The sequence below is a fragment of the Rhamphochromis longiceps genome, linkage group LG16, assembly GCF_057381845.1.
Source record: "Rhamphochromis longiceps isolate RC_006_pf linkage group LG16, R_longiceps_female_GT1.1, whole genome shotgun sequence".
Taxonomy (NCBI): Eukaryota; Metazoa; Chordata; class Actinopteri; order Cichliformes; family Cichlidae; genus Rhamphochromis; species Rhamphochromis longiceps.
Genome location: NC_140572.1, coordinates 20,569,709 through 20,671,991, shown reverse-complemented (window position 1 = coordinate 20,671,991; position 102,283 = coordinate 20,569,709). Strand labels below are relative to the sequence as shown.

Below are 102,283 nucleotides of genomic sequence, written 5' to 3'. Positions count from 1 at the left end.
ATAAACCACAGAGGCAGAACTGTGAAAACAGAAAACCTGAGTGTGCAGCTAGCAGAGGAAATAAACAGCTTCTTCGCCCGCTTTGAAACACCACAACAGCAGCATTCATCTGCCTCAGCCCTGCTCCCATCCTCATCCTCACCTGGTTCCTGCACCGCTCCATTCACTGTAACGGAGCACGATGTCAGATGTGTGTTCCTAGCAGTGAACCCCAGGAAGGCGGCCGGTGCCCACCAGCTCACCCTCATCTCCACCAGAATCTTCAACCTCTCACTGGATGAAGCAGCCATCCCATCCTGTCTAAAATCAGCCACAATCATCCCAGTACCAAAGAAGTCTCCCATCACCAGCCTGAACTATTATTGCCCTGTGGCCCTCACACCGGTAATCATGAAATGCTTTGAGAGACTAGTCCTTCAGCACACCAAGGATTACCTCCCCCCAGAATTCGACCCCCACCAGTTTGCATACCGTGCAAACAGATTCACAGAAGATGCCATCACCCTCCACTCGGTGCTGAGTCACCTAGAACAGCGGCAGAGCTACGCCAGAATGCTCTTTGTGGACTACAGCTCACCCTTCCACCACTCGCCCATTGAGAGCCTACTAACTTACTGCATCACAGTTTGGTACAGCAGCTGCACTAAGGCGGATAGAGCCACCCTCCCAGCATGTTTGCAATGAGTAGGAGATGCTCTGTATCTCACTGTACAACTGTATAGTGACAAAGGTATTGGGTTCTTTTCTAAAAATTGCTATAAACAGAGGAACCCAAACTGATGAAAAGTGGCGAATATTTTTTTTCAAATGACTATTTTTAGTGGATTTTTGATATAGAAGCAGAATGACAGAATGTTAAAAGAAGTTACTTTTAGTCATTCTAAGCTGGGCATTGCGTTCTCTGGCTGTTCAAAGCCATGGAACTTTAGACTTTCCAAGCAAATAATGATGGCCATACTGATGTTCTTTTCAGTACATTTTACTTTATGTTCATTTTCATTTTTATGATGTTTCTATTTTTACATAATTCCTCCCACATAGCAAAATTGGTATGGCCTGGATCTGTCCCACACAATGTGCTTACACATGGCCTGCGTACCGCAAAGAATGACGGCCCTATGGTGGCCCAGATCTGGTTTACCAGAGGTGGCCCACACATGAGCCAGCACAAGGCCAGTTGCAGACACACTGCTGGCCCTGTGCTGGCCCAGAACAGTTTCAGCTCTGGCCCCAGATGTCAGCCTAATGTGTACCTTAGCCATGTAAGCCATGTAATAACAACATGTGCTGGAACATAATAGTGCAAAAGTAACATGACGAAACTCTGTTCAGACAGTGAATGGACTGATTCTTATACAGCACTTTTTTACTCACCCATATTACTCAAAGTGCTCTATACAACATGTCACATTCACCCAATCAGGCCAAATGTGGCATGCCATCACATAAACAGTGCCATCTTACCATGCCAGAAGTCAGCCAGCAGTGCCGGCTTGACACCAGATCCAGGCAAGACCCGTCTGCTATGTGGGATGACTTGTTCTTTTGGCATTTTAGTTGTGGATTGTGTTTGGACTGTGTCTCTTGCCCTTTCAGTATTGTTTTCTTGTGCTTCTAAGTGTCCCTTTGTTTCTTTTTAGGTTATGTAGTATGGGTTAGAGATATTTTGTATGTTGTTTTTGTTTAATAAATCCGCCTTTTGGATTATTCCCTGATGTGCCTGAGTTCTGTTATTTAGTGTCACTTTGAAAGGACACACATCCAGCATTGACATATAATTGTTCTTTCAATTTTTCATAAAGATTACAGTGAATTGAGATGTAACTTGGCACACAGGACGCCCAGAGGAGGGATGTGTTGAAAGTTGTACCTCAACTACTCAGGATGATTTTTAATGAATTTTTGAAAATTGACATAATTCTATTGTATTGACTGTATTAGATTGAATACAAGTTTCCTGTAATTTCTGAGGAATTTTACAATCAATCTGGATGAACCCTGGCACACAGGTACAGTAGGTGTCCCAGAGGAGGGATGTGTTGAAAGTTGGACATCAACTACTCAGGATGATTTTTAATGAATTTTTGAAAATTGACATAATTCTATTGTATTGACTGTATTGAATTGAATATAAGTTTCCTTTAATTTCTGAGGAATTCTACAGTAAATCTGGATGAAACTTGGCACACAGGTACAGTAGGTGTCCCAGAGGAGGGATGTGTTGAAAGTTGGACATCAACTACTCAGGATGACTTTTAATGAATTTTTGAAATAAACATAATTGTAGTGTTTTGACTGTATTGCACTGAATATGAGTTTACTGTGAATTCTGAGTAATATTACAGTAAATCTGGGTAGAACCTGTCCCAGAAGAGGATTGTGTTGAAAGCTTGGCATCAACTTTTAAGAATGATTTTTAATGAATTTTTGAATATGCAACCAGACTGTCACGATGGCTGTATTGGGCTGTTCCATTGTAATTTGTGCGCGCGCGCGCGTGTGCGCGAGTCTAGGCTTTCAATCAGGATATAAAGCGAAAAGGCGCTACCGTAAAGACTGGTGTAAAAGCGCAAGGAAATCTATGCGGCGGATAGGAGGCGGCTGGCTTGACCGCGGCTCACAAATGACGGCTCACTTTACCGCGGTCAAATAGAGCACATTTCATTCATAATGAGGTAAATCCAAGACCATCATGTATTCATGATTTGAATCCTGGGTTATGTGAAATCCCAGAAATAAAATAATAGACAAAGTGAATCTGTGAACTAAGGTGTAGGTCTGTTAGGTTATGTTGTGGTGATCCTTGGGTTGGGGGATTTGTGTTCATACTGGAGTGCAAAATTAAAACCAATGGAAGATAGACAAGAAAAGTTCAAAGCCATCAGGTGCTCAGTTTAGAAAAAATAGAAAAGAAGAGGAGGAGAAACGAGCAAAAGATACAGGTAAGCAGATGTGTCATTGGATAATGGCAGGTCATCCTGAAACAATCAGAATACTTTAATAATCCCTAAGGAAATAAAATAGAGCACATTTCATTCATAATGTTGTAAATTCATGATTTGAATCCTGGGTTGTGTGAAATCGCAGAAATAAACCCTGGACAACGCAAATCTGTGAACTAAGTTGTATGTTGTGTTGTTCCAAATCTAAGGAGCTTGGAAAGAAAAGCATCTGGACTTCTTTAAATTGCTTGAAGACGTTTCACCTCTCATCCGAGAAGCTTCTTCATTTCTAAGGGTCAAATTGTGGAGAGTCCCAGATTTAACCCAAGTGGGAGTTTCCCCCCAAAGAGAGACAAATGACCCCCTGATGATCCTCTACCTAATCACTAGGCGTGAAAGCGGGTGTGAGTCACAATCCAGAGTTTCAGGTGAGTTCATTGTGAAACCTAGCCCCACCCTATCATGTGATTTCCTGAGGTCAGATGGCTCAGGGTGTGAGTGGGTGCTAAGGCTGCTGGGAAGGGATCTCAAAACTGGATTATGGCAGACAGTCGGTGTCGTAAGCCACCGCCTCTGTTCAAAGATATTTGCTCACAGTGGACATAGATGGCTTCTTTCACTCCTCTTTCAAACCATCTGTCCTCTCTGCCCAAAATGTGAACATTGGCACCCTCTAAAGAGTGTCCTTTATCCTTAAGATGCAGATGGACTGCTGAGTCTTGTCCTGTGGAGGTGGCTCTTCTGTGTTGTGCCATGCGCTTGTGAAGTGGCTGTTTGGTCTCTCCAATGTAGAGGTCTGGACATTCCTCGCTACACTGTACAGCATACACCACATTGTTAAGTCTGTGTTTTGGAGTTTTGTCTTTCGGGTGAACCAGTTTTTGTTTGAGTGTGTTGCTGGGTCTGAAATGCACCGGGATGTCGTGCTTGGAGAAAACTCCCTTGAGTTTTTCTGATACACCGGCTACATAGGGGATGACAATGTTGTTGCTTCTGTCTTTCTTATCCTCCCTAGCTGGTGTCTGATCTTCTGTTCTGTGCCTCTTTGTTGACTTTATAAATGCCCAATAAGGATAACCGCATGTTTTAAGTGCTTCCTTTACATGTGTGTGTTCCTTCTTTTTCCCCTTTAGGCTTAGAGGGAACATGTGTAAGGTCCTAATTATTCCAAGTTTGTGTTCCAGAGGGTGACAGGAGTCAAAGAGGAGGTACTGGCCCATGTGTGTGGGCTTCCAGTAAACTTCACTGTTGAGGTTGCCATTCTCCTCAATGTGCACAGGGCAGTCTAGGAAACGCAAACAGTTATCTTTTGTGTCTTGTTTGTGCCTTCCTGTTCCAACTGTCAGCAGCACAGACACTGTCCAAAAAGGTGGACAGAAACATTTTAAATGATTTAAGAGACATAAAAAAAAACAAAAAAAAAAAAAACACCCGAGGCATTGCCAGCATTTTTCTGTAAATAGCTGTATATAACTTTGTTGCTTGAAAAATATGGACATATTTTTTTCTAATTTACAACTTATGTTTCAGACTATGAAAATGAGTTGTTGAACATGTTTGTGGTTTTCACAGAAAAAAACCCCGACTTTTTTTCTACTTTTTGTGGGGGGGGGTTGTGATTTTAGTTCTAGTGTATTAATATAATGTGGGGTTTTTTTTTATAATGTGTGTTTTGGGGGGTTTTTTGTTGTTTTTTTAAATGTGCAAGCAGACACATGAAGCTGTAAAAATGATACCAACTCAAGGTAAACAGTTTTTAAAGGTGAAATATATAGGTAAAATCAAAAGTTATCAGAAACAGCTTAATATACCGTTTTAACCACATACGGACCCCAGAGGTTTAATAAAGGATTGTTGTGCTCTTTGCGCTCATGTCCACTAGAGGGCAGTATTGATGAGATGAGATTCCATCCTCAAAGCTTTGATTCAGTCTATTCCTCTTTGTAATATCTGCTTCTCTCACATGGCTAACAATATATTTTATTGTTTTATTGACTTTAATACTTAATGCAAAAAATAATGGAAAATTATTGAAAGAGATGGTTATATTATTTCCTACTTGTACTGTTAAATTACCCCAATTCTTTGATCTTTGGGCTGAAGGAAGAACAACACTGATATTATAAATGCTCAATTAACAATCACTTTAATCAATACACTCTTATTATTCCATATAAACACAATGAGCAATACAATCATCCGGATGGGAGATGTGCACAGAATAAATCAGCAATATGAAGGACCATAAAACAGTGTAACTCATTCACAGTAAATCAGCAGTATAATGTAATACAAATCAGTCAAATAAATCTAATAATTTCACCTTCTTCTAACTCAGGAGTATAATGCAACCTAAAACTATAATGCGTTCATAAGCTTAAATCAGAGGTATAATGTGGCCTATAGTCATACGATGATTCAGCAACTCTTTGATTAGAGGTATAATGTAACATAAGACAGTGTAATAATCTCACAGTACCAATTTCATCATCCCCATTCACCCGTCTGTTCGTGACACTTATAAAGTCCTAAACACATTTTGCTTGTTGTTTTTAAATTGGAGTTGGGTGTGAAACAGAAGAAGGCTGTAAGTATGCTTAACTGGTCATGTGAATGCATTTGTGAGGATATCATTTAAAAGGGGTTCTTTGCTAAGTCTTCCATTACTTGTAGACACAACACCGGCTTATCCATGAGTTTGGTGCCTTTTGTTTTATGATTTACAGTTCAGTGGTTAGTAGCTTAGTGTTCTGGGCCAGCTGTGAGAACAGTGAGCTCCTGTGGCATGCTGTGACTGAGTTTTAACTGAGATCTGTGAGTAATGCCTGTTCTTTTGTTTGGGTGATATACTGGCACAGCAGTCTCAGCAGCTTTGTCTTTTCCTGGTCCTACTATTATCTTCCCTCATCCTCCAGATCTTATTCAGGGTGAATAGTTAAAAGAGGACAAGCTATGACCAAACCATTTTCAAAAACATTTATTTCAGAGGTGCTCTACAAAACGTACAACAACCACAAGTCAGAATGCAGAAGCAGCAAAGAGATTAAATCACCCTTTCTCACTCCCGAGGCTTAACATCCCGACGTTTTGTCACGTCCCGCAGCGTTCCTGAGGAACGCGAAAGGTGACCGTCCGCATTCTCGTGGTACGCGCCGGGTCATGGATGGAATCCAGTGGAGTGACAGTCCCGCGGTAATAGACGTTCCAGCCCTAAACCTAACCTTATCCCTAACCATAACCATGTTCCTAACGTTAAACAGCACTTTAATGACGTGAAATAGTGTTTTCCCAAGTGATTTTAAGAAAAAGAGCAAACGTGTAGAAAGAGTCCAAACGGTTCTCATGTTTCCTCATTTTTCCGATGTTGTCCTTTAGGAACGTGTTAATATGTTGACGATTTGTCACCTAGTGTAAAATGTTACACTTTGGGAGTGAGAACGTGTTGAAATCACATTTACAAACGAAATAATGCTGGTACCTTTCTGTAAATAAATGAAACTAAGGGATCCTTTTTTTAAACATGTTGCAGAAAACAGTAAAACAGATTCGATAAAAATCAGTAATGTAACACAATTGTGTTACATTACCACAGCATTTACACATATTCAGGTTTTCAATTATTTTTTTGAAATTTACATTTAATCAACAAACAAACAAACATACAAAAACATATCAGTTCACCTTCATTTCACCTCAGTCCCAAACCCCGCACCCACCCTGGTGATCCATGGTTTTACAGCAATGGCTTTCAGCAGATTATGACCCACAGTTTTTGAACCACTGTTTTAAAGTGCACATGAAACACTACATGCCTAAAGTCTACATCTTACATCATGGAGCCCTGCTCTCAAAAACTGACATAAATTTAACACTGTCTGTCAGTCTGGATTGAAGAAATAAGTGCTTAAAGTTAAAGTTTTTGATTGGCACCAAATTGTGCCAGTACAGAATATCACATCACTGAGTTGTCTGGTTTGTTGCGACAAATAGACTTCCATTAGCTTATGTTAGCGAACTAGTGACAGAACCTGGTGACATAATGATCTGTACTGGGACATGATGTTGCTATACATATTCTTAAACTTTAAGCACCTATTTCTTAAACCAAGCTTCACAGACAGTGCTAAATCTACAGTTGTATGAAAAAGTGTTCACCTGCTTGATTACAAGACTTGATTACAGTTGTTCCTGCTAAGGGTGGCACAAACATTTATTGGTTTAAGTTAATTGCTTAGCTTAATAACAAACACGTTAATTTAGAAACTGCATTTTGTGTGTATTTGTGTCATCTTTGTCCACTGTTTAAATTTGTTTGATGATTTGAAACCTTTGTGAAAAACATACAACAACAACAACAACAACAAAAGAGTTTAGAGGGCAGAGGTGCTCCCAACCAACCTCTTCTCTGAGTCTGGCTCCAGGAGGGGCCCCTCACCCATCACCAATTTGAACTGGGGATCTTACCAGGGGCAAATTGCTCCCAACATCATAGCTCCTAGATTCACTGGGGCACACAAACCACTCCACCACATTAAGGTGCTAATTAATGAGGGGTGAGCTCATTGTGAAACCTGGCCAGGTTTCACAATGAGCTCAACCGAAACCACCAGATGCTTTTCTTTCCAAGCTCCTACGATGACCTGGATGACTGAGAACCTTCACAGACGTCTGGTGTGAATGTTTGTTCTGGGTGTCTGAGTGCTGTATTGAACTGTCTGCGTGAGCTTCTGTGACTTACTGGTAATACATCTGTTGTTATGAATGGTTGATGTGTCAGAACTTGTCCTTGCATTAGATTGTAAACTTAAAACGTAACATTAACATTGTTACCCTTAATGAAGGGACATACTAATATCCAGGTGGGGGAAAAATAAACAAATGAATTTACAGTAACTACATTAATATAGCTTCTGATGAAAGCAGTTCACACTCTTGGTAGAAACACAAGCACAGCTCTCAAGTGCCATTAATGTTGTTACACATCAAAACAAAGGAACAGCCACATCCAAAATGCTGTGGCAGAGTGGGACTCAATTAACAATGTTTTGCTTTTAAAATGCTGTAATTACTGCAAATATAAAGTATAGTGACAGCAAGACAGAAACATTCATATCCATGGATTCAAAAAAAAAAAGACATTCAGGATTATAAAAGTACCGAGTACCTCGACCTGTTCATGCGTTCATCTACAAGCTGACCCTGGAACATGCTGGTGGAGCCTTCAGTCCAGATGGGCAATTATCTGCGCCCACAGCTGTCAGAGGATGCTGAGGCAGAAAATTCAGAATATATAAGAAGTATTCAGCTTCTAATAATGTTGCAAACATCTATTCAACTTAATACAAGCTACAATGCTTCTTTTAACGTCAGCTTAATTGTTGGCTGACTTATTGTGGTGTTAAAAATAATTCAGAATGAATAACTACAAGTTCCAGCAGACAAATGGAGAAACATTGTTGTAAACACATTGAAACAAATTTGCCGTTACTGACTTCGTGCTGTTCTTGCTCTGCTTCATTTGCTGAAAAATTCTTCCAACAAAATGTCACAGTTGCAATCTTCTCCATACTTTTTACCCATTTCATTTACAAAACTGCTTTTTGAGATTTGTGATGGAATTAACCAATTATATTTGTGATTGTTAACCGTTGACTGAGAGTTGTGTAAAAAAGCAAGCCCTAAAAAAGCCTTATATCTGAAGTCCTACATATTATACTACATATTAGGTGTATACAAAGTTATTGTTCTTTGAAAGCGTCCAGATTTATAAAAGCACCATGCTGCTGTCCCAGCGACATTCAGGGAAAGCAAAACGAGAAATAAGTAAATTTAGTTTTTATATTTCACATTCAAAACTTCCTTGTACTGAAAGGTTTTAAGGTACAAAAACAAAGGAGATGAACTTGCTATGACTTTGGAAAAACCTTTCACAGGGTAGGTGTCATGGTCCGGGTGAGTACAGGGTTTTTCCACTCCGCTGGGCTCCACCTTCAGGCAGAGACTCCAATCAGCTTCCACACCTGGTTCCAATCAAGTCACCAGCATATAAGACCAGCATTCACAACAGACCTCTGCCAGACCTTTTGCTAACTCACGTTAGTGCTAGGCTGCCAAGCCCTTGTGAGAGCCCTTAACTCCTGCTTTTCTCCTCACCGTGTTTTCTTTGTCATAGGACCCACCTGGCAGTCGCATTTCCCAAGCTAAACTACCCACATCTCCGCCTGGACGCTGGTTCTGTCATCTGGTTGCTTCCTTTCCATCATTGGACTACACCTGCCTGCCTCCCTGCCAAGTCCCTCACTCCAAATATATTGTGGATCCTCTCTGGACACTCCTCACCCAGAACCCCTTGGACACCCCCTCCTCGCATGACACTTTAACCTACAACGCGTAAGCCCTAACCACCACAGTCTAATCCTTCAGCTGTGATTCACTAGACTGCCACTGACTACTTGTCTCCTCTCATTATAGTGACTGCGTACCTCCATCCAAGCCGCTGCCCCTTTTTCCATTCCCAGGATCCATCCATGAAATCTAGCACCTAGTCATAGCACTCAGAGTTTCATGTTCATAGTTTGGCCTCACAGTTCTCAGTTCATAGCTTCCACAGTTCATAGCTTCCACAGTTCATAGCTTCCACAGTTCATAGCTTCCACAGTTCAGAGCATCCACAGTTTCCTGCTTTGTAAGTTCACTAGGCACTGTAAATAAAGCACTGTGTTCACGCCCGTTTTGCCTCCCTCTTTGTCTGCATTTGAGTCCACACCCACAGCCTGGCCCTCTCGGCCCTAACAGTAGGAGAAGTAATGGATTTCAAACCATTGCTTATTACCTTCATAGGGTGAGTCATTCGTTTTAATTTAAGTCTAGATGTTAACGTTTCTTTTTATTCCCTTTTATAGAAGTCCACAGAAAAAGAAAACAGAATAACTTCACAATGACACATCTACAAAACCTCAAATCCAAAACTCAGTAACAAAACCAGAAAGAGGCATTAAGGGGGAAGCAACAAAAGTGACCGGGTCAGAAAAAGGAGTCAGGGAGGCAAAACAGTTAAATAAAACAGTTTTATTGAAGTTATTCAACTAAAAGAGACGGACAAGCCGTTATCACCATAAAAGAAACACAAACAAAACTCAGGCGTTGGTCAAATAAAGCAAAAAGTCAAAAGGAAAGCACAGCTCACTAACTGAAAACCACAAAACACAGCTCACCAGCTGGAAACACCGCAAAACACTCAGCTCACTAGCTGTACCCACACAAATGGCACTCTGGCCCAAAGCTCACCCTGCTCTGGGCTTAAATACCTTTAATTGCTGATGGGAGTCAGCTGTACAGGAGGGAAAGGTGGCATCTCAGGCAGGAGGTAGTGGGTCACGCCCACACAGGCACCCTCAGGAGAGAGAGGCCCTGCTAGGGGCGTAACAATGGAAAAGTGCCCATGAAGCAAAATAAATGACCTTGATTACAATTTAGGTAAACACTGATTAGGTGATTCTTGTGCATTTGTAATGAACATTTGTCCATTGGTCTATATTTTTTGACTTGTTTGAGCTATCCTGCTAAGTCCTGGTGTACTAAATGGAGAACAGCCTGTGCTTCTATTGATATCTCAAGTGTTTGTGCTGCCTCTTTTAGCCCAAAGAGGAAGGAAACCACAAAACTAGTTCAATGAGAAGATGCCTTTTTCCTTGTTGCATATACAGTGGGGCAAAAAAGTATTTAGTCAGCCACCGATTGTGCAAGTTCCCCCACTTAAAATGATGAAAGAGGTCAGTAATTTGCACCAGAGGTACACTTCAACTGTGAGAGACAGAATGTGAAAAAAAAAAAATCCATGAATCCACATGGTAGGATTTGTAAAGAATTTATTCGTAAATCAGGGTGGAAAATAAGTATTTGGTCAATAACAAAAATACAACTCAATACTTTGTAACATAACCTTTGTTGGCAATAACAGAGGTCAAACGTTTACTATAGGTCTTTACCAGGTTTGCACACACAGTAGCTGGTATTTTGGCCCATTCCTCCATGCAGATCTTCTCGAGAGCAGTGATGTTTTGGGGCTGTCGCCGAGCAACACGGACTTTCAACTCCCGCCACAGATTTTCTATGGGGTTGAGGTCTGGAGACTGGCTAGGCCACTCCAGGACTTTCAAATGCTTCTTACGGAGCCACTCCTTTGTTGCCCGGGCGGTGTGTTTTGGATCATTGTCATGTTGGAAGACCCAGCCTGGTTTCATCTTCAAAGTTCTCACTGATGGAAGGAGGTTTTGGCTCAAAATCTCACGATACATGGCCCCATTCATTCTGTCCTTAACACGGATCAGTCGTCCTGTCCCCTTGGCAGAAAAACAGCCCCATAGCATGATGTTTCCACCCCCATGCGTCACAGTAGGTATGGTGTTCTTGGGATGCAACTCAGTATTCTTCTTCCTCCAAACACGACGAGTTGAGTTTATACCAAAAAGTTCTACTTTGGTTTCATCTGACCACATGACATTCTCCCAATCCTCTGCTGTATCATCCATGTGCTCTCTGGCAAACTTCAGACGGGCCTGGACATGCACTGGCTTCAGCAGCGGAACACGTCTGGCACTGCAGGATGTGATTCCCTGCCGTTGTAGTGTGTTACTGATGGTGACCTTTGTTACTTTGGTCCCAGCTCTCTGCAGGTCATTCACCAGGTCCCCCCGTGTGGTTCTGGGATCTTTGCTCACCGTTCTCATGATCATTTTGACCCCACGGGATGAGATCTTGCGTGGAGCCCCAGATCGAGGGAGATTATCAGTGGTCTTGTATGTCTTCCATTTTCTGATGATTGCTCCCACAGTTGATTTTTTCACACCAAGCTGCTTGCCTATTGTAGATTCACTCTTCCTAGTCTGGTGCAGGTCTACAATACTTTTCCTGATGTCCTTCGAAAGCTCTTTGGTCTTGGCCATGGCGGAGTTTGGAGTCTGACTGTTTGAGGCTGTGGACAGGTGTCTTTTATACAGATGATGAGTTCAAACAGGTGCCATTCATACAGGTAACGAGTGGGGGACAGAAAAGCTTCTTACAGGAGATGTTACAGGTCTGTGAGGGCCAGAGATTTTCCTTGTTTGAGGTGACCAAATACTTATTTTCCACCCTGATTTACGAATAAATTCTTTACAAATCCTACCATGTGAATTCATGGATTTTTTTTTTCACATTCTGTCTCTCACAGTTGAAGTGTACCTCTGGTGCAAATTACTGACCTCTGTCATCATTTTAAGTGGGGGAACTTGCACAATCGGTGGCTGACTAAATACTTTTTTGCCCCACTGTACTTGCTGCATCCATGTTATGCATGTATTCATAACAAACACAATATGTGGAACATTCTTTTTTTGCTTCTGGAAACACCCATCAGCTAAAGTTCACTGCCAACACCACTAAAACAAATTTAAATAACTTCTGATAATAGTTAATATATTTAGTATAAATATAGTTTTAAATACCTGTCTTTATCTCTCAGCATTGAAATGAATATGTAAAAACTGTTCAAATTACATTATCTGCTCCAGATAATATTTTCACTTGGTTTGGCTTCTGTCAAACACTGAAATCACTGTAATGTTCATCTCTGTGGGAGAGACTACAAAAAATAAAGACATGAAAGTTTTAAACCTGAACTGATGAAATGCTAATGATGTCAAAATAATGTTTGAATCCTGCCACGTCAGGCAAAACTATAAATCTTGGTTGCTTTTCATTTAGTTTCAAGTAGTAATCCTTTTATAGACTTTCAAAGGTGTCATTGACTCATTTACAATAAGCTTGGACTAAAAACAACATATTGGGTTTCTTGGTCTTTTGGGGAATTCCACCAGAAACAGAACACCACAGTCATACATTGTCACTAAAACCCCCCACAATATTTCTTTTTCAAAACATCTCAGTTACTTTTGGTTATAGATTGACACATAAACTGCCTCCTTTGATAATTCCCATGGTAACTGTGCAGATTGTTTTGACTGGGGGAGAAGAATAAAGCACAATGAACTCATTATCTAGCTTGGGAAACCAGCCTGAGACAGCTTTTACAGGACAAATTGTAAATGCTTGGTACTGAGGGGGGAATGTCTGCAGAGAGAGCAACTAAAATGACAAAAAAGTGACATAACTTATTATTAAGTAATGTATCTATCTAGAGTACATATATAAACCTATTCTGCACACAAAGATTGTAAATAGTGTACTAGACTACTGTCAGCCAGTGAAGAAACACTCGTGTCTGGACAGCAGTCGTTTCATCCAGATTCCTCCCCTATCAAAAAACCTTATTGACTGCTTTAATTTGCTGCATTTATTGGCAATAGCCAATTAAATAATTAAAATTATTAAATGGACAGCGACACAAAGGAGGATATATAATAAACTCTATTAACCTCAGCAGGAGGCTTCGATCCAGCAGCCGTGCAGGTAGCAAATAAAACCTCTTCTGTGCCCAAAGTGGGAAAGTTGTCCTTGGTGTGTGTGAAAGGAGGCACTAGGAGATGTACAGAAGGCAATTAAGTTAACTTATAAGGATGACAGTAAAAGTCAGTCTGTCTACATGTCATGAAAAAACACATCTGTTAAATAAATTTTTTGTTTTGTTTTTCTATACCAATCACTATAAGAGGTATCTCTGTCTTCTGATTTCCACTGGGAAACAAAGTGTAGCTGCTTTCATCCTTCAGTGCAACACTGGATAACTGGAGAGTTGCATTTTTGTTGTTAAAATTCCCGATATATTTAAATCGATCATCATGTCTATTGACATGATGATCGACACTACAGTGGTGGGTCTTATCACCAACAGTGATGAGACGGCTTACAGGGAGGAGGTCAGCGCCCTGACCCACTGGTGTCAAGACAACCATCTCACCCTCAACGTCGCAAAGACAAAGGAGTTGATAGTGGACTTCCGGAGGTGCAGAGAAGTACACACCCCCATCACCATCAGCGGCGCTGCTGTGGAGAGAGTGAGCAGCTTCCGGTTCCTTGGTGTACACCTGGCTGAGGATCTTACGTGGTCAGTACACACAAACAAAACAGTGAAGAAGGCGCAGCAGCGCCTCTTCTTTCTCAGGAGACTGAAAAGATTCGGCATGAGCCCCCGCATCCTCAGGACCTTCTATCACTGTGCCATTGAGAGCATCCTCACTGGATGCATCACCACCTGGTATGGCAACAGCACCACCTACAACTGCAAAGCTCTCCAGCGAGTAGTGCGGTGCTCTGAACGGATAATTGGAGGTGAGCTTCCCTCCCTCCAAGACATCTACAGGAAGCGCTGCCTGAGGAAAGCGGGGAGGATCATCAAGGACTCCAGTCACCCCAGCCATAAACTGTTCAGACTGCTTCCATCAGGAAGGAGGTTCTGCAGCATCCGGTCCCGTACCAGCAGACTGAGAGACAGCTTCTTCCACCAGGCCATCAGACTGCTGAACACGTCATAGACACCTCAGCTTCACTACTGGAACTTCAACATTATGCACTCCATACTGTACAGTAATGCCACTGTTTTGCACATGTCTCACTCTGTATATTTTATTTTATATATTTTATTTATTGTTTACTCTATTTAATTTGTAAAATATGTGTACACACACACACACACACACACACACACACGTAGAAAAATATTTAGTATACACATCCAGAAATGCATATACTATTATATATTGTACATATATTTATTAGTTTCAGATGTAGCCATTCTTGTATTTTGCTTGTTTACATTATTGTATTTGCACAACTCTGTTGCTTGTGAAGCTCGCACACAAGAATTTCACTCACATGTGCTGTACCAATGTACCTGCACATGTGATGTGACAATAAAAGTGATTTGATTTGATTTGATTTGACAAATCGTGGTCCTTCCCTTGGTTGGACAGTGATAAAATTGTCATTATGAGGTTTTTCTCTGGTTGTCCTCTGCCAGGTAATCTGAGTCAAGTCATCGCTGATATCAGTGACATGGCGGGGGAAGATAGCAGTACCTCAATGAACTGCTGTCACACTTCCACCAATCACATGGAGAGCTGTAAAGAGCATGACACACTATTAAAGCTTAGACCTCAGCTGAAAAATATAAACAAGAAAGAACCAGATTTGTGTAAGGTAAAACACTAGTTTCACAATTACATCTACAAACCCAAAAAGGATTAACTGTTCAAAACCTGAACCAGGACTATCAAAGCAGGTTGGCATCTGGTCTGGGTGAGGAATATGGAATTGGTACTTTACAGATCTAATCAGGGAACTGAACTGAATAGTCATATTTTTTTTCAGTTTTCTTCCAATTCAACTAAATTTTATTTAGAAATCACAACAACAGTGACCTCAAGGTGCTTTATTATGTAATGTAGACCCTACAATAATAAACACAGAGAAAAACCCGACAATCATAAGATTGTCCTATGAGAAAGCAATTTGGTGACAGTGGGAAGGAAAAACTCCCTTTTAACAGGAAGAAGCCTCTAGCAGAACCAGGCTCAGGGAGGGGCGGGGCCATCTGCTGCGACCAGTTGAGTGAGGGGAGGAGACAGGACAAAATACATGCTGTGGAAGAGAGCCAGAGATTAATAACAAGTATGTTTCAGTAAACCTCATAATGTCCTGATTTCACCTGTTGTCCTCAGGAGTCATGACCCCACTTTATTCGAGTGTTCTTTAAAGTACAAAGTATAAATTGTCAATCAATTCAGTGTTACACCTTAGTTTTACTTAAGACCAACACATTACCACAAAATTTACCCATCATTTTACAATTTAGGGCCACCAGACCTTGCTTACATAAAGTATGTAATAAAATGAGACAATAAAATATTTAAATGTTTAGATTATTTCGACTATTTGACTAACCCCAGAGTGCTGTATGTTGAACTTTAATAAGATTGTTTTTTTTAATCATTTAACATTTTTAAATGGCAGCACATAATAACACCTGTTGTCCTCAGGGGTCAAAAATGACCCCATCTGGTTTGATTGATACTTAATTAATATGAAGTGGATTTTTCACCCACTTTTCATTAAAATTTAATTTAAACATTTTGACACTATTTCTTTATTCCATTTCAAATTTATGTCTGCTAAAACCTCATTTAGATTAACTTTTTCTTTGTTTTGGGGGGGAAAAAAATCAATTAAATCACCAGTTATTGTGATTATCATTTCACAACCAGAGTTGGTTGCTTTGACAGATTATCACAGATGGGTAAATGTCAAAGTTTATTTAGGAAGCTGTTTTTAAACTACTTCAAGTTTTTTACTGGCAGCAAATAATCACATCTGTTGTTCTCCAGCCTCAAAAATGACCCCATTGTGTTTGACTATTTATAAAGCAATAAGTATAAAATATCATCCACCTCTGTGTTTCAAGGTTTTATTCATCTTTATTCCAACTCATTACATGACATTTTTCTATATTTTTGCATGGTAGGGCATGGGTCTTAGTGAAGGCAAACTTTCATGAGAACAAAGGTGTTTACATATTTGTTACAAGTGCAGGAGGAAGCTCATGTTTATTACTTTGTACTGGTCCCACCATGGACAGCTTTCTTTTCTGCAGTTGCAGGCCAAGGGCATATAAAGTAAACAAGTTGTTGCAGGTGATCATTTTCTTTTTTAAACCTGCTGTAATGTTAGGGACAACTCGCATGCTCTGACTGCAGACTAGACGGTTTGCCATCATACACTAGCATGTTCCATGTACAGCTGGACCTGGCATCACATACTGCCCTAGCATGAAAACTGCCCTAAAAGACTCAGGATGTCATAAACTGGCCGAAGTGACCTTACTGGATAGATGCAAGGCTGTAAGAATCAACATACCCACATACCCCAAAAAAATAGCTCACAAGCCTGCAATGGAGGCTCGTGAGCATACGTTCTGTGTATGTATTATTGTAGGGTCTACCTTACAATATAAAGCTGTCCTTGGGGGACAACAGGTGTTAAAAAATCCAATTAAAACCCGTAAATAAATCAAATTACTTAAAGCTTATTCCAGTCATGCATAGCATAGTACTGAATAACCCCCGTTCACATTTTTGATGGCAAAGGATTTCTTCTGGGGACAGAAATGACCCAAGGACAACACATAGTGAGTGAGAAAGGTGAGTGAAGAAGCAATAATCAGTGCATCATAGAAATCCACCTGCGGCCTCCACCTGTTGCAGCATAACTAAGTGAAGATTCAGGGTTTATTTCTTATCTGTGAAACTTGGAGGAGGGAATTGATGCCTCTGCAGGTTACAAAGTAACTATGTGTATTACAGCAATAGTGGGTAATTAATTTTCCCAAAGGGCCACATGAGAAACTGGAACTGCTGTGGAAGTCTGTACCTGAGCCGAACTCGATTCTTCTCAATATAAAACTGGCTCTCTCTTTACAAAAAGTAGTTGTTTCAGTCAGGCAATGAAAACGTGAAATAGGCATGGCAAAAGCAGCAGCATTGTAATCACTATTTAATCAACATTCCAAGAAATAATTGTGATCTAAAATGTGCAGATTTTTGCAACATTTCACTTTCATTAAATAAAAGTGTTATTGCTGTTTCAGTTGTACTTCACTTACTTCATGTTCAGTGTTTAAGATCACATTTCTATAGTTCAACTTTGGCACTGACTTAACCAATATCACTTCTGGGGTTATTTCACTCACTTTATTTAGCATTCGCTTCAAAGGTCAAACATTTTTTGCCTGTCAGATTTGAACAGCCATCAGTTTTAACACCTGTTAGTTTATTTCATTTCAACTGAAGTTTTTCCATGAATAACCAAACAAACAAACGAAAACTTTATACACACTGTTCGTTTCTCTGGTAAGCAGGTAAGTACAGGGGAAAGGGTTTAAAAAAAAGGAAGAAAAATATAATATATATATTATAGGAATAATTTTACGAGGAGATAATGTTTTTGATCCTTCGAAAAGTAAAAAACTGTCCCGTTAAATAGAAACAGGATCGCAGTCTGGAATAAAAAAAAAGGCTGCAGGTCAGAAGAATGAGGGGAGGAGTTAAAGCAACCATTAAAAAAAAGTTGTTTTTAGGAGTGAAATTATTTGGATTGCAAATGTGTTGCCCGCTCCACCCCAAATTCAGACTACACAAATAAGATCATACTCTAAAATGTAAAACTTTTATTTCTTATTCTAACCGTGCTATTAAAAAAGAAAAGAATTTAGATGGATTGAGAAGCTCCTTCATTGGAGTTTGGATCATCACAGAGTTTTTGCTCGTCCTCATAAAAGCGCTAGTTGAGATGAGGAGTGATCTGACTAGGATGCCTGAGGGCATAATAACCCAAGACCCAGGACATGCCGGTGAGATTGGCGAGAGCTGTCACTCAAACAGCACAAAGGAAGTATACACATCCTTCCCATTAAATTCTTACTGTCTTCGTGCACTCCGAACGTTCCTCTCTCGGCACCCTATTATATGCTTTCTTTAGATCTATAAAACCCTTGTCCATACTTGCTGTGCTCATGTTGCATGAAGCCATACTGCTGATCACTGATCATCACTTCTCCTCTTAACCTAGCTTCAACCACTTTTTTCCAAATATTCATGTTATAGCTCATCAGCTTTATCCCCCTGTAGTTACTACAGCTCTGCATATCACACTTGTTCCTGAAAATTGGCACCAGAATACTTCTTCTTCTCTCCTCAGACATCCTCTTTATCTCCAGAACTGTGCTAAACAACCTGGTCAAAAGCCCGCAGCTCTGCTTAGCTCCAGAGATATATCATCTAGACTATGGACCATTTCATTCTCCATCTTCTTAATAGCTGCCCTCACTTCTTTACTAAACCTCTGAACTTCCTGGTTCATCAACTGTCCACCATGTCCTCCACTCTCTTGTTTTCTACATACATCAGCTGGAAGTATGCTTCCATCTTCTCAATGCACTCGCATCATATGTTTCCATTCCTACCGTTAATCCCCCTAATTTGCTCCATCTCTTTGCCTAGCTATCCAGCATCAAAGTCACTTAAAACTGTTCCCTTTGCCACCCTGCTCATTACCAGACATCTTACACCAGTACAGCCAGTACTCTTTCTAATCTTTCTGAGTGTGCCACTTCTTAATTGATTCACAGGGGGAAATAATCCACCAAAACATATACCATCATGAGACTGAACTCATTTACAAGGAGCTTCACATTTTTTTCACCTTTTCTTTCTTTTATCTTTTCTCTAAAAAGCAATTCAACAAAGAAATCTCTGAAATCTAAAATATCTAAACACCAAAGAAACTTCAATGCTTCACTGAGCTAACTAGAAACTGTGGCAAATCATGTTTTTCATTTCATTTATTTATATGTTATTTTCTCTTTCAGTTTTTGTCATAACATGGTTCTCTTTTAAATGGCCTGGGTGATACAAAACTGTAAGTAAGATACAGTGGGGCAAAAAAGTATTTAGTCAGCCACCGATTGTGCAAGTTCCCCCACCTAAAATGATGACAGAGGTCAGTAATTTGCACCAGAGGTACACTTCAACTGTGAGAGACAGAATGTGAAAAAAAAATCCATGAATCCACATGGTAGGATTTGTAAAGAATTTATTCGTAAATCAGGGTGGAAAATAAGTATTTGGTCAATAACAAAAATACAACTCAATACTTTGTAACATAACCTTTGTTGGCAATAACAGAGGTCAAACGTTTACTATAGGTCTTTACCAGGTTTGCACACACAGTAGCTGGTATTTTGGCCCATTCCTCCATGCAGATCTTCTTGAGAGCAGTGATGTTTTGGGGCTGTCGCCGAGCAACACAGACTTTCAACTCCCGCCACAGATTTTCTATGGGGTTGAGGTCTGGAGACTGGCTAGGCCACTCCAGGACTTTCAAATGCTTCTTACGGAGCCACTCCTTTGTTGCCCGGGCGGTGTGTTTTGGATCATTGTCATGTTGGAAGACCCAGCCTCGTTTCATCTTCAAAGTTCTCACTGATGGAAGGAGGTTTTGGCTCAAAATCTCACGATACATGGCCCCATTCATTCTGTCCTTAACACGGATCAGTCGTCCTGTCCCCTTGGCAGAAAAACAGCCCCATAGCATGATGTTTCCACCCCCATGCGTCACAGTAGGTATGGTGTTCTTGGGATGCAACTCAGTATTCTTCTTCCTCCAAACACGATGAGTTGAGTTTATACCAAAAAGTTCTACTTTGGTTTCATCTGACCACATGACATTCTCCCAATCCTCTGCTGTATCATCCATGTGCTCTCTGGCAAACTTCAGACGGGCCTGGACATGCACTGGCTTCAGCAGCGGAACACGTCTGGCACTGCAGGATTTGATTCCCTGCCGTTGTAGTGTGTTACTGATGGTGACCTTTGTTACTTTGGTCCCAGCTCTCTGCAGGTCATTCACCAGGTCCCCCCGTGTGGTTCTGGGATCTTTGCTCGTCGTTCTCATGATCATTTTGACCCCACGGGATGAGATCTTGCGTGGAGCCCCAGATCGAGGGAGATTATCAGTGGTCTTGTATGTCTTCCATTTTCTGATGATTGCTCCCACAGTTGATTTTTTCACACCAATCTGCTTGCCTATTGTAGATTCACTCTTCCCAGTCTGGTGCAGGTCTACAATACTTTTCCTGGTGTCCTTCGAAAGCTCTTTGGTCTTGGCCATGGCGGAGTTTGGAGTCTGACTGTTTGAGGCTGTGGACAGGTGTCTTTTATACAGATGATGAGTTCAAACAGGTGCCATTCATACAGGTAACGAGTGGGGGACAGAAAAGCTTCTTACAGAAGACGTTACAGGTCTGTGAGAGCCAGAGATTTTCCTTGTTTGAGGTGACCAAATACTTATTTTCCACCCTAATTTACGAATAAATTCTTTACAAATCCTACCATGTGGATTCATGGATTTTTTTTTTCACATTCTGTCTCTCACAGTTGAAGTGTACCTCTGGTGCAAATTACTGACCTCTGTCATCATTTTAAGTGGGGGAACTTGCACAATCGGTGGCTGACTAAATACTTTTTTGCCCCACTGTACACATGTTGTAGTCCATCTTCTGGACAAGGAAAAACTATTAGGAAACGTATGTAGCGGTATGTGTTTTTAATATTCAAACATAGCTGATGATTGACTTTAAAATTCCCAGCTCTGGTAATGGATCACATGAGTAAAAACCTAGAGGAGAAAGACAAAGCACAAAGGAAGGAGGTGCCCTCCTTCCTTTGTGCTTTGTGTCCCACAGGAAAAACTGGAACGAGTGAGTGACTTGGAAATGCAATGGAAAATGAAAGCATAGACAGGATTCCTTTGTTGACCTTCCTGAATTACTGAAAACACTGCAGGTATTATTGGTGCAGAACAATAATACTTGCCTTGTCTTATCACACAAGCCAGTGTATTGTTCTTTCACATGCTTCAGTTTAACTGAGAATTCGGTGAATTGACCATAATGGTTTATACATTTTTAGTCTACATGCTTCCTTCAACAGTTTCTTTATTTTTCACAAGCATTAGCCAAGACATGTAGGTGTTCCAGTAAATATTAGTAAGAATAGAGTAAAAATTATAGTTGTACCAAAACTATCCATAATTTCAGTATGCTCAGTTTAGGATTAGTTTCACTTGCATTTTTACTTATTTATTCACTTTTTAAATTTTGCTTCATGTTTTTCTTCTTTTCTTAACGGATTAATCATTCCCCGTTGTGAAGACTGTAGATGACACTACTGATTTGAGTTCATTTATTTTAATATGTCTGTAACTTGTACACACTTGTACTTGCTTTATGTTTTATATTTAAGAGGAGTAAAGTTATTCATATAGTTTTTATTCTTTATAATATGTTGTGCAGATCACTGCAGTCATACTTATCTTTACAGACAAGGTGAATAGATAGGTAGCTAGACAGAGAAAGAGAGAGAGAAAGAGAGAAGATGCATTATTAATTATTAAATCCAGTCTGATGAGAATTCACTGCTTGAGTTCAGTTTTGGTGTTAAACTCCCAAGAATACCACCTGGATCAATAGTCTTTTTTCTGATTATTGGCAAAAGGTTTACAGCGGTCTTCTTCTTAGAGATGCTGCTAAGGCTGTAATTAAGCCAAGAGATACAATAACTGAAAACATGTGCACATAAAAAAATCTCCTGATGAATGAATCACAGGCAAGGATATGCTGTATAAACACTGTATAAATTAACAGTACTCAGTGCTGGTTCTAACAGCCAGAGCTGCTTCAAGCTTTATCAGAATCACAATCAGAATACTTTATTAATCCCTAGGGAAATTATGCAAGTTACAGTTGCTCCAGTACAGTAACATTAAGAAAAACAGAAAACAAAACCGACTGAGACAGGACTCTTCTAGACACTCTAACACCCACCAGGACAATGTACATTTCAGATTTTTCATTTAAAATTTTCAGATTGTCTATTTTATTTAATTCATGTAATGTACAAAATTCACCCGGGTGGGAGGTATTGGTATTGTCCAACATTGTCCTTATCTTGGACAACATTGTAAATGGTAAATGGCCTCTTCGACACCACCTTAAAAGAGTGCAGCTCCATACACACAACATTACTGGCCTTATGGATCAGTTTATTGACTCTGTCGGCATCAGCAACCCTCAACCTGCCGCCCCAGCATGCAACATCATAGAGGATAGCACTGGCCACACCTGACTTATAGAAAATCCTGAGATTGGTGGTGTGGCTCTGGATTCCAGGCTGACTGCAGGTGAGGTTGTAGGTGAACATCTGGCACAGCTGTCCTGTGCCAGATGTTCTGTTGACCCACTGAGAGAGGCTTCATTTAAGAATCACCAGGAACACTGAAGCTCATTGCACTGATCAAGCAGGACTCATGATCTTCACCAGCAGCTCCCTCACAGGGAAATCTTCAGAGCTCCACCGCAGGCCGACCCCAGGAGATGGATAAACCCAGCATTTCATGAACACTGTGATGGAGACCTTTGGTTTGTGTAATGTTATAAATACTCGTTTTTTTTAATGTGCAAAAAACTGTAAAGGAATTCCAGATCACAAGTTTGTAGTTTGACATACAAGTGATGACCTTTGAGCTTCATCAGGTTTTATTTAATTGTGTCAGAGAAAATCAGCTGTGCTCTTCATGCAGCTGAGTACATCAAGTGTTTAAAACAGAAGCTGTGCAGGTCTGAGATCAGCAGCTCGCTGAAAAACCAAGCTGAGGTCCTGTTAATGCTGATATATAGTGACACAGTTACATGGGTGATTAGTCCTTTTGACTTTTTGTCTTTAACTTTGTCAATAAAACAGCTGCAGCTTTCACTGACAGCACATGTGGTACTTTAACCTTTGTACTGTTTTCATCAGTTCATTTTGCAGCTAACATGTGAACATGATGGATGATCTGTCTGCTCTCACTGGTTGGTGCTGAGGTCCAAATCTGAGGGCAGCTCCTGTAATCACAACGAGAACAGAATCATCACAAACTGAAATATGAAGTTTATCTTTCAAATCCCAAATAAAGCTGATCCTTCTCTGTCCTCACACACCCAGGATCTGAAGCTCTTCTCTTACATTTTTTTTTCAGTTCTACGGTTCAATCCATAGTTACTTATTAATGAGGAGTTACTGAAGTACAAGCTTTAAAAAAATAAATTGGTTTACTGTCTTTAAAGATGTGGCAAGAGACTAGGGTTGCCAACCGTCCCTTAAAAAACGGAATCGTCCCGTATTTCGAAACAAAAGTACACGTCCCGTATTGAGCTAATAAGGGACGCACTTTGTCCCGTAATACAGTGATAATCAAAAGTAGTCTATAACTTTTAATGGAATTAACACTTTGTTTGAAAACATAATTCCCAGCCCCTCTCCTGCTTTGTGACCAATGAGCTGACAGCACACTTATGACAATTCGAGTATGACAATTCAGATTACCGCTCATCTCATTGGTCGAGGAAAGGTCGCTTGCGGAGAAAATACCGGAAGACAACAGATGACCACAACAACAAGCATGGCCAACAGGGAAACAAACGCCGACACTGCGGTGCAAGTCTCGGATGACAGTACACCTAAAGCTGGGCAGACACTGTGCGATTTTTTTCAGTCACGTTATTCAGCTCCTGCTCAAACTGCACGATTGACTCGCAGGGGTTAGAAGTTGGTAGGTCAAGATGCAGGGTCTCACACTATACCGCCCGATGCTCTGATGCGACCTGAGTGCTCACACTGTGCGTCCATAAAATGAAGGTTATAACAGAAAATCTGTCGCTCTCTCTCTCTGTCTTTCACTCACACAGACACACCACCACCATCAACTTTGCTAAATTGCTAATGAAAAACATTGATCAGGCAGCTGTGATTAAGCACCAATGTAAATCCAACTATTTTCACGGTTGTTGTGGTCGTGATAATTTTGTGATGCCACATCGAAAAGGCTCGGATGAGCTTTCCAAAGTTCTACAAGTTGTGCCTCCATCGCTTGTGTCCAGATCACACGCGGCACTGCCGTGCTGCTCCGTCTTTTTCACCGACGTTTGCGCGTGAGCAGTGTGAGCGCCTGTGGTGACACTAGGGCTGCCACGATTTGTCGACTAGTCACGATTACGTCGACTATCAAAATCGTCGACGACTGATTTAATAGTCGACGTGTCGTTTGAAGCTTTGTAAGATCGCAAAAGACGCAGGAATAATAGCAGGATTTAAGAGTGTAATAACGGACTGAAACAGAAGATGGCAGCACAGCATGTACAAGGATGCCAGCTGCCGTTAAACCCCGAAGAAGAAGAAGTAGCTGTGTCCCAGAATTCATAGCGCGGCCCAGCTTAGTTTCCAACAATGGCGGTAGCTAGTTAGTTTTAATATTACTCTTATTATTCTTTCTGGGTCACAAAATAAACGTTTAACATATTTTCAGGCGAGAATGTAGCTGTGTAAACCTCAAATATCTGCTCAGTTTATCAGGACACCACATATTTTCAAAAGCGCTCCGACGTTTTCGGAGACGTCTGTTACCCACTAGCTCGATAGCTAGCCGGGGGCTAGGTCACTAGCGCCGTGAGAACACCGGACTCCCGGCAAATTGTTTTCAAACCCACACTCAGGTTAAATATATATGAGTCACTTAGATAAATTAAAAATGTTGTTGTTTGGCTTTTTTTTTTTTTTTTTTTTTAGTATTTTATTTGTTCCTGAGTAAATCGGTTTGGCTGAGATTAAAGTTATAGTTTTTACACAGCTGAATAAATGTCAAGCAGACAGCTGATTATCAGAAGTGTGAGATGCTGGAGAATATACTCCGGTGTCCTGTTATATTTTAGATAGCAAGGAGTTTATTAAACTTTACCGAAACAATCTGCAAATTTCATTAAAATTTAATAAACTATCATCTTGTCTTTATTTTTAGTTAGCACCTTAAAAGCTTAAAGCTGTAAGCTAATGATAGTTATATAAGCTGTAGTTTTACGTCCAGTGGATGATGATCTGATTAGTCGACTAATCGCAAAAATAATCTGTGACTAGTCGACTATCAAAATAATCGTTTGTGGCAGCCCTAGGTGACACCCTCACGAGCGATTGATGATCGGGAGCTGGTCGTGAGGTGTTAATCACTTCTCGTTACCCCACGTATACTACACGACGCACAATGAAGGCCAAAATCGGCCCGATCACTCAAAAATCGGCTCAAAATGGGCCTGAAACCGCACAGTGTGAGCCCAGCATTAGAGCAGCAATGTTTGTTCCCCTCAGAGAAAGGGAAGAATGGGAAAAGGAAAACACCTGGCTGGAAAAAGTTAATATGGGCATGTGCAGTGAATATCAGCGCTATGTGGCCAGAAGTGTGATAATATCACTTATTTTGTGTAATAAACAACTGCAAGGATAGATGATTACAACAAATTGATAACTAATACATAAAAGTAATACATAGATGAATAATGATGATGAGTTATGATGCGTAATCATGTGAACAAGCGGGTTTACAAACAGGAGCAGCTGATTAGCATTAGAAAAGCTGAAATAATACCTCAACTGAAGCCAATTGTACTAAATGCACTAAATGTGCACTGTTACAAGAATATTTTTCTTTCTATTGTTTTCTATTATTTTAAGTTAAGCAGGACAGAGTGCTTTTAAAGAAAGATTTACTTATATTCTCAAAAGTTAAGCATGACAGGCTTCTGTTTAAGAAGGAGACCTGTTTTATTGTGTTAATGTTGTCATTTTGAGCTAAAAATAAATGGCTAAATGATCATTTGTTTCACATGTGTTCATATCACAAAGAATAGAATATGCATCTACTTAAATCAACTTAAAGTCAAATGGTTAAAAAAAATAATTTCACACACAAAAAAAGAGCTAGAAAATTCACCACACTGGGAAGGGTGAAGACAACTGGGTCGCCCGGTGTTCCAGATCTACTGGCGTTTAGATCAACTGGCGTTGGTCGAACAGATGTGTGTCAGTCTTGCGTTTCAGGAGCTGCTACCGACAAACCAGCAAAAAAACGCCAAATGTGTCATCTGTGACATTTGTGAGGTTGTCTCAAACACACTCCGTCAGTCTTGATGCTGTTGAACAACAAAATGCTTAAAAATGTGGCGAGTTTACCTGGTGATATCCTCATGCGCGACGCGATCGCGAAAACAGCAAACAAGTAACACCACGCCGATGTTGTTCACAGGACACAAAGAGTAAACGATCGGGAGACTCTTGTCGTCGTCATCGTTCCCCTCGCACGGTTTATTTCTCCGAATTCAGCGTTTTTGCTTCACAACTACAGCGTGCTGTTTACTTTGTGCACTAACATGGAGTCGAGTCAACCAGCGCCACCTCTGGCCAAGTGCCACAGCCTACAGCCAGATCAACCTGTGACACACATCTGCACCACGTTTGAATTCGTGTCATGCACATTTGTACCTTTCAATTGTGTCTGTTTGTGCGTCATGCAAATAAACCTTTGAAAAGAATGAAATGATATCATATATTCCTTATTGGCCTACATTTGTACAAAATTCCAAATTATATACACAAAGTCATAGAAATCACCACTCCAATTGGTCATCATGATTTTGATATTCTCTTTTTCCATAACAATGAAATACGCCTTGGACAAATATGACACATCAATATTTCATTAGTGTTGTAACATCACATGTCGCTAGCATAGTCTGTCTGTGTCTTTTCCCTGAAAATGAATATTTCCAGCCAATATAGGCAATTCATCAACATGGCTGGAGTTATATACAGTCTGTATAAGTGTGGTTAATCTAATGAACATTTGTAAGGAGACGGCAGTTACTGTGAATTCACAGCAGTTACACAGTGATTAGTAATAAACAGCCAGTGAGAGTGAGTGGATATGACTGTTCCCACCACTAACACATGACCATAGCCCACTACTAGATTAACTTGTGACACATCTGCACCTGCTGCTATGATCACAGTGAGTAGAGGCTGAGTGGCTGCACTTACCCCTGGTACATCCAAATCTGCCCACAAACATGTTGAAAGATGCAATGCCAGCAATGTGGATTGTCAACACTAAAAACAATCAGTAAGCAAAGACAACAGGGATCACTTTTTTCTGTTTATTTAGCACCCACAACATTTGTAGTCGCCTTCTGCACAAGGGAAGTCCACACACACCGTGTGGTACCACTTTCCACAGAAGGTGCAATCTGCAAGATTGAATGAGATTGTCAGAGTCATTGTCTGGCTGTTTATTACTAATCACCTGCTGTACATTCACAGTAACTGCCATCTCCTTACAAATGTTTATTAGATTAACCACACTTATGCAGACTGTATATCACAACCAACTCTAACATGTTTGTTTGCAGAGGGCAGACACAGACAGACTACGCTAACGACATGTGATGTTACAACACTGGTGAAATATTAGTGTGTTCACGACATTTTTCGTATGGGCAAAAGTATTGATATCAGGATGGTGATTCTTATGTGTATGTCATTTGGCATTTTGTACAAATGTAGGCTGATAATAAATATATGATATCATTTCATTCATTTCAAAGGTTTATTTGCATGACGCACAAACAGACACAATTGAAAGGTACAAATGTGCATGACACGAATTCAAACGTGGTGCAGATGTGTGTCACAGGTTTATCTGGCTGTAGGCTGTGGCACTTGGCCAGAGGTGGCGCTGGTTGACTCGACTCCATGTTAGTGCACAAAGTAAACAGCACGCTGTAGTTGTGAAGCAAAAACGCTGAATTCGGAGAAATAAACCGTGCGAGGGAAACGATAACGACGACAAGAGTCTCCCGATCGTTTACTCTTTGTGTCCTGTGAACAACAACGGCGTGGTGTTACTTGTTTGCTGTTTTCGCGATCGCGTGGCGCACGAGGATATCACCAGGTAAACTCGCCACATTTTTAAACATTTTGTTGTTCAACAGCATCAAGACTGACGGAGTGTGTTTGAGACAACCTCACAAGTGTCACAGGTGACACATTTGGCTTTTTTTTGCTGGTTTGTCGGTAGGAGCTACTGAAACGCAAGACTGCCACACATCTGTTCGACCAACGCCAGTTGATCTAAACGCCAGTAGATCTGGAACACCGGCGGCCGCCTCGGGTCTCTCCTCCTGCCTCACCTTCCCTCATCCACCTGTTGCCTCTGTGGAAGCTCCGCCATAGCCACCACCAAACAACTGAGTTATTTTTACACATCGGCCAGCATCTGGCCAATCCACCACCTCTCATTGTTCATGCCGTTACAAAAAAAAAAAAAAAAAAAAAGTCATCAGCCCACCATGCAAACGTCCGATGGCTAGTCCAGCTATGTTAACTTGTTAATCTTTCCCCGAAAAAATGTTTTCTGCGGTGCCGTCTTTCGTGCTTGGCTCTCCTACCTTTGCTAACATGATGCGCATAGTGCAGAAGCCGGTGCTGCATTCGCTTACCCTCGGATATCTGAGCTTCACTGTGAAACCATAATCGTACATTTGATATTTCATTAAATTTTATTGTTTTAGCTTCGGGGTGGCACCTGGGGTGGCCAGTCTGCAGTAAGCATTTGTTAAAGTGTATCTAATTTAAACTTTTGTAGTCAAATATTTCGCAGCTAAAGATTGCACCAAATCAACTGCTTTCCACCTAAAAGTGATGAATCAAGCAAAATCCAGAGCACACAGTGTCCTTTAAATACTGCAACAGCAGCCAGGAGTCATCTGTACATGTAAATGCCAACTTTGAGCATCAGTTGAATTAGAGTAGCTGCATTTCCTCCTGCAGGAGCTTGATACATACAGATCCTGTAGCTTGGACAGATTAGTACAACATTACAGCCACTATGTGGAGCTCTTTCTCTATTTTCTATATTTGATGGTCTTTCCCTTTTAGGTGAAAAGGGAAAGACCATCTTTAAATCTAGGAGGGTATCTAAGGGTACATCTTTCACCATCTTACAATGCTGTGATTGCAACCATTCCCCATCTCTCTGTGAATGGGACTCATGGCCATTGAGCAGTGGTCTTTGATTAGTGGTTGTTGATAAATGGTCATGAGAATTTGCATATTAATAATGAAGGAATTGACCTCCCAGCCCATTGTTCCTTCAGTGTTGCTAGTTTCAGTCATTATGCAAATGTACTGTTTATTGGGGAAACCTGCAGTCAGCTGAGACTGAAGAAGTCGGTGATGAAACGTTTCTCCCACTGAAAACGCTACGTCCAGAAGAACAGAATCAACTTTTGGGGGTATCTGACCTTACATGGCCCCTCTATATGCTTTATTCTCATTAACATTATCAAAATCATATTGTTGTCTGCGGATATCTCAAATAGGAAATTTACCACTTTTTTCCAGTCACGTGTTATTACTTCTTAAGCTAAATTAGTTATCGCCACCACCCTTGCCTGTGGGAGCTCCATCTGGGGCCTCCATCTGTTTTATCCCGACCTTCTTTGCTGAGCCTTTCCTTAACTGTGTTCCTGCCTCAATATTTTCTTCTTCCTTGGATTTTCTCTGTTGTTGCTGTTGCTTTTTTGTTTTTCTACAATTTGTTTCAGCTCTCACACATTTGCAACCATCAGTATAGTAATTTGACTTCTTACAGTCACACTTAAAAAGGTTGACCTAACAAGTATTCAATTTAGGCATAACATATGTTAAACTATCACCATCTGCTGGCTACTATAATTTTCAAGTCAAGGTTCAAATCCTGAACAAAGAGGAGAGACAGAACAGAGGAGAGGCATATACAGAAAAGAAACATAAATGTAAAGTATGTTAAATCCAGGTTTGATGTTTTAGATTATTATTTGAAAAATAAAACAAAATGTCTCAAGTAATAATCTGTTTGAAAAGCACATCATACACTTTCTGAAAAACAAAAGATACATTGTCCAGATACATGTACCGGTACTATAGGCTGAGTCGATTTTAATCAGTTTAAATGCCTGTTTCTGTCAAAGTAATTTAATTATGGTGGGCATGTTGTCCTTGTGTCATTGAGATAATGTGTTTAAGAGGAATCATCATGTTGTCCCTGCAGTTCAAAGACTCCCTCTGGCTACAGTCTGTGAGGAGAAAGAGTCAGGAAGTCAGTGAGTGCCTGAAGGACTAGGATCCACGTGAGGATGGCATAAACAGCATCATAGACTGCATCACTGAGATCACTGCCTATGTAAATATATGAACCATAATTCCAACAACAAGCCCTGGATCACCACTGACCTGAATACTAAATGAAAGGAGGGTCGTCAACTGCTCATAATTACCTATAATTTCCTTATTGATTCATAAAGTATTCTGATTCTTATAACCCCACCAATCCCATCTTCCTGTCTGAAACCCCTGCTTGTATACGTTTGTGACCACTGGTCAGTTCGGGAGATGGCATGAGCTACTAGCTGATGCAGTGTGCTCGCTGTCACCTGGATGATATTTTGGTGGTATTGTGAGAAAGCAACCAAACTCCATCATGGTGAATCCTTCTCTCCCACTTCATCCCACTCTACTGAGACAACAGAGCTCTTTCTCCCTCAGACAGGTGAATACACTGATAATATTCCATTGTGTAGTTTTCTATCCAGGTGTGCTTTTAATGCACTGGGAGTCCATTTGGGAATCCATTGTCTGTCAGGTTCTTTTCAGATGTAATTTCATGGTGGATCTAAAACTGATGGTGCTTTTCTTTGTTCATAACTCCATTAATTTTGACATGATCGCCAACACGACTGACTGATATGCAGCTCCATACCATGACAGAACCTCCACCATGTTTTACAGATGCCAGAAAATTCCACATTGGATTTCTTCTCTCCACAAGACCAAAACGTCCAACTGGAATTCAATATCAAGGATCACAGATGGGGTTTACACACCTGAATGTATATACACATGTATACTGAGGGAGAGGAACGTACTGATTTTATGCATGATTATTTACTTTTGAAGAAAAATGATAACAAAAAGTATTTCAGCAGTGTAACATGTTATAAAAGCAATTACAAAACAAAGTTTCATTTTAAGCAAACAATAAAAAACACAAGATATAAAGCAAGCACACCAAATGATTTATAATTGGTCAAGAATACAGATCAAACAACACACTTTAGTGATTGAATGCTTAAAAAAAGCTGCCACACAAAAACCTAAATAAATTGAAAAGTACAACCATCTGAGACACAGGTGTATGATATATGATTTGATATGATGTATAGCTTTCCAAAAGCAGGGAACCCTGACTGTGTAATGCTTTAACAAAGTAATTCTCCAGCTTTCTCTGAAATGTCAGCCAATTATTCCCTACAGTAGTCGCACCACCAGCTCCACAGTTTGAGAAGACTGTTTTAATGTGTAGTGTAAGGACATGTTATCAAATGGCTCTCACAAATATCCCCTGTGTACATGTGTAAATGAGAGAAAAGACAAGGCACAGTTTATTCATTAATGCTGACTCTTTCAATAAACAAGTTTAGAGATTTAAAGTTTAGAGTTAAAAAACGCGTACTAGTGTAACTATTGCTATAAAGGATTAAGATGAATTTAGCTAAATGTAACCTACACAATTAAAATACAAACATATCTTCATTTGACACACAAACTTGGCAGCAAATAGTTGATTGGTTAACTAACTGGTCAAAATACTCCATCAGCCTTTTTATGTCTGGGGGTAAAAATTATGGGCCAAAGTTTAAACACACATGCTGTGAAATTTTAGCTTCATATACCGAATACAGTTTTGTGAAAAATGGTCTATCGACCTACTATCAAGCCATTTCTTTTCTTAAACTGGTCAAGGAAAAGTCAGATTAGCAGCTGAGAGTGCATTTTGAAGGTTGACATTGTTTTTCACAGTATTTCACTGCTTTTCTGTAGTGCATGTAATACAGAACTTAAATTTGACCTTAGAAACTGCCCATGTCACATATTCTGTTTTTGCTGACTTTGCCTCCTGTCGTTAGCTTGTATACTCATAATAAAAGTCGGCACAAAACAGATGATCAAAGAGTTTCACTGACATTACTTGATAAGTTTGTGTGTCAACAGAAGTTAAACATGCCTTTCACCATTTTGGAAAGTGAAGCAGCTTACAGCAAACACTGTAGAGCGAGTCTGGCTCTCTGGAAACAGAGATCCAAGTGATAGCTCCTGGGAAAATACAGGCATCATAAGCTTTGCAGAAATACGTAAGCCAATGTCGAACAGAATTATCAGTTACAGTCAGTTTCCGTCTTTATGATGACACACTTTTCATAACAGTGAAGTAAAAACAGCTCTTTATCAGTCAGCACACTTATTAGACCCGTCTATGTTTTAAATAAGTCAGCTCGGCTGAACGGATGGAGTTAAAGGTCTGAACCAGAACAACAAAAGATAAGAAATTAAGAGAGTGCATTTGCATTTGTGTAACTTAGCATTTGTTACTTAATGCACTATGTAGTCTTGTATTCATATAATATTAAATTTTAAATTTACCATTTTTAGTATTTTATCATTACCTAAAAATGAGTATTTAATCATACTCCCATAAGTTTATAAGAAATCGGTTCATATACTTGGGCTTTCTGTTCAAGTTTCTTATTAACCGTTGATCAGCACATTCATTTAAGTAAATACATGAATGAAGATTAAGATTTTTTTTTACTTGCATGTGTAAGTTTTGTTTTATTAGAGCAAAACTTGTACATTCATGGCAAGTACAGACAAGTGCAGGCCTGTTTTATTATAGTTTTATGTAGTAGTTTTACTGGAGGGGAGTAAGTGTGTGCACCATCATCATGCACAAGAGAAATTTAGCACCATTCACAGTGTGCAGTGAAGCTATTCTCTGTGTGAGTTTTTGTATTATACTGGTAATTCATTTAGTGTTTCTGATACAAACACTGTGGGTTTTATAAACTGTAGCTTAATGACTCGTGTTATCAGGAGGAGTAAAGAACATCAGCCAGAGCTTCAATGCAGACACACCTGCTGCAGCTGTGCTAGCATACTGACTGGATACTGTTATGGTGCTTTTATAGGCACAAACAAAAAAGGAAAACATGTAATTCCATATGAATGGTTGATGTGTCCACAATTGGCCAGTATTGTACATTATAACCTTAAATACTTCTATTGTTACCCTTAGGGAAGGGTGTTACTGAAGGCAGGTGGATTTTTCATTCCTGAATTTACAGTAACCACATTACTATAGCTGTCAACAGTTTTCACTGATGATGAAAGCTTTTGACAAGTTGGTGGAAACACAAGAACAGATGGCAAATATAGTTAAAGCTTTTCATGACAATAGAGGACCAGGCAGTTAAAACCACATCCTAACAGTTGTTCCAGTTACATGTGAAGTTGTTTCACAACATGGCCTTTTTAAAAAAGACTAAGCTAACTCTAGAATAATATGTTGGTAGAAACTTCAGTTGAGATATTTTCCATCTTTGGCTTCCACAACTGTCAGAGGGATTGCTGAGGCAGAGAATTCAGAACAATTGTTTAAAAACCTGCATTGAATTTAAAACAAACACGCAAAGACTCTGTGTATCTGCAGATTTTACAAAGAATAGTAATACTTCTGTAATATTCAACACACTATTAAAAAAAGAAGGGCAGATTTAATAAAATAATAAAAAAAAATATAAACATATCTCCACCATATCAGAGAGTTTTGCATTACATTTTTTTTTTCGATCGCTTTGGCCCAGTTCTCAGAGCAGAAAAGTCAGTCTCACTATTCTATTTTTGTCTGTTTTCTTTTGCATATAGTTTAAAGATTATTATTTTGCTTTTCTCAATTTCATCAGTTTTGTAAAATAAATATTAAAATCCTTCGGATTTCACTTTTGTTTCTGAAATATGTGTACACTACATTAGGCCTACATTTTTGCAATACTTCTAAAGTCATTTAAGGTTTTGAGGAAAAAAAACTAAACAATTTGATGACTACGCCTTTAAAGGGTGGTGAAAGGTTTCTATTCATTCATCACAGAGATAAAGTGACTGACTGACTATTCGTTTTTTGAACAATGTAAGAAAGGTTTTGATTGTAGTAGTTCCTTTTGCACAAGAGACTCTGTTATGAAAAATGCTCTGTTTTGAGAATTGCATAAAGAGTGGTTTGAATGACTTTTCTGCTGTGAGAATTGCACAGAAGCAATTGAGAAAAACTGTAAGTTAAGTCATTAGCACCAAAATATTGAGAGACATATTAATTAATTTATATTTAACATAATTAATTTTGACTTTAACATCTCTACAAATTAACCGTTGGTGACCTCGCTCACTTCCTGCAGTTGTTCTTGCTCTCGTCTTTGATCATCTCCTGCACTCCTGGGAGATGGTGGGTCTCTAGGCCCATCACCATGTGATGGAAAACACCTAATGCCAGAGAAAAATAAGACAGTATGCATGGCTTACAGTTAAGCCTGGAAATTTTGCGGCATTAAAAAATGAAACAAAGATGAAATGTCAGACAAAGCAGAACACGAGGAGCTTATCCCCAGAAGTGGATCATCATCCACTGGCTGGAACTACTTTGTATTTGGGACAAATGACATTAACTAAGAACAAATTATAAACAAATGTTGCTGTAGAGTTGTGTTGGCACCACACAGCAACACAACTAACTGAACCACCTGAAAACTCGCCACAAACTAAGATGAATGTACGAAAGCCAAGAAAACCAAAATCATAACTCAATAACAATAAAAGCAAACCTGTACAGTCTGTCAATGTGTCCCAGTGAATGAACACTTTGTCTGCAAATACATTTTAATTTGAGGATTATAGTGAAATGTAAGAGAGAAACCAGTGCCCTGTTGAATCGTTAGTGTTGAACTTTGCGGCAAATGCAATTTGGAATTTTTAAAGAAATAACCAAGCAGTTTACACAGTTTTTCAGTGACCTGTCAAATTGTGTCTGTGTGTGTGTGAGAGAGTGTGTGTGTGTTTGAAGTACCTTTGAAGTTGTCTGGATTTATTAAGGTACCATATTGCAGCAACAACAACATTCAGGAAAAACAAAACACCAACTAGAGCCCAAACAGCAGAGCATGCATCTACAGACACACATGGAAAAAAAGAATATTGTGTGAATGAGGTAATCCTTTCTCTCCTTCATGGTGTTTAGTCTTTTCAGACATTGTTCAAACACCATGCAGCACTTGTACCAAACATTCTAAAACTTTTATGCTCTGAAAGGTTCTGAGACAAATGACCATGAAAAGAACTATTTGCTAGGACATGTTCTTCCAGTGATGGAGCTGACTTTAATATCATTTTTGCTCTGTGTGGAGCTTCAGTCATCCATTCATTAACACTACGTTTTATGCCGGAGATGTCTTAAACCAACCACCTCTTTAAGCTGGCTGGTTTTCAGAAAAACATTAGAATGAAGCAACACCAGCAAAGGCTCAAATTAAAATTCAGAAAGATTTGGACAAACTGCACAGCTAAATCCAAGCTGCCCTCACCTGATGCCACATGCACATAGAGCTGACCATGTTTAGTTCCATATGCATTAGATGCTTCACACTGATAGAGGCCATTTAGATCAGAGGTCAGGCTCAGCAGTTGTAGCTCTGCACCGTCGACTTTGATAGAAGACTGCAGCAGAGTCTGGCCAGATCTGGAAAAACATGAACAAGGCTCAACATGAACTATATATATATATATATATATATATATATATATATATATATATATATATATATATATATATATATATATATATATATATATATATATATATATATATCTGGAGCTGGAGACGGAGCAATACTGGAAGAGCATATGGGAGAAGGACGCAACCCATAACGGCAATGCTCAGTGGCTAGTGGATCTGAGGGCAGACCACAGCGACCTCCCTGAACAGGGTCCAGTAACCATCACAGTGGCAGATATCCAAGAAAGGGTCTCCAGTATGAAGAGTTGGACAGCACCAGGGCCCGACATGGTTCACGCCTACTGGCTGAAGAAGCTGACTGCACTCCACGAGCGTCTGGCAGCACAAATGAACCAGCTGCTAGTTAATGAGAGACACCCGGAATGGCTAACCGAAGGCCGGACGGTCCTGATCCCCAAGGACCCCAAGAAGGGACCGGTCCCCTCCAACTACCGACCAATAACCTGCCTCAGTACTACATGGAAGCTCCTGTCAGGCATCATATCGGCTAAGATGAACAGGCACATGGGTCAATACATGAGCGGGACACAGAAAGGAATTGGCAAGAATACCAGAGGTGCAAAACACCAGCTACTGGTAGACAGAACAATCAGCCGAGACTGCAAGACCAGACTGACCAACCTGTGCACTGCCTGGATTGATTACAAGAAGGCCTATGACTCAATGCCCCAAAGCTGGATACTGGAATGCCTAGAATTGTACAAGATCAATGGGACCCTAAGAGCCTTCATCAGGAACTCAATGGGGATGTGGCGTACAACACTAGAGGCCAACTCCAAGCCCATAGCACAAGTTACCATCAAGTGCGGGATCTACCAAGGAGATGCTCTGTCCCCACTGCTGTTCTGCATAGGCCTGAACCCCCTCAGTGAGATCATTAACAAGACTGGCTACGGATACCGACTATGGAACGGAGCAGTTGTCAGCCACCTCCTGTACATGGATGACATCAAGCTGTATGCCAAGAGTGAACGAGACATCGATTCACTGATCCACACTACCAGGCTATACAGCAATGACATTGGAATGTCGTTCGGACTGGAGAAGTGTAGTCGGATGGTAACAAAGAGAGGGAAGGTAGTCAGAACTGAGGGGATTGAACTACCAGAAGGCAACATTGCAGACATAGAGGACAGTTACAAGTACTTGGGGATCCCGCAGGCGAATGGGAACCATGAAGAGGCCGCTAGAAAGGCTGCAACCACCAAGTACCTGCAGAGGGTCAGGCAAGTCCTGAGGAGTCAGCTGAATGGTAAGAACAAGATCCGGGCCATCAACACATACGCCCTGCCCGTGATCAGGTACCCTGCTGGGGTAATAGGCTGGCCAAAGGAGGAGATAGAAGCCACTGACATAAAGACAAGAAAGCTCCTGACCATGCATGGAGGGTTTCACCCCAAGTCCAGCACCCTGAGGCTGTACGCTAAGCGGAAGGAAGGGGGCCGGGGACTGGTGAGTGTCAGCACCACAGTCCAGGATGAGACAAGGAACATCCAAGAATACATTGGGAAGATGGCCCCAACTGACCGAGTGCTCAGTGAATACCTCAGGCAGCAGAAACCCAAGAAAGAGGAGGGAGACGAGAAACCATCATGGAAGGACAGGCCCCTGCACGGTATGTACCACCGGCAGATAGAGGAGGTGGCTGATATCCAGAAATCCTACCAGTGGCTGGACAAAGCTGGACTGAAAGACAGCACAGAGGCACTAATCATGGCAGCACAAGAACAAGCTCTGAGTACAAGATCCATAGAGGCTGGGGTCTATCACACCAGGCAAGACCCCAGGTGCAGGCTGTGTAAAGATGCCCCAGAGACAATCCAGCACATAACAGCAGGGTGCAAGATGCTAGCAGGCAAGGCATACATGGAACGCCATAACCAAGTGGCCGGCATAGTGTACAGGAACATCTGTGCCGAGTATAACCTAGAAGTCCCGAGGTCAAAATGGGAGATGCCCCCAAGGGTGGTGGAGAATGACCGAGCTAAGATCCTGTGGGACTTCCAGATACAGACGGACAAAATGGTGGTGGCTAACCAACCGGACATAGTGGTGGTAGACAAACAGAAGAAGACGGCCGTAGTGATCGATGTAGCGGTTCCGAATGACAGCAATATCAGGAAGAAGGAACACGAGAAGCTGGAGAAATACCAAGGGCTCAGAGAAGAGCTCGAGAGGATGTGGAGGGTGAAGGTAACGGTGGTCCCCGTGGTAATCGGAGCACTAGGTGCGGTGACTCCCAAGCTAGGCGAGTGGCTCCAGCAGATCCCGGGAATAACATCGGAGATCTCTGTCCAGAAGAGCGCAGTCCTGGGAACAGCTAAGATACTGCGCAGGACCCTCAAGCTCCCAGGCCTCTGGTAGAGGACCCGAGCTTGAAGGATAAACCGCCCGCAGGGGCGTGCTGGGTGTTTTATATATATAGTATGCACACACACACACACACACACACACACACACATACGCAGTTTTTCTTCTCTTAATTACTTTACCTACTCCAGATAAAGTTGGCACTTGGGTTGGCTTCTGTCACACACTCAAATGAGTCTTGTGTAATCACTCTAATATTCACTTCTGTGGGAGAGACTGCAAAAAAAAAAGACAGAAAACTGTGTTAATCCTGAATTGAGGACATAATAATAATATCGAAATAATGTTTCACAAATGTTTGGGTCTCATTGCATCAGACAAAACAGTCAATCTTTTCAAGACAAAAACAGTAACAAGGTTGTGACTGGCTAATTTATAATCACCTTGATGATGGAAAAAAGAATATTACATTACATGGAAAATCCACCAGAAACAGGACCCCACAGTTGTACCATATCAATAACAATAATGCACTTCTGAATAAGCCTGCTTTTTACTTTCATTGCAACTTCCATTATTTTTGCTGATGGTGTGACCAGCAAACCTCCTCCTCTGCCATTTCCCATTTATATTCAATGACTTACGACTGGAAAGATAAATTACATTTATCTTAACGTTAAGCATGTCGGTCACAAATAACCTTTATGCTTGACAAACAAATCTGAAACAGCTTTTGCTGTGACTTGGTGTATTATTGACATCAATGGTTTTGATGGTATGGCATGTTATGGTTCCTTGCACGTGTGAATTAGATGGGTTGTTAATGACATTTGATGAGAATTCCATTTCAGTGGCACCTTTAGAAATATGTTAACTTAGAAAAATTGGTGATGTGTTCAATACTTATCTGCTGTGTGTGCATGTGTGTGTAAATATGGGGACATTGTTGAAGTGACAGTGGTGAAAGAGAGAGTGATATCAATAAGTTTTGGAATTTGATAAATTTGGGACATTTAACAGAGTGTATAGTTTTAGTGAATCATTAGTATGTAGTGTAATGAAAAAAAATTGAGGCATTGTTTGCATGTCAAAAGCTGTTATAGAACTTTGTCGTTTGCTAAATTTGTCAATAATTTTCTGTTAAATCTAACAATTCATATTTGCATTTCAAGTTATAAAACTTAATTGTTAAAGATTTTTGTGGTTTGTGGCACTCACAGTAGACTTGTATGTTAAAGGGCAGGACTTCTTCTTTAGACAGGGAGTCACCACTGATGACACACTGGACCTGGTGACCGTTAATCTCTCTCGTAGGAACACCAAACAGAGAACTGACTGTGGTAGTTGTATCGTTGTCATACTGTGTGGAGTTTGTTGTCATCCTCACTTTGTCTCCCAAAGCACCAGTGAGCCACCTCACCTCTGCAGGAGGCTTCGATCCAGCAGCCGTGCAGGTAGCAAATAAAACCTCTTCTGTGCCCAAAGTGGGAAGATTGTCCTTCACATTTGTGAAAGGAGGCACTAGGAGAGGTACAGCACTAAAATAAATCAACATGCAAGAAGGATGGTGGAAGTAACTCCGTCTCACGTACAAGAATATTAGAATATTTGAAATAAAGTATCTTTTCATACCGAGCAAGTTCAGAGGTATCTCAGTCTTCTGATTTCCACTGGGAAACAAGGTGAAGATACACGTGTAGCTGCCTTCATCCTTCAGTGCAACATTGGATAACTGGAGTGTTCCATTTTTGTTGTTAAAATTCCCGATATATTTAAATCGATCATCACCTCCATTGACAAACTGCACTCCCTCTTTGGGTAGGATAGTGAGGAAATTGTCATTGTGAGGTTTTTCTCTCGTCTTCCTCTGCCAGGTAATCTGTGTCAGGTCATCATTGGTATCAATGACATGGCACGGTAAAATAGCGGTACCTCCTTGAACCACTGTCACATTTCCACTAATCACCTGGAGAGCTGTAAAGTGAAATACTGTTAAAGAGCAGAAAAAAAGTAAAAAAAAAAAAAAAAAAAGCGTCTCCAAGAATTTTTGGGCTTCACAATTAATCAAATATGAATCTTGATTTTAGTTTTACACAATTAAATGAATATGGCTGATACTGAAAACGTTTGCACAAACTTTATGCCTGCAAGTGGCAATAACAGCTTTTTCCTACACTGTGAAGCTTCCTGGATTAATCTGGATGAGTACATTAAATCAACCTAAAAATTATAATTTGTATTATACATGCATCTCAATAAAAACATTTAAAACAAAATCTCAAGGGGTTTTTTTCAGCTTGTAGAAACCAAAGATTCCTGCCCATTCTGCTCCAGTCATATGGGTAAATACTGGACTGTATGTAGCGGAGATGACAATAAAGTTTACTTTGATTTCAGCAGCGAGCAGGCGCACCGAGGGCTCTCGCTCTCACTTTATAGAATTTCGAAAAAACATCGGTGCAAATTATAAATCTGTATCATAATGTCTGGTGTTTTCGTGTTTGTTGTTTTTTTATTTTTTTTTATTTTTATTTTGCGAGTTGGTTATTAGATGCTGCTCCAGCCAGCCAGAGAATCCCCCGCCGCCCCGGCCGCAAGCAGCATCAACACCTCGCAAACGGAGGGCGCTCTTACTCCCAGCAAATGGGCGATAGAAAACCGATCGGTGCCTATGCCATTCCCAATATGCGCTGGCATGATGTCGGAGCAGCATGAGTACGAGTAATTTTTTATTTTTATTTTTTTCCCGTGATGCCGCCCCCCACCACGATGCCGACCCGGGCAACCGCCCGTGTTGCCCGTATCAAAAACCGCTACTGGGTAAAGATAATAAAATACACAATTTTTAAAAGCTTTAAGGTCACAGGTCCTGAGCATCTTCTGAGTATGTCTCCTTATAATAATAATAATATTAAATAATAATAATAATAATAATAATAATAATAATAATAATAAATACATTTGGACAACACTAATATAATACAAAAACATAATTTCAGTCATCCGCTTCAAAATCCCCACATTCTTCCCTGTCAGATTTTGACAACAATCAGTTAACACCTGCCATTTTATCTCATTTCAGCCCAAGCAAATCCAAGCATAAACAACAAAAAAAGAAAACTTTCGACATACCGTCAGCTTCTCTGGTCAGCAGGAGCGCAGATATTAGCAAAAACACGCGGTTATCGCGGAAAAATAGCGTGGCATGACTTATCGCAGCAGTTGGCCATAAAAACACAAACGAAAGTAGCAGTTCCATCCATTCGCCCATATCTTGCCGTTACCTCGTGGCTGCTCTCAGAGGAAGAAAAAACAGAAATGGCATAATGGACACGGTAAGGTAGGCTTTACTTAAGTCACGTAACCTGGATCGGCCCCTGGGACACTTGTGCTGGGTCTTATAATTATGAAAAGGGAATAATTCCCCTTTTCTCATTATTATTTCTGCTTTGGATTGTGAAGACATTCATTTTTACAGTCAGATCCAAAGTGTAATTACATAAATGACGGCTTATTGGAATAATTGCCATCATACGAGAAACATACAAAGAGACTGATGGGTGAGACAGCGCTGCGTTGTAAAATTATTAAAGTATTTTAATAAAAAGTCGCCTCTAAGAGGGTCAAAAATTTTAAAGTTACAGGGAATACAAATAATATCAGGCTGACCCTGCCACAATCTGACCCCCTGTCCATGAACAAACAGAAGGCTAGTGTTTCAGCTACATGTGTTTTACAACAATAAAATAGAAAATTGTTTTAATTGATGCACTCAGAAAGGTGTATTTTTGGTTCCAGCAGACATAACTTTTAGCGACATGCAACAATCAGAGCAAATATTATTTTTATATGACGTCTGAAAACAAACACAGAGCCGTTATCTTGTTGAGAACATGTTAATGTTATATTGAGGGGTAAAGCTTATATGAATCACACAGGCATGATTCTACTCCTATCAGGCAAAACGTCCTCTTTTTAAATAATAATAATAACAATAATCATCACTTGAGAACAATAAACATATAATTTTTATATCATAACCTACAAACTAATCTAATGTAATTTCCTTTCCAGTCTTTCTCACTCACTATGTGTTAATAGACCTCTCTGCATTGAATCATATCTGTTATTAACCTCTGTCTCTCTTCCACAGCATGTCTTTATACTGTCTTCCTTCTCTCACCCCAACGGTCGCAGCAGATGGCCGCCCCTCCCTGAGCCTGGTTCTGCCAGAGGTTTCTTCCTGTTAAAAAGGAGTTTTTCCTTCCCACTGTCGCCAAAGTGCTTACTCATAGGGGGTCATATGATTGTTGGGTTTTTCTCTGTATCTATGAAGCGCCTTGAGACAACTTTTGTTGTGATTTGGCGCTATATAAATAAAATTGAATTGAATTGAATTAATGTAAACGATGATTTTCACTTTTTCACCAAGTTACACATTGCTACTTTCACCTTTAGTTGGTTGGAATGGAGGCGAAGTTAATTGGATCCGCTCTCCCTGCCAGTGCGCCATGGCACGACACTTTTCATCACTTTTTGACAGGAAGCCAAGACTTAGTATTTGCCAAAAAACATTATTGCCCGTCAAGGCTGGACTGGGACAAAAAATTGGCCCGGGCATTTTGACTAGAGACCGGCCCACCAGGGGTAAAACCGCAAAGGATTCTGGGAACTTGTGGCAAGAGCTACTAGCGCACGCAGGCTTTCAATTACACTCAGTTACACAGTGATAAAAAGAAACCCAAAAAATGTTCAAGGTTCAAGGTTCTTTATTTGTCACATGCATAGTTATACAAGTATAACACACAGTGAAATGTAGCCTGACACGCTCCTCAACATGTGCAAAAATTGGGGGGGGGGGGTGTAGAGGAGGAACATTATATATATATATATATAGTATATACACTGGGTGAATGTGCAGTAGTAGCAGCAAGCAGGTGAATTCTGTACATTAATGTCAAGAAGCTGTTGTATTATTAACTGCAATAGCCGGTCGCATGACAGCCAAGGGAAGCCGATGGGTAAAGAGATCGTTTTTCTTTTTTATCGGATTACGTCGTTGAAGAGAAATTTTTTAAGCCATGTTTCCGAAGTAAGAGCCGATGGATGGTCTGGATATACCAAATATAACGTCTCAGAACACTCCAGTGTAGTAAAACTGACAAGCTAGTCAGCGAGTTAACTCCAATTTTTAGCTCTCGGTTTTTTCTCTTAAACCTGGCCGTCAGCAGCTACTGTCCGGACTATGCATCCCTGGCTGATTCAATTCAGTGCAAGTCATCAGAGTAAACTCAGGTAATGACAAAAAATTTACATAGTTAATTGTGTTGTGAAATATTGGATATTGCGGTTATGCATGTATATACATTGTAGATATAAAGAATCCTCAATATATTTATAAATAAGTATATGTTTTGGATTTTTGTAGTGGGTAGATCATTTTGACTTGGTCATTTTATAAGTAGCTCACATGCGGAAAAAGTGTGAGCACCCCTGTCCTATAGTTACCATATCTCCTGCACTTAATAAAAAACATGTTCAACCGTTTCCATAACACCACACCACAACAATGCCCTGATCTTATTCTACTCATATAACAATCTCCTCCTGCCTATTCATTCCTTTATTTCTTTTTACTTCTACTGTATTTTGTACCCAGTAAAATTGTCTCCCTCTAGTTTCATCATTCCATTTTCCATAACTTCTTACTTTCTTTCCAAACTATACACTTTCCTTCAGATTAAGATAATGGTATCTGAACATCTACGTCTACTCTTTTAATAACTTTAGCCATCTTATCCGCTCTTTCATTAACCATATCGCCTTTATAGCTGGCGTCAACGTTATTACTACACTTTTGCCCTGTTCACACACTCTGTGGTGAGCAAACATAAATTCATACAGAATGTTCTGATCATTACTTGTATTCCCATTTTCAATCCTTAACACAGCTGATAATGAATCACTGCATATTATTACTTTTGCAATTCTGCTGTCTTCCACCCATTCTAATGCCATCAATATGGCATATAGCTCTACTGCATATATACTCAGAAAGTTTATGTTCTTTTCCCAAACTTGATATTTAATTCTGGAACTACCAGTTGCTTCACTTTCTGGATCTTTCAATCCATCTTTGTACACCTGCACATAGCCACTGTACTTGCCCTCGAATCTACTGTAAAATTCTTGACAAAGATCTGTTGTGACTTTTTGATATCCACATATGTTCTATCTACTTGGACAATCCCATGTCCAAGTGGGCCTTAAAGGCCATACCACTGTCTGGCTAAATTATTTGTCATATACCTTAAATGCTCTTGCTCGATCATCCCCAACCCATCCAATACTATTATTGAACTCCTTCCCTCTTTCTCAACAATGTTCCAACACCTTCTTTACAGGATGATTCTCATTGGGACCTTTCAAAGAACCCAATAGTTAACCATTAACTGCTGCCTTCTAATATGCAGAGGCTTTTCTCCTGCTTCCACCTGAAGAGCACATACTGGCGTTGTTTTAACTGCCCCTTAACAAATCCACAACACATGAGCTTGGATAACATCCAGCTTCTTTAACCAAGTTTTAGCCGCTGCCCCATACACCACACATCCATAATCAATCCTTGATCGAATTAATATGACACAGATACTTTTAAGTGCATTAAAATTGGCACCCTATGACAACCCTGCTAAACACCTCATGATATTAAGAACCTTTTTACTTTTCTCCACAATGTGCTCTCCAGTTTTCCAAGTTAACTTCCTATCAAAAACTACTCCCAAAAAACAAAAGCTCTCCACCCTTTCTAACCCTTCCCCATACAAGAACAACTGTATATCTTTACCCTATTTTTCTATTTGTGAAAAACATGACTTTAGTTTTCTCAACAGAAATTTTAAACCCCACTCCATTCCCCACTTATCTATCCCCTCTTGAATTTTTCATAACTAGATGGTCAACATTCCTCCCCCTTACCCAAGCCACTCCGTCATCAGCGAGAAGTCATTTACCAAAACTATCAGATATCTCTTTAAAAATATCATTAATCATAACCGAAAACAATGTTGGACTTACGACACTTCCCTGCCGGGTTCCATTTTCTGTTTTGCATGGCTCTGACACATGTGTCCCTAGCTTAACTGTTCTCCCACAAAAGAAATCCTTTATCCAGTTAAACGTCCGTCCTCCTATTCCTAAACCAAACAATTTAATCATCAAACCCTCTCTCCAGAGCATATCATATGCCTTTTCTAAGTCATAGAACACAGCCACCACCACTTCTTTATTAATCTGTGCATTCCTAATTTCATCCTTCAGACATAAAACCAGATCCATAACTCCTCTTCCCCTACGAAAGCCACTTTGGTACAATGCTAACATATTGCTTGATTCTAAGGAGTGAACCTACCTCTCATTCACCATCCTTTTCATCACTTTACTCACATTAGAAGTCAGAGCAATGGACCTATAATTCCCAGGATCACCATGGTCCTTCCCAGGTTTCTTTACTGGCATAATTATTGCTTCACTCCCCCACAGCAAGTGATGTGCATTAAAATCTCCACACCATATAATATCTCCTTTCATACCCATTTCTTCCAGCTTACTTGTTTCCAGCTTTTTACAAGGATTGTAGAAATTAATAATCCTCATCACCTTCCTTCCCAACCATACCTCAACCCCAACGTACTCGAACTCCCCCTTCCTTCCAATTTTCCTATACGGTATCCCTTCCTTAATCAATGTCAGACACCCCCCTCCATTCCCCTCTTCCCTATCATACCTAAAGTCCAAACAAGGCTTCAAATCATGTTTCCTGAACACAGATTATTTCAGGCTTTTCTATTTGATCATAAACAAACTGCTTAAAATCTTGACCATTTGCTAAAAGACTCCTTGCTTTCGACTGCACGATTAAGATGGTTACAAGAAAAGTTAACCACCACACCTCCTGGTTCACCTGACAACTAAGCTCGCCTCTAATATCCTCCCATCTGTTATTCTTCATGTCTAAACTATGACATGCTGCTTTAACAATAATCTGAATCCTCGCTGTTTTTGACTTTACATCTGACGTTGCATTTATTACCCCCGCGATGAATGTCACCATCTTCTTCTTCTCTTCCTCCATTTTCCTTTCTACCATCTCCATAACCTTGTCCAGCCTGTCTTTCATTCTTTTTTACATGCTTCTGCATACTGTATGTTTATTTTTGCACAACTTTTTGCACAACTCTCCTCTTTGGAACAAAGAGTTGTTTCATCACTTCACACCCCTAAAAAGCAACACTATGTTCTCCACCGCAACTACAACATTATGGCTTAACTCCCACACCACACTTCCCATACTCATGGTCTGCAGAAAACTGAGTACACCTTCTCTTCCTTTTACACACCTTGGCAATATGTCTAAATTTGTGGCAATTAAAACATCTCAGTGGCTTGGGTACAAATTCCCTCACACCGAATCTTACAAACGCTCCTTGGTCATTCCCCTTACCCCTTTAACCTCACCATTTCTTAACTTTAAGTTCTCCACCAGGTCCTGCATACTTGTAGTTACCTGTACTCCCACAATGACTCCTTTACTTCCATTGACTCCCTTTTTCCCAACCCTTGCAGTATTTTTCACTTTAACTATACACACCCCCATCAGTTTCACTTCCAAATTACAGCCAATCAGTAGATTACCATCTCTGAGTAACTTAGCATACTTAATTTCTCCCACTTGTGCTCTAAGCACTCTTGGCAACTTCAGTAGATCCATTCTCTTTATTCCCTCCTCCTCAAACCACCCCTCCCCTTTACCTTCACTATCAGATCCTTCCGATACCCTCACTTCTCTTTTTCCTTTTCCTTTCACTAGCCCTGTCCCTCTTCCTGCCCCTTCCCAACTTTCTCCCAATGATTCTCTTCACACTGCCCGCCAACCTCCTCCTCTTCACTATCATCCATGTACTTCATGTTATACAGTGCTCAATCCAATACTTCTCTTTCTCTCTTAGGACTTTTTTTTTTTTTTTTTTTTACTGTACTGAAATAAATATTTCAACTGAAATGATTATTCAAACTATTTTATCTGCTCCAGGTAAATTTTGCATTCGGGTTGGCTTCTGTCACACACTCAAACGAGTCCTCGGAAATCTTCTTAATGTTCACTTCTGTGGGAGAAATTGAGAAAAGACAAAGAAACACATGTGTTAATCCTGAAGTCCTGAATGTTTCAAATTTGCCTGAATCTTGTCAAAGCCACTGTTTTAGTTACTTTTCATTTAGTTTCAGGGAGCGATTCTTTCATATGCTTTCAAGGTTGTCACCAGATCACCCACAAACCTTTTCCTCATCTGCTATTCTCTGTGCACACCATGGATCTTATGACTGAGGGAGATGAATGAAGCCCAATGAAGTAATTTTGCAGCTTGATAAATTAATTTGAAACAGCCTTTACAGTCTTGACGCAGTGTTTAGTCATGTTGGAAGTAGAAGGTCAAAAATGAATAAATAGATCCAGATTAGAAACATTCTGTTCTGCAAGATAGGCTGTGTTACTCAAATCATAGTTGAGTGGTGCTTCTATTTCACTACGTTTACCCTGGATTGTTGGATTACCTTGGACTGCATTCCTCTGAGAAATGACTGAATATCAAGAAATACTCTTACTGACACTTTAGCTCAGCTGAACAAAGCTTATCTGGGTTTTCTGGGTATGTTGACCTCAATGGGCATCGCTAATTCCACGCTGCTTTCAAGAATCCAAAAATAACTCCAACAGTAATGCTCTTTGCAGTTGAAACTGTTAAATTTATCTCATGTTTCTATTTAGTTGGTTTTGACAAAAAGGAGCTATTACAAGCACAATTCCCCAGACCACTAACAACTAAGTGTTTTGAACAACTTAATTCATGTATAAATATATAATGTATATATTGCACACAAGCATTGCAGATAATGTATTGTCACTTGTCAGCAAATTAAGGAAAAAGCATTTAAGTTTTGTTAAATATTTAGCTGATTTAGAGTTTAGAAATGTGTTAACATAGAATGTAGAGACACTGACACTGCCCTCAATATAATAAAGGCTGACTGTGTCGTGAATTTAGGAGTAGGAAGACCCCTCCCCACTTGAACTGTGAAAGTAAAACAAAGAGTAGGACCTCTCCCCCACTGAGTGGAAATTCCCCAGAGGAAGCTTTAGGGTGGAGGTCGCAACATTTATGATACCTGTAACTGTGGTCTAGAAGGGAGAGGGGTTTATGACCTCTAGGGAGTCATCTACCCCCACCGTGTTTTAACTGTCACACACACACATCCACACGCACACTCACTCATGAGCACTCACACATACACACAGGTATGCGCACACAGTCACACACGAGCACACACATAGACACAAAGACAGAGTTTGCAGCACACCGTAGCGGGGGTTTTATGATAGGGGACTCTATAAAGCTAGCTGCAATGAACAAAGGGTTGAAGATTGGCAGAGGGACACACCGGCCTCCCTTCTAGAAGAGCATGCTTAAATAAAGATGAATAAAGTTTTGTGAAAATGACTACTGAGTTCCGGTGCCATCTCTGGAAGTTTCGACGAATAAAAGAACCGGGAGAAACTGATTTGGTAACAGTTTACTTCAAATGTCTTAAACAGGACACTAGAACCAGAAAAAAAACACAAAACAAAAAAGGACAAAGGTAAATCAAATTTTCAACTTTTAGACTGCCTATGAAAAACAAAATCTTATAGTCTGAGTGAATTTTAATGCTGTTCATACAAATCCCCCAGGTCAGCAAATAGTATCTGAAAATATTGATTTGTAGGCCTAATTAATGTCCAAATTATATTTTCAGCCGATATATATTTGTAAAATACTTTATTATATTTCCATCAACAAGCAGGCATCAGTGGGGATTACTCTAAATTTAATGTGTGGCAACAGTAAAAAAAAAGAAGGAAAAAAAAAAGAAAAGGTAGAAAGAAAGGTAAATAAAATAGAGGTAGGCATGTGAATGGATACCAGGAACTTCCACCTGTGTTTCATCTGTTCATTTACCAGCTGAAAGACTAGTGGAGCCCTCAGTCCAGATGTTTTTCTTCTTTTGCTGTCAGACAGATTCCTAAGGCGGATAATTCAGAATATTTGTTAATTTTCAACTGGAGATTTTAGTAAAAAACATTTAAACTTCTATAATATTAAACACAATCATAATAAGCTATTAATGTTACTGCTGTTACTATTTGGGTCTTTTACTAGAGATTAAATAAAATAATTTCTTCATAATTAAACTATAAATACACCCCCAGTAACTGCATATCAGAGAGTTTTACACTAGTGCCAACATATTTCAAGACACATATTAACAGTGAGGGAAAAACTCACATTTCAACAAATTAACTGTACTAACCTCTCTCTGCAGTTTTTGGTGATCTTGTCCATGATCATCACCTGGACTACTGGGAGATCGTGGGTCACTGTGTTCATCACCATGCATGGGGAAAAACCTAATACCACAGGAAAAAATGATATAGTTTGTCGTATAGAGTTGGAAAATTTTGGGGTCAATTTTGAAATAAAATCAATCAATTTTAAATTCAAGTGGAGACTTTTAGCTTTTATTGAGGAGTTTCAACAATATGAAATATTGAAATACTATAATAGCTACTTATCATGCTACATCCTAAATGTATGCTTGTATGATTATTGTTCTACGCACCTTTGAAAATATTCAGATTTGAAAAACCACCATGCTGCAGCCCCAATGACATTCAGGAAAAGAAAAACAGCAAATGAGGCCCAAGCAGCCAAGCATGTTCCTGCAAAGACACAGGGAGTGAGAATATGAAATGATCTATTGTTCTCTCTCACTTACCTGGCATTTAGTTTTATATTTCACATTAAGATGAATCTGACGGTATTCAAACACCATGCAACATCAGTACCACAAACATTCAAAAATGTCCCTGTACTGACAAGTTCTGATGCACAAAAGTAAATGAAACAAACTTGATATGATCATGAAATGAATCACAAGATAGGACATGGTCTGAGCTTCCATTGGTGGAACTGAATTGAATATGATCCTATACTGCACTGGGTAAGGCATCCATTATCCATTAACTTGTCTGTTTTGTGCTGACTTAGGATAAGGCAACCACTTCTCTAAACTAGCTGCTTACCAAAGAAATCTGTCTGGATGTTCAAGTTTCCTTGGACAGGAATGGACAAAAAAGAAAACAGAATAACAACACACAAAAGCTCAGAAATCACAAAAACAATTCAGAAGATTTTGACAAACTGCACAGCTAAATCCAAGCTGACCTCACCTGATGCCACATGCACATAGAGCTGACCATGTTTACTTCCATATTATGCATTAGACGCTTCACACTGATAGAGGCCGTTTAGATCAGAGGTCAGACTCAGCAGTTGTAGCTTTGCACCATCTACTTTGACAGCAGACTGCAGGAAAGACTGGGCAGATCTGGAAAAACATAAATGAGGCTCAACATGAAATGTAGAGATAGGGCAGAAACATGCGAGATGTGCCAAAAGTCCAATGAATTTCAGTCAATTCAATTTTAATTGAAATACATCATTTGTGAAGACATTCTTAGTTTGGGTAAAGTTTTCTACCACACTAGTCTAAGGAACTTGGAAAGAAAAAGCATCTGGAAGGGATTTTAAAACTGGATTACAGAATACTTTGAACAGAAGTGGAGGCTCTGTTCAATGAACAGAGCCTCCACTTCTGTTCAAAGGTCATTCACAGTTGACATAGATGGCTTCTTTCATCTTAGGTGGATCACTGATGCTAAAACTCTTACAAATAACTTAATGAAGCTTTAGAGGCACTTAAAGCAAAACTGTTTAAATGCATAAACACTGCATTTACCAGGGATTCCTCACATGTAATGTATAAGTAGTGAACTGGAGAGAGAGAAGCCAAGCACTGCTGAGTCACACTGGTGAATATGCATAATGAAATATTTAGTGTAAAAAGACTGTTTTGCAATGTGAAAAAAAATGTTTATGTCATTTGTAATGTCTGGACTTTAGCGTTATTGTTTTGAAAGAACAGATTGCAGATACAAGTGGAGGAAATTAAGGGTGGCTGGCCTCTCCTTTAGATACGGCAAGGACATCAGCCATTTGGTAGAGGTTCAGAGTAGTGCTGCTACTCTGCTACACATCAAAAGGTGCCAGTTGAGGTGATTCAGGCATCTGACAAGGATGCCTCCAGGGCAAAGTGTTCCGGCTATGTCCCACTGGAAGGAGGCAAAATGTGGAACACGCTGGGGCGATAATATCTCTCAGCTGGTCAGGAACGCCTTGGCATTCCCCTTGACAAGCTAGAGGGAGGTTGCTGTGGTAAGGCAGGCTCAGCTTCTCTGTTTAGGCGGATGCCCCAGCAACACAGCCCCAGATAGGTGGAAGAAAATGGATGGATGGATGTTTCTTTTTCATGAATCAGCATTTCATTTAACTATGTCCTTATGTTCAATATGAACTGTGCACACATCATGGAAATACCCTACCCTGAAAAACAGGCAAGTCTGTATCACACCTGACCAAATAGTTATATATTTAGTGCCCACTGTTTTATACCCATGAATAAGTCCCATTTGATCATGTCTGAGTGAACGTGTTACCCTCATAGTTGAACGAGACATGACTGATTGGTTTTGATTTGAGAGTAATTAAATGAAACCATCTTTCAAAACTCTTTTTAGCTTTTGCAGTCAGGCTTTCTTTTTATTAGCTGGTTTAACAAAACCTAAAACCCATGTTGGAGATGAAGGTTACCATAAAAGTGTTCATCTACTTTCTCTGTCTGCTGGGCTTTATGCTTCAGACTTCATGTGTCCTCACATAAATTTGGTCATGTGACTCTTTTTCAACAGGGAATGATCCCTACGCCACCTACTCCAATCAGCTGTTATCAGTTAATAATGAAAAATCTCAAAAGAACATAAAATACAACACTAATAATAAGACAAGGTTATGAGTTTGACATAAGTCGCCACAGTGATTTACCCAAAAAGAAATACAGTTTCATGAAGTAGTTTACATTTTACACACAATTAACCTTCACTTGTGGCCCGTTTGTACCTAATTGTGTACAGGAAATCTACATATGTATCTATATATACACACACAAATGGGGCCAATGGGGTGGTCGTGGCTCAAGATTGGCAGTTCATTTTATAATCAGAAGGTTGCCGGTTCGAGCCCCGGCTTCGACAGTCTCGGTCGTTGTGTCCTTGGGCAAGACGCTTCACCCGTTGACTACTGGTGGTGGTCAGAGGGCCTGGTGGCGCCAGTGTCCGGCAGCCTTGCCTCTGTCAGTGCGCCCCAGGGTGGCTGTGGCTACAATGTAGCTTGCTATCACCAGTGAGTGAATGTGTGTGTGAATGGGTGAATGCCTGAATGTAGTGTAAAGCGCTTTGTGGTCCTTAGGGACTAAGTAAAGTGCTATACAAATACAGGCCATTTACAAATGAGAAATGAATGATGAATTTTGGTCTTAAAATCACGATAGGGAAACTCCTGAACAAAATGCACTTGAAGTAAAAATGCAAAAACAACTAGAGTAAAACCTCGGGGTGTTTCAAGCTTCACTAAATCTGTTCAGTGAAGCTAAAAAAACATTACAGCAAGCATTACGCCTGCAGTAATGACAGTTTTTGCCAGAGGGAATACAGTAAAATGTGAAACTGCTGACAGTAACTGCTAAAAACTAAACAGCTTAAATAAATACCTTAAATGTTTGTTTTGTTGATTGTTATCTGAAGAACCAACCATGACTTATTATAGCATCTACTTAAGCTGAGTAAGCTAATCCCTCAATAGAATAGAATAGCTGTTTATTGTCAGTGTATGTACATAAATTGTGGTTGCACCAGGCCAAATATAAATAGTAATGCAGCAGGAATAATCAACAGATAAGAGAGAATATATACAAATAAAGAGGTATACAATACAAAGGCACATACTATGTGGGGGATAGTGTTTGTTTACAGTCTAAATAGCCCTGGGGAAGAAGCTGTTTGTGAGTCTGGATGTTTGGAACCTGATTAATAACATGAGGCGCCGTCCAGAGCGCCTGTGATGGACTTTGTTCTCCTGAGACAGGAGGATCTGGCAAAGGCCTCCATGGGTGGCAGAGGGCAACCAATGATTTTTCAGGTAGTGTTAATTCCCCCTTGTGCAGCCTACCACCCAGCCAGTAGGAGAGCACGCTCTCCTCTAAGGAGAAATAGAAGACCAGTTTTAGCTACTGGTTCAAAGTTATTCTTCCTCAGGATATGGAACAAGTGCAGCTACTGCTTGACCTTCTTTACCAGGGCAATGGTGTTGTGGGTCCAAGTGAGGTTGGCAGAGATGTGGGTGCCCAGAAACCTGAAGTTGGAGACAGACTTGGATGGGGGCTGTCTGACTGATTGAGGCCAGGTGGTGATGGAACCTATGATCCAGGACCAGTTGGGAGGGGCATCTGAAGGTGATGATAAGATTATGGTGTTGAACGCTAGAGCATACTCACATAGCTCTTCCTGTTCTCTAGATGGCTTCGCGTTCTGTGAAGGGTGATGGTAAATCTGTGCTGTAAACTGTAAATTGGTGGGGGTTGAGACAGGGAGGAAGGAGGTTTGTGATGTTTGTGATGTGCTGAGACACTATCCACAAGAAACACTTCATGACCACAAGACATGAGGAGTATGATTCTGCAGTCACTGAGGCTGTCTATTCCAGTCCTTTGGGGGATGGGAATGATGGTGGGGGCTTTCAGACAGATGGACCCAGTGCCGTGATATGTTCACAAAGTTATAAGTTCAATTGACACTGGTTGGCTGTATTGCACACACCAATGAGAATTCACATCCACTCAAGTCAAGAAAACTCCCAAACTGTCATATCCAGGTCACATTTATCTAATTTCACTAAAATTTGATGAGTAATTCTTGTGAACATAGAAAAGTGCCCATAAAATGAGAGTTATGACCTTGACCCCAGTTTGAGTGAAGACCCATTATGTGATAATTTTGTGAATATTTCACTAAAATATGAGCAATATTCTAGGAGTAGAGACTGTTGTGAATTGTGAAAAGACAAACACGTGGCAGATGCCTCGTCATAGCATAACTTTCCATGTTAATGTATTTTTAACTACAGCTAAGGAGGAATATCTGGAAGACAAAAAGAACAAAACCTCAAAAACTTAGTAAAACATCTAAAAACAATAATACCCCAAACTTCTCTACTTGTAGATGTATATATTTACCTTAAATTATTTTATTTTTTTCAGAACCTACAGTTTAACCACAGTCTGTTCCTAAAGCGTGCATGTTCAGGAAACACCCATCAGCTAAAGTTTAAATGTTGCCTTCTTTAATTTTCCACAATTCACTCCCAACAACTTTATTATGTGTTATACTGTATATCACTAAATACAATACATCTTTTTGTTCCTCGGGGCTTTTTAAAAACAGGTTGCACAAGACAAACAAAAAGAAGCAAATTAAAGTTTCAGCTTAAATCATTATTCAAACTACTTTACCTGCTCCAGGTAAAGTTTGCGCTTGGGTTGGCTTCTGTCACACACTCAAATGAGTTCTCAGAAATTGCTCTAATGTTCACTTCTGTGGGAGGGACTGCATAAACAGAAAGAGAACAGTGTTAATTCTGAAATGAGGAAATACTAATGGTGTCAAAGTAATATTTCACATTTGCCGGAATCCTATCATGTAACACAAAACCATAAATTCTGGTTTCTTTTATTTAGTTTGAAGGAGTGATCCTATGCTACACATTGAAGGTTGCCAAGGGTTCACTTACAATCACCTTGTCTGAAAAAAGGATATTAAATTTTTTTTTTTTATGGAAAGTTTTGAGGATATTAAATTTTGTGTTCTTCTCAGGGACTTCCACCAGATACATAACACCGGACAAAACCAGAGGAACCTGTGTTCAGTTTCAAAACAAGCCTCTATTAGTTTTGCTTCATCCTCTGCCATTCCTCATGTGTACTGAATGGATCTTATGACTGTGGAGATCAGTGAAAATAATGGACTGATTGTCAGGCTTCACAAACAAGTTTTAGGCAGACTTTGTCACATGGTGTTTTGTCATGCTGGAAGTAGTAGACCAGAAACAAACAAAATAGGCATGGCTAAAAACAGACATCGTCAGCAGCTTTACTTTGCAGGATAGTGGTGTGCCCCCAAAATCATAAATGGTACCTCTGCTTTAAAACAACTGGATTGCTGAGCCATTTTCTGACTTTAGCTGCTGTAAGTTAATTCTGACCTGAACATATACATACAACTGAAAAATTATTAAATGATGAATATTGGTAAGTTGATACCTGCGCTCATGTGAACAAAACTCATTTGAGGCAGCTGAAATATCTAGACAGTACAAATTGACTGGTAAAGAGTATTTGATACTGCCTTACGGGGCTTTTCCTGATTCAGTTCAACTTCTTTTTTTCAGTTCAATCTATGGCTGTTTATATCTGTATATCATTTTAATATACATTTTTATGGTCAAATAAAAAAAATCTTTATTAAAAATGACACAAAAGACAAATAATAAACTCTATTAACAGCTGATACTCACAGTAGATCTGTATGCTGAAGGGCAGGGTTTCTTCTTTAGACATGGCGTCACTGCTGATGACACACTGGACCTGGTGACCGTTAATCTCACTCGTAGGAACACCAAACAGAGAGCTGACTGTGGTAGTTGTATCGTTGTCATACTGTGTGGAGTTTGTTGTCGTCCTCACTTTGTCTCCCAAAGCATCAGTGAGCCACCTCACCTCTGCAGGAGGCTTCGATCCAGCAGCCGTGCAGGTAGCAAATAAAACCTCTTCTTTGCCCAAAGTGGGAAGATTGTCCTTGATGTTTGTGAAAGGAGGCACTAGGAGAGTTACAGCACAGAAGTAGGTCAACATGCAAGAAGAATGGTAAAAGTAACTCTGTCTCTGCCTCACATACAAACGCCCAGAATTTTGGGAATATTTTGTACATACCAATCACTATTAGAAGTATCTCAGTCTTCTGATTTCCACTGGGAAACAGGGTGAAGATGCACGTGTAGCTGCCTTCATCCTTCAGGGCAACATTGGATAACTGGAGAGTTCCATTTTTGTTGTTAAAATTCCCGATATATTTAAATCGATCATCACCTCCATTGACAAACTGCACTCCCTCTCTGGGTAGGATAGTTAGGAAATTGTCATTGTGAGGTTTTTCTCTTGTCCTCCTCTGCCAGGTAATCTGTGTCAGGTCATCATCGGTACCAGTGACATGGCATGGTAGGATAGCAGTACCTCCTTGAACCACTGTCACACTTCCACCAATCACCTGAAGAGCTGGAAAGTGAAATACTATTAAAGATCAGGCCAAATAAAAGTAGAAAGGAAAAAAAGAGTCTCTAAGAAGGGTAAACCAAACTTTTCTTTCTTTGTGTGTGCTTGATTTCTTCGCTAAATCTTGAACTTATGTTTGGTAGTTCTTTTCAGACAAATACAGCGTTTTCCTCCCATAATAAAAATTCTGCCTTCAACTAAAGGATAAATCCCTAGGATAGTGATAATGTTCTTACTATATGTATCATAGCATGTATATATGCTTGTATGTATCCTTCCTGCTCCCTAACCAATAGGTCGACCTGAACAAAACTTTGCAAAACACTGTGACACGGCCAGAAATTATTACCATCTATATGTTAAAAAGTCATTAAATTATTTGTTTTTCCATAAAGATTGTTTATTTCATAATTATTGTAACATTTTATGTTATGTTCTCTGTGTGCATCTTCTTCCTGTGTCACATCCAATGTATGTTAGTCATCTGTAACTTAACAGTGACAAAAATTGGTATACTTGATGGAATTATGTTCTAATCACCACTGATTACAGAGTAATGACAAATGAACTGCAGGCATGACAAAACCTCTCTGCAGGTTTGGTTTTTCTAATGTTTTTAACCATTTTCTTAGGTGTTTAATCTACTCAAGATTAATATTACTTTTGTTTATTAAATGATCAAAATAACAAGAACATACACTGAAATCTGTCAAGTAAGGTAACAACTCATGTCCTTAACAACATGTGAAACACTCAAGGTTGCATGCTCTAGTGGCCTGGGAAAATGACTTTGAAAACATACCCCACCTTAAATCTCCATGACAGAGGAATGTGAAAACAATAATCTGCAGCTTGATTCCCATGCTTTCAGTTTGAAGTCATAAGCAAATACATGTGCTCAAAACAATGTAAAACCAGATCCTGGTTGCAGTTTGGATGGATAATCAAAAAGCTAAACAATTTAAAGTCTTTCAGTTAGTTACATAAAAACTCTGCCCTGTTGTATAGAAATTAAGGAACATGTGACCAGTCGAATGAAGGATTCATATCTTGGGGTCACTGCTTGAATTCATCTTTCATTTATTCTTTTCATGATAAAATTTTATATACAGTGAACTTCAGTGAACAAGGCTCCTCAAAAACTCTCCTCACCACTCATTAACAAAGAGCTACAATCTACAAGTAAAACAAAACAAAACAACACAACAATGTAAAAATACAAGTACAAGTTAGAATGTGTAAAATCTCACTACTAGATGTCTGTAGGTTTCTTTCATTCATGAATAGGTTTTATTGAATAGGTTACTTACTTCAACTGATCAGCTTTGGATCGCGTTCAGAGTGTACAGAATACTGTGGCAAGACTTTACCTGGCACTAATAAGACGTCACATACTACTCCAGTTAATACTCCAGGCTTCTCTTCAGTGGTTGCCAGTCCAGTTTAGGTTTTATTTAAAAAAAAAAAAAAACAACTTCCGTGCTCTACACAGAGAAGCTCCCCAATATATCTCTGACCTGTTAAAATCTCATGCTTTAGACCTCAGATTTTCAGGTTAGAGGTTACTGTTGGTCCCACGTACTGGGTTCATGTGGGGATTAGGCTTTTCAGGCAGTGGCACGAGGGTTGTGTAATTCTCTTCTGTTTTCTTTATCCTGTACAAACTCCACTGACTCTTTTAAAAAGCAGCTGAAGACATTTCTATGCAAACAAGCTTTTAATTTATTTTTTCATTGTTTCATATTATTATTTATATATATTTCTGCTTTTATTGTGAAGTCCTTATGATTTTTATCTGTGAAAAGTGCTATATAAATAAATTCTATTTACTTACTTCCTATAAAGGGGGATGTGTTATTTTGAAAGAAGCGATATGGATTTAATTGTGGTGTAACAGAAACAAAGCTAAAGATCACTAGGAGAGAAATAAGGAGAAACTGGGAGAGTAAAAGATGAGTTTAGTTTCAGCTGAAAAATGGCAACAAGCTCTTGTGTTGGTTTGTGATTGTAATGAGTGAAGCTGCTGAAATAAACAACAGAGGCTATGAGTTGAGGCTTAAGCTTTCTCTGGGTGGAAGCTACAGCCAGCATAAGTGAAACCTTCTCTGAAGTGGATATAATATTGCTGGACAAAAGTAACATTTCTGTTACTTTTTTGGTGCTTGTTTTTTTGTTTTGTTTTGTTACTTTGTACGTGCTGTACAAAGTAACAAAACTTGTTCAACTTGTGTTGTTTTATAAATGTGCTTATAAATACATTGATTGATTGATCGATCGATTGGTCGAGAATGTAGCCTAATTTGTGATCAAGCTCTAATCTTCTGAAAATAAGTAATTGTGACAATATCCAGAATAAATAAGCAGGTTTATGTTTTCATCTGTTAAAGCCCAGACAGTAGAGGAGGCTTTAGGCGAGGAGGAAGAGGATGATGCTGATCATGTCTCTCCTTTGACTTCTCACTCCTTTGGTAATTTGTGACATTATGAAATATCAGATGAAATATTGTGTATTTTCTTAGGCATATTGGAACAGTTAGCAATGGAATACTACACACGTACAGTTTATGAGCTAGAAGAGGACTCTGTTGAGAATTTTACGTTAACTATGAAGGATGTTTTACAAGGCATGACGTGTATGATATTAAAATGACTGGGCTTTTGAGCTGAGCACACCTAAAAGTTTAAACCTAGAACCTAGAATTAAACCTCACAGGGCGCACATGTCAGGCACAAACACAGGTGAGCAAATCCATTGGTTAACCATTAGAAAGTCTACAAGTCGTCCAACCAAGAGGTCTCTTAAGACACAAAAGACAAGACATACAATAAACCTGCTGACCAGAACCTTTCCAAATATGGATAATATTTTCTACTACATATGTGCACTGAAGCACCACCATCGGGAGCAGCAGACTGCTCATGGAGTCGCAATAACTTCCATCCACTGATCTTGATAGAGTTAAAATGATATTCACATAAACCAACTTTACGGAGAAACAAATCATTAGGCAAAGATTTTCTGTTGCAGCGAAGTGACATTAGGAAGGTACCTTAGTTAGTACCTACAACCAGTAGCGGTTTTTGATACGGGCGATGGGCGGTTGCCCGGGGCGGCATCATGGGCATCGGCAATAAAAAAAATGCTCGTACTCATTCTGCCCCTACGTCAGGCCATCGCATAGTGGGAATGGTACAGGCATCGATCGGTTTTCTATCGCCCATTTGCTGGGAGTAAGGGCGCCCTCCGTTTGCGAGGTGCGCCTGCTGCTTACACAGGGAGGAGAGGGCGGGGCGGCGGGGGATCCTCTGGCTGGCTGGAGCAAAATAAAAGAAAGTAAAAACAAACCAACAAACACGAAATTCTACGCGCGAAAAGTGAGCGCGAGAGCCCTCGGTGCGCCTGCTCGCTGCTGAAGTCAAAGTAAACTTTATTGTAATCTCCGCTACATACAGTCCAGTATAGAGAGACGAGCCGACGAGGCTCCGGTTACAGCAGTGCAAGTAAACAACAATAAATATGAGAAGAGTAACAAAATAAATATACACTTTAGGACTAAGGGTAAAGGGATCAATAACAATTTAAAATTTATAATTTACAGTTTGATGATTTAAAGATGATTTTTCGTTTTTATGGGCCATGACCTTTTGTTTGTTTGTTTGTTTTGTAACAGTACAGAGGCGGAGCCAGACATTTGAAACACCCGGGGCTTAGCCCTAAAGGGTAGTATGCATGTGGGATTTTTTTTTTTTTGGGGGGGGTGGGGTTAGAAATGACTGAAAGATTAATAGGCTCTGTTTTGAGTTTTGTTCAAAAAAGAATGACTTCATATAGGGAAATATATATATCACACATGCAGGACACCTTAAACTAGTTTTTTAATTAAGCAGCAAGACAGAACGAAGTCGGGGCTGTATCAAGACACAGGGACTAAACCCCAATTCAACCAGACGCAGAACTGATCCAGAATTAAAACAGGACTACAACAGTTCAAAATCAGGACAACACAAACCCAAGGCAGGTCTGGGAGGGCATCAGGGCTATCACGGACTACAAAAGAAGAACACCATCACCCTCAGCCGACAGTTCTACTCTGGCTGAGGATCTAAATCTCTTTTATGCCCGTTTTGACAGGGAGAACACCGACCCTGTCCTGTCCCCTCTCCCCTCAACCGACCCTGCTCCGGTCCTGAGCACTCATGAGCTGAGGCGTGTGTTCCGGAGCATTAACACCAGGAAGGCGGCCGGGCCGGATGGAGTGCTGGGCCAGGTGCTAAAAGACTGTGCTGCGGACCTGGCGGACGTCTTCACCTCTATATATAACACCTCGTTGTCCTGTTCACTGGTACCATCCTGTTTCATAGCAGCAACCATCGTTCCCATCCCAAAACAGTCAAATGTCACATGTCTGAACGATTTCAGACCTGTGGCACTCACCCCCATTCCCGCCAAATGCCTGGAGAGACTGGTCATTAAACACATCAGAGCTGCTTTTCCACCATCCCTGGACTCGCACCAGTTTGCATACAGGGAGAACCGGTCAACCGAGGATGCGATCGCCACAGTGCTGCACACATTACTGAAGCACTTGGAACACAGGAACACCTATGCACGGCTCCTCTTTGTAGACTACAGCTCGGCTTTTAATACCATCCGGCCATACAAACTCCGTCCCAAACTCCACCAACTGGGACTTAACTCCTCTCTGTGCAACTGGATTGTGGACTTCCTCACTAACCGTAGACAGAGTGTCAGAGTGGGTAAGAACACCTCTTCCACCCTTGTGGTCAACACCGGTGCCCCTCAGGGGTGTGTTCTGAGCCCTCTGCTATACACTCTCTTCACCCATGACTGTATTTCCTCCTGCGCGTCCAATCTCATTGTTAAGTTTGCAGATGACACTACAGTGCTCGGACTTATATCCAACAATGATGAGACAAACTATAGGACAGAGGTGCAACAACTAGAGTCATGGTGCCACGACAATAACTTGGTCTTAAACACCAAAAAGACCAAGGAGATCATTGTAGATTTCCGGAAGAGGGGTCATAACAACCATCTGCCTCTCTTCATTGGCAGTGAGGCGGTGGAGAGGGTGAGCAGTTTTAAATTCTTGGGGGTAACTGTGACCGAGGACCTGTCCTGGGGCAACCATATCACCTCAGTTGTACGGAAGGCCCAACAGCGCCTCTACTACCTGAGGAGACTGCGGAGCGCACACATTCCCAGATCTCTGATGTTGAACTTCTACAACTGTGCCATCAGCAGCGTTCTGACGTATGGATTTCTAGTGTGGTTCCCCAGCTGCACCAAGGCCGATCAGCAAGCACTCCAGCGGGTGGTGAAAGAAGCTGGCAGAATTATTGGAACAAGTCTGCCAGAGATCAGTAATATCTTCCCCACTCGCTGTCTGAGGAGGGTGCACAGTATCCTGCGGGACCAACATCACCCTGCGCGCCACCTTTTCCATCTGCTGCCCTCAGGGAGAAGGTACAGGTCTATACAGGCCAGAACATCCAGACTGGCCAACAGCCTGTATCCACAGGCTGTGAGGCTCCTGAACTCTCTGCCCCCCTCTCACGGACAATAACCATATCCAACTTCTTAATAGCAATGAACTGGTCTGCATTGGTGCATCATATCTTTATTCTCTTCCCCCTCCTGCCCCCCCCCCTCTTTCTTAAATAGATAACTATCATATCTGATATCATATCTCACAGTACAATAATATTGAATGGGTTGCATTGTTGTATTTTGTCATGTTTCTCAGGTCTTTGTCTGAATTTCTACGAACATTATTGCTAAGGATTGTCTTATTGCATTGGAGTCACACTGGGTTAAATATGTACACTTGGGTTTTAAGGGGTATTTATTATTTTCTTCTTTTTTTTGGGTTGTATGGAAGCCCCAAACGCAATTTCATTGTTCTTGACAATGACAATAAATAAATAAATACTAAACTACTGAGGACTTAACCAAGACAGAACCAGAATCAGAACTAGATGATAGTAGCACTAAAAATCATCATAGACCTGCACTACACTTATTTTTTTAAATCTACCAAAGTACAATATTTAGATTGAGAAAAGTTTATATAATTATTTTGGCCTTGTTGTGCAAACAAGCCTGCATAACTTAATAAATATAGAATTTGAAAAATAGCAAACCTAAAAAGAAACACTAGGTACGAGATACATGAGTACCTATGATACGGTGATACTTTTGGCAAACGACCATTTGACTAACATGTGTGTCTCACCTGCTCTTGTTCATCTGTTCTGTCCTCATTCTGCTCTCTCTCTCTGTTCCTCTCTCTCTCTCTTTGTGCTGACAATCATCAAATATACAGTTGAAACCAGATATTTACAAACTCTTCAGATCAAAACAAACACTTTTTTAATTGTAACATCAAATCAGACTAAATGTTTATTTTTTTAGATTGATAAATATAAAAAACATATTTGTTAACTTTAAGAGTAAAGAGAGAAACTATCTGTATTTCTTAATTGCAAATGGCACCAAATTGTATTCAAACTGAGCCACACTTATGGAGCTCCACAGTTCTTTTCCTGGTGTTTTGGTTGACATCTCTTGATTTTCCCATGTCACAGAAACAGGCTCTGTGTTTTGCCTTATATGCATCCACAGCTGTGCCACCAGTTTACTCACATGGACTCTACTAACCTATCAGAAGCTTCTTCAGCTCAGAATGGAATCGTCTGGAGTTTTCTTATTAATTAACAAACTTAGTGTATATGTACTCCTAAATTTGATGAAAGTGATAATAAATAGACAGATCTCTGTCTCTCTTTATTCTGACATTTAACTAATTCAAAAGATATTTCAATATTTATCTAAAACAAAAGTTTACTCTAAATTGATGTTGTACAGTAAAAATGTTTTATGTTTTCTCCATAAAGTGTATGTAAATATCTGGTTACAAATGTAAATATCCTGCTGTGTACTGAAATCCCTCTTGTTTTGCATAGAAATATACTGAACAACATACAAAGCACAATATATAAAATAACATTTACCTGAGTTTTTTCTTTGAAAGAACCCTCTAATGTCCATTCTTATATTTCAGTACATAACTGAAACCGATTTAGTCGGGGAGGGTAAGAACTGAAAATATGAAATAAACACACGTAAGCTAAGACTCTAAAAAATAGCATTTGTTTGGCTTTTCATTTCGCCATTTGTTGATTCACTTGAAGAGCAAGTAACGTAATATTGGTCAAGTGATCAGTTTCATATCAATCTTTCGTGATTCACCGTCATATTTACATTATTTATACGGTACGAATGATTTGCTTTGGTACCTGGTCAAACTTAAGCTCTCCTTAGTATGGCTGGCTCTGTTTCTCCAACAGCGCACTAACAGGTAGCAGCTGCCCCGCCCCCTCGCTCAGTCGCTTAGTGCCTGAGCTCGGATCATACCAATATCAGGGGGGATTCACGCACAGTCGTAAATTCCCACAGTGTACACTATGTGCTTCGAATATTGTGTGTACTTTTTGTTTTATACAGTTGTCAGCCAGGCATCTAACTATGAAAAAATTACACTCCAAAAGACCCCGGGCTTCTGACAAAACAACCCGGGCTTAAGCCCAGTAAGCCACCCCCACGCTCCGCCCCTGTAACAGTATAAGCAATTAAAGGCGGTGGATTGGCTAATTGGTCATGATCGACTCTGGGCTGGACCAATTACAGCCGATGAGGTTGAACTTTAAAGTTCTGTATTGAGGTGAAAAGGAACGCGATTTGTCCCGTACTTCAGCTAGAATGAAAAAAAAAGACACAAAGCTGGAGTTATTCTGTGTCTTGACGCTGTCAGCTGCCTCTTCTTCTGTCATTGTCTCTCCCTCCCTCTCGTGTTGCTACTTCAATCATGAAACTTATCAATGATCAGCTGATCGGCTTTTCTGTCGCAAGTCCCGTTTCTCTTGTTTGTTTATCGCATTGATATTGACATTTCCGGTAAGTACTGTTTAAAGGATAGTGTAGGTTTAAGTTTATTAGATTGATACCTATTTACCAACAAGATAGTGTACATCACTGTCACAACAGCATTTGTTTTTATTCAAAGGTTTTTCCTATAATTCCTGGTGGGTCGGACTCTAGTCAAAATGCCTGGGTTGATTTTTTGTCCCAGTCCAGCCCTGGCAGGGCTCATGTTACAATGAAACAACGATAGATTTCCACAAGATCCATTGCAGGTTAATTTTAAGTTTAGTCAGCTCCAAGTGCTGTAATCTCTTCACTGCACCCGTTTTTGAGCACATTTTGTTATATTTTCTGACGTAAAACGCACTTCCGACCGCAGCCTCATAAACGTACCACATTTCCTGTTCCTGCACAGCCTTTTGGGGCCATATTTACACAATCGTGAAGCAAAAAACAAAACGTGCACTATCATTAAATAGCGCTCATAGTCGTGGTTAGTTTAAGAGTGATTTATAAAAGATGTGCTTCCATCTAAACTAATATTAATATCGAGTGCAAAAAATTAAGACCTATTTTTTTGCGTTAAATGTTTGCCAATTAACATCAAATTGCTTGTGTAAGTAAATCTGCTATAAACCAACCAATATAAGCTCTTTTTGAAGATTTCTTTAGTGAAAAACATAAGCTTTCTATTTTTCAGTTACAGAGGTTTATTAGAGACATTGATATTTCTCGTGTATTTAATAGCAGAAATGTGGCTTTTTAGTGTACATAATGAGCAAGCGAATAAGGCAGAAAATAGGGTTTTTGATGGAAAATTGGTCTTGAAGCACACATAAATAGGAAGTGCAATTTTATTATGGTGGAAGCAAGAGAGCCGAAATAAAAGTGAAATCATCACAACGTACTATTTTCTACTACCTTATGATTGTTGTATTCAGTCATATTTATTCATAACTTTAGACTGCAGTAGTCAGTGTTTGTAAAGCACCTCTCTCAGGGTGCACTGTGTGATTAAGGGTGATATATATACACACACAGAGATAGGAAGTGCAATTTTATTATGATGGAAGCAAGAGAGCCAAAATAAAAGGGAAATCATTACAATGTTTTTCAAACATGAAGCATAGTTTTGGTCGTCTTTTGCTGTTGGTTCAGTGAACTTTGGTCACAGAGTGTCGAAACCTGGAATTTGGGAATCTGTGAGACGTCAGCTTTAAGCACCTGATGGTATTTAAAGCTGACTTGGGCCACTAATTTGTTCCAGTTTGTCTTAATCTGTTTTATAGGTTGCATCAAAAGATGCATTGTGTTGCAGGCACTCAGCAGTGACACTAAATTATTCTTACTTGCAGTAACACCACTATTTTCTATGGGCATAATGTCATATCCTGTTTTTGTGTGTGTGTATATATATATCACTCTTTAATCACACTTCACAGTGCACCCGTCACGAAAACACTTATATGTGAGTGGTGCTAGTCAATCAATCACTGACTACTGCAGTTTAAAGTTATGAATAAATATGACTGAATACAACAATCATAAGTTAGTAGAAAATAGTTAGTAGAATTAAAGCACAAAGAATAGAGCAGAGTTTCCATGACTGAGTAGAACACAGAAAAGTTTATCAGTTATCTGTTATGTGTGTGGCGGATGCTTAAGAAATAAAAATAACCATGTACAAGTCACTAAAAGCAGTTTCTCATCTAGAGTGTTTTCTGAAAGAGAAAACACTGCAATCCTATGACAGGAAACATTCAGTCATGGGTCTTCATAGTAGTGCATTGCAGTTCAATTAGTAGCACTAAATTGCCCATAGGTGTGAATTAAGATTCATTATAATGATACCAAAAAACCCATTGGACCCATTTCAACCATACAAACATTGCACAAATATCACATTGGGAAGACAGGTCAGAGAGAAATTGCATGGTTAGAAAACAATGAAATTCACAACATCCGGGGACAAGAGGAGAAAAAAGAACTTTACTCAGACTGAGCTTAGGAGAGCAGTTAGACAACAGAAAAAGGGTGATTGTATGTCTGTGTCTGTGTACATGTGTATCCTGTGTCCAACTTGAGAGACAGAGTGTCCTTACACCCTGTTTTAAACAGAAGTCAACAATCCCCTAGCTGACACAAGTGATCTCGAAGAAGTAGGAGGATAAGGCAGAGAGTCAACACAGTCTTGTAATCTGAGATTTGTTGTTCCATCTTCAGTCTTGGAGCTTCCAGCTCGTGAGGGGAGGCCGCATGAAGACAATGGTTGTTTGGGTTTGGATTGGAGCGAGGAACTGCATCCACTTTTGCAGTTGATCTAATGTCCATCACTGGTACCCAGATCTATCGATTCCCATTGTTTGAGTCACAACATTTATTTTTCTTCTGTAAAATGAAACCAAAAGAGCAGAGTTAGATATTCTTTCTGTTTCTAGTTCTAGGCAATCCCCAGGAAGATGAATGGTTATACGAGGGGATTTCCACAAAATGTTTTTCTCTCCTTACCGTTCTCTAGTTTTGCTGGTAGCATGAGATGGTAGCTGCAAGCCTTTCAGGTCACACAGATAATCCAGCTACTCCAGGATGGCAAATCCACACATGCTCTTGCAAGAAAGCTTGCTGTGTCTCTGAGCACAGTCTCAAGAATGTGGAGAATATATGTGCATATTTCTGACCAAACTGTCAGACTCAGACTGCATGATAGTGGCATGTTGTGAGCACAAATCATTTAGTGAGATTTGTGCTCACAAGCCACCGTGCAGTTTAATACCTATTCCTGTTTAAGGCGTTGTGTTAGTGTTGCATGTCCAACACACCTGTTGCCACTTTCATCTCATATCCCTGAAGTTTCACAGATTTTGTGTTATAATCTGACAACAAGTGTTCCCCAATTTCTTTGAGCTGTGCACTCTTATCACATTTTGGACAGTGGCAACAAAAACTAGAGGCAGCATAAGTTTTGCAGAAGTAATCTGATCAGTCAGATTAGTTACATTCTGTTTCTGTCTTTACTGTAATGATGAAACAATTTCCATGACAGTGAAGTAAAACCACTCAAGTTGTTTCTCAATTTATCTCTGTGCCTTGTGCAACATCCGTGAGTGCTTTAAATAGTCCACCTGTGACTCGCAGCTTACCCACACTTTGTAAAAGCTGCATGATGGCATCAGTCAGTGTACTCGTTTGACTTATTTACTCACTCTCTTTACTCCTATTTAATCATACCTCTTTATAAAATAAAAAAACTGTTTAAAGCAGTAATTACACAGCACTGTAAGGCAACAATGCCTTCCATCATCTTCTGGTACATGATCATCATCTGTTCTCCTAGATGGCCCGTGATCATCATGTGCACTCCTGGGAGATAGTGGGACATGCTGTCTGTCCCACTGTCTGTCATCATGTAGCCCAACCCCCAGCGACCGTGGCGCTGGGGGCTGGGAAGCGCATCTGTAACCGGAAGGTTGCCGGTTCGATCCCCGGGCTCTCTGTCCTGGTCATTATGTCCTTGGGCAAGACACTTTACCCTACTGCCTACTGGTGTTGGCCAGAGGGGCCGATGGCGCGATATGGCAGCCTCGCTTCTGTCAGTCCCAGGGCAGCTGTGGCTACAACTGCCTCCACCAGTGTGTGAATGTGAGAGTGACTGTGAATTGTAAAGCGCTCTGGGGGCCTTGAAAAGCGCTATATAAATCAAATCCATTATTATTATTATGATCACACTGCTCTCCTGGGGGAGGGTGAGACATTATGTGGTCCTTGATCACCTCCAGCACTGCTAGTCGACAGTGATCCATGTCTTCTGTCATCTTCTTGTCCATGATCATCATTCTGTTCTCTTAGATAGTCCATCATCATCATGTGCACTTCTGGAAGATGGTGGAACATCATGTGGCCCGGGATCATCTACTGCACTGCTAGGTCTCAGTGGAACATGCTCACTCTCTGGCGTGTTGTCATTATCTGGTGTGTTTTCTGGTCTCCTAAGAAAACAGTAGGACATGCTCCCTGTCATTATTTGTGGTTAAAAAACCAACAAACAACCAAACAAAACCCAAAGATGCACATGAGAAAGTACATGTGAGAAACTGTTCTAACATCAGAGGAAACACTGTCAGTACATCTCAACATTTTCAAGTGTTGAGATGCTGACTGCTCGTGTCACTTTCAAGTGGACTTTTAGTGCTTTTAACAGAGTGTGCATATGGGAATTTCCGCTTATTTTGTTGATCTACTGTTGAACTTTGTTAGATATTATCTTTACACCTTGTTGATCGTATTCTTTTTCATTTTTGCCTTCATCAACAGCTTCCCAAGGAAATCTTGAAGATTTACTGGCCAAACAAGATCCACAGTCATAACCTGTTGGAAAAACGCAAGGCGGGTACATTCGGAGGAAAATATATAAAGAAGATAATGGAAATGGACAGGATATGCACTGAGGAAACCAGGCAACAACCTCACCAGACAAGCTCTGAAACTCAGAGGGGAAGAGACAAAGAAGAAGGCCAAGAATATATGGTAAAGAGATCTCAAAAAGAATACATTTGCTATCAGATTGAGAAAATGGCTCAAGACTGAGCATTTCTGAGGATCCTCATCAAAGGTCCATACTCCAGAGAAGGGTTAAGTAGGTAATATATGTGCTTTCTTTCCCTTTTTTTTACAGCATATGTACGACCTGTTTAACTTGCACTGAGAACTCATTTGACCACATGTTTTAGGTTAACACTCACAAATTGCAAACACTACACTTGGATCCCTGCTATATGTTTTACTTCTTTCATTTATGAAGAAATAAAAAATAAATTTTTATCAGCACCCTTTAAAGCACATATGCTTTAAAATGAGATAAACTTTATATTTTCCAACATACAGACAAGCAGGTAAATGTTAGAAGTACCTTATCAGAAATCCATGTTTATAAAAGCACCATGCTGCAGCCCCAGTGACATTCAGGAAAACCAAAACACCAAATAAGGCCCAAGCCGCAGAGCATGCTCCTACATGGACACAAGAATTAAGAATATTTGACTTTTCCAATTTTACATTTGGATGACTTGGACAGCATTCAAACACCATGTAATACCTGCACCTGTACACATTCAAAAACGTGTCATTCTGACAAGTTCTAGGGCACAAAAATAAATGAGACAAACTTGATACGACCATGAACAGAACCTATCACAAGTCAGGACATGCTCTAAATTTTAGGTTTTGGAACTGACTTGAATAATATAATGTACTGGATGACTGGAGCATCAGTTATCTATCATTCATTCATTCATTCACTTGTATGTTTATCCCTTCATATGGAGAGTCCATCATTTTACTCCAAGTGTAAATGTTCAAGTTTCTATTTATTTCCTTTGATTGTGGTCCACAAAAAAATAGAACAGAATAACTTCAGAATGATACAATCTGCACAAAAGTTTGGAAATCAGAAACAAATTGAGAAAGATTTGGACAAACTGCACAGCTAAATCCAAGCTGACCTCACCTGATGCCACATGCACATACAGCTGACTGTGTTTTCTTCCATATGCATTAGATGCTTCACACTGATAGAGGCCGTTTAGATCAGAGGTCCGACTCAGCAGTTGTAGCTTTGCACCATCTACTTTGACGGCAGACTGCAGCAAAGACTGGCCAGATCTGGAAAAACATGAATGAGGTTTATTGTGAAATGCACGACAGGGCAAAAAAAAAAGTGAGTTGTGCTAAAATTCCAATGAATTTCAGCTATTAGTTTGTTAGTTGTGTTAGTCATTTTCCTTGCTCACATAAATGTTGCTATGTTCTTGAAATTAAACCAAAATACATGATCTACAGTGGGGTGAAAAACTATTTAATTAGCCACCAATTGTGCAAGTTCTCCCACTTAAAAAGATGAGAGAGGCCTGTAATTTTTATCATTGGTATTCCTCAGCTATGAGAGACTAAACAAGAAAAGAAAATCCAGAAAATAAAATAAAAGACACCTGTCCACAACCTCAAACAGTCACACTCCAGACTCTATTATGGCCACGATGCAAGAGCTGTCAAAGGACACCAGAAACAACAGGCTGGGAAGACTGAATCTGCAATAGTTAAGCAGCTTGGTGTGAAGAAATCAACTGTGGGAGCAATTTTTAGAAAATGGAAGTCATACAAAACCACTAATAATCACTCGATCTGGGGCTCCACGCAAGATCTCACCCCATGGGGTCAAAATGATCACAAGAACGGTGAGCAAAAAATCCCAGAACCACACGGGGGATATAGTGAATGGCCTACAGAGAGCTGGGACCAAAGTAACATCAGTAACACATTACGCTGCCAGAGACTCAAATCCTGCAGTGCAAGACGTGCCCAGGCCCGTCTGAACTTTGCCAGAGAGCATTTGGATGATCCAGACGAAAATGGGAGAATGTCATATGGTCAGATGAAACCAAAATAGAACTTTTTGGTAAAAACTACCTGTTGTGTTTGGAGGAGAAAGAATGCTGAGTTGGGGGCATGGGGGGGACCCTGCGCATCAAATCCAACTTTTTTGACCCTATGCGACCCATATCCGATCATGGTATGACAGTGTGAACAGCACAAATCCGATATTTTCAAACCCAACCTGGGTCACTTTCGTATGTGGTACTGAATCCGATACATATCTGATGTTTTAGAAAGCGACTGATGTTTGAACGGTCATGTCGCATTAAATCCGTCTTTTACGTCACTGGCACAAGACAGATGCCAATTATCAGTGCCGGAGAAGCGCCCGAGAAGACATCATGAACGCTTCCTGGCCATCCAGTGTAGACGTTTAGTGAAACTGTTGTGAAGACAACGTTGGAGAAACGTGAACATTTTATTTGTACTGTATAATCTGCAGATTCTGACGGAAATCTGCTACTATACTTTGAAGCACCGCTCCTCTCTGAAACAGCCATAAGGATCATTATTAGGCCATATGTAAATAACAAAATCACTTTACAACTTAAAGCAAAATTGGGAAACATAAAGTGCAGAACGAGTCTTTATATTAACGGCCATCAGGCAAACAATACTGTTTGGTCTGGGTCTAAACAAAGCGCTTTGTATGTGACGTCTTCTTTTGCGCATGCGGGCCGCTTTGAGGGTTCACACCAGAGCACGCTTGCTGTCACATTTTATCTGTAGTGTGAACAAACAGACAAAAACATCGGATTTGATCAAAAAATCGGAATTGAGCATTAAGACCTGCAGTGTGAACGTAGCCTAAGTGGTGATGTCATACCAGCGAAAGCTTGCCCTCTCTCAGGGCTTTTTCAGCACAGTGTACTTAGACAAACCTAAAGAATCAATGAAATCACTTAAATTAACTGAAACCATTATTCAAACTGCTTTACCTGCTCCAGGCAAATTTTGCGTTTGGGTTGGCTTCTGTCAAACACTCAAACGAGTCCTCTGAAATCACTCTAATCTTCACTTCTGTGGGGGCGACTGCAAAAAAAAGAAACAGAAGTGTGTTAATCATAAACTGTCAAAATAAAAGTGAACATACCTTTGAATCCTATCATGGCAGGCAGAACCATGAATCTTGGTTGTTTTTCTTTCTTTCTTTTTAAGGAGTGATCCTTTCATGCACATTCAAGGGTGTTAATCACTGGCTCACTTATAATCACTGCTGACTAAAAAAAAAGGCTCATTAAATTCTGTGGTCATTTTGGGGACTTCCACCAAAAAACAGCTTCACCATGCCACTAAAAGAAGAAACAGTACTGGAGGAGCATGCTTTCACATTTAAATTAGCCTGAATTGTTTTTGCTTCGTACTCTGATCATGTGTGCTTCATGGATCTTGTGACTGGGGGGTGAATAATGACAGAATTTTTAAGATAGACAAAAAAGTTTGAAACCTCTTTTACGTTGTGGCATGGCATCATGATGGAACTGGAAGGCCAGAAACAGATAAACAGATGCACATGGTTATTGACATTCTACTCTGTAGGATAGGCTGTGTCATTTAATTTCTGTATACCTTTTTTAATATTTGATCAAATAATTAAACTTCTTAAATAAACACTAAATAGGAACTCCATGAGCAGCTGATACTCACAGGAGACCTGTATGGTGAAGGGCAGGGTTTCTTCTTTAGACAGGGAGTCACCACTGATGACACACTGGACCTGGTGACCATTAATCTCTCTTGTAGGAACACCAAACAGAGAGCTGACTGTGGTAGTCGTATCGTTGTCATACTGAGTGGAGTTTGTTGTCGTCCTCATTTTGTCTCCCAAAGCACCAGTGAGCCACCTCACCTCTGCAGGAGGCTTCGATCCAGCAGCCGTGCAAGTAGCAAATAAAACCTCTTCAGTGCCCAAAGTGGGAAGATTGTCCTTGATGCTTGTGAAAGGAGGCACTAGGAGAGTTACAGCACACAAATAAATAAACATGCATACAGGATGATCAAAGTAACTCTGTCTCTATCACGCATACGAACACACAGAATTTTTTAAAGATAAAAAAAGTTTAGTATACCAAGCAAATTCAGAGGTATCTCTGTCTTCTGATTTCCACTGGGAAAAAAGGTGAAGATGCACGTGTAGCTGCCTTCATCCTTCAGGGTAACATTGGATAACTGGAGAGTTCCATTATTGTCATTAAAATTCCCGATATATTTAAATCGATCATCACCTCCATTGACAAACTGCACTCCCTCTCTGGGTAGGATAGTTAGGAAATTGTCATTGTGAGGTTTTTCTCTCGTCCTCCTCTGCCAGGTAATCTGTGTCAGGTCATCATCGGTACCAGTGACATGGCACGGTAGGATAGCAGTACCTCCTTGAACCACTGTTACGTTTCCACCAATCACCTGGAGAGCTGTAAAAAGCATGAAACACTATCAGATTACAATTTCTTCTATATCTTACTTTTGGTGTGTGCTTTGTCTCTACACCAAATCTTGAAATTAGGCAGTTTTGCAGCATCTTGCTGACATACAATTGCAGTGTTTTTCCTGCATAAGAAAAATGTGGCATAACAAAGAGGTCTTAGCCTCCAAATATAAATGAAAAATGACTGTGACAGTGATAAATATTTGAACAATTTCTCAATTTCTTGGGAGTTTAAAGGACTCAAGCTTAAAATGAAATCTGTTTATCAAATAGCCAAAAGTAACACAACTGAATCCCTTGCTACATGTGAACGAATCAAGGCTACGCGAGTAACTTATGTTACAGCTGTGTGGCAAGCATGAATTGGACCCAAAATGCAGGACTAACAGGCAGAACATGAACTTAAACACTGCTTCATTGCGGGATAGGAAGTGATACAAAACAGAACCAGGCTAAACTGAGCTTCTGAAACCTAGGGGAACACAGGGAGATGCACACAGCATGAGGGGCAACGCGACAACGAACAGGTGCAAGCACAGGCAATAAATACAAAAGGTGAACTGGGCAAAGAGGGAACAGCTAGGAGACACGACTGATGACAATTACACATGACGAGACAGGGAAGACGCAAAACTGACATATGACGCGGACCTTCAACGTAAAATAGGAAGAAGGTCATGCATGCATACACCTGGGGCTTAGCCCTAAACGGTAGCATGCATGTGGGATTGGGGGGGTGTAGAAATGACTGAAAAACATGGCGTGAAGTTGAAGATTTATTAGGCTGTGTTTTGAGTTTTGTTTGAAAAAGAATAACTTCATATAAGAAAAAAATATATATCACATATGCAGGACACCTTAAACTAGTTTTTTAATACAACAGCAAGGCAGAAAAAAATTAGGGTTGTATCAAGACACGAGGACTAAACCCCAATTCAACCAGACCCAGAACAGATCAGGAATTAAAACAGGGCTACAACAGTTCAAAATCAGGACTACTTTAGGACTTAACCAAAATAGAACCAGAATCAAAACTAGTAGCACTGAAAATCATTATAGACCTGCACTACAATGACAACACCTCTTTATTGTGGTAACATGAGACTGTATCTTCAAGGCTTGAGTTTTGCGAACCTGTCAATGACATTTTCAATTAATTCAAGTATTCCTTTTCAATAGATAATATGATGAGTTACTAGTTTGTACCATATTATTTTCTAATTCTACGAAAGTACACTATTCAGATTCAGAAAAGTTTATATAATTATTTAGCCTTGTTGTGCAAACAAACCTACATAACTTAATAAATATAGAATTTGAAAAATAACAAACCTCAAAAGTTCTAATTAGTTTTGGCAAACAACCATTTGACTAACAGGTCTGTCTCACACTGAAAAAAAGGGATTGGCCAGCTCTTGGATTTACATAAGCATCATGCTTACGTAAATCATGCTTCAAAGTTAAGTGTAACTATATAGTGTAGAAACTACATGATATGCAGGGAGGCTAGATTAAATCGTTCATGTCCTGTTCAAGTGAAGTAACTCAATGACTTACTGCGACACTGCACGGGATTTCAGTCTTACGTGCTTTGGATAGTGGTTTCTGGAAGACATCCATCTCAGTCAAGTCGAGCAGCCACCTCTACTTTTTTCGGTATACCAAAAAAAGTAAATTGGGTGGTTGTTACATTAAAAAAGTCTACCTTGTAATTTGAACACAATAATTTCATGTTTCTATGAACGTAATTAAATCATGAAGGATTTGTACAAAATTCAACAACTTAATTTGTTCTTGTTAAGATGACATGATACAATCTAGTAAGAGTGGTTAGTTGCTGAACTCATGAAATTCACAAGATCGCACGAGATGTCAAACTGCAGGAGAATCACTGGAGTTCTAAGAGGCAGACAACTACACACACGTCATGTGTATACTATTGCTATTTATTGCAGTTTAACCAGTCAAGGACAAAAATGCACAAAAAATTCTGAATCAAGCCTTGAAATCATAGCTTTCCTACTTTTGCTAAATCTGGTGGCATGGTGGTTAGTGCTGTTCCTTCGCAGTAAGCAGGTCCTGGGTTCAAATCCACAACCTGGCTAGTTTGCACTGGCTTCTCTCTGGGTCTACTGGTTTCTTCCCACAGTTAAAAGTCATTCAGTTGTTAGGTTAATTGGTGATTCTAAATTACCTGTCAATGTAAGTGCAAGTGATTGTTTGTGATAGACTTGTGAGCTGTCCAGGGTGTACCCTGCCTTGTAACCTATCACTTCAGGGTTATTTCCCAGCCCCCCTGCAACCAGGATAAAGATAGGATGATGGCAGTTTTTGTAGATCCATTCAATTTTTATGGTAACCAGACTCTAGACTTTGTTGAACATTGTGTAATATGAAGACAACATGTAGTATTTAAGTGACCAAGTAGTACTGGGGTAAAAAGTTATTGAATAGTGTTGAAATAAAATGACAAAATTGTGAAGGATTAAAATATTCCAAGAGCTCACCTTACTTCATCTAAACATGTTTCAATCGCGTTTTATGAACACAAAATGCACAGGTTTATTGAATATGAAAAGTTGTGTTGATTTAACTCAGTTGTTTAAGTTTCTGCCAAAGCAAAACATTTGTGTGCAACCAATGTCCACTATTGAATTAAGTAAATCCAACATGGCCTTTTTTTCAGTGCACCTGGCTCTTGTTCCATCTCTGTTCTGTCCTCATTATCCTCTCCATCCCCCTCTCTGTTCCTCTCTCTCTCTCTTTGTGCTAACAATCAAGCCAAACACCAATATCATCAAATATACAGTTGAAACAATATATGAACAGAGAAACTATCTGTATTTCTTAATTGCAAATGGAACCCAAATTGTATTCAAAATTGAGCCACACTTATGGAGCTCCACAATTCTTTCCCTGGTGTTTTGGTTGATATCTCTTGATTTTCCCATGTCAAAGAAACAGGCTCTGTGTTTTGCCTTATATGCATCCACAGCTGTGCCACCAATTTACTCACATGGACTCTAATAACCTATCAGAAGCTTCTTAAGCTCAGAATGGAATCGTCTGGAGTTTTCTTATTAATTCAAGACACAATAAAAACGTGATAAAAAATAGACAGCTCTCTCTCTCTCTTTATTCTGACATTTAATTAATTCAAAAGATATTTCAATATTTATTTACCTAAAACAAAACAAGTTTACTCTAAATTGATGTTTAACAGTAAAAAAAATGTTTTTATGTTTTTTCCCTAAAGTGTATGTAAATATCTGGTTTCAACTATACTGCTGTGTATTGAAATTCCTCTTGTTTTGCAGCATTGTTGTTGTTTGGCTTTTCATTTCGCCATTTGTTGATTCACTGGAAGAGCAAGTAACGTAATATGGGTCAAGTGTTCAGTTTGATATCAATCTTTTGTGATACACCGCCATATTCACATTATTTGTACAGTACAAATGATTTGCTTTGGTACCTGGTCAAACTTAAGCTCTCCTCTGTCTGCCTGTCTGCGTTTCTCCAACAGCAAATTCGCAGGCAGCAGCTGCTGTGCTCAGTCGGCTAGTGCCTGAGCTCGGATCATACCAAAATTAGGGGGAATTTACGACTGCGTGCTATGTGCTTCGAATACTGTGTGTAGTTTTTGTTTTATACAGTTGTCAGTCAGGCACCTAACTGTGAAACAAATTTGTAGGGCATAAGTCTCGAAGAAGATAAAAACACAAAGGATGAGATAAACATTCTCTGCAGGGATGGGAAGCTCGACACTGACATCGAGCTCAGCTCCGATTTTTCGAAACACAAATGTCACGTGACCGTACATTTATAAGCAGGTACATAGGCACGTGTAAAAGAAAATAACAGGCCTTCTCTCTCTATTATCTTTGCGATGGGTTATGAAAACCAGCAGGTCTCCATTCACATAAACCTCAACATTCAAAGTTTAATTAAAGAAATATCACCTTATTCAAATGATTCTAGTCACAGACGAGAGAGAGGGAGTGACAGAAATAGAGATTGGTGATTGACAGGGCTGGACTGGCCATCGGGCATACCGGGCATTCGCCCGGTGGGCCGCTCGTGATTTTTCGTTTTTATGGGCCGATGGGGTTTTATTTCTTTTCTTTTTTTTTAACGGTATAAATGAATGGTGGTGGATTGGCCAGTTGGTCATGATCGACTCTGGGCTGGACCAATTACAGCCGAGGAGGTCGAACTTTAAAGTCGAGGTGAAAAGGAACGCGATTTGTCCCGTACTACAGCTAGAAAGTTGCTAATTCAATCATTAAACTGATCAATGATCAGCTGATCGGCTTTTCTCTCTGCGCAAGAAATTGGAAACCAACGGATGTCGCGCTAAAAAAACAGCAGCTTGTAAGCTTGATCAGCTGTTGTAAGAATTTATTTAATATTAATTTCTAGTATCACATGAGGTTTGCTGGAGCCACAGCCGTAAAAACTGCTGGTCATGATATCGGTTTGGATATCCTGGTGAGAGGGAAACATGAAGATGAAACCAGGAGATGTCCTTACTGAATCATCAGAGCTGAACAGGTGATGAAGAAACAGGTTTACCTTTTAGGTGACATGAATGAGTTGAAGGGAAGTTATGAACTGTTTCTGAGAGACAAATAACACCAGGATCCTTTTTTATGTAGCTGACAGCTGGTAACTGTGCAGGGGCGGCTCTAGCAAAGTTCTGCCAGGGGCCCAGGGAGAGCATGAACAGGGAAAAGGGGGGCACAAAGAAATTAAAATGTCTAGCTTTTAATAAATATTTATCTGAATCTTACAACCAAAGTTTTCATCTGATGTAAAATGTATAGAAATCCATTATTGTATTCAGTAAATATTAAGTCTAGTATATATAGTATTCTTTCCTTTGGGAATGTACCATCTGTGCAGTCTGCAATTCTGTTGAAGAAAGATGTTGAATCTATTTAATTACTGAAGAAAAATAATAGATTACTGTGCATTTGTTTGATACGTGCATTAAATTAAAATCGGTTTTGCTTCCTGGTGAAACTGTTGGGGAGACAACGTTGGAGAAACGTGATCATTTTATTTATACTGTATAATCTACAGATTCTGACAGAACTCTGCAACTATCCTTTGAAGCACCGCTCCTCTCTGAAACAGCAATAAGGATAAATTTTAGGCCATAGCATCCCTGGCTGAATGATGGTCTCTTATACTAATGCGTCACAGAGATTTCATTAAAAGTTTTTTTAAATTTCTCCTGCTCACATATAGCATGCACATCAAATTTGCATCACTTAATTCACTATCACCTAACTAGCTTACAACTACACATAAACTCTATTAAACAATATTTTGATTGCACATAACTAATTCCATTAAAGGAAACATTAACAAACCATGTACAATTGTCAGCCTGGTACTAATTTGCACAGGCAACGTACATATTTTTCACCTTAAGGCACATTTACCATATCGTACCTTTACCAAACATATGTGAAGATTTTACCAAATTTAAAGGTCATTTACAATATGTACATAACAAAATAATTTTATAACTTAAAGCAAAATTGGGAAACGTGAAGTCCGAAACAAGTCTTTTTATTAAGAGCCATCAGGCAAACAATAGTGTTGTGTGTGACGTCTTCTTTTGCGCATGCGGGCCGCTTTTTATTTGTAGTGTGAACAACCGGACAAAAAAAAAATCGGATTTGATCAAAAAATCGGAATTGAGCATTAAGACCTGCAATGTTGTATCAACAAAGCCAGCGGTTCATTGTGGTTTGAATTCATGAAATTACCCAGCCAGAAACTGAAGGAGTAGCCTACTAATAGTGTTAACACACACACACGCGCAGACATTAATTCAATGTGACCAATTTCTTAGCAAGACAGATGAGTCTCGCTCCTCTATTTTGTACCCCCTCTTCTGTTGTAAATATCTCATAAACAAAATGCATGTAGGACAACAGAAACACGTGATGAGGACTAAACAATCACACTGCACGAGATTTTGAATTCTGCAACACTTTTCTGTGTCACTGCGTTAGTGAACATCATTATCAAGATGCGACGATCACAAAAGCAGCCAGTTCCGGTGCAGGTGCTGTTTCACAAAGCCTCACCTTTTTTCGTACGAGTCTACCTTCCACAAAAGAAGCAGCAATAACATAAAAATACAACAAAATAGAAAAAAATTTAATCGACGTACCTATTACATCTGTGTGCAGAAGCGCTACCATCAGAAATAACAGCCTGCGCAGCACCGAGTGACATCGGGACGATAAACTGTGGCGGTAATTGCCACAAAAAGGAGAAATGTCATCCATCCGCTAATCCTCGGTAGATCAATTAAAAAAGAAAAAAAAGTGCCAAAAAGTGATTGTCTGCCAGAAAGTGATTGCCGTCCGCGGGAGCGCGCGCAGCTGCTTAAAGCTGCAGCGCCCGGATTACTTGCGTTGCCAGCTACTTCCGTGCAACTGATATAACGTGGGGGGGGGAACCCAAACACATTTATGCCTTTGTTATTAGGCAAAGGTATGCATTTATGGAGCTTTAACGTTTCTTGTAACCGAATTATGACGCTTATCAGAAGGTTGCTTTCAGTGTGTAGCGCAGTCACGAATGACTACACGCATCACGATGGAATAATTAATGCCTACAGGTTTAGTATGTCTACTCTCGTTGTTCATATTTGTTATAAGACTGTCGAATAGTACTTAAAACAATAAAGACCTATTGTGCCAGTATCACCATGACTCTTTCTTGTTTGTTCAGAATAACGACTGAGAACATGGCATTTTAGCGCTACCAAAAAGTGATTGTGGCCTATAACTTGTCACTGAAACAATATTTCGGCTTCAAACTTGGTGGATATATTCCAGAAGGGTTACATGTGATATATTATATCCCAAAAACTCTCCAAGAACTGCTGAATAACTTGTACAGGAACAATAAACTGATAATATGCCATTTTCAAGCTGCCAAAAAGTGATTGTGGACTATAACTTGTCACTGAAACAATGTTTCTGCTTCAAACTTGGTGGATGTCATTCAGAAGGGTCCTATGTGACATATTATATCTCAAACACCTTCCAAGAACTGCTGAAAAACTTTTAAAATAACATTAATACCGATAATATGTCATTTTCAACCTGCCAAAAAGTGATTGTGGCCTATATCTTGTTAATGAAATACTATTTCTGCTTCAAACTTGCTGCATGTCATTCTGAAGGGTCCTATGTGACATATTATATCTCAAACAGTCCCTTAGAACTGCTGAATAACCATTAAGCGAACGATAAAACTGATAATATGCAATTTCCAACTTGCCAAAAAGTGATTGCCGCCTATATCTTGTCACTGAAACAATATTTCTGCTTCAAAATTGTTGGATATCCTCCAGAAGGGTTACATGTGACATATTATATCCCAAACGCTCTCCAAGAACTGCTGAATAACTTTTAAAAGAACATTAATACCGATAATATGTCATTTTCAACCTGCCAAAAAGTGATTGTGGACTATATCTTGTCACTGAAACAATGTTTCTGCTTCAAAATTGTTGGATATCATCCAGAAGGGTCATATGTCAAATATTACATCTCAAACAGTCCCTCAGAACTGCTAAATTACCATTAAGGGAACAATAAAACTGACAATATGCAATTTTCAACCTGCCAAAAAGTGATTGTGGCCTATATCTTGTCACTGAAACAATATTTCTGCTTCAAACTTGTTGGGTATCATCCAAAAGGATATGTGGCACATCATATCCCAAACAGTCTCTAAGAACTGCTGAATAACTTTTAAAGGATCATTAATACCCATAATATACCATTTTCAGCCTGCCAAAAAGTGATTGCCACCTATTGCCCCCCCACCCCCACGTTATATCAGTTGCACGGAAGTAGCTGGCAACGCAAGTAATCCGGGCGCTGCAGCCTTAAGCAGCTGCGCGTGCTCCCGCGGACGGCAATCAGTTTCTGGCAGACAATCACTTTTTAGCACAACACCTGAAATAAAGCAAGATGCAGGACAGGCTCTGTGCATGTCTAATTTGTAGCTAACTTGTTCATCAAAATGTAGACGATGACGGATTAAAAAGTTGGCCACCCGCTGCTGCTGCGAGAAGAGAAACTTAGGGAGTTTCCGTTGTTTTCTGTTTTTTGTTTTTTTTGGGGGGGGGGGGGGGGGGTGGCACACAAGACTGCAACCACGCACAGTGCAAACTATAAACTATACATGAAGAGAAAATCTCCGTCCCGGTTTCCCTCCAAGGCACGAGCACCGATAAGCAGAGTTCTGTCCTTTCTTTATTAGATTCCTAATTATTCAAAGTAACACTCAAGTATGCCGTTCAGCTGGGTTAGTTACAGCGCCGGGAGTAGCTTGGGAGAACAAGGAAACACAGACTGCTTCAGGTTGCCTTCCCAAACCAACTCAAAGGTTTATTTAGTACATAACAGCTTATATAGAGGAAAAAAAGGTTCGTGTGTCAGCAAGTTCTCAGTTCAAACCGGTACAGACCAAATAAGGAAACGTCTTCCTGCCTTGTGAGCAAAGAAGTATCCTTTGTGTAGTTTATCAGTTCAGCTACAATTTATGATCATTCCAGCAAAATACACTCCTAGACATAGAATACAGAGTTCTTTCATTAGTGAATTCTGAAACAAACCACCTGGCCTTTAACGAGCCTTTTTCTAAGAGATAAAGAAGGGAGGATGGGAGTAAGGAAGTGGTCTCGTCTCTGTGGTATTTTCGACCTTGGGGTACCAGCCTGTGAGTCTTACACATCAATTCTTGGGTCAGAGAGAAAGAGAAAAACAACTAGTAAATGGGCCTTATTGAGTAACTCTTTTCTGTATAATATCACTACAAAACAATATCCTGTAAATGCTACCATGGTATCAAAATATCACAACAATACATATACCGTTTATAGCTTATATTAATTAAGTTATGTATTATATTATCTTATCTTATATTATATTAAGTTTATACAAAAAAATATACATTTTCTCATGAAGGTCACTGATCTCCCCAAAATGTCTGTGAGGACATCAGGGACAGGTGTGTGAATCTGTTTTTCATTATGGTTATCCACAATCATGTTTTTAACTGTATGATACTCGGATGAGGCCAAATCCAAGAGTTTTCAGAGGGACTAATCTATCTAATCTGATGCTCATCTGCTGATGATAGATGGAGGCTAATGATTCGTTAAAAAAATGCTGCGCTTCTAGCTACTGCTGCCTAAAATGTAACACCATTAGACTGTGATTCTTTATGGAAAAGAAATAAAAATAAAAAGATAGGATGTTTGCCCCTGGTTTATTTAAGGATGGTCATATTGTACATTCCTGAACTCAGGGGCGGAGCGTGGGGGTGGCTTACTGGGCTTAAGCCCGGGTTGTTTTGTCAGAAGCCCGGGGTCTTTTGGAGTGTAATTTTTTCATAGTTAGATGCCTGGCTGACAACTGTATAAAACAAAAAGTACACACAATATTCGAAGCACATAGTGTACACTGTGGGAATTTACGACTGTGCGTGAATCCCCCCTGATATTGGTATGATCCGAGCTCAGGCACTAAGCGACTGAGCGAGGGGGCGGGGCAGCTGCTACCTGTTAGTGCGCTGTTGGAGAAACAGAGCCAGCCATACTAAGGAGAGCTTAAGTTTGACCAGGTACCAAAGCAAATCATTCGTACCGTATAAATAATGTAAATATGACGGTGAATCACGAAAGATTGATATGAAACTGATCACTTGACCAATATTACGTTACTTGCTCTTCAAGTGAATCAACAAATGGCGAAATGAAAAGCCAAACAAATGCTATTTTTTAGAGTCTTAGCTTACGTGTGTTTATTTCATATTTTCAGTTCTTACCCTCCCCGACTAAATCGGTTTCAGTTATGTACTGAAATATAAGAATGGACATTAGAGGGTTCTTTCAAAGAAAAAACTCAGGTAAATGTTATTTTATATATTGTGCTTTGTATGTTGTTCAGTATATTTCTATGCAAAACAAGAGGGATTTCAGTACACAGCAGGATATTTACATTTGTAACCAGATATTTACATACACTTTATGGAGAAAACATAAAACATTTTTACTGTACAACATCAATTTAGAGTAAACTTTTGTTTTAGATAAATATTGAAATATCTTTTGAATTAGTTAAATGTCAGAATAAAGAGAGACAGAGATCTGTCTATTTATTATCACTTTCATCAAATTTAGGAGTACATATACACTAAGTTTGTTAATTAATAAGAAAACTCCAGACGATTCCATTCTGAGCTGAAGAAGCTTCTGATAGGTTAGTAGAGTCCATGTGAGTAAACTGGTGGCACAGCTGTGGATGCATATAAGGCAAAACACAGAGCCTGTTTCTGTGACATGGGAAAATCAAGAGATGTCAACCAAAACACCAGGAAAAGAACTGTGGAGCTCCATAAGTGTGGCTCAGTTTGAATACAATTTGGTGCCATTTGCAATTAAGAAATACAGATAGTTTCTCTCTTTACTCTTAAAGTTAACAAATATGTTTTTTATATTTATCAATCTAAAAAAATAAACATTTAGTCTGATTTGATGTTACAATTAAAAAAGTGTTTGTTTTGATCTGAAGAGTTTGTAAATATCTGGTTTCAACTGTATATTTGATGATTGTCAGCACAAAGAGAGAGAGAGAGGAACAGAGAGAGAGAGCAGAATGAGGACAGAACAGATGAACAAGAGCAGGTGAGACACACATGTTAGTCAAATGGTCGTTTGCCAAAAGTATCACCGTATCATAGGTACTCATGTATCTCGTACCTAGTGTTTCTTTTTAGGTTTGCTATTTTTCAAATTCTATATTTATTAAGTTATGCAGGCTTGTTTGCACAACAAGGCCAAAATAATTATATAAACTTTTCTCAATCTAAATATTGTACTTTGGTAGATTTAAAAAAATAAGTGTAGTGCAGGTCTATGATGATTTTTAGTGCTACTATCATCTAGTTCTGATTCTGGTTCTGTCTTGGTTAAGTCCTCAGTAGTTTAGTATTTATTTATTTATTGTCATTGTCAAGAACAATGAAATTGCGTTTGGGGCTTCCATACAACCCAAAAAAAAGAAGAAAATAATAAATACCCCTTAAAACCCAAGTGTACATATTTAACCCAGTGTGACTCCAATGCAATAAGACAATCCTTAGCAATAATGTTCGTAGAAATTCAGACAAAGACCTGAGAAACATGACAAAATACAACAATGCAACCCATTCAATATTATTGTACTGTGAGATATGATATCAGATATGATAGTTATCTATTTAAGAAAGAGGGGGGGGGGGGGCAGGAGGGGGAAGAGAATAAAGATATGATGCACCAATGCAGACCAGTTCATTGCTATTAAGAAGTTGGATATGGTTATTGTCCGTGAGAGGGGGGCAGAGAGTTCAGGAGCCTCACAGCCTGTGGATACAGGCTGTTGGCCAGTCTGGATGTTCTGGCCTGTATAGACCTGTACCTTCTCCCTGAGGGCAGCAGATGGAAAAGGTGGCGCGCAGGGTGATGTTGGTCCCGCAGGATACTGTGCACCCTCCTCAGACAGCGAGTGGGGAAGATATTACTGATCTCTGGCAGACTTGTTCCAATAATTCTGCCAGCTTCTTTCACCACCCGCTGGAGTGCTTGCTGATCGGCCTTGGTGCAGCTGGGGAACCACACTAGAAATCCATACGTCAGAACGCTGCTGATGGCACAGTTGTAGAAGTTCAACATCAGAGATCTGGGAATGTGTGCGCTCCGCAGTCTCCTCAGGTAGTAGAGGCGCTGTTGGGCCTTCCGTACAACTGAGGTGATATGGTTGCCCCAGGACAGGTCCTCGGTCACAGTTACCCCCAAGAATTTAAAACTGCTCACCCTCTCCACCGCCTCACTGCCAATGAAGAGAGGCAGATGGTTGTTATGACCCCTCTTCCGGAAATCTACAATGATCTCCTTGGTCTTTTTGGTGTTTAAGACCAAGTTATTGTCGTGGCACCATGACTCTAGTTGTTGCACCTCTGTCCTATAGTTTGTCTCATCATTGTTGGATATAAGTCCGAGCACTGTAGTGTCATCTGCAAACTTAACAATGAGATTGGACGCGCAGGAGGAAATACAGTCATGGGTGAAGAGAGTGTATAGCAGAGGGCTCAGAACACACCCCTGAGGGGCACCGGTGTTGACCACAAGGGTGGAAGAGGTGTTCTTACCCACTCTGACACTCTGTCTACGGTTAGTGAGGAAGTCCACAATCCAGTTGCACAGAGAGGAGTTAAGTCCCAGTTGGTGGAGTTTGGGACGGAGTTTGTATGGCCGGATGGTATTAAAAGCCGAGCTGTAGTCTACAAAGAGGAGCCGTGCATAGGTGTTCCTGTGTTCCAAGTGCTTCAGTAATGTGTGCAGCACTGTGGCGATCGCATCCTCGGTTGACCGGTTCTCCCTGTATGCAAACTGGTGCGAGTCCAGGGATGGTGGAAAAGCAGCTCTGATGTGTTTAATGACCAGTCTCTCCAGGCATTTGGCGGGAATGGGGGTGAGTGCCACAGGTCTGAAATCGTTCAGACATGTGACATTTGACTGTTTTGGGATGGGAACGATGGTTGCTGCTATGAAACAGGATGGTACCAGTGAACAGGACAACGAGGTGTTATATATAGAGGTGAAGACGTCCGCCAGGTCCGCAGCACAGTCTTTTAGCACCTGGCCCAGCACTCCATCCGGCCCGGCCGCCTTCCTGGTGTTAATGCTCCGGAACACACGCCTCAGCTCATGAGTGCTCAGGACCGGAGCAGGGTCGGTTGAGGGGAGAGGGGACAGGACAGGGTCGGTGTTCTCCCTGTCAAAACGGGCATAAAAGAGATTTAGATCCTCAGCCAGAGTAGAACTGTCGGCTGAGGGTGATGGTGTTCTTCTTTTGTAGTCCGTGATAGCCCTGATGCCCTCCCAGACCTGCCTTGGGTTTGTGTTGTCCTGATTTTGAACTGTTGTAGTCCTGTTTTAATTCTGGATCAGTTCTGCGTCTGGTTGAATTGGGGTTTAGTCCCTGTGTCTTGATACAGCCCCGACTTCGTTCTGTCTTGCTGCTTAATTAAAAAACTAGTTTAAGGTGTCCTGCATGTGTGATATATATATTTCCCTATATGAAGTCATTCTTTTTTGAACAAAACTCAAAACAGAGCCTATTAATCTTTCAGTCATTTCTAACCCCACCCCCCCCAAAAAAAAAAAAATCCCACATGCATACTACCCTTTAGGGCTAAGCCCCGGGTGTTTCAAATGTCTGGCTCCGCCTCTGAGTGTAAAACTCCAGATGGTAGTAGATTTTCCAAAGCGAGAGACAAAAATGGCGGACAGTGCAGCCGATTTTTCCTTTCCAGGGGGCGGAGCTTGAGGATAAAACAAGACTAACTTGTTTCTTTTCAACATGATTTGTTCTAAAAGAATGAATATTCTTAAAGAATATGTGAAAATTAAAAGACAAAAATATGTTTAGATGTGAAATTTTAATTAGTCATGCTGGATATATGAAGTAATTCTATGCAAATTCAACAACCACCCTATTGCATTTTTTTCAGTGCAGGCTAATCCAAAACATTTTCAGAAGAATCAGAGGCTACAGATTTAATTAATCCTCTCAAAGTGGTGTCTGTCCTGTATACTTTATTTAAGGTCTTCCTAAAACACCTAATTTTAAGTACATATAAAAGGAATAGCAAGCACTAAAACAAGAACAAAAAACAAAACATGGAAAAGTAAAGACATGACAGAGAACACTTTGTGAGAAATGAGAATCTGAGTCATAACAAAATTTGTCTAACATCTCTGCAGCAAATCAAGTTCCTGTTCTTCTGGAGTCCTAGTTCGTCTTTTACTGTAATCACATGACATTTTTGTAACATGTTACTGTGGTAAGTAATTACAATAATTACATTACAGCTATAACTATGTCATTACTTGTGTTAATAAAAGTTCTTCAGTTACCTGCACGCCAAGCAGACATAAAGAAAAAAATCAAACAAATACATTTTTTTCCTGTGCACTTGCTCTACAGGGAACCAATTTCAGTTAATGTGCTGTGAAGAGGATAACGCTGGTACAGTGATACAGCTTTTCAGCATAGGACATTTGGGCATTAGTTGATTTTTATTGAACTAAAGGAAAGGAATGCAACATTAACATCCGTGAGAGTTATTAGCACAATGCTACTGCAGGAAACCTATTCAGTTTGCCAGTTGTCTTACTTGTGTATTAATTGTATAATAATCAAGTTTTATATCAATGCAGCCTGGACTGTCAGAGTAGGTATACTGCATGTTATTTAAAGCATACAAATTATAAATAGTTATAACAATGTAATGACAAAAGAACAAATAATAAACAGTTCTTACAGAAACTAATTCAAATCAAAATGATGAATACAATTCATTCACACAATTCAGAGAAATTGTTTGTCCTGGCAATCGGGATAAAGATTTAACATTCTCTGGATGCATTCAATTTGTTTCAAATGTTCAGTTTATTCAACCTTTAAAAAAAAACACCAGGTGGTTAATGTTCCTGTCAGCATTAAGACAGCCATTTGAGACAGCCGTACAGGCTATACAGTATTAAATAATAATACTACTAATAATAATAATTAATGGTGGTAAATAGTTTTCTGACAACATGGAAACCTACCCGTGTAATGCTTTAGCACAGTGGTTGTCAAACTTTTTCTGACATGCCCCACTGTACAAAGGAAAAATGAAATGAATGAAATTCAATAATTAAAAAAAGTTTAGTGTCCACATCAAGGAGTTTGTAATTAGTTAAGTAATTAATTACTCATTAACAAATCAAAAAGGTACAAGATGAATTTTAGTTCAAAGTCAGCATTAACCTCCTAAGACCCGAACTCTTCCATGTCATGCATTTTTAATTTCTCTTTGATATTTGGGCTGATTGGGACCCGATGAATGTAAAAACAAAGAATTACCAGATATATTTTTTTAACCTGATTTTTATTTCTAAGAAAAATGAAAGCCACATATGAGGATATTTGTTTAAAATTTTGATAGAACAGTGGCAGTATAATGTCCTCATAAGTGGATATCAGGCCCTTGTAGAGCAAAAATTAGTATTTTGGTCTAAATAACCCAAAATGTGATGTCCACATATGTGGACGCCAGGTCCTAGGAGGTTAAAAGCCGACTTTCCAGAGAAATTAACTAGGCTTTACAAAAAAATAATAATAATTTTTTTTTTTCCATGATGCTTCACGAGTGGGGCCATGTTCCACAGCTTGAGAACCACTGTTATCATGTACGGTGCATGGATATACTTTAAAAATGAAAACATTTTTAATGATCTTACTTTCTGAAAAGGTTTAAAACCATAAAGTGTCATGTCTTCATTTTTAGGTTTAAAGGAAAGAAAAAAAATCTGATGAATAATATATATGTATGTAGAGTTAAAATACACATGTAAGCGTTGCTAATGCTAACAAGGATGAAAAATTTATGTAACTAAATTTACAATATTCAGCAGTATGCAGGAAAAAGGCAAAGAATATCTTTACATCCATTACTAAATCTAAAAACAGATTTAGCAACAAGATCCAGACAAGATGAGTCAGCAGTTTCTATCCTAAAATATAAATAGTATAAAACAACACGCTGCTGTGGCCCCCTTCAAGCTTGTTTGTAAACAGCAGTTAAATATGTGAATTAACCTTTTACAAAAGTGAAGCAGCTTAATACAAAAACTTTAGGCAGTACCAGAATACACTTCTAAAAAGTATAAAAAGAGGTATTGTTTTGTAGCAATCATTAATAGCTGCAGTTTGCTTGACTATTTAAAACTGTAAAAAGTTTTATACTGAAACATTCACATAAGTACCATCATGACCAGTGAGACAATGACAACTGTGAATCAACAACACTAGAACATTAAAAACAAAACAACCCCCCCCGAATTCAATGATAATAATTTAGAATAAGCACTTAACACTTGAAAACATGGAATATGATTAAAATTTTACTTTCAACTTGACATCACGCTAACATCCTCACACAATACGCCCACCTTCTGATCTATCACATAATATTTCAGTCTATGACAAATCTGGTGGGAAAAAAATCTAATCATAATACAATGAATGTTTGTTAATTAGCAATAAATTTCATAAATCCATGTATGAAGTGTGACTTTATAGACTGGTCACTGCTCTCTACCTACAGCAGCTGGAGTTACAAATCGTTAACAAAGCTTGTTTTGCCTGAGTGGACATTTTAGAAAACCTTTCTCATTATGTATGATACTCAACATAGTACACTGCTCAAAAAGGAACACTTGATTATCACCGTATATCACAAACCAGTTTTAGCACCTGATCCACGTAACACTGGACCACTATGGCCCCTCCAGCAGGTGATGGGTTCACTGGAGTAACTGGGGTCAGCCAGGACCCATGAATAATGGGTGTTTCCAAAAATAGCTCCTTGACCATGTTTGGCCTTATGAAGGGGCACTGGTAACCAAGATTTTGTCAAGTAACTTCTCATCATCGAACTCTTTTGAATCACACTTGGTCTGGCCCTTTACCCATGAACAAATTGTCTTGGGAGACCCTACCAGGGACAAACTGTCCCCGACAACACAGCTCCTGGGATCAGAAAGGCACGCAAACCCCTTTACCGCGATAAGGTGGTGATTCATGAAGGGGGATGTAGGGAATACTTCTTTCCTACACCTTGACAAATCTTTGCTTTTACTTCTGTATCAATTGGTTACTCTTGCTGATCAGTCGCTGTTTTTTATTATTCCTCACACTGCACATTATGACAAAGAGCGAAAATAGGAAGATAACATCGAACTAATAACTTATTACGTGTGTGAATACTATAAAATCATAAATAGCTTGTTTAATTTTCTCAAACTTTTCTTTCCTGCTGAAGCAGACTTTTAAACTGCAGTGTGTTGAGTACCACCACAGAATTTCCAGCATTTTAGTGTGTATGCTTTGGTGTTCTGTTCTAGTTTCACATTAAACATTGACCAGCATGTAATCTAAGTTAATACAGTCATTAAGATTAATGATTAATGAGAGAAATGTGACCTTTGTAACTATACTCTCCTGTAAAATGCTATAACGTACTGCTTTTTACAGTTAAATTAAAAAATTTCAAGGGTGAAGACCTTTGATTTTCTTCAAATTAATTAAAAAAACAAAACGAAACAACCAGTAATTCAACACAGTAACAAAACCTCACTATGATTTTTTTAAAATACGTTTTTTTTTCTTTCAAATTTATTTGTATGTTGCTTTATGTTAGATTTCCAAGCAAAACATCTGCCGTGCACTAACAAGGGTGGGGCTCTATTTTTCAAGTGTTATGTACTATATGGTAATCAGACGGTGTGCTTCACTTGACTGTTTGTGCCGTCTGAACCTATTATCTGTGTGAGGCTCTGTGGTGTACTGATAACACTGATAACACTGTTTTAAACAGAAGCCCTGTGGGTTGAAATCCTCAGTAGCTTAACGGCTTGTGTTATCAGGAGATATAAATGTCACAGAAAAACTGCCATTCATATTAGCCAGAGCTGGTATGTCAAGGTAGAACCTAAATGCCATGGCAGTACAAGAAAAAGCAATAAAGAAACTTCATTAAAAACTAAGACATGATAAACAAAAGTGGGGCAGAGAGATAAACGGACACCAAGTACCTCCACCTGTTCTTCATCTGTTCATTTAGTAGCTGACTCTAGAATGACATGTTGGTCGAGCATTCAGCCCAGATATTGCTCATCCTTTGCTTCCACAGCTGTCACAGAGATTACTGAAGTAAACAATATAAGAGAATTTGTTTAAAACGGCATGTAATTTCATCTGAACATGCAAAGACTTTCAGTGTATCTGCATATTTAAAAAAAAAACTCCTACAATACTCAATGCACACATTAATAATTAAAAAGATTTACTTTTGAAGAAGGGCAGATTTAATAAAATTACTTGTACAAAACTAAAACTACAAATATATCTGCAATAACTGCATAACATAATTTTACATTCAAGTAAATAGCGCCAAAATATTTGGAAAGAGAAATTTAATTTTGACTGGAACAAAAATGAAATGAAAACAACAATGGCACATTTCAATGAATTAACTGTTACTGACCTCCATCTGATGTTGTTCTTGTTGCGCTGCACTGTTACCAGCTGGTTCATTTGTTGGGACACGCTGCCAAAAAAGTGTAAACCTACGCCTGGAATTTTTGGGACAATAATTCAAAATGTTCAGTTTCCCCTCCAACACCACCACAATAGATTTGAAATAAAACAAACAAGTGCATGAATAACCCGACGTTAAAAGACAGATACCCAAATATGCAAAACAAAGACAAATGGCAAACGAGGAGCTTGTCCGAAGAAGTGCATCATGTATTGTCTGGAAACACTTTTGATTTTAGAGCGATGCAGTAATTTAGGTGCATCACCTGAGACAGTACAATACAACTTTTTTTAATAAAAAAAAAAAACATCACTCAATACTCATTAAATAATCATATTCTCCATATTGATTGAAATCATTGAGATTAACATTTTATGAGACTAAATTCACTGTGTTTTAAAGAGGATATGTACTTCTCAGATTATCCTTTTTTATGTTTCCATCCTTTTCCTTTCTACTATTTTGGTACCAGATTTACTTAGTTTCATCTGTGGAAAAAACATTGTTCACAAACTAGTCTTCCGTTTCCCTCTCGCTAAATGAAATCTAGCCTAAAATGTCTATTGTAACACGCTAACTAGTACACTTTTTTTGCCCCACAGAAAGTATCAAAATTGCCAATTAGGCCATTCCTATATAAATAAAGACATATACTCTACTATACTTCAGTTTGGACAGTAGGTCCACATGCTTTAAAGCCAGGTCTACTAAATATTATTCTACATATTGGATACATGCAAGTTAATGTATGAAGTACCTTTGATCTTCATGTGTATAAAAGTACCATACTGCAGCCCCAACGATGCTCAGGAAAAAAACACATATAAAAACACCAAGTAAGGCCCATGCAGCAGAGCACGATCCTGCAGGGACACAAGAATGAAGAATATAATGAGAATTACATTATCTGGCATTTATGTTTTATGTTTCATATATTGAGATGACTCAGACAATACTTAAACATATACCATACACAAATCAAACATGTAGCTCGTGTAGGTTGAGGGCAGGTTAACAATGATCACTTCTGGTACTGTTGGTCAAAAATGTTCTGGCAAAAACTTTTCTAGTCTTGGGTGAAGATAAAGGAAGAGAAGATGGGAAAGGTGTGAGAAAGCTGTCTGATACAGTTTGGGAAAAGAAATGAACTGTCTCTAATTTTTATGGTAGTTTCATTTTAATGGTAAGAGACAAAATATCAACCTGAAGTCCAGAACAAATAGCCAGAATTCTGGTTTCAACGGCCTGAACTGAAGAAACCACAGAATTGGTTCCTTCTTTTCCAACTCTGCACCATGGGAAAGACCAAAGAGCTATCAAAGGACATCATGGACAAGACTGTAGATCTGCTGTAATGGATTACAAGGCTATCAGCAAGTAGTTCAGTGAGAAGGTGACAACTGCTGGTGTGAATATTTGGAAAAGGAAGAACTATAAAATGACCATCAATTGCCCTCAGCCTGGAGCATGACAGTAAGTAAGATGAGAGATGAGCAGCAGTATGGCTTCATGCCAAAGAGCACTACAGATGTTTTCTTTCAGAGTGTTGATGGAGAAGTACAGAAAAGGCCAGCAGGAGTTTCATTGGGTCTTTATGGATCTAAAGAAAGGATATGTTAGGGACCCAAGAAAGAAACTTATACTGCATGAGGAAGTCAGGAGTGGCAGAGAAGCATGTGAAGGTGTTGCAGAACATGTATGAGGACAGTGAGACAGTGAGATATGCGACAGAGATGACAGATGGGTTTAGGGTGGTTGTGGGAATACATCAGGGATCAGCTCTGAGCCCCTTTTTGTTTCCAATGGTAATGGATATTCTGACAGATGAGGTCAGACAGGAGTCTTTTTGGACTGTGATCATTGCAGACAACAGTGTGATCTGTACTAAGTGACGCAGGGGAGGAGTTGGAAGTCAACTCGAAGAGATGGAGGTACGGACTGAAGAGAAGATATGAAAGCCAGTAGAAGCAAGAAAGAATATGTGATGTGTGTAAATGAGAAGAAGACAGGTGTAACACTGAAGCTGTAAAAACTAGCATCAAAAGCAACAGACAATGCACAAAAGAAGTGAAGAAGAGAGTGCAGGCTGTGTGGAGTGGGTGGATAAACATATTGGGGTGATTTGTGACAGAAGGACAGCAGCAAGGGTGAAAGGTAAGGTTTACGAGATGATACCGCTATGATACTGCTATATGGTTTCCAAATAGTGGCACTGAAAAAAAAAATACAGGATGTTGAGCTGAAGATGCTCAGATTTTCATCAGGAGTGAACAGGATAGACAGGACTAGAAATTAGTAAATCAGAGGGAAAGCTAAGGTTGAAGACAAAATTAGAGAGACTAAGATGTTTGGGTGTGTGCAGAGGAGGGAGAGTGAATATTTTAGATGTTGAATATTTAGCTCCCAGGCAGAAGAAAAAGAGAAACACTGACGTTTCATGAATGTAATAAAAGAGGACATGGAGGTTAGCATGAAAGATGAGAATGCATAAGGCAAATTTGAAACACTAATGATCCCTAAATCATTAGTGCCTTTAAAAGATGGCGCCGGTGAGGTCGGCTGCCGTCACGACTGCTCCGACCACTTTTTCTTTGTCTTTGTTTTTTAAGTTAGTTTTCAGCGTTTCTAAATCGGCAAAATCATCACCATTGGGTACATTAGGTATGACAGTGACACTCTTGTTTCTATTGGTATACAATGTACTCACAATTCGAAGTTTTTAACTCCGGATCCGAGCTGGCCGAGTGAGATCTCGAGGGAGAACAAAGGGAAGCTGCGGCGGCCTAGAGGGAAGCGAGCCGGCGTCAGGAACAGGCTGAGAGCTCGTGCACACCGCACACCTCTGCCTAGCATCCTGCTCGCCAACGTCCAGTCACTGGAGAACAAGCTTGACGACCTCAGGGCCAGGATAAAGTTCCAGAGAGACATTCGGGACTGCAATCTCCTCTGCTTCACCGAGACATGGCTGAACCCAGCGGTGCCGGACCACGCCATCCAGCCGGCCGAGTTCTTCTCGGTTCACCGCATGGACAGGACACGGGACTCGGGGAAGTCAAGGGGAGGCGGCGTGTGTTTAATGGTGAACAACAACTGGTGCAACAGTGCGAACGTTGTTCCTCTCACACGCTCCTGCACACCAAATCTGGAACTACTGTCCATCATGTGTCGTCCTTTTTATCTACCTCGGGAATTTACATCGGTCATTGTAAGTGCCGTTTATATTCCACCACAAGCGGACACGGTCACCGCCTTATGCGCGCTGCATGAGGCACTCACACAGCACCAGACACAACACCGGGACGCTGCGCTTATTGTGACGGGGGACTTTAATAGCGCCAACCTCAAACGCGCAGCGCCGAACTTTTATCAACACATCACCTGCCCCACCAGGGGTGAAAGGACACTGGACCACTGCTACACTACGGTCAAGGACGGCTACAAGGCACAATCCCGCCCTCCGTTTGGCAAATCTGATCACGCCGCCATCTTCCTCATGCCAAAATACAAACAAAGGCTGAAACAGGAAGTTCCGGTTCAGAGGAAGGTCGCGCGCTGGACGGATCAATCGGTGGCCGCGTTACAGGACGCACTCGATGACGCAGACTGGGGCATGTTCAGAAACAGCTCAGACGATGACGTCAACGTGTTTACGGAAGCGGTTGTGGGATTCATCGGGAAACTAGCGGATGATACCGTGGAGACAAAGACTATCACAACGTTTCCCAACCAGAAGCCGTGGGTGGATAAAACCATCCGCAACGCTCTGAGATCCCGCACCGCTGCCTACAACACGGGACTCACAACGGGGGACATGGACCCGTACAAAGCCGCGTCATATAACGTGCGGAGGGCGGTGAAAGAGGCGAAGCAGCGCTACGGGAGGAAACTAGAGTCACAACTCCAACAGAGTGACTCTAGGAGCCTGTGGCGGGGACTAAGGACAATAACGGACTATAAAGCACCAACAACCGGTATGACGAACGCGGCCGTGACTCTGGCAGACGAGCTGAACACTTTCTATGCTCGCTTCGAGGCTGCAGCTAAGGTCTCCAACAATGCTAGTGTTAACTAACGGCTGCAGACAGGAAGATACTGCCAGCACCGGAAACGTGCTCGTCATCTCCGAGCATGAAGTAAGGAGAGCCTTCAAAAGAGTGAACACCAGGAAAGCAGCAGGACCAGACGGCATCCCAGGTCGTATCCTAAGAGACTGCGCATACCAGCTAGCTCCTGTGTTCACTGAGATATTCAACATCTCTTTATCTCAGTCGGTGATCCCCACATGCTTCAAAGAGTCCATCATTGTTCCTGTCCCGAAGAAACCCCACCCTGCTTCTCTCAATGACTATTGCCCTGTAGCCCTCACCTCAGTAGTGATGAAGTGCTTTGAACGCCTGGTCAGAGACTTCATCATTTCTTCACTACCAGACACACTGGACCCACTACAGTTCGCTTACCGTCCAAATCGTTCCACAGACGATGCCATCTCTCATCTCCTCCACACATCACTCACTCACTTGGACACTAGAAGGGGGAATTATGTTAAAATGCTCTTCATAGACTACAGCTCTGCATTTAACACCATAATTCCCTCCACACTCACCACCAAGCTGGAGCATCTGGGACTCAGCTCATCTATGTGTCAGTGGATCTCCAACTTCCTAACTGGCAGACCACAGGCAGTAAGGATGGGCGGACATGTCTCAGCCTCCACCACTCTCAGCACTGGAGCCCCCCAGGGGTGTGTTCTGAGCCCCCTGCTGTACTCTTTGTACACATATGACTGTGTGGCCACTACCAGCTCCACCACCATCATCAAGTTTGCTGACGACACCGTCGTGGTGGGCCTGATCTCTGATAACAACGAGACGGCCTACCTGAAGGAGATTAAGAATCTGGAGAACTGGTGCCAGAGGAACAACCTCCTTCTAAACGTCAGTAAGACAAAGGAGCTGATAGTGGACTTCAGCACTAAGCAGGAGAGGAACTACCAGACCCCCGTCATCAACGAGTGCCCAGTGGAGAGAGTGGACAGCTTCAAATACCTCGGAGTTCACATCACGCAGGACCTGTCATGGTCCTGTCACATCAACACCGTGGTGAAAAAGGCCCGACAGCGTCTCTATCACCTCAGACGCTTGAGAGACTTCCAACTGCCCTCCAAGGTGCTCAGGAACTTTTACTCGTGCACCATAGAGAGCATCCTGGCGGGAAACATCTTAACCTGGTTCGGGAACAGCACCATGCAGGACAGACGAGCTCTACAGAGGGTTGTGCGGTCAGCTGAGCGCACCATCCGCTCCGAGCTCCCTGACCTGCACTCAATCTACAGCAGGCGGTGCTGGACCAAGGCCAGGAAGATCGTGAAGGACCTCAGCCATCCCAACAACAGACTGTTCTCTCTGCTGAGGTCAGGAAAGCGATTCCGCTCCCTGAAGACCAACACAGAGAGACTGAGGAGGAGCTTCTTCCCGCAGGCGATACGGTTTCTCAATCACACCACCACACAGTACTGACCCACACATATGGTTCTTACACACACACACTGGACATTCTGGACATTGTTTTTGCACAACACTGGTCACTATATTCTTCATTTCCGGTTAATACTTGTACAGCTGCTGTTATTGTGTATATATTTATTTATATTTAGATTTCTTCATACATTCTTATATAGTTCTATATTGTGTATTGTGTATTTTGTTGTACAGTTATTTTATTTTCAACTTTAATTTATATATTTTATCTTATTCTTTCCCAGTTAAATTTACCCTTCATTCTAATTTGTGTTGTACAGTTATTTCATTTTTAACCTTAATTTATATTTTATTCCTTCCTAGTTAAATTTACCCTTTTTAATTTTTCATATTTATTTCCAATCTTATTCATAGCCTTTTCCTTTTTTGTTTTCTTTAGGTCACGAGCAGTTGTCCAAGCATTTCACTACATATCGTACTGTGTATGACTGTGTACGTGACAAATAAAATTTGAATTTGATTTGATTTGATTTGATTTAAATGGTCTGAAAAAAATAAGCAAAATTCTTGAGCCAACCCTCATTTCCTTATAGTTTATTTTTAAGGAGCCAGACTTTATTTCTTTCTTTAAAGTATTTCTTCTTAGCTTCTCTAAGGAGGGCAGCCGAAAGAAGACTACATGCACCCACTGCACATTCAAAATCTCTCAGACTAACACAGTCTGAGGCATAAGAAACTTATATGGCCATGAACAGAATACAGTGGAACCCCGATTTACGAAATTAATTCGTTCCTGGGGGTCTTGCGTAAGTCAAAATTTTCGTAAGTCGAAGCACCTTTTTCCATCGCCTTTTGAGTGAGGCGATGCTGGCTGAAGACAAAGTTCCTAGTGGAGGAGGAGGTGGCAGAGGTTGAAGAAAGCATACGTATGCATGCATACATACATACGTGTACATGTACATAACATTATGGAATTTAATTAAATTTTTTACAATTTTCTATTTTATCTATTTCGTTAAGTGGGCATTTTGCCACGGGCAGAAATATTGCCGTTACTTGAATTTTTCATTAAATGGGGTCTTCGTAAGCTGGGGTTCCACTGTATATTTAATTTAAGACATGCTTTAAGTTTTAAATTGTAGAACTGACTTGAGTAATATGTACTGCACTGAGTGGAGCATTAGTCATCCATTTACTTGTCTGTTTTATGCTGGCTCTAAGGTAAGTTTCATGTTCATAGTTTGGCCTCATAGTTTTCAGTTCATAGCTTTCACAGTTCATAGCATTCATAGTTTCCTGCTTTGTAATTTAACTAGGCACTGTATATAAAATACTGTGTTCACATTTGAGTCCACACCCACAGCCTGGCCCTCTCGGCCGTAACAAAGGCAATCATTTCTTTAAGCCATTTGCTTACAAATGATTCCTAACCTCTAATTTGGATGTGGGTGGAGTGCCTACAGAAGTCCATCATTTTACTCTCATAGTAGATTTCTATTTATTTCTTTTGAAAGAAGTCCACAGAACATGAAACAGAACAAGATCAGAATGAAACGACATCCACAAAAGCTAAAATCCCCCAAAATCAGGAACCAGTTCAAAAAGATTTGGACAAACTGCACAGCTAAAACCAAGCTGACCTCACCTGATGCCACATGCACATAGAGCTGACCACGTTTACTTCCATATGTGTTAGATGCTTCACACTGATAAAGGCCATTTATATCAGAGGTCAGGCTCAGCAGTTGTAGCTTTGCACCGTCTATTTTGACAGAAGACTCCAGCAAAGACTGGCCAGATCTGAAAAACATGAACGAGACCTGAACGTGAAATGTACAGAGAGGGCAGAAAAAAGTGAGTTGTGCTAAAAGCTAAACATGTATGTTTTATAAATTATGGTCGAGGAGGACATTGAGTGGATGGATGCAGGTGAGACTTGGAAGTAACCCTCATGTCTCTTTGAAACTGTTTTGCATGACATGTGCTTCTTATCACCAAGCACGTGTCATGTGCTTGGTGATAACATTATTTCCTGGGGGTTGGCTGTAGCTCAGGAGGTAGAGAAGGTCATCTACTGAATGGAAGGTTGATGACTTGATCCCTGACTCCCCCAGTCTGAGTGCCAGATATCCTTGGGCAAGATACTGACCAGATACTAACAAGTTGCATCCATTGGTGTGTAAATGTTAACTAATGAGCACTTAAAAAGCATAGAAGAAAGTGCTTATGTGAAAGAGTGAGTATAAAGCGCTTTGAATGCTCCAGGAGAGAAGAAAAGCACTATATAAGACTCAGTGCCTTTATTATTACCACTCCCATGAAATGAAATATTTCAACTGGAACCAATATTCAAACTACTTTACCTGCTCCAGATAAAGTTTGCATTTGGTTTGGCTTCTGTCACACACTCGAACGAGTCCTCTGAAATCATTCTAATGTTCACTTCTGTGGGAGAAACTGCAAAAAGAAAGAAAGAACAAGAGACCTGTGTTAATTCTTAACTGAGTACATCTTAATAAGATCAAACAACTTTTCATATATATTTGAATCAAAACAAAGAAATGCATTTTGGGTACTTTACACTTAGTTTCAAGCAGAGATCATTTTGTACACATTCAAGCATGTTGGTGCTCTGTTTAAAAGCATGGCCTTTATGAGGATTTCAACCAGAAATATAACACCACAGACGAACTGTGTCATTTAAAAAAAGAACCTACAATACTGGAAGAGCATGCTTTGAAAACAGTCTCTAGTGTTTTTGCTTCACCTTCTGCCATTTCCCATGTGTGCTGAATGGATCTCAAACAAATGAAGTCATTGTTAAGCTTTACAAACAGGTTTAAGCTGGTCTGTGCACCGTGGTGTTGCCTCAACTGGTGAGAGTTAATTTTTAACCTGAACATCTGCACTCTTACCGAGAACAAAACTCATTCAAGGCAGCTGAAATATCCAAATTCTGGGTAGACATTATTCATTTTGTGATGCTCTCAAGATTCAAATTATCGAACTGGTGTCAAAAAGGGATGCACATTATTTCACACAAGCAGTGTAGATGTGGAATATACAGCTGCTAGTAAGTAAAAAAAAAAAAAAACACAGTTGGACTTTGATTAAAGATACATCGTTTTAGTTCTACTTTTCCCCTACCAAAGCCGTGCTGATACACACACTGATGCACAACTTTACTGAGTTTTCTGCATTTCAGCTGAACTGGGTGGTTCTGTCTCAGGACACAGATCAGGTTCCATTACTCGTCTCATCTTTCGCAAAATCTTTATCCAGCTATTGTGACAACATGAGTGAATGACAGTAGCATGAGAACAAGGATAAAGCTGGTATCCATACTGGGAAAAACAATAAATCAGCTCATGAACAAAGAAAAAAAAGCAAAACCATGTCAACTCTTAACACTAAAGGCTACCTAGAAGTATGAGGTTTATGTCTGCTTTTGTTCAAACCAAAGATGCAGGGTATAGTTTTAAAAAAGTGCAGCTATTACTTTTATTTTATCCATAATTTATGAAAATATTTCTGTTGCATTAGTAGATAATAAAGATTAACTGGTAACAAGTAAGTAAGTTCTATAGTATTGCTTTGCAGTTGCAGTTGCAGTTTAATCAGTTAATCCTGGGTGTACCTGTGTACTTTTAATATTTGATTAAATAATTAACGTTCTTCAGTCAACGGCAACACAAAAGAAGACAAATAATAAACTACATGAGCAGCTGACACTCACAGTAGACCTGTATAGTGAAGAGCAGACTCTCTTCTTTAGACAGAGAGTCACCGCTGATGACACACTGGACCTGGTGACCGTTAATCTCTCTCGTAGGAACACCAAACAACGAGCTGACAGTGGTAGTTGTATCGTTGTCATACTGGGTGGAGTTTGCCGTCGTCCTCACTTTGTCTCCCAAAGCACCAGTGAGCCACCTCACCTCTGCAGGAGGCTTCGAGCCAGCAGCTGTGCAGGTAGCAAATAAAACCTCTTCTGTGCCCAAAGTGGGAAGATTGTCCTTGACGCTTGTGAAAGGAGGCACTAGGAGAGTTACAGCACACAATTAGTCAACATGCGAGCAACATGGTAAAATGTCTGTCTCACAAACAAACACCCACAATATTTTAAATAAAGTTGTTGTTTTTTTTATATACCAAGCACATTTAGAGGAATCTCAATCTTCTGATTTCCACTGGGAAACAACGTGAAGATGCACGTGTAGCTGCCTTCATCCTTCAGGGCAACATTGGATAACTGGAGAGTTCCATTATTGTTGTTAAAATTCCCAATATATTTAAATCGATCATCACCTCCATTGACAAACTGCACTCCCTCTCTGGGTAGGATAGTGAGGAAATTGTCATTGTGAGGTTTTTCTCTCGTCTTCCTCTGCCAGGTAATCTGTGTCAGGTCATCATTGGTACCAGTGACATAACACGATAAGATAGCAGTACCTCCTTGTTTCACTGTCACACTTCCACCAGTCACCTGGAGAGCTGTAAAGAACAGAAAACGTGATTAAGGCAGAGCTGAAAATAGAAACAAAAGAGAATCCAAGTACATTCATATCAAAGTGTGATGAACTCTTTTGTTTTTGCGTGTGTGTGTGTGTGTGTGTGTGTGTGTGTGTGTGTGTGTGTGTGTGTGTGTGTGTGTGTGTGTGTGTGTGTATGCTTCATCTTTCAAACAAATTTTGAAATTAAGCTGTTTAGACATTGAAAAATAACTATGAAAAATATTTATAACTAGTTTCTGTGGTGTTAAATCTACTCAAGCTTTAAACTTATTTTGTTCATCAAATGATCAAAATAAGAAAATACACAGATGTCTGGTAACGTAACACAGCTTATTTTCTTCAACTCCATGTAAGCCAGTCAAGGTTATGTGCGTAGTCATGCGCCCACCTCCACTCTTAACAGAGGAATGAAAACAATATTCTCCAGCATCCTCACCATGCCCTTATATAGTTACATAGTTAATAATAATAATAATAATAATAATAATAATAAACTTTATTTATAAAGCACA

General features: G+C 39.9%; 2 protein-coding genes, 2 long non-coding RNA genes and 2 pseudogenes across 8 annotated transcripts; 1 reads left to right on the top strand and 5 right to left on the bottom strand.

Moving 5' to 3' along the window:
- Nucleotides 1-3,317: 3,317 nt before the first annotated feature.
- Nucleotides 3,318-9,467, bottom strand: LOC146651021 (uncharacterized; annotated as a pseudogene).
- Nucleotides 9,468-21,721: 12,254 nt separating this feature from the next.
- Nucleotides 21,722-28,080, bottom strand: LOC146651020 (uncharacterized). The gene is made up of 3 exons (XR_014907867.1): nucleotides 26,528-28,080; nucleotides 23,585-26,401; nucleotides 21,722-23,373 (listed from the first exon to the last, which is right to left on the bottom strand). It is a non-coding gene; the product is annotated as an uncharacterized LOC146651020 (long non-coding RNA).
- A 5-nt stretch (nucleotides 28,081-28,085) lies between these two features.
- On the top strand, nucleotides 28,086-31,617 carry LOC146651019 (uncharacterized). 2 transcript variants are annotated; one of them, XR_014907868.1, is made up of 3 exons: nucleotides 28,086-28,301; nucleotides 28,428-30,938; nucleotides 31,178-31,617. It is a non-coding gene; the product is annotated as an uncharacterized LOC146651019 (long non-coding RNA). The 2 variants fall into 2 exon arrangements; XR_014907869.1 differs by having other exon boundaries at nucleotides 31,141-31,617.
- Nucleotides 31,618-32,503: 886 nt separating this feature from the next.
- Nucleotides 32,504-41,716, bottom strand: LOC146651018 (nectin-3-like). Of its 2 annotated transcripts, XM_085384076.1 has the most exons (7): nucleotides 41,511-41,716; nucleotides 40,011-40,352; nucleotides 39,597-39,899; nucleotides 38,561-38,654; nucleotides 35,857-36,011; nucleotides 35,343-35,442; nucleotides 32,504-34,762 (listed from the first exon to the last, which is right to left on the bottom strand). In XM_085384076.1, exons 1-7 carry the CDS (start codon nucleotides 41,647-41,649, stop codon nucleotides 34,645-34,647), a joined length of 1,251 nt encoding a protein of 416 aa, XP_085240202.1. In that variant the 5' UTR covers nucleotides 41,650-41,716; the 3' UTR covers nucleotides 32,504-34,644. The 2 variants fall into 2 exon arrangements, with proteins under 2 accessions (XP_085240202.1, XP_085240203.1); XM_085384077.1 differs by lacking the exon at nucleotides 35,343-35,442.
- A 7,396-nt stretch (nucleotides 41,717-49,112) lies between these two features.
- LOC146651017 (nectin-2-like) lies at nucleotides 49,113-68,507 on the bottom strand (annotated as a pseudogene). Its single transcript, XR_014907836.1, has 8 exons — nucleotides 68,420-68,507; nucleotides 56,412-56,753; nucleotides 55,997-56,299; nucleotides 54,936-55,029; nucleotides 50,704-50,861; nucleotides 50,094-50,193; nucleotides 49,785-49,881; nucleotides 49,113-49,496 (listed from the first exon to the last, which is right to left on the bottom strand). The product of XR_014907836.1 is annotated as a nectin-2-like (transcript).
- On the bottom strand, nucleotides 67,204-81,405 carry LOC146651016 (nectin-4-like). 2 transcript variants are annotated; one of them, XM_085385674.1, is made up of 7 exons: nucleotides 79,737-81,405; nucleotides 73,194-73,535; nucleotides 72,772-73,074; nucleotides 72,063-72,156; nucleotides 70,199-70,353; nucleotides 69,602-69,701; nucleotides 67,204-68,681 (listed from the first exon to the last, which is right to left on the bottom strand). In XM_085385674.1, exons 1-7 carry the CDS (start codon nucleotides 79,852-79,854, stop codon nucleotides 68,525-68,527), a joined length of 1,269 nt encoding a protein of 422 aa, XP_085241800.1. In that variant the 5' UTR covers nucleotides 79,855-81,405; the 3' UTR covers nucleotides 67,204-68,524. The 2 variants fall into 2 exon arrangements, with proteins under 2 accessions (XP_085241800.1, XP_085241801.1); XM_085385675.1 differs by lacking the exon at nucleotides 69,602-69,701.
- Between the last annotated feature and the right edge of the window lie 20,878 nt (nucleotides 81,406-102,283).

What these genes read in the sequence shown, in the direction of transcription:
- LOC146651018 (XM_085384076.1), bottom strand. Translation starts at nt 41,649, where the DNA reads ATGGGCGAATGGATGGAACTGCTACTTTCGTTTGTGTTTTTATGGCCA. An exon ending in CTTTAACATACAAGTCTACT is followed by an intron (nt 38,655 to 39,596) that starts GTGAGTGCCACA and finishes TTTTTTTTGCAG; the next exon opens with TCTCTCCCACAGAAGTGAAT. An exon ending in CTATGTGCATGTGGCATCAG is followed by an intron (nt 35,443 to 35,856) that starts GTGAGGGCAGCT and finishes GTGTGTCTGTAG; the next exon opens with ATGCATGCTCTGCTGTTTGG.
- LOC146651016 (XM_085385674.1), bottom strand. Translation starts at nt 79,854, where the DNA reads ATGGATGACATTTCTCCTTTTTGTGGCAATTACCGCCACAGTTTATCG. An exon ending in CTTCACCATACAGGTCTCCT is followed by an intron (nt 72,157 to 72,771) that starts GTGAGTATCAGC and finishes TTTTTTTTGCAG; the next exon opens with TCGCCCCCACAGAAGTGAAG. An exon ending in GCAAAATTTGCCTGGAGCAG is followed by an intron (nt 70,354 to 72,062) that starts GTAAAGCAGTTT and finishes ATGTTTTTCCAG; the next exon opens with ATCTGGCCAGTCTTTGCTGC.